Genomic DNA, 144,179 nt, shown 5'->3' with positions numbered 1-144,179 from the left:
CCGTCAGTAAAGAAGCAGGTGAGACTGAAGTATTAAATGTATGCGCTAAGCATGTGGTTATATTATCTGCCACAGATTTAATAGACATAATCAAGAAGACTATCATAATTCAGGCTACGTGTTGCATTAAGACTGAGTATTATAGAAGGACTTCGATAGCGTTGGCCTAAAAGCGACGAGCTCACAGATTCCAGATGGCCAATAATTACTTCCTGGCGCAGAACTTCCAGAAAGCTTAATGCCTTTAAAGAAGCCGCTGAATTTTTTTCAGAAGGAAAGGGGCCGGATATGAGTTAGCAATTTATATTAGGCTCTCTTATTTCGTGTTTTTATCTTCTTTTTTTTAAGGAAACTTGTTTAGCAATTTCCCGAAATCTTAGAAATTTTTGTATTGTTCTCTGAAAGCAAGTCAGCTTGATAAGCAGTTTTAGAATTTTCCGTCTCTTGGCTAGGTTATTTGGGTATGTTTTAAAGACAGCAAGGTCACCAGTGTTGTGCGTAGATGTAAAAACGTTTGAAAAGTTTGCTTTGGCTTTTCATCACCTTCACGTGTATGAGTGTGGTCCATGGTTTTTGAAAAGTATTGATCAGAATTTGGTCTTATTCACAAAGATGTTATAAAATTCATCGGCCGAGCTGCGATCGAAAACCAGCACATAGCCTGCTGTAAGCACGGATTTTCTACCGGTTCAAAGGGTCTTGCTAGTTGTAGACTGAAAGGGGAGCGAGCGCTTGAACGATCACATTCGTTATATGCGATAAATTGGAAATTTATGTAAAACAACACAGTGATCACTAACATCTTATACATTAGTACCAGCACGCTTTAAGTAATAGGCGATGTTAACTGTTAAACGGTCAAGGATACTTGATTGCGGTTTGTTAAGGCTCGCAGGCATGGTAATTGCACTAACAAAAAAGTTGATATGATAATTTTCTTAGGATTCGCAAGTATATAGTGCGATATGCTTCTGTAACGTGAACATTAAAATTTCCGCAGCCAATACAAGATAGTTATTCTCTGCAGTTATACACTATGAAGATAGTATAGAAAAAGTGTCAAAGAAGATTAAAAAAACTGCTGAGGTTCACCTTCTTGATGCAAGATTTACGGGCGTAAAACCATTGGCCGCAACCGCAGTCGCTGCTGCTGCTTCGGTCCTGGTTCGCTTTCGCGCTTGGTAAGCTTCTGGGTGACGGGCTTGTTTGGCTTCTTGTTTTGCGACGATCTCTGCTCGGCAGCCTGTCTGGTACGACTGCGGTTTGTCTTTAGCGAGGTGGCACATGTGTATGGCGTATTAACTTCAAGGTTAAATGGATGGGCGGCGCAGATGGTACTTCATGAAGATGACGATGTTCAATGCCCATCGCGATAGTGTGTTGCAGCTTTACATGAGGCGTTATCGGCTGCAGCGATAGCATAGTACTCTCGTGCCTGGGCACGACGATGAAGACGGCCATGTTTGCTGCACAGCGCGATATGAAGACGGCGATGTTTGCGGCGCAGCGCGAGATGACGCAGCATGCTTGATTCCGTTCTCTCAACTGTAGGGTCTAGTAACTGGGCACCTGGCGACTAATAGCGGAAATACTGCAAAGCGATTAACAGCGCAGTTAAAGCTCGCCCTTCCCTTCACTACCTATCTCAGCCCTGAAACATCTGTTCGAATCGTTTTAGTGTATTTTTTATAATTTTTTTGGTTCACAACATTAAAATAAATTACTAACATCTTTACTGGGGTGTGTTCCCCGTTAGGTTGCATTGTGTGACGTTTTTGATTCTTAGTAACCGCAAAACCGTTCGTGAGCAATGCCAGGAAAGGAACGTATGACAACGGTTACACTACGCAGTTACCTTCACTGTAATCATTTCTTGCCTTCAGTGAGCTTTTGTTGCCTTTAGGTTGCGTTCAGAGACACCTCTTAGCAACAATTGCCGTTTAACTCGCTGAGAGACAACTAGTAAGGAGAAAGAAGTTGCGGGACCCTACAGTTGAGGAACCGGAATTACGCAAACAGTATGCGGCGAGCTATAGTATACGTGGCGCGATCTGTGGAACACGCCAAGTGCTAGGCCCAGAAATAACGCGAAACTAAAATGAACGCAGTAGAGCTAACGCTCTGTATATTGTCGACAATTTCACATGGTGCATGACGGTAAGTAGACGACTGCGGCAATATTAGGGCCATTTTTACACCTACACCACCTACACTAGTGTAGCAAATCTCCTATACCTCCAATGTTTTTTTGCTACACTAGTGTAGCTGGTGTAGGTTAAAAAAATGGCCCTATTATCGTTTGTTTTGGTGGCAAGCGCTTCGTAGGTGCTGGTTATCGGCGATAATTCATGCGACAAATCAGTTTTAAGATTAATTTGACATGCAACACTTTCTTTTGTGATTGACGGTTTATAAAGAGTAAGTCAAGAAGTACTAGAAAATCGGTCGCACTTATATCCTACACCACCAATCAGCGGTATTCTCTTTTAGAGATAGAGATATATTGATTGCATCCGTTAGAAATATTTTAATAAAGTTTTACAAACGGACAAAAATAAAGCACGCTAGGGTCGAAGACAATTGCTTAATTAAAAAGTTTTCTAGGTGTAGCATGGTATAATGAATTCCATTGCCCATCACAAGCGTTGGACGCTTATTTGTGAGAAAGAGAGAAGAAAAAAAAAACACTTAGGACACTGGTGTGTCAGAACATATATTCGAGCAGATTCGGCAGCCACAAAAGAGGGAGCAGTCCAGATGGTTAAGTCTAACACTGTCAGTAACTAACGTATAATACACGTATCCGCACAAAACGTTTGTGCCGCTCCATTCATTGCGAAGGAGAGTACAGCGCTTTCTCGCGTCAAAACAAGAAGGCCCGGAGGCGCTCAAACGCAAGGGCGCTTGCGCCCATAGATGTGTAACTAAGTAAGGAGCATCACTAGCTAGCTCAGCTAGCAAGATGCCTTTTCTATCACACTCCCCCTCCCCTCCCCCTGCGGCAGCTCAATGCTTAAAGCTCTAGACTACTGAATCCAAGGACACTGGACGGAATCCCGACTGAGGCGGCCGCTTTTCGATGGAGGCAAAAAGTAAAAGCGCCCGTGTGCAATACGATTCCCTCACCATAATCCCCCGGACTATAGTCACTGCATGTCGAAGGCCTCTCCCATACTCCTCCGACTCACCCGGTCCTGTACTATAGCTGCACCCACTTGACCATTGACCCAACTAACTTCCGCCGCCCCCTGCTACACTTTCCTTCCCTTGGAACCAATTTACTATCCTAAGCGGCCATCGGTTATCCTCACTAAGTCCTACACGCTCTGCCCATGCCAATTTCTTCTCGATTTCCATTAGAATACGTCATTAGCTCGAGCCATTTCTCTAACCCGCTCTGAACACTTCTAATCTCTTAAAGTTAATTACATCTACAATCTTCCGCCTCATAGATCTCTACGTCGTCCTCAACTTAAGTGGAATTTGTTTCATTATCCTCCACGTTTCAGCCTCATGCATAGTTGAGTGCTGGTACGATGTCAGTGCCCGCCAGGAGGTTAAAATTCCCGGCGCCCTCCACTACGGCGCCTCTCGTGCCTTAAGTATCTGTGGAGAGTTAAACCCCATGAGCGAACACTTCTGTCACACTTCGTCTACGCTGTACGTTTCCGCTTCCGGAAAGCAGTGCTCGCGAATTTCGAGAAAGTACGTGATCGCGTCGAAAGAACCAGCGCAGCTTCGAAGTTCGTTTCGGCCCACACTCATTGAAAGCGTTATCGAGGCGCACATAGCGTATACAGCTTCGGGTCTCTAGTGAGAAGTTGATGCGCTGACCTAGAAACCACTATAGCAGGGTGGGAGGAAGCCCCGCAGTTCTTGCGGTCCCGCGTCCATGTACGTGGAAGTGATGAGCCGGGGAGAAATGTTCATACCATTCAACGAACTGTGTCTTAGCACAGTTCGCAAAATTTCGAGACGACTTCCGCTCAACAACAGCTTGTACGAATAGAGCAAAAAAAAAAAAAAGTTGTTAATTGCTCAAGCATACACACGGTGCTTCAAGGAAGACCGATGAAAATTCCTGAGCGCAGCGATGAAGAGATAGAAAGGTGATTACTCTTCAAGGACACGTTAGTGGTGGATCACGTTGTGATCGGTACTATGTATATGCACATACTAATTAACCGAAATCAACTGATTGACATTTTAACCAACTGCCTTTGAAAATAAGTAACCGGCTTAATTGCCCTCAAAGATATGCTGCCCATCCAGCTGACGATTGTAACCAGCGTAGTTTGCACCTTCGTGTAATGCTGCCCGATAACCAAATGAGAAGAAAAAAGGTTAAGAGGAGAAGGGGGTGGTGAGGGGGGAGGGGGTACTTTAGTGAAGGTCAAGTCAGGCTCTGTCGCTAAGGGAAAGTATGCCAGTTATTCGTTATGCAGTTTTCGAAAGGGAATCTCGAAGCGGGCTGGGGCATTCCTTACCATTAAACGTACGTACTACTTTGAGTAATGATTATCAATTCACATTTATAACATGCATTCTAATGCCCAAAATTACAAGATAATGCATAAACTTTAACTAATTCACTTTGCTGCTGAGATGCACACAGGAGTTTCGTAAATTTGAACATTCAATTTATTTCCACTCTCCTTCGATCTAAATTATCAGAGTTCTCGAGATTATCAACATATTTCTAACTTGTATGGAGACTTGTTACGGTGCACGTCATGAGCTGAAAAAGAGGTTGATATTCTTAACTGCGTTTTGACGTGCCTTCAGCCATACCTCTACAATCATTTATGTAAGCCCGAACAGGATGATTATTTTAGTTGCAGTTAAACCTGTTCAGTACAAGAGCGATTTTAGTCCCAGCTAATTATGAATTTGATAATGCAACGCTGCATTGCTGTCAAGGTTCCTGTCTAGGCCCTTGGCACCTATACCGCGCTATGTGCACGTACAACGCAGGTGGCGGTTCAGCATTTAATAATTAACAATTCAGAGCAGCAATATAAGGATACCATCTCTTCTAAACTAAAAAGTTGGAACACGCAGTCAGCACATGCCATTATACGCAGACGTAATCTTGAACAATATAGTGACAAGACAGGCTTTTTGAATTAGTTGTTTGAATTACTGCACATGTAATTGCTACCCTGTAAAAGCAAAGCGCGACTACTTAAATGGTTGCGTAAAAAACAGTGGTTCATTTTGAAAGCAAATGGACAGGCTTAACACAGCTATTTTAATTCTCGAAGAACGCGATAGTTTATACCACCTTGAGTTCTTTACCACATTGCACACTACACGGACACCCTGCGTTTCACCTACATCAAAATGCAACTTTCATGGCTGCTGTGACCAAAATCAGACCCGGGCTTTCTGGTTTAGTAGTCGGATACCCTAATATTCGCCAGAAGTTTGTTCATATTAACAGTTGTGCACCACAGTGCGTCTGAAAGCACAAGAAACCTCACTGTCACTTCTGAAGAAAATCTTTGCCGGTTTGTTCTAAACTACGAAAAAATAAAAAACAAGTTCAGTCAAAGTATATAGGTTGTACAATGCTTCTATATTATATGCTAATTCTTACTGAAGCATAAGGCATGAAGTTTTGACGTTATAATTAGTGTCGTTTTTAAGTATTACACACGCGTTATCGTTTTCAAGCTTCGTTTTCCATTCTTACGTCAAAAAACAAGCAGCCCGTTTCATGAAGGGACGCGCACGCACGCACGCACGCACGCACGCACGAACGCACACACACACACACACACACACACACACACACACACACACACACACACACACACACACACACACACACACACACACACACACACACACACACACACACACACACACACACACACACACACACACACACACACACACACACACACGCGCGCGCGCGCTCACACAAAAAAAAACTGAAAAGGGCTTCTTGCAAGCCCCACTTCGCTTGCAAAGTGCGCTTAGGGAAACGACATATATGTTTTGATTATCATAACACCGTAGACATAGAAACTCGTAGACATAGAAACTGGAGATACTGTGGAGTGTTTCCCTGGACGTAACCGCCTCAGTGGTGCCCTTTTTAACAGTGAGCGTGATGCTTGTTACCATATGAGTACCGTTATATATATATATAAATATATATATATATATATATATATATATATATATATATATATATATATATATATATATATATATATATATATATATTAAATGAATCCAAGAGGCGCAAACTCGTTCCGAACCCCAATATTTGCGACGGCATGAACACATTAATTACACGTTAATTAGAGAGGTTTAAAAATGCTCTTTTCATACACTCGCTGTTCACCGCGAACAAAGAACAACTATTAACACATTTGCACCCCCACCTTTTCTTTTCATTTCGTTTACTCCACATAGCACCAAGCAGCGTTCTTACCAATCCGATATGAAAAACTGAAACTTTCCTTTTGACGTCACACGTTCGTTTTCAGGCTTATTATACAAGGCATGCATATTAAGCACGTAACTTAGCAAATCCCCCCCCCCCCTTTTTTTTTTGTCCCCTGTATACTCCCCAGCCCTTCAAAATCTTCTTCAGAAAAGGGACAGCTGGAGAAGCTAAGCGAAAAGGACCTTTCATGCGCGCGTCCTTGAGTTTGCTGAGGTGAAAACAGGGGCGCATAAAATAAACACCACATTAAAAAAATACACACCAAATGAAAAAATAAAAGATAAAGCTACCCACCCCCCTTTCAGAAAACTGCCCCTACCTTTGGCATTCTATATCTTCGCCATTAAGCAGGATGCGCGTGTCGCGCTCGATAACGGCCAAATTCGCGAGAACAAAAAAAAAAAAAAAAAAAAAGCGAGAGAGAGAGAGAGAGAGAGAGAGAGAGAGAGAGAGAGAGAGAGAGAGAGAGAGAGAGAGAGAGAGAGAGAGAGAGAGAGAGAGAGAGCTCGCAAGTAGCACGGAAACTTAGAATCTAGTCTGCGTTATAGACAGTGATAAAAAAAAAAAAGAAAGCCGCGCATATATAATTACTCCCGCACTTTTAGAGTCTCCGCAACGCTCTGAAAGCTGAGAATACGTTCACTTGCGCTTCCTCGTCTGCTTGTTGTGGCACCGGGCGAAGTCCATCAGTCCATCAAGAAAATAAATTATTTAATAAAAGGTAAGCATTGCTTCCACCGAAATTTGAGCGCTAGCTGAGTGGTCTCTGTAGGAGTAAAAGTGCGCTCGCCCCTAAGGAGGACGACCTTATAGCACTGAGCTCGTCGCGGAAAATTCTAATTTAGGCTCACTGCGGTTTCTGTTCGTGTGATTGCTCCGTGATACAAATTTCAATGGTGAGCTCAGCGCTCTTCCTGCTGATTTCTTCAATCATTTCACATTGTCCTTAGTTGACATTCTTCATCCCATTCTTTCATTTTCTGTTTGAAGTCAGCTCTCTCTTTTCTTCCAGTGTAGGGTAGACAAACATCTGTACCTTATGTAGCGAAAGCTACACAGGCTAGTAGAAGCGCGTTTCGCTAATCAGGGCAGAGGCAGATGTCAGCGCACGTTAAAGATCCCCAGGTGGTCGAAATTACTCCGTAGCCCTCCACTACGGCTCCTCTTTTTCTCTTTCCACTTTCATTCCCACCTTCCTCCCTTCCCTTACGGCGCGGTTCGGGTGTCCACAGAGCAAGTGTGACAGTTACTGCGCCTTTCCCTTCCTGTGAACCAATTTAACTTAACTTACTGCTCATGCGCCGTTACCATGGCAACCAGTTGGGTCGGGGCCTGATGATCGGGGAAACTTTATTTCCAGCGGATACACACGAGCGACCCGAATGGCCACCCCCGCTTAAACGACGGCAGTTATCCTAGGTCAGCTTAACAAAACTTGATGTTGGGCTAGATGGTGCATTGTAACTTGACTGAAGATAAAGCGCACGGGAAGACACACACAAGAGAAGAAGACACAGGACACAGATGAGCTTTATCTGTGTCCCCGGGTCGGGGCTGAGCAGTAGAGCCTCCCAGTGATCAGAGCCGCGTATGAAGTGGCTCGCAGGTATGGTCTGTGGGAAGTTCCAGATCCTATGATTTAGATCGGCTTTTGGCATTTATCTGAATAGATACTTCGGAGTGTAGGCAAAATAATTGGGGATTTCGATAGGTAATAATTTGAAGTTTACGCCATTCTTTGACTTGGCGTTTGGAAAGCGTCTTGTCTGCAGAGGAAATCTGAGTTTGGCAAGTCTGTGATGCTGCAGGATTTCTCTATAAGAAAACAACTTGTCCTTGCCGAAATTTATGGCGGGTGGGCTGCACCTCGATGATTGGTGACTCCGTGAATATCGAGTTCGATGGCCGGTGGTGGTTGCGCAATAAATCTGGTTTTGCGGAATATGATAAATTCAGACTTAGCCGGAGAGTACCGCAACAACCTGGGGTCTACATAATTCACTACAATATCAATGGCACGTTGGAGTCTGTCCTCAATTTGGGCATCACTGCCCTCTGCGGTCCACAAGGTAATGTCATCCGCATAGAGGCTCTGATGGAGCTGCGGGACCTACGCTAATTGGTGTGGAAGTTTGAGCATTGCGATATTAAAGAGAAAGGGCGAAAGGACCGATCCCTGAGGGGTGCCCTTGTTTCCGAGGGGGAAGTCATCCGAGTGCAGATCTCGTACCCGGAAAGAGGCCTTTCTACCCGAGTGAAAATCCCGGATATAGTTGTAGGTGCGGGCTCCGACCCCAAAAAAGGTTTTTTAAGATCGCATCATGTCTGACATTATCAAAAGCCTTCTCTAGGTCTAGTCGGAGAATTATTCTGGTGTCCCAAGTTCCCGCCTCAATAATTCTGTTATTTAGCTAAGGCATTATGTCCTGTGTAGAAAGTTTTAGCCGGAGTCCAATCATGGTGTGGGGGTACAGCTTTTGCTCCTCCATAAATCTGTTGAGGCGGGTCTGAACAACATGCTCCATGAGCTTACCTACACAAGAGGTGAGCGAAATTGGCCTAAGGTTTTCAAGGCTGAGGGGTTTGCCTGGTTTTGGAAAGAGAAATGATATCTGCCGTTTTCCCTGTGTGTGGTATTGAGCCCTCCAAACAGCATTTCTGCATGTACTTAGGGAGTGTAGAGTATCTTCATCCAGGTTACGGAGTATCTTGTTGTTTACCCTATCTGGGCCGGAGATGGATTCATAGTTTAGCCTGGCAATTTCTGCCCTTACTTCAGTCAGAGTAATGGGGGTGTCGAGCTGCATGTTTTCCGGACCGGCATAATCTGGGAAGGCTTCGCTAGGAACATTGCCAATATATCTGCCTTTCAGTTCAAGAAAAAGGTCCTCTGATGCATCTGCATCTGCATGGCTTTTGTACGTTCTGCGTCTGAGTGGTTCTGATACCTGTATAGTCAAGTATAGATAGCGGAGCAAATTTTAAGTTTTAGAGACTCCGATATTACAATCCATGTAGCTGCAATGTCGTCCCAGTTTTGCTGTGCAAGTTTAGCTGCATGATCATCAATCTCCTTGTTTAGTCTGGCTATTCTTCTGCGCAGATTGCGGCTGTCGTTTGGGTCGTTTCTCCAGTCCTTTCTTAACCTCCCATAGATGAAGAATGCGGCTGCACAGTAATTTCGACCACCTGGGCGATGCGTTCGCTCCTCGGATGTGCACCATGGAACAAGGAGAGCGGCCGTGCTCACTACGGCAGAAGTACAGGCTGCGAGAAATTCAGTCTTCTGATCCTAACGTTCATACTACACAGTGAGGGAGCGCCACTGACCTTGTGACTATCAAGTCTAACTGTATAGCGAAAATTGAGATGGCAGCCACCCACTTTACCGAACACCGGGTCATCTTCACAAGCATAAGCCAAATGTTGAATAAACATGTGCCTTACACACAGCAAACTGTGTTTCAGGGTCACAGCACATATACACAAGCAAACCCAGGCCTAACCGCAGCTTTCGCTATGTATATTCTGGCCTAGCTGAAGTAAGCCACCAGCGTTTATTTATTCCGGTTAACATCCTCGCCTTTTTATCCCTATGATGTCGCAATACGCAACTCGCCCACTGACGAGCCAAGAGACTCCTCTATGGCCCGTTTATAGAGAAATGTTTACTAGAATTACAAGGACATAGATGTGGAGATTGTCTGCAGAGAGCCTTGAACAAATGTCTACATTTAATCAAGATTCTATAGCCTGCTCATAAACAGTTCTCTAAGAGTGGGCACGCCAAAATCGATGCATCGCCAACAGGCAATCTTAAAGTCCTGCTGATGCACATTGACTGGAGATATTTCGTAAGTATGCAATTCCGGAAAACGTTACGTGCCTGGCAACACTGCACCTCTCCAGGTTCACGGTGACGTTTTCCATTGGTGCTGTGTTTCGATATCGAGGCCTTACTCGGTGATTTCACCTCTGCTTACTGGGTCTGAAGAACAGCACTAATAACCACTCCGAAATACTGCGCCCTGTTCAGCTCTATGCGCGGAGAGCCTGAGAGAGAGAGAGAGAGAAGAGAGAGAGAGAGAGAGAGAGAGAGAGAGAGAGAGAGAGAGAGAGAGAGAGAGAGAGGTGCTACGGCAGATCACTAAAATAAACAGCCCTTTTAAAGACGCCAAAGTGGTGGGAGGCTGCAGAGCACATGCACGACCGGCTTTTCTGAAAGCTGCAAATCCCTGTGAGCAGTATTTGTTCACATCTATGGGCAAGTCGCTTTGACGCCTTGACCGAACCGACTCCGCCGATCGATTAGCATTCACTGTGGACTTCTATCAACGCTTGATTGGTGAAACTGTGCATGGGTGAGACGCTGCACGTCGGCTCATTAGAATAGCATAGAACGATGGCATGATAAACGCGCAAAACGGCTGCATCACGGCAAAATTACTTTTAAGAGAGAAATAAACTACATTATTAATTGCTTCCCTAAATATCGTGAATGTAATACAATCACATTATCGATGCTGCTACCTAAACGTAATTACATTACATTAAATTTAGTTCCGGAAAGTAACGTACTTACCTTAAAGTAACTTTTTGGTTAAAAAAAAAAGAACTAAGGAAACAGAGCAAATCAAACATGAACCTCTCTCCGAACGGCCGACGCAAAATTTTTTGCATTCCGCAAATCCTTTCCCAGACAACCCTTCCCTCCGTTTTCTTCACGCACCTTTATAAGATAGTCCTGATAACTGCAAATAAACAACGAAAACAGAAGCACGGTTGAATACTCGTCGCTTTCATAGCGCTCAAGGCACAAACGGCGAGCCCAGCATATACTGCCCGGAGCTGTCTCTGCATCGTTTGAAGCCTCCGAAGCTGGCTATCTATTGCTTCGGTGATCCCTGAAACGACCTCGCCAATTTGCGCTCGGTGATGTTCGTGCCACGGGCACTTTATCCGCTATCCCTCCTCACCTCGCGGCGGCGACCTAGTGTAATTAGCCACCACTGCGCCCTTAGCCGACGCAATCTAGGGAGTGCCACTGCGCGCTCAGTAGTCCTGACTAGTTTTTAATCCCATTCTGCGCCATCTGCACCTTCGGGGGCGCCTTATATCTTGCTGCGTGAGGAATGGTCCCGGCTGCATATATATAGGATGCGTACAGCAAGTGACCCGACGACACAGATAAGCAGTCTCAGAAGCACAGTTCTACTCTATTCGGTCACTTGCAAATCCTCTACGCTGACCCAGGCATTCCGAGCATTGTTCCTGCTTTCGGGATGCTCTACCTTGCGTACATAGTTACAAAGGGCAGTGATGTATCCAACCTTTGGTGTATCTTAGTAAAATTATATAAAATCCTTCAAGACACTGGTACAGGCAATTTCGAAAGGAAATATTTGTATTTGATACAAAATTATTATACCTTGAAGTAATGTATTGCGTTACTAAATTACTAGATCAGAACACTAATTCATTGTATTACAAATTACCAGGAAAACTAATTGAATCAGAGTGTTCCAGTCACTGCATTTTTTGACCGGCTTTGCTTGCTGTAAATGTACACTTTTTCCGTAAGCCGCGCTTTCACGCCTAGCATTCCGAAACCAAATTTTAACGTCTTCTATGTGAGTGTGCGCCAAAAATGCAAAGATGAAAGGTGGAATCGCCAATGAATGCCTTAAATACTCTGGCGAGTCCCACCCACAGCTATCATAAAAGAAAGAAATATTATGGGGCATGTAGGGTATAAAGGGGCACGTAGGGTACAGGACCACTTGGAGCTTTTAGACCGCGCACTGATGTCGCACAACACAAGCGCTTTTTTGGCAGGAAATTCTTTATGCGCCCATTTACATTGTTATCCATTTTCATCCGCGACACCCATGTTTTGATGAAGACAAAGGTCACGTTAAGTCAGGTAAAAATTTATTGGCGAAGCAAAAGGTGGGAAAAAGGAAGAGTGGTCAGCAGGTGCGTCTGAGACCACGAAGAGTCCTGGCGACACGGGTCCATACCACGGCTCTGGTTTAGATGTACGGGTCGCCGCTGGCCTTTCCTTCATTCCCCCTGTCAAGTGAGGGATCAGGCATGAGTTCAGAATAAGATGTAGACGAGCCTAACAATGCTAAACTATATGATTTAATGTGGCTGTTTCAGTGCAGAAACATCACCGCAGGTTGGTTTAGGTTTTGAGTTAAGGGATCTGGAAATTATGTATGGCTTATAAAATGTATTGGTTTAAAGTTTCTTCCGCGTCACCTGTTGCTCTCTGGATAGCGAGCTGTGCGGTGGGGGTATATTTTCCCGACCCTGCAGTATGTGGTGTAAGCGCGGTATGAAGTAAGATGCTCTCCGAAGGGCTCCAGGTGCAAGGCGACGTCCACAGCCAGGCCAGCTTCTACTCGAGCGTATACGAGTACGTATGGGCTGCTTCGTTGCCCGGGTTCCCTGCGTGTTGTACCCACATCAGACCGATTTTTCTTAGTTGTTCACTAGGGTCAGGGTTGAGCAGTATTCATGTAACTGGAGACTTGTGATGTGTTTGGTGTCGCTCACAATGGTGGCGAGTCGGGTATAGACTACGGCCGTTGCTAGAGAGGCTTTTTCCGTGACAAGGGAGTTGCAGGTTGTAATGGTCTCAGACATGCGCATTGCCGGTCTAAGGGCAGCTCCCTGTGCCCTCAGTTTTGTTTGTCAGTTTGTCCGCACAGGTTAACAGGTGCAAACACGTAGTCTTATGCGTTTCTCTGCTACTATTCTTACCACCTCTGCGAGCATCGTGTATAGGAATATGGGCGAACGCCCCCTATGCGGCTAGCGCTACATGGAAATAATGAAGGGGCACCTCACCAGTGCAGGCCTAATCTCACTCGGTCAAAAGGAGGGCAAGAACGGCATTTGTAATAAGGGAGTGATTACTCATTGACATCCCCCCAAGCGCAGCCATACAGCTGCAAACGAAATCTCTACAGCTTTCCACAGAAACTGTGCGCCCTACCAGAAACTGATCTCCAAGATCTCGCCCAACCGTCTGATCTCCCGACCGTCCTTGTCAGCTCAGTTGGTAGTGCGACTACACCGGAAAGGCCGCGGTGGTCCCAGGTCGTAACACCGAACCACTGCAGGACGAATTTTTCTTTGGCTACGAAGTTTCTGCGGAAGCTGTATAACTTTCCTTTGTAGCCGTATGACTGCGCTTGGGTGGATGTATATCAGTAATTACTCCCTTATTATAAATCTACTCCACCTTGGAGGGTTGTCCTAAGCATTAGACTAAAAATGGCATTTAAAAGCGCAGATTGATAGCCTCGAATAACACATGGTGAACAACGGGAGTTCCTTTAACCAGAGTGCTGCAATATACCTATACCTACAGGAACAACCTAATATATTGCTTACAGTTAGAGTAATCAAGGATAAGAACGTATAGCATGCAAGTTTTTATGCATTTCGACCCCCCCCCCCCCCCCCCCCCCCCCCCCAATAACCGTAAGGAGTATGCTACTGCACAGGAACCCCAGCTCATGCAGCCTTCACTCAGAAAGGGACGGTGTCACAACATCTTAGCATATGATACCTCGTCAACGCGAAAACGTGCGCGCAAGAAAAATAAAAATAAAAGAAAGCCTCGTCACAGGAAAGCCGCCTGTGGGAGTGTAGTGCACGCTTCATTATGCGCGTGTCGCAAGCTGTACGGCAGCCGAACCGGGTGTGAAAATGGCACCCCGCGCAACCGCGCGCTCTCGATGCACCCGTCTTCGTCTTTTGTTTTCTTTTCTTTTTTTCCCCCGCATCACTTCAACCACCCTTCACGCGATGGTGGTGGTGGTAAGAACATTTATTTACACAAGGATGTTTGGATCGGCCCGTAAGGGGCCGGTCCTTACAAACACTAGGTGGAGGTCCCTAGTTGGGGACCCCAGTGGCGGTTGCCGCCGCTCGGGCGCGTTCGACTAAGGCTTGTTGGGCCTGTAAGTCGTGGCAGCCGTGCGTTGCGAATGAGTGCTCGTGGCTCAAGGGATTGCAATCTCGTGAGATATGTGAGGCTTGTTTCGCGGAACGAAAGATTCGCCTAAACAGGTGCGGGCATGCATGCGCGGCTGATTACATAGAGCCTGGGTTTGCGCAATACGCTCACATTTTCGCGCAGATCACATACGAATGCATACCTCCTTTCGTATGATAGCGTTTGTTTGTGTTTGATTCTCCGTCTGTAGTCCTGTCTTGGCAAAGTGTGAGTGAAATGGACGGCTTCATTTGCGTTGACTTCACGTCGTAAAGTCCCGTGGCCAGCGCGGGACGTACGTGGAGCGCTCGCTCAAATAACGTCGTCGATGGAGCTGGTCACCTGACTACCAGTTCCAGCAGGTTGGTCACATGACCAGCTGCGTTAGTGGCATTATAACTCCGATGAACAAAGCGGGAATGATGTAATGAGCTATAAGCGCTTCGTCGATAGACGGTAACAGCTGACGTCCTCCTTAACTCCTGTGATAATTTGTGCGACCCGCACCCAGTGTGAAGCCATAAACCTGAGTGAGCGTGAAGGTAAAAGCTCGGGTCGGCGGCTGCATCCCGACAAAAACTTTGGAAGCTCCAAAGTAGCATCAAATATCCGAATGGTTTGGTTTGGTTTGGTTTTGGGGTTCAACGTCCCAAAGCGACTCGGCCTATGGAGACGCCCGGAATGGTTTGATAAAAATATGTGAGCTGTAGTCACGGTACATGTTGTGCCAAACGCTAAAACGTTACATGTCATATCGGAAACATTAGTAAAGCACTGAAAATAAACATCTATAATGATGACCATTCAATGTTGTTTCTAGAGTTTTAGTACAGGTATGCAGGCTTATATGTGCGCCGAACGTTGTTATTGCGACTGAAGGAAGAAGGCAAAGAAAATGTAGCTGAGCCACCTCCACTGCCTCGTGCGGACAGAAGAGAAAATAGAGAAGGAAAAAAAGAGGGAGAGAAAGACGCGTCGCAACTGCCGCCGTCCCCCACCGAAACGGCAGCGGGTGCAATGACGGCCTACAACAGATAAAAATATGGTGGCAGGCTAACCCCGCCGCAAGCAGCAGTGACCTACCAGTCCCAGCCCCGTAGGGCCAGGAGCAGCCACTTCCGCGCCAAACGCAAGCATCCCGAGGTAAGTTATGTTGACCTAAAGCTACAGTGGCTAGAATACTAAAGCTCTCATAAACGATAGCTTAAGACAAGCGGCGCCATCTGACTGTTAAAATAGGAACCACCGTTGTAAAAACCCGACTCTTTTCCTCTCTAGGCCGCAGATCATCATTGTCAATAAAGGTTTATGAATGAATGAACGACGGTCTTCTTTAGGCATAGAAGCGGAAGAATAATCATTTGAATGAGAAAATGCGGCAGATTTATCGCTCATACGTTTCTGGTATAGACAAGATGAGCCAAAGTGAAAGTTCGATATGCCCCACTTACGGGCAGTGAATGTACTGATGAGAAACGCAGAAGCAACGACGAATTCAAGCGAACTCGGACCCTGCTTCGAACGTTCGTTTGGCGCATGTGCACAACTAAGCAAACTTTTTTTTTTCTGTCACTTTGCACATGACTGCTTACGCTGTATTAAGCCTGTCTATTGACAAACCTGAATATGTCTTACTGGTGGTGGGTCGAATAGTTCGCTATATCGATAATTCGATTTATAAAAATGGCGAAACAACCTAGAAGCAAAAACACATTGCAGATTACACTCATATACTCGCGGGCATCTCATTTTTGCTATCCCGGCCGCCGCGGCAGCTTTTAGGTGCAGGCGAAAAGCGAGCCGCCCGTATGATATGCGATGTCATTGAACGCTAAAGAACCCCAGGTGGTCGAAATTTCGGGGGCAGAGGGGGCGCTGCAGTGAAACGTCGCTCGTGCTAGTGCAGAACCCTGCGCACATCTATGACCTCATCAGTTCTTCGCAGCATAAGCTGATACCTTTTTGGCCAGTCACTGGAGTGTCCTTGTACGCCCCGCCGTCTGCTCGCGGCGTATGCTGATATAGTGTATAAATTGACTACGTACCGAACATGAAAGAACGTTACAAAGCTTTAGCATAGCATTTTGTGCGCCGTTACCTCATTTGTCACATCCGCAAGTAAAAGTTTAGTTCAGCGTATTCAAACGAAGACGTAGTGAAAACTCTAGCCTAGTGGCGCCCTCTTGTTTTTAGGAGTGAGACTGTGTTGTCGACAAACTGACAATATTTAGACCTCGAGCGGCATAACCATATGATATAAAAAAATAAAGAACATTTATCGTTAGTGGACGTTACCGTAGGTGAGATGAAGCCAAGCACAAGCACGTCGCCGTCTGTGACCAGTGAACGTACATACAAACGTGGTAACAACAATGACTTCGTTCCAAAGTGAGCCGTCCGAAGTGAGACGGCTCATACTGTCGGCCACATCCGTTTAGGCGGAAATTTTCAAAATTTAATCAACAGAGTCTGGTCAATCTAATTGATGACGTTATCGACGTAACTCGTGTAACGATATCACAACATTAACTGCTCATTAATTAGTAATTAATTAATAATCATATCTACACCGAGAATCGAACCTCCATACCTCGGATTCCCAGCCGAGCGGTTTAGCCAACTGCGCCACGCCCGCAATTTTTTTTTTTTTTACCTATAGCCTATAAGGATGTGGAATACAATAAAACAAACACATGCAAAACAATACTATGCAATGCAATATACAGTATGATATAACACAATAAAGTACAGTACAATATAATACAATTCCTGTATAATACATCGCAATAAATACACGCCATGTTTTTTCACATATACTCAAAGCGATGAGTGCCGAATTCTATGGCACTCCTAACTGGCAGTGTGTAATGTAACTTTTTTATTTGCCTCGGGTTTTCAAACAGAACGGAAGTTTCTTCGCTGCAGTCTCTGTCGATCAGGACTTCATGGATTTCCGTAACGCTCTTCACAAAATATTCGTGTACAGATCGGTCCCAGGGACCCGAAAAGCCATTATACTGCACCACACTGCGTGCAAACCTAGGAAGAAAATTGTGCCTTGTGGTATTCCTGCGTCCATCGCAGGTAAGTATACCTAATTCCGTAGAGTGTGAGCAGGATATCTTTCTTCAGTGTGCGTTGCAGCACATCCCAGAAGAACACGGCATTATTACAATGAATAAAGACGTGTTCTACGTTCTCCTCTTTTTTGCAGAGGAAACACTGCGTGCCCCAAGGTACAGCCTTTATCAAAAGTTTACAGCCCAGGAGGTCTACTTCTGAGCGATACTATGTGGCTCGTAATGCATTCCCAGGTTTCGTCCTATTATCTCCAATGGCTTGGACTTCCACGATTATTACAGAAGTACCATATTATACGGCTCAAAAGCAAACCCTCTGGGCTGTAAACTTTTGATAAAGGCTGTTTCGTTCAGCCAGGTTCTTACTGTAAGGGTACCTGTATGGAGATGAAAAAAAAAAAAAAAGTTTTCAGTGCAGGCGTGACCCACATCCTTTTCACTCGCTTTAACTCGTTTCTCTCGGATGCGACAGTGAAAGATGAGCGATACAAGGGGACGGAAAAAACTGTGTCATGTAAAGCCTTCCTCAGGTCTTTTCTCTTGACTGACGACAGATACTCTCTCGAGAAACACGTGACTAGGAAGCAATAAGACGCAACCACCTCGCGGAGGTAACGTGATGTTCCGTAACGTCCACATTTGATAGATGCCACAACAAAGTCCAGAATGCATTGGACAAGATATACTGGACAAAACACTGGAGGAAAGGGTGTCTTTGGTCGCGGAGAAACATGAACCGTAGCACCACTTGACGCAGAAACAGGTGAGACAGGGCGAGGCCCTCTTCACCGACATGTCGAAAGAGATTCGTCCGTGACGTCCTCTCCCAACTGGAGCCCCATATGAATGTCGCGAATACACGGTGGAATTTATGTATATTCGCTCGTGTACAGTACAGGACCTGCAAAGTATGCATCACTTTGGCAGCCAGAAAGACATCGCATATTGCATAGAGAGCTAACCATCGGGTGGTTAGCTCTCTCATTTCATCCGCCTTGCTGGCCCAAACCGGCCCGCTTTCACGATAGTTGCCGAGTGGCACACCAAGGTATGTGCTTGGCGCTGTGGACCAGTGTACATTCTCGAAATCAGCTGGTCTGGTGTTCCACGAGTCATGCCACAAACCAACACTTTTGTTCAAGTTTAACAAACTTCCACTCTGAGCACAAAATTTCTCGGTTATTTTTAGGACAGCACTCACACTTCCGCTATCACACACAAAAAAAGGCACCATCGTCTGCGTAGGCAAGCACACGCACCTTACAATCGTGGAACCTAAAACCCCGTATTGCATCACTGAGCAGAATTTTCAGACACAGGGGTTCAAGGAATAGCGCGAACAGCAATGGAGAGAAAGGGTAGCCTTGACGTACAGAGAGTACACCTATGCGCAGCGATAGCTCACCGTTTGTAACTGAACCGACACCAACATGAGCCAGTAAGAGAAAGAGGGTGTCGTGTGGCACCCTTTCGAACGCCTTAGCAAGATCAATCTGCAGCATGGCCATTTGGAATTGTCACAGAGTTCTGGTATGCTCCTTGCCACATGGATGTTTGAGCAGATCGTCCTGTTCTTAATGCTACATGTCTGGTGGGGACCAATTAGCCCTTTGATAACAGACTGAAGCCTCCTCGCCAAGACCTTCATGAGGACCTTGTAGTCGAAATTTGTTAGCGTTATTGGCCCATAGCCATTCACAGAGCGGAGTATACTTCCTCGTTGCTTTTAGCAATCAAAACCGTGTGAGCGCGCGTGAAAGAAGATGGTAATGATACGCGCTCTGATGATTTCATGAATACCTCATGCAAGACTGCAGCGATGTTACATTTAAACTCCTTATAAAAGGCAGCACTTAGTCCATCAGGACCCGGCGATTTTCCAGGGTTCAATTCGTCAATAACTTTTCAACCTCACCGACTGTTATATCTCTCTCAAGAGCTGTCGTAACCTCGAGCTCCAGCTTTGGCATGACGGACCAAAAATCTTCCCGAATCCCGGATTTATCCGTGCCCAAACAGTTGCGTATAGTGATTTTCAAAAGTGCTTTTGATACCTGACTGATAGTGTGATGCTACCCCGTTATATTCTATTTTCAAGATCTTTTTGCCTCAAGGGTAAGCTTTCTCGTCCGATAAGGTCCGTTTATTAGACACCTCACCGGCCAACAGCTTCTCTCCACGTGTTCGAATCATTGCACCCCTGTATTTATCATCATCAAGCTTTTCCAGTTTTAGTTTGATATTGTTACAGACGAGGAAGGAGGAAGAAACGGGCAGTGGCGCGGGCAGGAGCGCTCGCGCTAGGCCCGCCAACATTTCATTAAACGTCATCTCATTGTCATCGAACATCATCTCTCCGTTCTCTTTCTCCTGTGTTCACCGGCTTCCCGCCACGTAACAATATCTTTGATTTCTTGAACAAACCCCCACAGGAATTGCTGTCTCTAGTTTAACTAGTACTTGCAGTCCCTCCCTGAGGCTTTTTTCCGTCTGCCGTGCTATGAACTTGAGTTCGCAACCTCTTTCTACTGCTTTCATTTTAACTTCTTGTTTAAAGGTTTTCCACCTTTCAGTTATAGTCCTTTTGTCGCGGAATAACAGAGCTTGTATTTCTTTCATTGTTTCCGTTATAAATTCGTCATCTAATTAAATCTTCGAATTGAATTTCCACACGTCTTAAAAAGCTAATTCTAGTGCGTTTTCTTAGAAAAAGAAAAAACACATTCGTTGCTGATACTCAGTATGGATTCTTAAATTTCGATCGACGTAACTCGCTCTCTTGGACTAGAAGGAATACATAATAAGATATATGGAAATTCAAAGGTTTGTACTAGGTATATTTACAGATCTCACCGACGCATTTGACTATTTGAACCGAAATATACTTTTTTTGGAAAATTAGCATCTCATGGTGTTCGTGGTAAATCACTTGATCTTATTAAATCGCATCGTTCAGAACGTTTTCAGTATGTTGATGTGAACGGTTTTTCTTCGTATAAAGCACAGGTACGCCTTGGGATTCCCAAGCGTAGCATTATGGGACCTTTCTTATTCAACATATATTTGAATGACACTGTTACCATCGATAATAGGGCTAATTTTGCAATCTACGCCGACGATACAAGTATTTTTTTGTACTGCTGATACCTGCAAAGAACAGTTTTCTTTAGTTAATTCGTTGTTGTCTAATCTGTGCATGTGCTAGCTGATAACAACAGTTTGTTAGTTAATCACTCTAAACCAAGAGCGATTACCTTTCGTTCTAAGGGAAAGCACGTTACACCGGGTCCGACATCCACCCTAAACAACAACAACATAGAAATTGCCACCGTATTTAAAACTTTGGGAGTTGTATTTTCAGAAAATATGTCTTGGGACAAACCCGTGGATTATGTACAATCAAAAGTTGCGTCAGTGATAGGCGTTCTTTATAAACCCGGAGGTTTTATCTCTCCACAAAAAAAAAAAAAAGAAAAAAAAAAGAAAACATAATGCTGCTGTACAATTCCTTTTTCTTATCCCACCTAAGCTACTGCGTTATTTTATGAGGAACGACTACAAATAACAATATACAAAAGCTTGCCAGACTACAACGTAAAATTACTAGTCATAACGCACTCGCCATATGATTGCAGCTGATGAACTTTTTCTAAAACTGGCATTAATACGAATAGAAGATATGTACAACCTTAATTTATGCGCAGCACTGATAAAAAACGCAAAGCCAACAATAATATTCTAGCGAGCTTAGCAGAACGTTTCATTAAATAAGCCCGTAGTCGTGACACGCGAAATCCGGGACACTGGAATATGCATCCCTATCGCATAAAGTTCGCTATGCAGAAGTTGGGTACTACCGCCTTTGTGGTACCCAGGAAGTTGCAGCTATCCTCGTTTTAAAACCATAAATACGCCGATTATCAAGCGACCACTGCTGAAAAATACATTCATTAGGGCTTGTTCCCAATTTACTTCATTCAAAATCGATACTAGTCGTGGTGCTCAAAAAGAAATTCGCATGGACTGAAATGAGCCCTGTATAGACCATCGTTGTTCCATACCAGATTCCGACTCTATGCACTTTGCTTATCCCGGAAACAAGGTGAAATCGGGTAAAAAGCACTGAATACGAGGTCGGCGTGCACATACAATGGCGTGAATGTGTACTTCAAGATACGGTGAATAGGATTGAGCCGTAAAGTATTTCTCGGTATCACTCTTGCTCTCGGTACACGTGTCTCTGCCGCCTATGTGTCCGATTAGAGCCGCCTCAGTGCAAGTAGCAGCTAAAGCCTCGTCGCAGCTAGAGTTACTAGTAGCAAATGTCGCTAGTAGTCGAAAGCTTTGCATACCAAACCAGCCACACCGGCGTCGGGTGGTTTGTACCGCATTAAAATTTACGCTCACAGAATGCTTGTGCGGCGACAACACAACAGAGCCTACATTGACAGCTTTCTCGACAACATTGCACACCTGCACATTTACGTTATAGCAGCCTCTGCCAGTGCCGAGATATCGCCGACTAGCCGGTATCTGGCCGATATAGTGTTTAGAAAATAATCTAAGCACTATACAGCCGGACCACCTTTCGAGCAGCCATTTTCGCGCGGGAACCGGATAAGGCTTCTGCTGTAATTGTTTTCGGTCAGCCGCTTGCAGACCCCCCCCCCCCCCCCCTCCTACCTTGCATCCATTACAGTCCCGCTACCTGTAAAACCCGTTTAATTGAAGCCCTTTTCCCTGCACAGTTGTATACAACAAATAGCGAACATCCACCTCTGTACACAGTGTGGAACAGTTCGGGCAGGTGGTTGGTACTGGCTCCTTAAGAGCCTCATCGGCACATATGACCAACGGGATAAGGACCATCCCAGCCCATATCCTTCTAAGGAGTACCTCCTCCAATCTCTAAGGAGTACCTCCTCCAATCTCGTTATGAGGGAAAGGAAGTGCACGGGAAAATTAGGGCACGTGTACCTTTCTTTAAAGGGGATGCTAGGATGGGGAAAGCGGAGCCGGCATCGAAAGGCAGTCTGGTGGTGAACGGACGGATGGAGTGTCCCCTTTGAAACGGGGTGATGATAGTCATCACCATGCTTAACCTTTCTTTTTTATAATTTTTAACTTAGATAATCCGTCAATTTTAACGACTTTCCTTTTAGTCCCGGGTTATCTTTAAATACCCGTGTTTCATTTCGATTTAGCTTCCATGCGTCCCCTCCCTGCTATTTATCCACCCATTTTTCAAAACGTCTCTTGCTTACTTCTACCGCCGATTCGTTCACGCTTCCTTTGCTACTTCCAATTTCTAAACCCCAAGACCTCGGCTAGAGTGACTATGTCCGCATCGACATCTGGATGGATACTGCCACACACCCAGTATAAGATCTTGGGGTAACAGCGCGGAACGTGGACGGCAGCACAAGATTAGAGGACGACACAACGAGCGCTGCGTTGTGTCGTCCTCTAATCTTGTGCTCCCGTCCACGTTCCGCGCTGTTACCCCAAGATGCATAACCAACATGCCCAAGCTGCTATTCTAACCAGTATAAGATGTTCAAGTCATTTCTGGGCATCTACAGCACGTAGCACAAGTTTCATCTTCTTGATTAAACTTCCTTCTGTAGTTTCGGGTTCTAAGACATCCTGATCCAGCTTCAAAAAGAAGGCCGCTGCCTCTTGAGTTGGCATACGTTTCCTTCTTAATCAGAGTTTTCCATTTTCTATATGTCTAGGGCAGGCTTCTATTTCACTGACTTATTCCAGTTTTTAGCCTCTGTGTTCTTTAGTTGTCTCTTAATCTTCTTTATTTCTTCGTCCTGCCTTCTTACATACTGGTTTATTTTCTGGTCCTTTTCCGCCACTGTGAATCAATGCCCTTCCTAGACATACATGTCTTTAAATACTTAAGCTGCCCACCTATTGTCGTCCGACTTCCTGAGGCGTTATTCAAACAAATAGCGCAGATATTGTCGAAACGAATAAGAGCGCATTTAAAGCACGCCGCTCCAGTCGCTTCTGTGGCGCAATGGATTAACACTGCTTACCTCAGCACTCAAAACATCTGTTCGAATCCTATGAGTGCATTTCTTTTCTTGTTTTTCTTTACAATTCACAACATTCAAATAAATTACATCTTTCCTCGGGAGTGCTCTCCTATATGTTCCATTATGTGATGTGTTTTATTCTTAATAGCCGCAAAACCAGCCGTGAGCAGAGCCAGGAAGTGATGGTATGGCAACGGTTACACTATGCGATTAGTTTCACTGTATTATTTCCGGCCTTCAGTGAGTGTGTGTTACCTTTAGGTTACGTTCGGAGACACCTCTCAGCAACAATCGCCGTTTAACTCGCTGACACACAACCAGCGAGGAGAACGAAGTTGCGGAACCCTACCGTTGATAGAACGGAATTACGCACACTATCGCGCTGTGCAGTGCATATCGCAGCATTCATCTAGTTCAAACTGCAAAACCCTCTCGCGCTGTGCACTGAACATCGTCGTCTCAAACTTCCATCTGTGCCGCACCTTCATTTAACCTAGATAAATACGCCATACACATACGCCACCTCGTTAAATACAACAGACTGCCGTGACCATCGAACAACGAGCGTCTAGACAAGTCCGTTGCCCAGAAACTTACAAAGCGCGGAGGAGAGCCAAGATCGAAGCGGGAGCAGCGACTGCGGCTGCAGACGATGGCTAACGCTCCTGAAACTAGGTTCAAGGATAGTTGAACCTCTAAATTTTTTTTTTCTTCGAGCTGTTCCCGAAGGAGACATGAGTCACCTTAATGAAATCCTAGAATGGAGTAGTAATACTTGGCATTTAAAAAAATGAAAGAAAGTAGGCTTATTGACGCGTCTTCTGCTCTCTCTTTTTCCTTGAGGTTTGATCACACGTTAAGACCTTTTCAGAAAGAGATCGAAAGGAGCTGCCGTTCTGAACGCTGGGCTGTGTTCGCAGCACCGGATATGTCCAAGACTACGGCTCCTCATATGTATTCAACCGCTCTAAAAAGCCAGTTGCTCGATCCGAAGGTAGGAAAAGGTTATGCGGTTAAATCTCCTTACTGCTTCGCATTTCGCAGAACCTCTCTATCGCTGTCAAGTTTCCCACTGTAGGAAAGCTCCCTACAAACTACATAATATTTTTCTCTTCCCAAGGTGGCTTAATTGGGGGAAAGTTTTTACAGCGCAGGGAAGGGTGGGAAAAGGCGTGCGTGCGTGCGTGCGTGTGTGTGTGGGTGCGTGCGTGCGTGCGTGCGTGCGTGCGTGCGTGTGTGTGTGTGTGTGTGTGTGTGTGTGTGTGTGTGTGTGTGTGTGTGTGTGTGTGTGTGTGTGTGTGTGTGTGTGTGTGTGTGTGTGTGTGTGTGTGTGTGTGTGTGTGTGTGTGTGTGTGTGTGTGTGTGTGTGTGTGTGTGTGTGTGTGTGTGTGTGTGTGTGTGTGTGTGTGTGTGTGTGTGTGTGTGTGTGTGTGTGTGTGTGTGTGTGTGTGTGTGTGTGTGTGTGTGTGTGTGTGTGTGTGTGTGTGTGTGTGTGTGTGTGTGTGTGTGTGTGTGTGTGTGTGTGTGTGTGTGTGTGTGTGTGTGTGTGTGTGTGTGTGTGTGTGTGTGTGTGTGTGTGTGTGTGTGTGTGTGTGTGTGTGTGTGTGTGTGTGTGTGTGTGTGTGTGTGTGTGTGTGTGTGTGTGTGTGTGTGTGTGTGTGTGTGTGTGTGTGTGTGTGTGTGTGTGTGTGTGTGTGTGTGTGTGTGTGTGTGTGTGTGTGTGTGTGTGTGTGTGTGTGTGTGTGTGTGTGTGTGTGTGTGTGTGTGTGTGTGTGTGTGTGTGTGTGTGTGTGTGTGTGTGTGTGTGTGTGTGTGTGTGTGTGTGTGTGTGTGTGTGTGTGTGTGTGTGTGTGTGTGTGTGTGTGTGTGTGTGTGTGTGTGTGTGTGTGTGTGTGTGTGTGTGTGTGTGTGTGTGTGTGTGTGTGTGTGTGTGTGTGTGTGTGTGTGTGTGTGTGTGTGTGTGTGTGTGTGTGTGTGTGTGTGTGTGTGTGTGTGTGTGTGTGTGTGTGTGTGTGTGTGTGTGTGTGTGTGTGTGTGTGTGTGTGTGTGTGTGTGTGTGTGTGTGTGTGTGTGTGTGTGTGTGTGTGTGTGTGTGTGTGTGTGTGTGTGTGTGTGTGTGTGTGTGTGTGTGTGTGTGTGTGTGTGTGTGTGTGTGTGTGTGTGTGTGTGTGTGTGTGTGTGTGTGTGTGTGTGTGTGTGTGTGTGTGTGTGTGTGTGTGTGTGTGTGTGTGAAGGTACACATGTGTTAAAACGTGGAGGACGGGCTCTGAAGCTTGCAGCATGCATATATTAAAATGCACGCTGCGGCACAAGCGGAGCCGCACGACCAACCGGTGTTTAGCAGCGCGTCGCGTCGGCAGTCCCGCGGTGGTGGACACCATGCATAAGAGCGTTCTAAGCTCGTATATCCTCGACGGTGGCACACAGCGTGCGCATCAGACCGTCGAGCGACGGTTTTCACACCTCCCTGTCCTCAGCCATGGTCGGCTGCAGCATCGACTTTTCCAGTCTAGTGATTAGCGAGCCGATGTTGGCGGCGTCGGATAAGCCATATCACTTGGAGTGCAGGCGCAATCCGAGAATGATGCGTCTGTGCAGTACAAGCCGGCCTTGCTCAGTCGGGCGCTCAAAGTGTGACCGCGAGGCAGACTCATTTAAATGTGCTTCGGGCTACATCGCAAATTTCAAAGAGGTGTTCAAGGAAGCTTCTCAATGTCCTGCGAGTGTTATGTCGCTCTGTGGACATTTACACAATAGCGAGAATTGGTTGGTTTGGTTGGTTTCTGGGGTTTAACGTCCCAAGGCGACTCAGGCTATGAGAGACGCCGTAGTGTGTTGTGTTGTGGCTGTAGGAAGAAGGAAAAGAAAATGCACGGGCCTGCTACTGGCTCTGTAGCTGAGCCACCTCCGCTGCCTCGTGCAGACAGAAGAGATTAATTGATTTATAGGAAAAATAGAGAAGAAAGAAAGGAAAAGGGAGATAAAGACGCGCGCCTCGACAACAGCCGTCGTCCGCCACCGAAACGGTGACGGGTGCAATGACGGCCTACAACAGATAATTCTGTGGCAGGCTAGCCCCCGCGCAAGCGGCGGTGACCTACCTGTCCCAGCCCCATCAGGGGAGTACTCCGGAAACTTCAACAACCGGTTCTTTAACGTGCACTGACATCACACAGCACACGGGCACCTTGCTTTTCGCCTCCATCGAAAAGCGGCCGCCGAGAATTAACTCTGGCTGCAGCAGGGAATGGTTTGTTATCCATGGCAGAGACTATGTGAAAGGCTGACTAAGCCTGTGACGAGGAGCCTCAATTAAAACATCCCCCGCATACCGTCGCTAACTTTTTAGAGCGCAGCTCTTTGGCGTCAGTTCCTGGGTTTCGCGTCGGCGTCGGCCTCGTAACCAGCTCCGCCCCCCTTTCATCCCCCCAGCGCTAGCAGCGACCGACTGATACCGCTGGATGCCGCTGACGCAGCTAGAGAGTCAAGATAACGTGACTGCATAGAACACCGTCGCCGCCATGCAGAAAGAGGAGGGGAGGGTCCCACCCCCCCCCCCCCCCCCCCCCCTGTTCCTGTGTGGCGGATAGGGTGCTCTTCAGTTGCCGACGCGCCGGTTATTTCACGTAGGCTCCGGCACGTCGACGAATACGTGACTACCTTCCCACGGCTAGACCTGGTTCTTGGCGCTGCGGAAGCGAGGGTATCATATTGTTTGCGTCGGCATCGGCGGCGTTGTCCCTGAAACCAACTCCGCAGCTGGGGTTGATTCCGGCCTCGGCGGCTGCGTTTCGATGGAGGCGAAACGAAGTGGCGTCCGTGTGCTGTGCGATGCCAGCGCACGTTAAAGATCCCCAGGTGGTCGAAATTACTCCGTAGCTCTCCACTACGGCCCCCCTTTCTCTCTATCCACTTTCACTCCCACCTTCATCCCTTCCCTTACGGCGCGGTTCAGGTGTCCACAGAGCAAGTGTGACAGATACTGCGCCTTTCCCTTCCTATGAACCAACCAACCAACCAACCAACCAGCTGGGGTTGACTCACTATCGGCGTCAGCAGCATCAGTCAGTCGCTGCTATCTCTTCCCTCCTCCTTTTATCGCGTTGTCCGCTTGCTGCGCGCGCTTCTGCCCCCATCGTTTGCCGCTGGGTGTACACGCCGCCCCCCTCCCCCCTCTTCCTGCGAGTCTCCGGTTGTCAAAGCGCCGGCTCGAACTTAATTCCTTTCTTCGCTCCTCCTCCAATGCAGCCCCTGTGCGGTGGCAATCAGAGAGCCAGGTCGGTGGCGGCGGATCTGTATATGTGCACCGCCCGAGCCGAAATTGCCGCTGCCGTTCGCCACTGCGAAATTATCTGCCAGTTCTTTCTGAGCCATGAGCGAGACGAATGTTGACATAAAGACAAACAGGAATTTCTTAACACTTATGCGGGAGAACATCCCGTTCCTCTCGCTCGTAACGCGTCCCACGGCTGTGACAACCTCGCGAGGCACTTGTATAGATCTCGTCTTTGAGAATCAAGCATTGGTGTACCAAGTCGAACATATATCAGTCTATTTCTCCGACCACAAAGCTTCCTTCATGACTGTCAAGAACTGTTAGTGGAGTCTTTGTTAAAGAAATACGTGTGAAAAATAAAAAAAAAATTCTGTGATAGCGCATACATGTGTTGCTCGATTTCTTTGCCTCAATCTATCGAAAAGGTGAAACAGCTTTTTTGCTGCGCTCAAATTTCGCATTAGGAAGTAACGTAATCGTCGGTAATTTTTTTTTAACTGGTTCACAGGAAGGAAAATGCGCAGTATTTGTCACACTTGCTCTGTGGACACCCGAAACGCGCCGTAAGGGAAGGGATGAATGTGGGAGTGAAAGTGGATAGAGAGAAAGGGGAGCCGTAGTGGAGGGTTACGGAGCAATTTCGACCACCTGGGAATCTTTAACGTGCGCTGACATCGCACAGCACACGGACGCCACTTCGTTTCGTCACCATCGAAACGCAGCCGCCGTGGTCGGGTTCGAGCCCCGGAAATCTCGCATCTGCTCACAGTATCCGAGTCTCTGTAAGAGCGCTCTTCGCAAGTTCCTCAAGGTAGCTCCAATCCCGAGAAACATGGACCCTAACCTCCACCAAGGTAGAAGAGAAGCAAGGGCCGATTTTATTCAAAAAACATACGCTCCTCAAGACACGACCGTGTATGCAGACGTGTCCACGAGAGGAGGACACAACAAAGTTGCACTGGCCACGGTGGTCGATTCGTCTCTACGTGAAGTGACCAGCGCCTCTATCCGACACTGCACAGTAGCAGAGGCCGAGGAAGTAGCCGTTGCTCTAGCGATGGCGGAGGGCTATAGGCAACCTGCAATGGAGTTTGCTGAGACATGTGGCGCCACCTGGCGGCCGACGGGAGCTAATACTGAGGCGGCGCAGAAGCAGACGCCGTATATGTTGCTGCCGCTGTGTTCCTTCTGCGTTCGCTTTTTGTTATGCCAGTGAGTGTGATATACTCATTTAGTGACTTCGGTGGTCTCGTGCGATGCTTCCACTACTACGGATGTGAACAAGGATAAAAATAAGCGCAGGGGCGGCGAGAAAGACTGCCACAATCACGAAGGAAACCTAAGCGTACCGCTTGATGGGAGAACCTGGGGAGAATGATGAGAGAAGGAGATATTGGCTGCGAGAGAGTAATGTAACTGAAATTCGTTTTGTTATGGGGCCATTGGCGTACAGACGCCAAGAAGCTAAAATAAGACGATTGCCCATGAGCGGATGAAACGGTATAAACTTCTGACTCGGGGAGTCGCACGCTGGTTGGGGCACACTACTCAGTGCGCGCTCCGAGCTGCAAAATTTGGAGTGTACTGGTATATGCTGTGCAAGATCGAGTGGCATACGTCCAGAAAAGTAACAAAGCCGCGCAGCCGCAGCATCGTATTCCAGCCGCATTTCAACGGAAGTGAAATTAAAAAAAAAAAAAATGTGTGTGGATCTGTGAACCGGATTTCTAATGCGGTGTCTATTCGGAACCACAAAGCCAAAATATCTTCAAAACTTCCAGTTACAGATTTCAATAGCATATTTATCTGTAAATTAGTTCTTATGGTGCTGAAAAAGTCGAAGTGGCGGAGTGTAGAGGCCCGTGATACTGTATACGCTGAGAATGGAACTTAGTTCTATCGTTCCGCGCTAAATATTTCTTTCACCGACTGCTCAAGCTACTCAATTGAGTCTCTTGTCCCAGACGATAGACTATTTCATCATTACTAGCAACAGTAAAAAATTATAACTCTTAACGACCTCCTTTACGAAAGCTTTGCCGTTGAGTGCCAGCATTACCCGCCCCCTGCTCCCCGCCCCCGGCACGCACAGTTTTCGTTGATGACGCACGCTACAACCGCACAGTGCTTGCAGTCGCCACGATAGCGGGTACCGCACCATGCCTCCTGTAACTTCCGCGGCACTGTCGAAAGGTGCACAACGAACAAAAGTGTTCGTCATGGTATTAAACTGTAAAGGAAAACCGCGAGGAAATTATTATGCTGCTGTAATCAAACAGCAAGAACAAAAAAAGAAGAAACGGCGATCGATCTCTTCTCAGGTTCTCTCTGCACTTTCAATGTTTGGGTATGAGGTGTGAACGCAATAGGTAAATGAAAAGCTACGTTTACAACATTTCTCATTCATTTAATTATTTCTTAATTCATCATCAGATATCTGACTGATGCTCCGAGAGAATAAATTTCGTTAAAAAGAAATCTCCGTCTACTCACGCGAAATTCAAAGCTGTACGCGCGGGTGTTCCGTCGCGAGCGGCGCGCACTTCGCGGTGACGACGACACCGTTCACGTTTTAAACATGAGCATTCTCGAACAGGCGGTGTCCTTTCGTCAGTATTGGTTTTCGGAAGTAGTTCTGAAGACATTCGATTGCCTTAAAACTGCAAAAAATGAGAGCCGAGATGCTTCCCGCCATACAACGCGAACGCAACCCGACCGCGCCGGCCTACTCAGATTACTCGGCGCCGCCGTTGGCGGCGCTGAACGCTGCGCTCCACTAGCGCCGCCTGGCCACTGCAGGTTGCCTATAGAGCTGGGCGGTCGCTAACGATACTCACGGACTCTCAAACAGCCTGTGGAAATTTCATGAATGGTAGGATTGGTCGTCACGCGCTCCGTATACTCCTCGAAGCGAGCGACAGAATTAAAAACCACGAAGAAAACAAGACCAGACACAAAATTATGTGGGTACCGGGGCACATGGGGGTGGCAGGGAACCAAGAGGCTGACAGGATATCTCGAGCATACACTACTTTCCGAGCATCCGACGAGTCCGCGGAACTTTTGCCAGCACCCAAGGCATACTAGGCCATACTAGAAAACTATAGAGGAAGAAGAATGCGATATCCCCCACCGCACAGTTCTCTCGCCAGAGAGGAAGCTGTCATATGGAGACAATTACACATACACATACTTAACAAAATGCACCCTACCATATACGCTGACAGATGTCCGTGGTGCGATGAAAAACCAACAATATATCACATCACATGGGCCTGTCAAAACATAGATGTGGTCCCCAAAATTCGAAACCCGAGTGCGGAGCAATGGGAGACTCAGCTGTCCAGCGACCGCTGCGAAGACCAGCAAGGTCTGGTACAGCGAGACCAACGGGCGGCAGTAGCCAGCGGAGCTCTGGACTGGGGGCAACCGACCATTGTGCAAAAGTGAACGAAGTCGACGGAGAAGACTCTTGTGGATTCAACAAGCAGACATCTCTGAAGACGTCCCAAAAACCGCCAAGTAATATAGGGCTAAATAAAGTTTTTCCTCCTCCTCCTCCTCCTCCTCCTCCTCCTCCTCCGGGAAATCTGGCACAGTAGTCGGGAGTCTTACCACTGCACCACCTCGGCGGGGCATCTTTCGCCCACAGAGTAATCATACTTATGCACCGTTGCTTCTCCACACTTTTGTTCAACACAGAAGTTTACCTATATCAGTCCTTTGCCTTCCTTTCCTTTCTCCCGGACACGGTGAAAAAATGTTATATTCGTGCGAGAGCACTAGTTCGAATTTTCAGACCTTATAAAGATCTGTCTAAAGTTTGCGTGTCTGCTTAGTGTAGGCGCGCATCGAGTAATGAGAAATATAGTGCGCTTTTGCTTTCCACGAAAACAAACCAACTAAAGAAATTGCCAGTGGCTTAGCTCGGCTATGCCAGGATATACGCAGCGAGAGGCGTAAGTGCGGACAAACTGGAGCACGGTTTTCCATTTAAATTACAATCACGCCTGATTATTGAAGATAAGAAAACATTTGTCCAAGTGAATACGCACTGGCGTCTACTACCAGCCTTTTGTCCACACAGGTATGTTTCCCTCGCTAAGCTTGTGGTGGTCACTGCATGTTTATCAATGAGAGACATTGGGTATACACACGTTTTATTCATTTTGCTTGATAGAGACGAAGACTGCCCGATGATCTGTAAAGTGCCATGCAGCGGTCTCAATTTTGCTTATACAGTATTTCGATTTGGTATAGTCTACTATTAGATTCTCTTCTGTTCGTTCCCGTTGACTGACGTCTTCCATAGGCACTATCTCGGCTGCTATGCGCCGTCTAGTCTGGCATCTCCGTTCGGGGACGCCGTTCCTCTATCTGTTCGGGCGCCTCCGCTGCTCTCTTCGCCTTCTTACGCTCATTTTCTCTGTTGATTGCCAAACACCTGGAGACAACTTCAGGACTGAAAGATTAAATCTTCTCCTGTCTATACCGCCGTTTAGCTGCAGCTGGACTCTCCTTCTCTGCATCCATGTAAATGTTGTGTTAAAGCCGCCTATTTCATCTCCGCCTTTTATAGGCAATGCTGCACATGCGATGCGCAGTTCGGGTGATAGAGCGACGTGCGGCAAAGCTATAATGAACTCGACGAAGCTCGCGGCCCATCTATGGGGTCCCTATGGTTACCATGGTATCGGCGCATGCCGCGTGATGTCACGTGCAACTCCGACGGTGGAGCGGGCGGTGGTGGTGAAAACGTTTATTAATCATTGAGCCTTATGATTATTGCCTATACTGATTACTGATGGGTTGGCCCAATATCGCGTAGGGTGGCCGGGAGCTTGTGGCTCTCAGCGACTCGTAGAGCCTAGCCCACCAGCTCCTATTGTGCAGCCGGGCCCGCGATGGACACCGCTATCTCCCATCACTCTATGTCTGTTAGGGTGGCTGGAGCTCAGAGCAAATGTAGAGAATATGAAGTCTGCTTTGGATGCCCCGCAGAGGGTGCATACAGGGAGGAAAAGACCGGGGTGGACATGGAAAAGCTGAGCAGGAGATAAAAAGGTACGGGACTGGAGCTGGCGCCAGGTCACCTGCTCGAGAGTTTGGTGCGGGGGCGGATACTAGAGTCGTTGCTCCCTGTAGTGGGGAGTAATTTCGTTTTAGGTAACCAGGCGTTCGCGTGCACAGCCTGGGTCTGTAGCTGCCCTTGCTCGGTTGACGTGCGCTCAAGCTGTGTTGTGGGCAGCTTCATTCCCAGGGTTTTATCGCATAAGCAGGTACCAGTACGAGTTCAACTGATCTGGTCAGGGGTTGAATAGAATTCAGAACTGTGCGCGAATCCTGCCTCGTGCAAAATTGCGGATTACTGGTTTTCAATCACTAAAGATTAGTGTGACAGTGGTAGAGGAAATTGCCAAGGCAATGGCGGCTTCCTCTGCCTCTAACGAGGATGGCGCTTTAATCAAACCGGTGAAGTGTTTGGAAACCACGCTCAAGGAATAGGCTTGATGAGTAGCATATTCTGCGGCGTACACATAGACTGCACTGGTATATATCTGCGTGATAGTGTTTGTGCAGCGCCGCGGCTCTGGCTTCTCGCCGAGCTAGAAGGTGGACTGGGTAGACGTTTTTGGGGAATGGATGGATTGTTAAAAGAGATTGAATTGCTCCCAGGGTGGAGCGTATGGGTCTGAGGGAGCCTATAGGGTTGAGGCCTAGTGAAGAGAGAATATGCCTCCTCGTTGTGTTGGATGATAGGCTTTCAATTTGTGCTTTGCGAGTGGCTTTGATAAGCTCATCTAGGGCATTGTGAACCCCCATAAGGAGCAGACGGGTATTCGACTTGTGTCTGGGGAGATTGAGGGCCGTTTTATAGGCTTGCCTGATTAGTGAATTTACTTTTTCTTCCTCTACTTTAAGAAACATGTATGGAAGGGAGTAGACCACTCGACTCACCACGAACGCTTGTAAAAGGCAGCGGAGGTCGTGTTCCTGCATCCTCCGGTGACGGTTCGCAATTCGTCTAATCAGTCTCATGCTCTGGTGGACTGTGTTGGTGAGCTTATTAACGGTGGCAATATTATTGTCGTTGTTCTGCATAATGATGCCTTATCAACCTTGGGAGCTTGCTATCATCAATGTTGACTCGAATATTGGGCGGTGGACCCGTGTCTGCAGCGGCACCTTGAAGGGTGTAAGAGCAACAGCCCTGGTTTACTCGGTGGGCAGGCGAGGCCCACAGCCGCGGCGTGCGCCGCGACTATGTCCGTCCCATTCTTGAGGGTTTCCTCCATTTGACCGACATTACCCGTGGATGTCCAAAGAGTAATGTCATCCGTGTAGAATGAGTGGGCACACGGCGAAGCGAAGGCCGCACCTTCTGCTCCTCTCCCGTTGCTATGGTAATGGCGCATGCGCAAAATGCTCGCCTGGTAGCCCAGTGTAGCTCTCGCTACAAAACATTTGTTTAGTTGGTTTAGCGTATAGGGTTTAACGACTCAAAACCTTGACCCAGGCTGAAGAAACACCGTAGTTGAGGGGTAGCACTGATATCGCAAAGCAGATGAGCGCCTAGCAAGTTTAGCTTGAAAACAGCCAATAGGTGTCACAGACCACCACCAACGCCGTTATTTTAATGCCTAGTGCTACAACTGCATATGCTCGCTCAGCGCGAGGCAATCGCGCTATAGCTTGCAGAGCTGAGAGTCCCCTACGCTTCCTGTCGTTCACCGCCCCTCTGTGCGCGGGCGAAGTCCACGCGCGGCCCGACCGAGAACGTTGTGCTGTGCTTCTGAATAACGAGAGCACACCAGACGCAATCTTCAGATGCACGCAGCGGAAGAGAGTGCATGGTGCGTCTGCGGTCGGCTAAGGGCCGATGTACAGGCGCCGGGTGCGTGGTCCTCCTCGCATCGAGTTGAACCCCCCCCCCCCCCCCCCCCCCGTCGACGCCCATCTTTCACCGTGTTTGTATAAATTTTCCTTTCCTTGTCCTATCTTGCTGCCTATCGTAAATTGTACGATTTGCTTATTTGCCCAATTGGTTAAGATTGCTTTTGTGTTTACACTCCTTATCGCATTTTGTGTTTGTACATGCTTTGCATCTTCCTCTTGTTCCTTTTAATTCTTACCTTGTGTTCTCCCTGCTAGGAATTAAATATTTTGTTTATTCCCCGCATTTCTTGAATTCATTCGTTCACCGACGCACGTGAACACTACACGGGCAGATCAGCTTAACAAATTCTGTTGCTTTCGCGTCTTAATACGTTTAAGCGGCCTTAAACTCAGCCAGATTCTTTTTTTTTTATATCATTACTTGCATTATTATGAGCAACGGCAGCGGCGTATTTCTTTCGTCGGCCTAAAAATTCCAACGATGGCGAGAAGAACGCGCGTGCCGTAAAGTGGCCGTATAACGCACACAGTAAACCCCGCATTCACGATACATTGCCGGAGTACCCGGGTTCGACTCCGACCGCCGGCGGCTGTGTTTCGATGGAGGCGTAACGGAGTGGCGTCCGTGTGCTGTGCGATGTCACGGAGAACCCCAGGTGGTCGAAATTTCCAGAGTCCTTCATATACGGTCTCTCATAGCCTGAGTCGCTTTGGGACGTTAAATCATGCATGCACACCAAACCAAAGCGGTATATCACTGGATACATCTAGACCCCCCTGCAACCTAGGTGGCCTCCATATCAGTTGACCTTTAGTTTAGCGCAGCCGCTTACCGCGGCCGTCTACCGCTACCGCGCACCTTCAGCACAGAACGCGCTGACTGGTTCCTGCGAGCGGCGTCCGCCAAAATTTGACTAGGAAGCCTAGATGTTTTGCCGCGGCGAAACATGTAGGCTCCCTAAATTCGACAAGAACGTGGCGCCATCTGTCGCCATCGGGGTGATCTGCGCATGCGTACTGACGCTCGCGCATTAGCGGTAGGCGGTAGCGGTAAGCGGTAGCGATAAACTAAGTCTAATACGTCAATATACTCGCCAGTGGTGGACCTCCATGTGGCGGAAGTTTTCCAGAGATTCGTATAAAACTTGTGATGCAACCGTTTCTCGTAAAGCATTCTGGATGGTGTTATGCGATGTCTCACTGAATGTAGCTTATATCTATTAGTCAAGTTAGTTAGCTCTCGGCAGGGATTCGAACCGGCGACGTATGCACCTCAAATCGTATGCCTTCCCCGACTCTATTATCAAACTTGTGATGGGCATCGTATGATTTCCCGTTCAATATTCAAGGAGCTAGGATAGCTCGGTACAGGAAATCGAACCGATGGCATTTGTACCTTCAATCGTACGCATTATTGAAACCGATGCTTCAGTTATCAGTACGGCTCCCAAACGCGGCAGTGTCGTCCCAGGTGCGACTCAGTGTACGCCTAACACGCAAAAACACACACTGGTTACAAATACTAGCAGAAAAAGCTTCAATGCCTGTGGAAAACCTCACTCGAAAACATTTCACCCGTAGGACTGTAATGCTTCTGCATCCATACAAGTAAGTCGTCTTAAACGTCTCTGCCGATAATTCTGTATCAACAATGCACTCAGCGTTAAAATTCACTAGCGCCTGGCTGCTCCACGATAGACGATCAGCATAACTTGCGCGGGTGCGCGAGTCCCAGCTGCAAACAGGCCGTAATGTTCATTGCTCGTCTTAATGAGTAAACGAAAGGAAGATTCCGATCACTATATACAGTCGGAGAAGACGCTCTGGTCAAACTGGTCGATATAAAATTCGCTGTTTATATCGGTTTGCGGTTGCACCAGTACGGTCTAGGTGCACGAGGCTTAGCAAAAGAAGCTGCGCGCGAAAAGCAATACGCGTGGACGAAGTAAGTGATGGTGTTCGACAAACACTGCATGTACTCGCGTTCCCATACGACACGTGCGACGCCATCCGTACAATAACAACAACAATAGTGCACACGAGAGTACAGTTTGAGTTGTCCATCCACGTGTCGGTGGGGTCTAATGAGCGAGAAGAACGACACAAACTATACGACACGGAAAGGAGGATGGCCAGACAGCGACACTTTATTCCTACTTTTCCTTCGCTCAGCGCGGCGTGCAAATGGGCCTATTTTGCGCCATTTCCGATGATTGCTCACACGTGTCGTAGCCAGCGTTGCTATGTATAGCGGTCGATGCGAGACCGTCCCGAGGGCACTTCTCCGGCGTTTGGTGCTGCTACAGTGTGTAGCAGAGCTAAAAATAACGCTAATCGGCGCTCATTCACACCTGCTGCCAGGAAACGAACGCAATATATATAACAATGCCGTGCCCAGATACCAGTAATTTTTGTTTTGGTTTAATCTCAGGACCTGAGCTTCATTCATGACCACCTGCCCAACGCGATTTTCATGTTTTTATTTGCGCCTTACCTTAAAATCCGAACACTATGTGCATGGCGTGCGACAGCTTTCCTAGACAAGAACTTGAAACAGGTGTCAAAGGTTTGAACTCCGAGATCGAAAAATTTTATGTGCTGTTTTTTTAAACACAGCCATGACAAACATGTATCATACAACAGCGTACATCTCAGTGACGAGCAATGGCAGCTGCATTACTTTTCGATAATTCCGTGATATTCAAGGATTCGAGTCTATATCGGCTGTAGGTAATGCACGCAAGTGTTTGTGCGCTAGCATTCACACTGATGACGCAATCGACGATTAAAGTTCCAGCTTCTCCTCACAGCACTGAAGGTCTGCAGAGGAGCTAGGAGATGACGTCATGGATGGCAATATTTCTTATTTTTCTTGCCTTCGCGCACTTACTGCGTTGCCTTTTCTGACGCCGCCAAACAACGCTCTTAGGGCTTTGTTTCCGTTAGCGTTGTTTTCTTTTTCGAACCAAGCGTTTCTATCCGAGAAATGTACTGGTACCGTCATTGACGTCATCATGCACCCCAAACCCGTCGCTGTGCGGTGCAGAGAAGCCTGATAACAGTCGCGGTTTTAATCGCTAATTGCACCACTGATTCAAATGCCATATCGCCAAGATATTTGTCATGCTTAAACTGCAATCTATAAACATTCGACCTCTTGAAACTCATCGAAATCTAAAACCGGTGCAGTTTCCATTACTATTTGTTTTGCTTTTTTCTTTTTTTTTTTCATTTCATTTTTACCCTTCGCCCCTTATGGCATCTTTCTGTTTTTCATCTACCAACCTTTCGGTCGCTTTCTGCTAACTTGCATCGCAGATTCATTCATCCGAGCTGCCCTCCCTGATAATAATAATTATTATTTTTATTATTATCAGAGAGGGCGACAGCGCCTTTATCAACATTCGGTTGGATATCATCACATTCGAGTATAAGATGTCCAATTGTTTGTTTTGTTTTTTTCGGATTTACCGCACACTGCACATGTGTCATCTTCTTGGCTGAATTTCTTTTTGTAGCTGCATGTTCTAAGGCACCCAGATCTAGTTTCAAAACGTAGGGAACTACCGATTGAGTTATCCAAGAAAGATACCTTCCTGATTTGCCTTTTCCAGTTTCGATATGTTTATACCCTCTACTTCTTTTCAATGAAATTTGTCCAGTTTTTTACAGTCTGTGTTTTTGCCTGTTGTTCTACGCGTTTTATTTCTCCTTGCTCGTCCACTGCGTACCTAGTGGTCAGTTTCCTAGTTCCTCCATTGTGAGTTAACGCTTTTTAGGTATAGATAAATAATTTAGCTGCCCATCTGTTACTGTTCATATTCCTCAGGCGTTCCTCATACATTATTTTACTCTTAGTTTTCCGTGTTGCGAAAGATGCTCAGCCCATACTTCCGTGTATCTCGTTATTTTTGTGATTTCGCCATTGGCACCTATAGTGCTAATCGTCCAATAGCTTTGTGTGTGTTGTGTTTTATGGCACATAGGCAACTAAGGCCATCATGCGCCAAAAGCAAGGTTAAAAATCTGGACTACGTTAAATGGCTTTAAAAAGTTATTATAGGTTCTGTAACTTATTTAGCTTTATAATTTATAACAGCTTTATAATTTATATCTAATCTCGACTGTATATCTGCTTTTTAGATAAAAACAGCGAATTCGCGTCACTACAAAAAGACCCTCCCTCCCTCACCATTAAATAGAAACGAAGGTACCACTTGATGTAGCTCTGTTTTAGAAAAAAAAGCAAATCACCATATTTAGAGCGCGAAACCACGCGCGCCTGTTCCGCGCTATTGGCAACGGCACTGGCACGCATCGTCCGCGGACGAGGCGGAGCCAGTGACATCGGGTCACGTGGTGTTCTGGCGCTTACGGCATGGAGGGAGGAAAAAACTTATGAGATGCCATAACGTCACTTTTTTGAAAACGGCATTGCCGCTTCGCGACTGGAAGGGTGCAATGTCTCTCCTCCTCCTTTACACTCTGCATTTTCTCTCTCCGCGACGCTCACTTACCTCGGGCCCTTAGCAACGCTGTTGCTAGTGGCCAGAGTTTTCATAGCAACAGCGATGTCGTTGCTAATGGCCCGACTTGGCTAACCCTAAATTTTGACGTCACTTCCGCCGCACTTTCTCCAATGCATTGGGAATAGCAAGGGCCTCTTATTTGTTTCCTTCCTCCAAGGCTCATGGACTCCAGTGATTCGTACCTTCGTTTGGGCCAGTCGGTGAAGCATCATGGAGAAGTGCAGCGCAAAGGTAACAATGACGACAAAACAAGGAAAACAGGACCAGTGCAGACAAATGACCTAATAAGACCCCTGTCAAACCACCTCAAAAGGAAGCTGGTACCAGCTAAAACTAAGGTCATGTTCTGGCTTGCTGAACCGCCCTGGCCTCACGCCCGAATTATATGAAGATGCATCGTCAGAATTTTGGCGACAAGTCCGTTTGTCTACGCTAGTAATCTTTTCCTTGTGCCTTGTCGTCCTTGTTTCCTTTGCACTATGCCTCTCCATGATTGCTCACCAACTGGCCCACACGAAAGTAATAATCGATGCTATTTTTCCTACACTGCGGCCCTTCCTTATCACAACAGGCCGCACAAGATGCAGCTGTTTTGTGTGTAAACTTCATCGCCATCACGACCTGTAAATAAAGTCCTGATATAGTGCCTAAAAAGAAAGCTGTTGCCAGCTGAAATAAAGGCCATGTTCTGGCTTTTTGTACCGCTCTGGAGTGACTCCAGGGCGGTCCTCAAGTCGGAATTCCAGCGACAAGTCCGTTTGTCTGCGTTAGTCCTCTTTTCCTTGTGTCTTGTCGTCCTTGTTTTCTTTGCGCTGTGCCTTTCCATGATTCTTCATCGACTGGCCCACACGAAGGTACTAATCGATACTATTTCTCCTACACGGGGCTCTTTTCTTTCGCAACAGGCTGCACAAGATGCAGCCGTTTTGTGTGTAAACTTCATCGCCATCACTACCTGTAAATCAAGTCTTGTCATACCGCCTAAAAAAGAAGAAGCTGGTGCCAGGTGAAATCAAGCTATGTTCTGGATTGTTGAACCGTGTCCTGGGACCGCACCAGAAGGATTATAAAGATCCTCAAGTCATAATTCTGGCGACAAGTCCGTTTGTCTGCGTTAGTCCTGTTTTTCTCGTGTCTTGTCGTCCTTGTTTCCTTTGCGCTGTGCGCCTCTCCATGATGCCAGAAGTTCTGTCGTATGAATCGGCCTACCAAACGCGAAATCGGACTTGGGTTTGGTTTGGGTTAGGGCAAGAGTATAGGGCAGGAGACAATGTTATTAGACAAAGTTAGTTTTCAAAGTCCCCCTTCAGGCAGTGTACAGAAAATGACAATTTTCTGCTTTGTCATCAGATGGGTTCTGTGTCACAGCAGGCTTTAGTGCAGGTAACTAAACGCAAACAAAAATGTTTCCGCACCATCACCGGACGCTGTGAGAAGCTGTAATTCGACTCATCCCTGCTGCACGCGTCTCGTTTGTCGGGCACCTGAGACGCTTTGCAACGTCACCCAGCCGTGCAGAGTTCGGATTGAGGTCCAGAGTTAGGATTGTGGTCTCTCTCTCTCAAGTTGCCAGTAGAGCTGCAATGACATCACGTGAATAAGCTCTATAGAGCCTGCTGCAACTGAAGCGCCACCGACTCGTGCACGCGGTGCTGTCCCGCGCATGACACCACAGTTTGAGAACTAACCTAGTCTATTAACATTGTGTGGGAGAGGTGAAGGCCCGGGGGAACTCCAACCCTGAGTACTCCCCTTCGAAGCTGCCTGAGGTGGAGAGAGAGAGAAACTTTATAACTCCAAAAAGCATTATAGAGTTCTCGTGGTTGGGTCCACATTCCAGGCCGCAGCCTTTGCCAAAACATCTTCCGACTGCCTGCTGGACAGCGCAGCCTCCCACTGCTCCGGCGTGGCATTGGGGATTACGGGCACTGCACTGATTTTCTGACAGGCCCATGTCGTGAGATAAAGTGTGTATTACACTCCGCCCCAGGAACATGTGTCCCTTTATATGGTCGCGTGGATCTTGTATATTGAAATACAAAGTTATGAGCTTGTAGCTGCTGCCATAAGACCAACTGCTCCCTGTTTAACATCTTGTGAGGCGGGGGATACCGGCTTCTGGTGCCCAGGAAGTGCACCAAAATGTCTCCGTAGGTATAGGTCCCCACCTCGGTCTGTTCGGCCTCTGACCTCAGTCGATAGTATGTCGTACCTTGAAATAAATGATGACGTCATCAGTGGTGTAATATGTCACGCCTTGAAATTAATTATGATGTCATCATAGTGTAGTATGTCATACCTGGAAATAAATAATGATGTCATATCAGTGGTGTAGTATATCGGGCCTTGAAATTAATGATGAGGTCATCAGTGGTGTAGTATGTCATAATTTCAAATTAATGATGACGTCATCAGTGGCGTAGTATGTCATACTTTGAAATAAATGATAACGTCATTAGTGGTGTAGTATGTCGTAGCTTTAAATTGATGAAGTCATCAGTGGTGTAGCATATCGTACCTTGAAATAAATTATCATGTCATAGCTGGAACTGACATCATTATGACATGCATATAGGAAGCTGACCCTGCCGGGTGTCTGATCCAAGCGCCCATGAGGTGCCTTTCATTTAGCGCTTCCTCGAACGCCGCACCACACAGCATAGAGAAGCAGATGCAGTACAGCAGGCATCAGCGGCGTTTCAAATTGGATTACAGGAAAGAAAAGGTGCAGTATGTGTTACAAACTCTAGCCAGTAGCCAAGTCCCTCGTATCCAGCAGTCATATTTGTGGCGGTCTCACAGCGCATGCCAGGCGTCCGTGTGGCACCTTTCATTTGACGCTTCCTCGAACGCCGCACCACACAGCATACAGAAGCAGGCTCAGTACAGCAGGCATCAGTGGCATTTCAAATTGGTTTACAAGAAACAAAAGGTGCAATATCTGTCACTATTTTCCCTAGACACCTTAACCGAGTGGTAAGGAAAAAGAGCAAGGTGTGGGAGTGAAAAAAGAGAGAAGTGCCATAGTGGAGGGCTTCTGAAGCCTTATCGCAGATTAGTGGTCCAAAGTGCCCCCTAGAATTTTTTTGTAAAGAAGCACCACTGCAACTGTGTCACATTGCGAAATTGGTGGCCGAGGCCTTTACGATATTGAAGTACTATTTTAAGGTTCCCAACAGTGTGTGCAAAGTAAAGCACTTAAAACTGGGAAAACCGCCGTTTTCACTTGGGTTTTATCTCTAATGCAGACACCATCATACAGGTGTTCGTTATAGATAAAATTACTGCGATGCAAAAGATTTTTGACAGTTTTTTCCAGATCATTTGAAAATTTGAACTTTTGGTTAAATTTAACAGTTTCTCCGGTCCCTTAAAGGCTGATTAACAAGAGTTTACTGTATTGCTATGTTGCAAAAATGTGGCCCAAAGTTGACATAGCAACGTTCAACATACCAATACTACAGCAGCATTGCACTAACAGTCTGTGCTAACAGGCAGGCGTGCTGCGCAATGTCATGAAAAGCAATTTCACATTCGAATTTGAACCTTTCTAATCCATAAACGCGTTTATCCCTTGACCAATGATGAGTTTCAAAACAAAAAAATTATTTTAGCACTGTCTCACTAGATAATGGGTTCCCAACCAACTTATTATTTTTTTTTTGCCAGACCTAATCTCTTAAATTTTTGCCGCAAAAAACATCATCCGCTTGCTGCCCAACCACTGCTTGTTGCACAGGTATTCCGTTTTTGCTTTCCCTTCTCTACAAACACAGTGTTCGGAACTCACATGAAAGGCTGCCAAGGTGAATCATTTTGGTTGGTGCCCAAAATTTACAGGCTGCTTGTCTTCGCCCGATTTGAAATAGTTGCAACTATAAGAGCGCACAGCGACACTAACGCACACCACTGGTGTTGTTCTATTTTTTATTAATCATCTGTTTTTGTTGTTATTCTCTTGTTAATTCGAACAACAAAGTGAAAAGATTTTTTTTAGTAGCGGCTCCTGTTGATAGCTAAGCTATGGCCAGCAGAAATGAAACAATCGGGAGGGGAAGGAAAGGAAGGACGAAAGGAAGACAACACAGAGGTAGGGTATGTAAAAAAGCATACAAATTTTTCTTTAAAGATAGGGCACCGCTCTTATCAGCTGAGCAACTTTTCGGCTATTCATGACGCTTTGACTGCAAAAGGCTACATAGTGCGTGCGCTTTCAGCGCAGAATACCCTGCCGCCCCTGCTGCTATCACCGCGTCTCCACATACCAGAGAGGAAGAGTGATACTGCACACTCCGTTTTGTTACTATTTTCCCCCCCACTACGGAAACTGTGTATACAGCAACATTGAAACTGGCAGCGCAAAAGAAAATGGGGCAAAACTGAAGAAACATGGACAACAGGACAAGTGCTCGTTTTGTCCACCAAGTTTCTTCAGACTTGTCCTCATTTTTTTTTGCGCTGTCACTTACCATTATGAATCACTGATTAGCCCACGTCACAGTATTTAATTGTCTACAGCAAAGATGAACCCTCAATGCAGCTGCAAAGCTTGGCAATAACCCCCAAGATAGTAGCACAAGACCTGAAAGTTACCAGGACAATTATAAAAGTTCAAGTACACTGCACCCATTATTAAACCACAGGTACTAAAGAGCAATGATAAATGCTGGTGACTTGTTCCAGCTAACACTTCGATGCCAAATGGGAGCCAATCACAGAAACATAACCCCATCATTGTTGTCCTGGTTACAAAGCATGCACTCGTCATTTGAAAATATGTACTCCATCAGTGTAAAAGCAGAACCCCAGGCCATTCTTGCAAGATTCCAACAACTGTTGTGCTTCTTCTTACGTATTAAGAGTGAGTCTGGCATGAGAAAAACATCAAAAAATTTTACAAAGCATGCTTATCCAGTTATGAACAAGCAAGCCTCTGTACACGCATGTGAATCTTTAGATTTCAAAAAGGCAGAAAAGCTTTGGCAGTTTGATGCAAGGAAAAAGGGGATTTAAAAGCAATTAATGATTTTGGGTGTAAAACAACTTACACAAAAAGGCCTTTTCTCGTCAGTTCAAATGTTTACTTTCTAAAAGAAGGCAATACACGTAATTGTTTCGGCAACCAACAATAATGTGATCTTCAAGAAGAACCGGTGATGAAAACACCTCACCGTCAAAGCAGTGTGAGCATAGCACTTCTCCGCTCTCACTGTTAATGATACACAATGTTCCTTGGGTGCTTACGCCAACACAAAATGGCTTGTCAGATGAGCAGAACAATGTCGAATAGACTGGTGAATCGAGGCGCACCTGCCACAGTATACGTCCATCCTGAACAGAAAGTTTGTACACACTGTGATCGTGACAGCCGACGACTAGAGACGTGCCCCCAGCACCAATGGTCGGTGCAAGTGTTGAGAAGACTGGAGCAGCAGCTTTGGTGACCCACAGCTATTCGCATAAAAAAAAACAAAGTCAGAATCCTCACATCTTGCAGAAATAAGAGAACACAAAAGCAGCACAATAGTGAAAAATTTTAATTAAGACTGATATGCTAAGGTGATTAAATTAGGATATCAATTATGGCAAATCACACTAGATCCTTAACAATTCTTTACCGGCCAAAATCTGGACAAAAAAGATCCGAGAGCAAAATAAAAAGCAATAATTGTCCTAACCAAAAATTTTCTCTTGTCACCAATGCCTTGCTGCTGCAATATCAGATGTCAGAATACCTTTAACTTGTATCAAACAACTTAGAATTTACAAAATAAAATTAAGCACACCAAATGCTCACCTTGCTGCCATCCGAGTGACTGAGGAGGAAAACTTTACCATCAACACAGCACACACCCACTCCACTAGCACAAATGGCAGGTGAGGAAAAGATTGGCTTGTCAAGCTTGCATGTCCACAGAACTGCTCCTGTTGCCTGCAAAAGCAATGTTTCAGTGCACAATATTGAACAAGACACCTTTTACGAGTGACAAGGAACTAGAATAACACAGCTACTACCAGAGGAAGACACTGTTAAATTTGAAAGAAAATGCAGATCTTGCTCTGTCACCATTAGAATGTAGCTGTGCACAGTTGCCACATTTGTTCTGCAGTTTAAATTCCTCAGCAGATAAATTTTCTACTAGACAGCGGTTTAGCTCATTCAAACAAAACCTCTCTGCAAGGCTGCTTTCTCTTCAGAGCAGCTTGCTGAGTGTACTTTACTGCTAGTGATGGAAATATAGTTTGTTTCTACTGTTGCGGCAACCACAGAGTGGGCTATCAGTGAAGAATGCGAAGAAGTAGAAACGTTAATGGGTTGGTAGCCTCGCATGTAACCAAATTATCACCTGCAATTCATGGCATGCAGCAGGATTTCCCGAGCTGGTTTATTCTAGTTCATGGTCTCTCTTTTAGAGCGCAGCTATTTGGCGCCCGTTCCTGTGTTTCGCATTGTCGTCGCTGTTGTCCCTCGTAACCAGCTCTGCTGCCAGGGCCGCTCCTGCCGCCACCTTTTGCTGCAGCGCGTACCCCCCCCCTGTGTTCTCCTCGGTTGCTGCGCGCGCTCCTGCCATCACCGTTTGCCGCTGCGTGTACCCCCCCCGCTCTTTCTCTTCCTCCATGACGCCGACTGCGCGTGTTCTCCGATTGCTGCTCGTGCTCCTGCTGCCACCGTTTGCCACTTCGTGTACTCCCTGCCCCTTCCTGTGTGGCGGCGACAGTTTTCTCCAGTTGCCGGAGCGTCGGCTCGGCATCAGCGGATCGCGGTGCATGCATGCTTCCTGCGACCTCCCGATAACTTAATTGCGCTCTTCGCTTCACCTCCAAAGTCACCTCTGCGCAGCGGCAATCAGAACACCGGATCAGTGACGACGGATCTCGATATGTGCACCGCCCGAGCCGAAACGCATAGCCGCCACTGTTCGTCACTGCAAACCGCCTGCCGAAAAGTTGTCTGTAATTGTACATACATGTCTTGCTCGAATTCTTTGCCTCAATCTATCGAAAAGCTCAAACAGCTGATGAGCTGCGCTCACATTTCGCATTAGGAAGTAATGTAATCAATTTTTTGAAACCATGCCATAACAGATTCTGCCTAATGAACTTTAAGGGCTACAATGAAAGCGCGGGATTCCTTTGTGAAGCGCACTTTCATGCGCGAGTCACCTCAGTGCCCTGTGATTCTGGCAGTGAAAAGCATTGGCCATGTTAATGGTTTCCTGTGCAATGATATGAGAAATGGCTTAAACTGGAAAATATATTGGTGATTTGGTTTGAACACAGTAGAACCCCTTTATAGTAAAGTCGCTGGGAACAGCAAAAATATTTACTATATCAGTGTCTTTACTACATCAGTGGTCGGGGATGGCATGGTCCTGAAGATGCTGTCTGGTAGTTAAATAGGCACTTACTGAAAACGTCTTGTTGCTTAATGAAAAAACAATACTGAAATACCTTCCAGCTCGCTTTTATCATCTCTTTGTGCAATTTTTTTTATTAGAAAATTTCTTTACATCTTGTGGACAGCGTGATTACAAATGCAACCAAGTTCGATTTCATGTGAAAACCAAAGCCTTGCATGAACATGGTGTCCCTTTTTGCTGTTTCTGTCTTTTAAAAGGCAATGAATGATGAATGCGCGTGGCACTCAAGTGCTGTGAGACCGCACCACTGCACCTCCACTTTCTGCCTCCGCTGCCTCGTGCCTTGTGCTGCACATTACAGTGAATGTTCACCCATTTGTTCCCTTCCCCTATTTCTTGCTGCACTTTTACCCTCCTTTACTTTCTGAACAGACCACGCTGCCTCTTTGCTGTTTGTAGACAGCTTTTTTTTTTTTTTTTTTTTTTTTCCGACGTGCTGCGCGCTTTTTCTCACAGCTCCAAGGTGTCTGTAACATAGGCTTCTCCTGACTGCTGCTAAGCCTAGTGGTAAAGCCACCTAAACGAACACTGCATTATTTTTCTGTTTTCAAAAACAAAAAATATTTGCCTCGCGATGCTAGGTAGTGCCTAGGTGGCGATATCATATCATGGGAGTCGTTGCCGTGGCCAGGAGCACTTTGCTGTAACCGATTTTTACCGAAAACGTCTTTACTATAAAGGGGGAAAAATGTAGTTGTCTATGAAAGATGAACTGGGACTTCAGTTTGACTTTACTATATCAGTTTTTACTATATCCGAGTTTACTATAGCAGGGTTCTTATATGTTTTTGAAAGCGCAAATGAAATGAGCATGTAGATCGATGCTCGTTTGATGCCCATGTGGGAAATGAATTTTCACAGCACATTAAGTTGTACAGAAAGTATAAATGACAGCGTAACAACTACTGACACTGTTTTGAGCATGCATTCTTAATTCACGCCTTTTATTTATACTTTGGAACCGAACTCCCTTCTTTTTTTTCTAACCTGCCGAAGCGCTTTATCAAATAACCCGGGAAATGGATGCTTGAGCATCTTACCCAAGCAATCCTCCACAGCATGACTTTTTGCTACCTCCAACACTATTTTGCAAAATTTACTTTCATCATTTCCCATAGCTACATTTGGATGTACTCGCATATCCTTTGGCTTTATTGTTCTTTGTGGGTATTGTTTTAAGTATATCACTTGCATGAGATATGAGAGCATCTGATTCTGCACGAGAAACCCATCTCCCATCTTGTAAGTAACCAATGGTTTGTATGTAAGGCACGTAATAGAAACCCCAAGCATAAACTGCGGCGCCAAAAAGTATGCAATGTCCACTTGATGACTCCACAGGCCGCTCATAAGGGAGATAAAGCAGCCTTGCTCTTAGTATGATTTTGATTAAAATTTGTGGGGGCGATTAAGCTTCGCCTTCACAGTAGACATAATAACGCTTTTAATATCTGTGACAATACACATGAATCCCTAGTCGCATTGTAACGGCCGTGCGTAATTATCACGCGAAGTTATGCACACTGTTAGGGTGGATGGTGAGAGAAGGGCACACCGGCCACCCCACACTGCCTCCTATGTTTCCCGCAGCGATACTGCTGTAGCTTTCCCTCTTACCGCCTAGCACAGTTGAGGAACCTCCTCAACACAGTTCGAGACGAGCATGCCTCCTGCAATCCTCTCGGGCCTTTCGGCGGGTGAACAAGCACACATGTGATTCAGAGTTCCTGCCGGGGAGAACGCCGCAGTCACATGAATCACTCGGTCATTATAAGCACTTACTGCTGCGGGCGGCGAGCGGTAAGCCACGCTAGGTGAGCAGAACGTTCCTCTTCCCTTTTTGCGTGTGCTTCCCCCTTTCGGTGGTTTTCTTTCACCCTCGTACACGAGCGGGCCATTCGCTCGCTACGGCAGTTGTTACTTGAGTGCTGTATTTTGCCGTTCTTGGGCAGAATGAAGCCTGCTTTGAGTATGGAACTTGTGTTTGTCTCCTCTGGCCAGAACCTGCCACAGTGGTGGCTTTTCGCACAGCGGGTTGGAGGTCACAGCTCTGACTGTTAGGGCACGCTGAGGCAGAAGGCAACTTCCATGTCTAATCCTTTGGAGCATTATCACAAAAGTAACCCCTATACACCGCACGTTCATTCTGCGAAAATCCTTTTTAAAAACACAGCTGTTCATCAGCATGCAGTCGTACAGTGAAGAATGCACTAGGCACCCCTTTTATACTGCTTGCGCGCCATCTGTACTAGACAACGCAGTATGATCGTGGGGTTTCCTGTGGGCGCAGCATGCTGGCGCTAAACTCACATGCAAGCAAAGCGAAAACTGCATGGAAACATACATTGTTGCCCACTTAATTATTCATTCCATAATAGTTCCTTTCTAGCGACACAGCTGTTCATTAGCATACAGTCCTATGAGAAGCATACCCCAGGCACACCTTTATTTGAAAAGAACAAAATGGTCTGGCGTTGTATTGGTAGCATGCTTGCATTGCAATAAGAAGAGCCAGAGTTTGATTCCCTGTATGCTTGGTAGAATTTTTATTTCTTTGTTTCCTAGTAGGTTTTTTTGCTACAACAACAGAGAACAACAACCATGTTGACACCAACTTTTCTGCGACACAGGAACCTTAACACTACTGCGTTAACAGTGTGAACGTTGCAGAGCAACACTAAAAATATTTGCAGCACATATGGTGTCTTTGCATTAACTACGATTCAGAGAACACCCCATGTGCAAGTTAAAAAAGATCCAAGGCGTGAAGATATGTGCCTAATATAGTACTTACAGGACACAGTGCTGCGACCATTCCATCAAGTGTTGCTCCATATATTTGGTATGGGTTGTACGAAACAGATGCAGATGCAAAAATGCTTCCTTCCGACAAGCGACATTTCCAAAGAAGGCTCCCAGTCTAGGAGATGCACATAGACAGAAGTTCTCATGTATAATTACTCCCTTTTATGATCAGACAGCAAGGTTTCAAAACATCAGACTGCGCACTATTGCCACCCATATGCAAAAAAAAAAAAAAGAAAAATGATGATTTCTGTATCCAACATTGAAGTGTTAAAGTTTTCCTATGTATGTTGCCTATACCAAAGTCATATTTCCGAAATTAGGTATTACATTAGAGATGTGCTACCAGCCAGATCTCTGTCTTAAATATGTATAAATGTGCCCCTTAGCTAAACTGTTGCATTGTTCAAGCTCACACATCACACTGCACTAGTTTTTGGTTTCTGATTTTGCATGATATTGTGTCTAGCTGATTTACTTACCTATTTTTCAATAATACAGTAGAATTCTCTGAAGTGCAATGGATACTAAACCATAGAACTGTGAGGCTATAATACAAGGCAGAGGCACTGTCTGCTGCTTGACTTGGCAATGCTGCTGTTATCTTTTTGCCATCTCCTAGCAGGCGTTTCGCCTCACAAATGGCAACCAGTAGAACCACTGTTTACCCCTGTTTACTATGGTATAACCACTGTTTACAATGTGACTGCTGTTTCTGTCACTTCATCCTTACAGACAATTAATTACACAATCAAATATGGGCAAAGTAGAAGCAAGTAGACTATGACAAAAAAGAGCGGTATTCAAATCAATCACCAAATTCCACCTGCTTAAACATAAATGAAAATATACTAGATGTTTGGTTATGAGAAGCACTCACACTGGCCAACTGTTTATGATAAAACGCTTTTGAAATTAAATGTAGTCACAAAAACATAAAATTTCATATATACAAAAAGGCAAGATTTTACTCCGATATTTCTGTTTACAATGTGCATTCAAGTCACACTTAATTTGCAGCATACGAAACAAAAAGAGGAAAGTGAGAAAAGGAACAAGTGTTGTAAATTACACGTGGACTTCCCACGGAAACAGCTAGTTCCCAATGATCACCACAATATGACCATTTAAAAGTTTTTGTCACCAATAACAAATCTGCATTTGCCATAAAATTTCCTGACACACATGCTGTGTCCTTAAGCAGATCCAAAGTAAAAACAAAGAAAAAGAATAAAACTACTATACATTTTTGCCAGAACTGGCACCAAAGAAGGATGAAGTAGTTTAAACTTGCTCTGGAACAAATCCAATGTGTAGTGCGCACGCGCATGCACACACACGCAAGAAAAAGTTATCAGCTAGAGTTCTCCATCATTTTACATGACAGCTTATATCCATGCAGTGGCTGCATCTGCGATGGGAGTATCAACACCTCTGTGAATAATCAATAACCAGACGAAGAAAAGTCCCCTTGTCGAAACGCTGGCTCAGCTTGCGAACTGAGGCTCCTCATCAATCCTTGTTCAGTGCTTTTTCATACAATTCTCAGTGAGTACTTTTTGACTTTGCACTGGCTGCTTCACTGCTGTTGTATGCTGCAGTGTAAATGTATACGGTTCATTCATAGGCAGGCATTTTGGTAATAACGCTTCCTGGATTTGCCATAACATCCTTTTTCTACAATTGCTGACCTCTGAGGTTTTCTCTTGGTACTATCTTCTTGTTGCGCACTCTTTCATTGTCATCACATTTTCCTCTTTTCCCGGTAGCCACTATTTTGGTTGTTGCTATGACGTCACCTCCCTGTTGTGCATTCCTCCGCCTTAACCATAACTTCCCCAGTCACTAGGCCACCCGTCCTCTCACACCACCTCCTTCCTACTTTGCAGAAGAGCCTGCCTCTCTTACTTTGCGCCTGCCAACTTCCACCTGCCAACTGCCACTTGCCTGCGGACGCTGACAATGACGAAAACATCGTTAAACTGAGGAACAAACTGATAAGAGAAAATGCTCTACAAGAAATAAAAGTGTACAGTTCTCAACAAAAATAAATAAGTGTGATTTACTCACATCTTGGCTCATGCAGTACAGGTATCTGTCGTGGGAGCCACAGACAAATGAGTTGTGGGTTCTGTCTGTGGCTGGTGAGCTTTTGACTTCAGCACCAGTGCTTAATGTCCACTTGATAACTCCACTCACAATGTCAACACAGTATATGTGATGATCATAGCAACCTGCAGAGCACACGAGAAGGCAACAGCACCACTCAAACTAAGGACGAAGGAAAAGCAGTGAGCAGTTTATTTTACATACAGGTGAAATCTTTGGCACGTGCAAGACGAGTACGGTAAAGGTCAACAACAGCTGCGGGTTGTTCACTTTTGATGACTAAAGGGAAGCACTCCACATAGTAGTTATAAACGTAATAGCAAAAATGAGCTGAAAGCTAAAGTATGATGGAAATCAATTTCTTCCCAAGAAATTCACGTCCAGTTACGAAAACTTATCGCAACATTTGCTGAACACCAAAGGCAGCACAAAGTTAAATCTGCTTGACATGCATCTCATTAAATGCTGAATACAATGAAAGAAGACTGTCCCGTAATTTTTTTTTTATCGCAGCATTGATACAGCCAGAAAATTTAATCACGAACATGCTTTCAATTCCTGACATAGCAGACTAGCAATGATGCACACATACGCAAAGTCACAAATGCATGCAGCCAGTCTCAGAACAGTTAAGTGTAGTAACATGCGGTACACACCAAAAGCAACATATCGTCCACAACTTGATAGGCCAGCTGAAGACTCTATCCGATCAGGAACTGAAATCTCCCAAAAGCAATCTCCAGACTCTTCATTTAAGGCACAAAAGCGTCCTGCATGGGATCCTATGAGCACAAGTGTGTCTCCCCTAGGCAAAAAAAGGAACCAAAAGGTCTGAAAGATGAACTAGAAGATGAGAGGATGTGGTATGGCATGATATGTGGAGTTTAACATCCTGAAGCTGCACGAGGGCCACAAGACATGCTGCAGTAGAGGACTCACAACTAATTTAGACCACCTGACGCAGTCCTCAATAGACACCAACATCACACTGTGCACGGGTGCCTTTATGAAGACTGGTGTATAGTATATAAAACATTAACTGGAATCATGCCAAGGGATATGCTTTCCTCCCCCCTATCTCCCTCACTCTTCCTTTCACTCATTTCCCTCACTGCGCATGTCACATCAATGATAGACAGCCCATTGTGAGATATGACACGGATCAGCAAGCCGTGACCAAGTATAACCATATGTTACGTATACATGGCAGGCCTACTCTACAGCTTACTACATGCGCTGTGAGTGGTTTAATGCTTGCAGCTACTCCAACACTCTCAGCAAAAGGTGCTCACCGGACATGCTACGCTAATGTGAGTACAGCTGCATAAATACAACAGATATCTGACACCTGTACGTAGTGTTACGAATTCTCTTGCATCAGCATTTTCCGCCACTGCAGCTGTCACTGATATTTGTGTTACCACAAGGGCAAACGCCTCAATAATTCTGCACACGCTTCTACGAAATTTTGTGCTGCCATGACAGGGTTTCAAATCCACAATCCTGGCCTCAGCACTGCAGCAGGTAGGTACAGCTAGAAGCAAAATGAAAGGGAACACGGGAGTGCGTTGCTTCCGCGCTTTGCAAAGCACTGCCACCAACACAAGACCAGAATGGGTGGCACCAAAGGTATCCTCGGAAAGAAGAGCCTACCAAGCTTACTTTGGATCACCTATCGGTGACAGCCCATTTGAAAGCGTGGAGGCCACATACTCCCATGTTTCCTTTCATATTGATTCTAGCTGTACATGAGACAAGATGACACATTCGCAAATCATCTTACGTAGTGTAGGCTCATTGATGGTATTTGCAAGGAGCCAGGTCAGAGAACTTTCAGGAAAATCAATTAGGAAAAAGAAAAAGAGTGCCATTCTATAGCTTAGTGCTTGCGAGAGTCCCCTTTCTTCCCGTTATGTGTGCTAATGAAAGTCAGGATATTCCGAAAGCATCAGGAAGACAGACAAACCTTGTTGCACCACACAAAGTCAAACAGCACTCAATAAGATTGACACACGTCAAAAAGATACATTTCATGAATTGGAGACTTATCTAACTATTGTGCACCTACGGACTTCTACAGCAGCAAAACAATGCAAAACAATTTGTTAACTAAAGCTTTCTGTTCTCCACACTTATCATTCATTATCTTTTATACACCACAATCTGCACGCATATCTCATACATACAAATGGTGAAATTGGACTAAGAATGCCTTTAGAAACTGAACGACATTACTTTATAGCCATTTCAATTTTTTTTGTAGAAAAAGGTTTACTTTTGTTTTTCCTCAAAGCGATTCTGGTTATTAGGGATGCTTCCTTAGCAGACTGCAGACAATTTTGACTACCTGGGGTTCTTAACGTCCACTGATACCATACAGTAAGTGGGGATCTTGTGTTTCCCCTCCATTGAAACTGAGCCACTGCAGCTGGGATCAAGCCGTTGTCATCTGACCAAGTAACTCCTAACTCAACAATCGAGCGCTTAACACTGAGCCATCAGAGGGCCATCAAGTTTAAACAGTAGTACCAATAAATTCAGAAAATACCTCAAATGTTATATGTATCGATACCTCGGTCTTTTCTAGTGTAAAAGAAACTTGCATTAACATTGCAAATTGCTTCAAAAAGTATTATGAAGCAGCTAACTGAAGAAAGTGGCTAAAAAAACTGAACAAATGTTTCAAATTCGTATCTAATGGTCGACATCAGACTGTACACTTGCACTTCTAGAAATGCACAAAACATCAAACAGGCCTAATAACAAAAAGTAAAAAAACAGCAAAACATGCTGAACAGTCTATTTAATAATTTGATAACATTCAACATGCAAAAATATGTTAAACTGGTGCACCACTGTTCATTTCCCTGCACTTGAAGTTACATATTATGACAAATGTGTCCTACTTACTATCACGTAAAGGTTTAATACAACACAAATAAGCTGCTAAGCTAGAAAAAAATAGTGTACCAGGCATGTTAGTATCAAGGCAGAAAAACAGGGAACCCAAACTTACTTAGTGATGCCAGCTGAATGTTAGCCCGTATCCTCGTAGCAAGCTTCCACAATTTGATATGGCATTTTAACATGTCTTTTTCACTACAACCCCAGTTTCCCACTGCTGGAAAAACTCACTAGAAAAATTTGCTCAACAATATAGGTTGACCATTATAAGAATTGTGAAATTTGTCATGTCTTCTACAAGCATTTTTCCTTTCACATATGTTCGTGGTGCGTATGAGTGTTTTTTTGCTGTGAAACAAATTCTGTGCTAAAATGAGCTCTGTCAATTTGCTAACCCCCTCACTCCACCCTATTCTTAACACTTGCTATTCAGCTCCCGGCTCATAATAATTAAGATAGTTATCAAAAACTTAAATGTATGTCACTTTTTCATTCACAGCTTTTGAATTAATCTGCCAATTCCACAATTACATTATTATTTACAACGTGACTTGCAGTAGAAAAAAACAAAAAAAACAAACAAACCTCTGAAAGCTGACGATGAGTGGAGATGCATCAATGCATTTTCCGAGGTTGTACTTCCACCTTTCAGAAATAACTGGTTGGGCAGCATGCAAGTTGCCTGCTCCAGTAATTTTCGGTCCAAGGCAATGTTCGGAACAACCACAGTGGTTCCAAGTACCAAATCTGGTGGTGCAGGTGAAACAAGAAGTACGCTTCACTCGTGCCAATGAAGATGCAGTGAACTGCGCACTTGTGGGTGATGCCAGTTTTATACGCTTCATTCGAACTTGTTCAATGGGCAGTTCGCTCTGCTCTGTCACAGAAGTCACGTATGCCTGGACATCTGAGAACGTGCTGTTCAGAATCTTGTCTACCAGCAGAGGCAGTGATTTTCCCAAGGCAAACTCAAGCTCCTGAGAAATCCTCACAGCACCCAGTGAATTCCCTCCAGCAGCAACAAAAGTCATGTCTCCAGGAACAATGGGCTGATTACTCTTCATCGACAAATCCTGGTAAAAAAAAAAGAAAAGAAAGGAAAAACAGAAAAGCACTATAGTTAATTTGTTGCCTGCAACAAATTAAGTTAACATTCAACCCAGATAATAGAAATTCAGCAACATACGGTATCTAGCAGCATGCAGTGAACACTTGCACCGCTGCTCTATTGTGCATATAGATGGATGACAACTAATGTGAACACATTTTGCACTGCGCAGTTTGCAGTTTTGAAAGGCACATACATTCCAAAGTTTAACCAGTAACGGGCGAACGTCTGAGATGGGATCTTGCAGCTTTCGTTTCTTGTGGTAAGCAACCAAGGCCTCAACATCTATTTTTCCTGTAAAATAAGAAAAAAAGAAAAAACACTGATATCCCCATGGCACAGCCAGATGCTTCAATTGACACGGGCTCAGATAAGCAGTTCCAAAGAATAAGTATGAAAGGAAAACTGCATAGCACCTTGGGGGGAAGGAGAGATGGCAACCATGGCACACTTGAAAAAGTAATCTGAGGGTCCTCAGTGATACTCATTCTTCTTTTTTTTTTTTCATGGTGCATGAGAATCTCAGTCAAAGAAAAGTGTTGGCTGACGTACTTGGTCTGCATAAGGCAGGCTCAAAATGTATTTTAGAATGCATCCCTTCGGTGATCGTTCTTGGATTGCGCACCGTAGTTGGTTTCATGCCACTACCTGTCAGCCATGGTAGGTAGTAGTAGTAGAACAAAACACTAGGCAATGGCTAGCAGCTAGTAGAGTGGAAAAATGAAAATTTCCTTGTATTTAAACAGAGACGGACGAGGAAGAGAGAGTGAGGGCAATGGGTGGCCTAGTGGCTTGAGCTGTGTGGCAAGAGACGACTGGAATGGGGCTACTACAGGAAAAATCCGAAGGGTGACTACTAGTGACAATGGCTGACAAATGCACAACCTCAGGGCAGTGCTACAATAAGCCGAAGGGTAACAGCGTGACTACTGCAGAAGCAGAGGGTTATGGTGAGAGTGCAGGATGGCATCCCACATAGGGATGAGAACAAAAGGCAGAGGAAGGGGGTGTGTCTGGAGGGTGAGGGTGATACAAGTGGGAAAGGTAAAAGTGCCAGGTGGAAATAGGAGGAGTGCAGTAGTGGCAGTGAGCATCATGAAAGAAAAATCATGAGCATGCTTCTAGTAAATAGGAATTGGTAGATCACATGGATCACACTTGCCAACACATCCTTCATAACAATTTATAAATGGGAAAGGATTGAGTGCCAGTACAAGGATGGTTATGTGGAAAAATATAAAGTAGTCTCTAACTGCACACACAGGGTTTTTCATTTAACTTGATCCTTGGATTAGAAAAAATAAAGCAGTGCACCCCTCTGTTTAAGGCCGAGTGCATTACTTTAAATTGGGGAGGGGATCAGAAACAATCCAACCACTTTTTTCTGCCTCTGTCAGGGGCCTCCATAAGGGCATCCTATATCAGGGGATCTCAAACACGCAGCCTTCTAAAGCAATGCGCCAGACAACTACAATATCCATGTCTACACTTATTCTCATCAGGATAAGTGCTAGTAGTATTAAATGTTGTACCCTTTCAGCAGCCTTCTCCGAGGCATCTTAAAGTACTAGCGACTGTCTGACGTTTAGGCAGTGTAGAGCATGTGCTGCTTTTCTTTTCCTTAATTTTTTTTTTTGTTCTTGTGCTTTTAGTTTCCCATTTTTCAATTATTGTTTATATTGTTTTCTGTTATTTTCCAGCTCCTGGCATGCGAGGAACGAAATTTTCCCAATGCGGGCCGCATAGCAATACGAGCTTGAGACCCCTGTCCTATGTGGTCCTTTTTTCTGGCTTTAAAAAAAGCTCATGAAATATGCAAAATAATCATTTGACTGCACTCTTGCACTAACATACTGCAGTGCTGCCCAATGTGTTTCGATTCAGTAAAGTGTGTGCTGTCGCCTCAAAGTAAGCAGCTGATGCTTCTGTCAGCATCGTCATTCTGTCAGCACATTCTGCCAGAACATGGAATGAGCATGCCACAACCAGTCATAAGTGATGGGCCACCAACTACCAACTCAGACAAAGCCTTTGTTGAACTATCATATCAACAAGACACAAAAACGGAAGAAAAAGCACTCCAGGATCTTTGGACAGTAAGGAACTCAGCCTCTCCCAGTGTCTAAGGTTTCCAGTGTGCTATAAATATAAGAGCAGTCTCAACACATGGCTTGCCGGCTACTCGAGGTACTATCAGGGATAAAAGTCTGACCTACAGCCGAAAATTGAAACAAATAGCTTTGTGATCTACCAGCGGCCAGAGACCACACTTATGTGAAAGTTAGACTCCCCTTCTGCAATGTGTGCTAGTTAAACAGGACTGACATTAGTGCATGCTGAAACTATCTCCCTGTAATGACAACAGCCTGGGTATTCTGGAAACCTTTGTGCTTTAGAGTACATTTACAAAGTATGCTACTTGTGCAGTAGTAACCATACGAAGTTCTGAGGCATGATAGTACCATGTGTACACTTTTTTTCTTCTAAGAATTACAACATGATTAGCGAGCGCACCTGTGTTCACGAAGACAAACACAATACAAAGGCGACTGCGACTCGACGAACACTACAGCATTTAATGAATTGACCCAAATGCCACGTGTCTCCACGTTGTTTATATGAGAATTACCGTGCACTATCTGTCATGCGCAGCACACCATGCTGGCCGCACATTCTTCTATGGTTTCATTTGCATGTATGCTAGACTGAAATGATGAGATGCAGCAGAGAACAATAAACAGCGCAATATTGTCACGTAGTGGTGACAAGCCCGGTAGCCACAAACAAGAAAACTGGTATTGCACTGAAATAAACTCATTCTTGGGCAGACTTGCACCTGCAAAAGAACTAAGCAATTCGGCGGCGGCGATAAAAGCAAGCGTGCTCGTCGACCACCGAACTAAGAATGCCTAATGCATTCGGCAGTGCTCAATTTTATAGGCACAGAAACATCTAGATAAACCAGCCAAGGGATATTGGAAAAGTCCGGAATAATGTGGAAACAGTCGTGCTCGCCTCCAATCATTCCAGACTAATCTTGGAGCATCCTGCACTACAAAAAAAGTGATAAAGACATGCTTCTTGATACCAAGCATGAACAAACAAAGAGTGCAAAATCGATCTGTTTGCTACAATCGCAATGATAAGGCTGCACGCTGGCGGCTATTGAAAATAAAGGTTTGCGACAATATACTGACAGCAGAAACAGTGTGGCACTGATTACAAGATACAAAGCTGCTCTGCTTTTGCCTTCAGTATGAATCACAGTACACCTCTGCCACGGGTTAATATAGCAGCTAGACAAGGCTATGTGAAGTTCACAAATAAATTGCTATACGGAGGAAGCCTACTATTAAGCTTTTAATGATCTATGCCTGAAGCCATGGTATGCCAGTCAATTTACAGCCTGTGGATGTTGCAACCACTACGAACAGCATAAAACAGTTGCTGCCATACAAGTACGTGATTGAATTGAAGATGACACTAAAATAACAAAAGGCACAACAAGAGGGAGCAGGAATACTGACCATGACTAGTAAGAGGTAAGCTGGGAACCACTTCAACCCTAAATGGGCACTCGCACTCGCTTTCCAAGCTTTGTCGCAATCGAGGGACTGCAGTCTCAATGTCAGAAGTTGGGGACAAGACAACAAAGAAAAGCAGCACCTTTTCCTTTGTGCAGAAATGGCAATGACAGCTCTCAACCATTTTGGTACCAAGAAGCCATCTTGAAAGGTGTGCAGGATTGATTTTCTTGCCATGGTACTTGAAGACAGAGTCATTCCTACCAAGGAATGTTAAGCCACTGGAAGATTTACGGACAATGTCACCAGAGTCACGCATCAGATCGGGGTCCAAATGTTCCCACTTCTCGCTTCCAACCAAACAGCGCCGCAGAGGCCCACCTGAATGAAAATGATTTTCGTTTTTTACTAATCATAACGCTTAGCATTAGGAGTCCTGAAATTTTGAATATTTGTTTCTGACATACCAATGCACAAATCCTTTTAACTTTTTATTCTGCCAGTTTCTGACTGAATAAATTTATTATTTTTGAGTTTTTGTGCAAGACCCCATATTTTGCCAATCAAAAGTTTTTGTTAGCATAAATATCAGGTTTCATTCCTTATATCATTAAAAATAGAGCTCTTTCAGCTTGCTATGATGTATCACAGTAAGAAAACAGTTATCGGATACCTATAGCACTTCTTAATAGCATAAAGATCCTTTCTTTTCTTCATGTTATATATTGAAGACGAAATTATTATTGAATGAAAAAAAAAAAAAGGTAGAAAGTTTCTTCTCCAAAAAATGTTCTGTTAAACAGCACAATATCTTAAAGCTGGCAAAAAGCTTACCGATGAAAAGTATACCATCTCCTTCATTGACGACAGCGCCGGAGTCATCTCTCACCTCTAGCAGTGTCCCATCAAGTGGTTTTCCCAAAGGAATCGCTCTGCAAAAGCAGCAGGCATAGTACACTTCAGGTTGTGCCCCGCCGGGGTGGCGCAGTGGTTACGGCGCTCGACTACTGTTCCCAAGGACGCGGGATCGAATCCCGGCCTTGGCGGCCACTTTTCGGTGGAGGCGAAAAGCAAGGCGCCCGTGTGCTGTGCGATGTCAGTGCACGTTAAAGAACCCCAGGTGGTCGAAATTTCCGGAGTCCTCCACTACGGCGTCTCTCATAGCCTGAGTTGCTTTGGGACGTTAAACCCCACAATCCAACCAACCATCCAACACTTCAGGTTGTACATTCGTGTGACGTCACGAACCAGAGAGCTTGAAATGAGGTTTGCAATGAAGACATCAAAGAAACGTCGAGCCAAAATAGAACTTTGCCGTTATACGAGGGTCATCCCAAGATTATGGACTCCAGTTCTTTTATAAGCTGAAAGAAATGTTTATTTTAAGCAATTTCACAAATCACTTAAAAGGGAGACCATTCTTCTACTTTTCCATATAATTGCTGTTGTGGTCTATGCATTTTTGCAGATGCTAGGGAGTTTTTGTATGCCCATGTCATACCAGCTCGCCGCAATGCCGTTGAGGAAGCGCTTGACCTCATCTTTCGTTTCGTCATCATCGGTGAAGCACCTTCTTTGGAAACAAATGGTAGTTCCTTTGTGCCAAGTCCGGACTGTGGGGTGCGTAGCTGATGACGTCTCATCCAAACTGTTGCAGGAGAGCGACGGTTTGGCAGACGACGTAGGGGCGAATGTTGTCGTGGAGAAGACTCACGCCCTTGCTCAGCATTCCTCTTTTGCAATTTTGAATCGCCTGTCTGAGCTTCGTAAGGGTCTCACAATATTTGTCTGCGTTTACTGAGGTGCCGAGAGTCATGAAGTCTACCAACAATACCCCTTTTCGATCTCAAAACACCGTTTCCATGACTTTTCCGGCAGACTGTTTGTTTGAATTTTCGCGGCTTGGGCGAAGAGGAATTCCACCACTCATGTGATTCTATTTTGGTCTCAGATGTGAAGTGGAATGCCCAGGTTTTGTCACCCGTAACAATGGAATCCAAAAAGGTCTCCTTTTCATCTCCATAACATCTATAAAATTCGCGGGAGGAGTTAATGCGTTGCCATTGATGGTCGTTTGCGAGCATTCGCGGAACTCATCTTGTGCCCACCTTCTGATATTTCAACTTTGCTGACAAAATCCTAAGAGCAGTGCTTCTAGAAACACCAGGAACCAAAATGCAGAGTTCGTTGAGTGTGAGCCTCCGATCTTGCCCCACCATTTCTTTGATCTTTACGACTGTCTCATCAGAAATTGACGGTCTCCCCGTTCTTTCTTCATCATAAATTTCAGTGTGACCAGCTGCGAACTCCCTACACCACTTGCGGACGTTTTTAACATCCATGCAGGACTCTCCATACACTTCTGTCAACTGGGAATGAACGCCTTTTCCGTTCAAAAATCAAATGACTTCGTGAGCTTTGCACCTGGTGGTAGCGACAAACGTGAGCTCCAGTTAAAATGGCTGCCATGCCATGACTGACAGTCCCTTTTGCGCTGAGCCATGGCTTGTTTGAAAGACGGGGAACAATGAACACAGCAGTATGGCAAGCAGCCACGCAAATTGTTTCCCTGCGGCGGCAGCCCTTTGAAGACCTTACTTTTGGGATTACCCTCGTAGATAACGTACCACGCTCTAATCATAAAGAGACTGCTCGTACTGTATTCATTTCAAAATGGTGGCAACCTGTTCCTTTATATCAGGAAATTATGAGCTTAAATCAGCAAACCTTTACACTGGGCTAGTTGGTATACATTCATTTTAACTAAAGAGGTGTCCCTTTTTAGTATTAGTCAAGATGAGCATAAATCAATAGGTATGAAAATTTTTCAATTCATCTTTACGGCCGACAAATGCATTTTAGCTGCCAGACAAACGTCAGCATAGCCAGAAAGAGCTAGAGAATCAATTTCTTTATTTATTTACATATACTGAAGGGCCTTCTCGGGTCAATGCAGGAGTGGATACAAAAAAGAAAAAAAATATGAAATAGAGAAACAAATGTAGGCAAAAAGAAGTGCACAATAACAATTCATCACCACAGTGGCATCATGGGGCTAATGACATATATTCAATGAAACGAAAAGAGTTGGTTTAAGGGAAGCAAATGTAGTTACAAAAGTGGGAAGTCATGATGGATTAATCACGGTGGTGTTGGTGGTGATTCAAAGCGATTAACTTGCTCTATGAGTGACACTACTGAGTAACAGCTTACAGCAGCCAAGGATAGTTTATTTCAGCAAAATATAGCTGAGGGGAACAAGGAATATTTATGAGCATTTCTTATTCAGAACAATAATCTGATGGAGTTGTCCTCGGTACTTCTTTTAGAGTAAGGCCTGGTCCTGTTCTATCATATGGCAAAATCATAAAGCAAATCGAGGAATACAATGTACATATCTTGTAGAGTGAAACCCTGTTAATTCAGATTTCAAAGGCACTCAGACACATAGTTGCCGGTCAGAATGCTCACCGTATTAGCCAAACGCTGCTCTCTGCTCCAATCACTTTCTTATCACCATCTTATCAAGCCATTGCATGGTTATGTAGGCAGACTTTCTACTACATACTGTTGTAAGAACCCAGATAACTTTTATGTAAAACTGTAAGAAGCAACCACCATTGCAAAGCAACGCATTAATGGTACGCAACAATTGCAGCTGTTTCATCTCGCTCGGCACAAAGTGAACGAGAAGATGATAAAGAAGTTTATTACCATACATCTGCTTAGGCTGTTATCTCACAAGGTGAGCATTTAATTGCAACACTTTTACTTTTGTTACAACTGTGTGACTTTCTCCTGCTGGATGAACATTACAATACCATCATATATGCACTAACTCTTGCTACATCAGCTGCTCATTCTAATAAAAAAAGGTTTCGATAGCACAGGAACATCACATTCTAAGGGGAAAAAAAAAAGATATGACTGAAAGTTTTACGCAAAAAACAATATCTGCTGAAAAAAAAAAATTCCTTTCTGAAACAAACACCAAGAAAAGTCCTACCCCTTAGCATGGTACACAGACAGGGTTTGCGACATGGGTTATGAGAGACATTGTAGTATGTGGGAATCACGAAATGCCATGTCTTCCCCTCGCACGAGATGCGCACCATGAAAACGCAGGAAAGCGGGCACTTTCTTCCCTCCCCACAGTTAAGCAACTAGAAGGTTTGTTGAAGAGCACTGTGCTGCCCTCTTCCTCAAACCAGTCGCAAGTGCGCACGACCAGGTACTGCAGAAGCGGCCACTGAATGGCCCCACGACCAAGTCAGAAGGCAAGGGTCGCAGATCAACCAGATCTAGCAGCCAGTGGTTTTGGGAGAACCCAACAAGAAAAGCATCCTACCTTATGTAATGTTCTGCACTGCATCACCGCAGTGCCACTGTGAATGGTCACATGCAGTGTGCACTACCAGGAACTCAGATTCAAGGCCCAAACCTCGGAAGAGGTTCACAGGCTGAGGAAGAACCCCCCCCCCCCCCTACGACTGGAGGGTTTTGGAATAATTTCAGCCACCCAGGGTTCCTTAACTTGCTATGACAAAGCACAGCAAACATTTGCCTTGCATCTCACCTCCATCTAAATGAAGCCGCGACCGGGACCATCCTCGGACTCGGCGGCTAAACCTCCTAACCACTGAGCCACTGCCGGAGGGCTTATGAAACAGTGACCCAGTTGCAGTGTCAATGAAATTTCGTGAACTCTATTCTCACAAGTAGCAAAATAAGTTCATTCACCTTCGTTCTAAAGCAAAAGAAAGAAAGGATATACATGCCCCACATCTGCAGGACCAACCCTGTGGCATGTTGCCCAGCAGGACACCTCAGTGATTCCGTACAGGTTGTAGATTTCTGTCTCGTTTCCCTGCTGTCTCCAGGAATTTAAGCAGGCAACAGAAGGGCACTCTTCACCACCGAAGGCCAAGACACGAAGTGGCGAGGCACCACTGAGCAGTGACTCTTTGATGCGACTAGCACCAAGATTGCGAATAAAACTTGGCGTTGCCTGTAAAGGAACAAGTTGATGCAAGCATGTATACTTTTTTTTTTTCTTTTTTGTGCAGCCAATTTAAGACCGTCATACACCAATGGACTACTGAACACAACATCTTTGAACATCTGGGAAGTAACCTTCTTTTGTAGAAAATTACTCAAGCTGAGAGCTTTCTTTCAAAATTTTGCGGTGACAGAGTCGAAAAGAAACAATAAAAGTGCAGACACATGCATCTTGCTATACTGTACGAACTACGAAAAAATGACAGGGTGGTCTACCTTGAGCTGCCGGATTACCGTGAGCTAGCGCGGTTAGCCCTGGTTTATCTTGGCTCTATATGGTTTCGTTCGATTGGAATTGAATTATACCTCGTGTGACATATCATATAATGTATGCTGCCTAAGTTGGCAGAACCGACACAGATAGAAAGCTCAGCTTTAACCAAGCTAAATGAATGTGCCTGCATGATACAAGACCAGCATGTCGGAGTTCCAGGGATCACAGTGGGTTCGATTCCCATCTCAAATGAGTAGTCTAAGTTTGAAGCTCCTACCAATTCAACTGTGACATGCGGTGTCATGACATCACACAACCCTCCTCCGATCAATCAGTTTCCGACCATGCAACTTGCCAGCTACCATCAGTCAGAGGCATGTTCCTGAGGAGGACTGGACAAATGGATGGGCGGGCAGGTGGACAGATGAGAGGACAGATAGACAGAAACACAGATAATTGCTCTTAGATGGAGTGGAAGCCTTAGTGCAAGAGCACAAAATACAGCACATTAGCTGTGTACAATGCCTCTCAATAAAATTTCAAATTACAACAATATTATTAAGATGCGAGCTCTTTGGCACAACAGCTTCCTGCTTCACCAGACTAAAGAGAACTAACTGTAATACCTGCACCTAATCCGTCTCGTTCACGTGTTCATTCCACCATCAAGAGCAGGAATGATCATTTATATAAGCCATATGCTTAGCTACCGTTATCACTAAGAGAGTTTTTCTCATGCCTGCTGTCAACCCTGCAAAGCTGTGAATCAAAACAGTTGACTATTAGAAATTCGGTTTGTAGCAGTACATTGCTATGGTGGCTGCAAGGAGAGGTGTGTCAGGTGCAGGGACAGGGCAGCGCATGGTTGCGATGACAACCTCAGAGGGCACCACAAACAGTAAGGGAGCTACGCTAGTACACTATGCAGCATAAATGGAAAGCAGGCATTTTGGCAGCTAGTGCTGCATTTGTAGCTCTGCGCTAGGTGAAGAATTAGACTGTGTTCATACACAGGATGCCAAAAACAAATGGGCAAACATTCATCATGAGAGCGAGAAGTCGGGAGCTGGCACTGCTATTCAGTGCATGCACGTGGACAGCAGCATTGCTTTTTCACACCTTGTCTAGAGCTAAATGAATTGTGTATAAACTAGGGGGCTGGAAATTTCAGTCTTAATTTCTTGAAAATTCAGCAGGCTTTTTTCAGTGTTTATTTCAGAATGCAAATTTCAGTTTTGTTCAACATATACATTTTCGATTATTTATTTTTATTTTTCAAATGCCCTAGTATGCAATACCGTGTGGTCAAAGTCATTTAAAGTTTATCTCAGCATTTTTGTCAGATGCTGCCAACTGCACTTGGATCTACAGTTATAAAAGAAATTGCTATCGCTATTTAAACAGTAACAAGTCAAATGTAATAACCAGCATACAAAAATGCAAGTGGAAGTTGTGGGGATTCACAATCCCCTTCCTCCATTATAACGCCCGCGCGTAATTAACACGCGTGATTATGAGCGCTGGCAGAGAGGTTGGCGGAGGAGAGGGCATGCTGGCCACCCCCCCCCCCCCCCCCCCCCCCGCCGCCTCCCGAGCCTGCGGCGACGCTGCTGCGGGCTTCCCTCTTTCCTGCCGGCGTAACCGGGAGACCTCCTCTCCCGTCCCGTGTCGAGGAGCGCGACTGTAGCAACTCGCTCAGGGTTCTTCGGCGAATGGGCGCGCACGCGCGCGGTTCATGATTTCCGCCGAGGAGACCACCGCCGTCACCGAGAATCACCCATTGACCGTAGGCACTTACCGCAACGGGATGTGAGCGAGAAGCCGTATCAGGTGAGAAGACTCTTCCTCTCACCTCCCTGGCGCGCTTCCCCATTAGGTGGTTTTTATTTCACCCCCGTACGCGGCGTTCGCTCGCTACACGGTGGTTGTTCTTGATTGCTATTCCCTTGCCGTGTACTCGAGCACAACAAACTATGTTCGAGTACGTAACTCGGTGTTTGTCCCCTCTGGCCCGAACCCGCCGCAGTGGCGATTTCTCGCACCGCGGGTTGGGGGTCACAGCCCTGTCTGTTAGGGCTGCACGTCGGGGCTAGAAGGCGACTGTAGCGTCTAGTCCCCCTGTGGCGCATTCTTGCGAGATTAACCCCCATAAAGTTTACTTTCAAGTACTAGGTTAATAAGTTATCTTTGGGTTATTATGCTCAACTCAGTAAAGAAGCAAGGAACTATGTGGTCCACGTGTTGGTGGTGGCGATGGAACTATTCAATCAGAGTGATAGTCTCAGCATACTTTTTCATGACGCCCATGTGTGGTTTCATGTCAGTGCCCTGTGTCCAGCTGATAAACAGATTCCACTGACTACTGCTCTAAACAGGTAATGACAGCGAAAAAAGTGCTTAGCTAGCAGACAGTGAGGAGGTGGCGCTGCTTGGTATGAAGAGGCATATAAACAAGGATAGAAATACCTCAAATCACATGTTTGCAATGCTTATACAACAAATCGACCAAAACATCATGCCCCTGGCTTTCTTTCGTTATTTTAACTTTGGCTGAATGTGACTTGTAGTGATAAGCCAACTCAACAAAAGCCGAATTTTGAAAACTAAATTCAGCGTACTTTGAATACGGTAAAAACTGAATTTTGCACAGAAACCGAAGACCCGCCGTTTTGGCGCAGTGGTCCAGAGCACCAGAGTTTGAACCCGACCACCGGCGGCTGAGTTTCCATGGAGGCAAAAACGGAGAGGTGTCCATGTGCTTTCAGACGTCAGTTCACAGTTCACACGTACTAAATGGCTAAGGAGTACTTTCGACCATCTGGGGATACCAGATGGTCAAAAGTACTCCTTAGCCATTTAGTACAGCACCTTCATTTTTCTTTACACTCACTCCCTCCTTTCTCCCTTCCCTTAAGGTGTGGTTCAGGTGTCCACAGAAAAAGTGTGTAAGATACAGTGTCTCTCGTTTACAATAAACCAATTTAATTTAATTCAATATACCGAAAACCCCGAGGTTAGAAGAACGGCTAGAGGAAGGCACTCACTACTAAATCTAATTACTCAAATACCCAGCTGTAACCTTTCATGAGAGTGAAGGAAAAACTCAGCACCTCATGTGGATGAAATGAATAGAAGCATCTGCCATTTCCACAAATTCTTTATTCTACACTTGTTCATGAAACTATGTGGATACACTCCAACCTGCAATCGAAAATGTTTATGCCATGTTGTAAGTCAGGAATGTTTGTGTATGTGCATACAAACTCACAAATGCAAGGGACTTAGTAATATACTTTGTTTTAGTGCACTCCTTTCACAGCATATGCACATGTATGCAGACAAAAGTAAATGAAGCATGCTGTTACCTTCTAAACTCTTTCCCACATTATTTAATTGAAACTGGCAGCTGTGATATGAGAAGCCTGATAGTACATGCCAGTATACTTTGTCATGGACAAATGATGCTCCTTTATGTGCAATAGAGAAGGGGAAAATGCAATTAGGATGAAATAGTGTGCTCTGTTTACTTATGTCCGCACCTGTACAGCCATTCTTTTGTTGTCCAATGAAATTTCCATCTGTCAGAAACTATAAGGAATGGCAGAGCAATTCTGTAGCCTTTGGTGCTTTTAACCTGCAGATGCTTGACAACAAACTGTAAATAGGTGCAAAAAGTGCAAAAAAAGTGATATCTCGATCCCAAGGTCAATTTGTAACCAACTCTTAAAAACCAAATACAAAGAGGGTGTGACCTCAACTCTGCTGGCACCTTTCAAAATAATTTTTTAAATGCCCTTGGAGCTCTTTCTTTTGCTTATTCAGTGCATTTGTGAATAAATGACGCTGCTTAACTGCAACCAGTCTAAATGCTGACACATGGCGGCGATGACTGTAAGGCAGCTAAAGGACAGGTAAAGGCTCTGGAAATAAATTTCATTGCAGGAGCCTGTGCCTTGAAGTTAACCGAGCCTAAGCTGGGTGGTTGTCGAAAGTGAGGCTTGTGTTTTCTCTCGACTGTGCTGAATTAAAAAATGTGACAGTGGAACCTCCAAGGTTAGGCATTTATAACACAAGCTAGAAAAAGTTACAGTCGTTCCAGAGGGATCTACATGGTTGCCTCTGGCATGTGACATAAGAAATCATAAGCCATATAGTTGCTGAAAGCTGACGTCAGAGATTTTGCGTCTAATGCCCTTTCTTGCACTGCACTTGGACAAGTGAAAAAGGAGCCCTTTATCACACGAGCTGTGTACTCAGTTTACCAGCCAACCAGAAAGCGTTCATTCTTTAGCCAAAGTCATCTATCTTAATAATTAGTTGCATTCTACCTCACTTGAAGGCACAAAAATAAATACGAGCAACTATCCTGCACAGCCATAAACACCACCTGTACAGCATCTACAAGAAAGAGATCAGATAAACTCAAACAAAAGCCCCAAATCTGCAATGTTCACAATCATCCACAAGGCAACTTTCTTCCTGACTGCAGCATCCCTAGTGAAACCCGAGATTTCCGTCATACTTTGCATACCTCCCTTGCACCAAGTGTATATAGTGCCCATTATACTTTCCTTTCTAGCCACAGAAACACTGCTTAGAGACCATTAAAAATTGGAAGCAGGATGTCAATACATAGTTCTCCCTGTACAGCATCATCAGAAGTAATTGCAGGTTCATTCAGTGCAGCACTCTCACACTGAAGGTGTCACTGACCTATAACATCTCACTGCATGACCTCACCAACCTTGCCAGTCCCATCTATTTCATCATTCAGAATATATGCTCTTCTCTTACCGCATCATTTCTTACGCTCCCTTACCAACCTTAGCAGTCAGAGCCAACCAAGAAAATGGATCAATCTAAAATGTGTTTACATATTATACACTGAAGTAAGACAAGGGAAGAAAACTATGAAGAAGGCAAGGCAAGCATCGGTTTACCTGAATGACAGTCACAAAGTGGTTGACTAGAAGTTGCATAACAACTCGTGGAATCTGCTTAACAGCCTTGGACGTCAAAACCAGCTGTGCGCCAGACACAAGGGCCAGAAATATTTCTATTATAGAAGGATCAAAGGTCAGTGGTGCTGCCTGGAATATTATGTCTTCCTCAGAGATTTTAAAAATAGACCTGCGAGAAAAAAAATTCACATTACTTGTGTTCATATTTTACAAGCGGTTTTAATGCAGTATATGTCATCAATATACCAGAAACAAATGGCACCCACTGCGTCACAATTTCCCAGGCCAGTATACGAGTAGAATAGTAGTTAGGCCTTGTGGTGGCATCTCTATGCCAACCTCAAGCTCTAATATTAAACGGCACCAAATTTGAAGTTAAAAAGCATTCTCTCTTTCCTCAAAGCTCATGATTTTCGCCCTTGCTGCTTACGGAGTGTTAATGAACGTCTACCACATCAGCCAGCGGTTGGTAGTCACGAGTGCATTGACCTGGCCTTAATGAGGCAATGTCGGCAATTGAAGTAGGCCTAGGTTGGCTGATTAACGCATTCCAATAATAAGTATGTCACAATAATTTAAATAAAATGTTGTAAATGTGCTAGATTATAATAGTGACTCAGTTTTTCAACCGCTCATAGCGCATGCCTGTAATGCATATAGCCAAGGCAACCTGTTGTTATGTGTGTTTACTCCCAGACACCTGTCTGCAATGAAGTTTGCCACATAAGACTGCACCGCCCCAACACAGTGCCTAGTGAGAGGAGCAAACAGTTTCTGGGTTAACGACAGTGCTTTTCTAAGCCACTTGTTCGTGCTTGTTTGTGCTTATCTGTGCTCTATTGAAGCCATACATAGTACCCCTCAGTTAAACGGCTAGTTTAAAATAAACTAGGCAAGAAATGTTATCAGCCAGTCCTTAAACTGGTGGCTGCCTCACATCGTTAGTGGCACATACAGCTTACAGCAGCAGTTTTGAGGCACCTAGAGGAACACTTTCAGTACCACCTGAGCACTGTAGACTGTCCATAACACTGCCTCATGGGGAAACTGCCATCGGTGTGGTGTCCGGCCATCAATTCGGAACAGCGGCAAAAACCTAAGAACGAACTGAGTCAGTCGTGATGTGAACAAACCTTACACAGCAGGCAAGACAGAGCCACTGGATACAATCGCATCAAAAGCTTCCCATGTACAAAGACCAGTGTGGTGACAACTGAAGCACATACCTAACAAGGGTTTAAGTCTACTTCGAAGCAACTGAGATCAATGATAAAGAAGGCATCGCGCACTTCTGTAGTAAGCAAATGCGCAAGTACACATGCATTCAGGAAAGTTGCACCGGAAGAAGCCAAATACACCAAAATACGAAAAGATAGCTTAAGGTGGTGTATTTTGACCCAAAATGATATGAAATAAGCCTGTGCATGATTTATTGTTGCAGCTCATCAAGTAAAAGATAGCTGTAACTCAGGAAGCTTCACAATACAGTCCAGCATCTGGCCAAGTGCCTTGCAGAAGTAGTTATTGAAAAAACAGGCCTCAAACCGCAAGAGGGCGAAGCAATAGAGCTCAGCTCTAAGGCAGCAAAAAACATGGGTGCACTGACTAATGCAGTTCCTAATACCACAAGTCTTTTGACGGTCAAACTTTCACTGCAGTTACATTTCTTGACATACCAATTTTACTAGTGTGCAAGAAATGATACAGAATTTTCTGACCGATTTTTATGACAATAAAATATAATATACATTTATAGAAGAAAATTGAAAGATAAACATTGCCTCGGTGCACTTATGGGCTCACTGACTGAATGATTAGTTCCTACAGGCAATGTACCAAGAGCGATCAATCTTTTTTTCTTTTTCTTCTCAATGAAAGCCAGGCACAGATTGTATACTGGAAATTACAGTAATTAACAATATGAACTTGAAACTAGAGTTATGGACAATCCTTTCATCTCATAGTTGTTTTCAGTAATATTACAGGATATAAACATGTAAGTTATTACCGTAAATGCTGTACGTTGACCAAGGCACATTCGTGAGGCACTCTGACTACTTTAGGTTCACCAGTTGTTCCCGAAGTACACATAACATATGCAATTTGTGGCTCCGTAAGCATGGTTGGCTTGTCAAGGTGCTTGGCTGCATTGCCATTAGAGCTTGCCAATATGAATTTGTTGTCCCACAGTGTACCCAGTATTGTCCATTCACCATTTGTGGAGAAAATGCACTGAAATGACAATACACATGGTGCATAATAAATCAATAGCAATTACTTATACAGCTTTCAAGCTCCATTCATGCAACCGAGAAAAGAAACCAAAATTTAAGTCCCCTGTTGACACATGAAGTTCTCACAAACAAGCTTCAAAACAAAATCAGGCTGACAGCCTATTTAAGATAAATAATATCAGGGGAAATTTTGTTGCGTTCACTTATCCAAAAAACCACTGGCAACGACTAGGGAGTGACAACACTTATCTCTACGAACCCATTAGTGAATATCAATAATTTGTACATGTCATAATGCTGATAAACGCACACAACAGCGGTGACATCATACCTCTTCGTAAAGCGATCTTTCCCCCAGTATATAAACGTCCATAAGGCTGTGCGTGAGTGTTTTGACGTTCTTCTCGGGCCATTCCGACACCAGAAATGCGAATGCACAGTTGGACTTCAACACCCTGCGTGAGCAAAGTGCGGGTCAGCGACAACTCTAGTCACTCTGCGTTGATATTACCAACATACCCTAAAATGAGGCTCACGACACTACCTGTTGTTTTGCACAGACAAGCTATAGTAGAACGCGAAATTCCAAGTTCATTGATAAACAGCGAAACTTCCTGTGCGCGACGTAATAACTCCAGATACGTGTGCGATGTCTTTTCAGTACCATCGTCATACACTACAGCGATCCTCGATGAGAACCGCTCAGCTGCTGCTTCCACACAGCCGTGCAATGTCAACATTTCTTAACCTTCGTCAACTTCGCCTTTAAGCCACATTTACCCAGAGCCTGTCAGCGGTTTCTTCTCAAACTTGACGTTCACAAGACCGTAATTTTCTTTTTCTTTTTTTTCCTTCTCACTGTGGCGCGCACACGGACGCACGTGTATTCGCTGTCAAAATGAACCACCTCACAGCTCATGAGTCCTGCTGACTACTTACCTCTACGTGCACCAACGTTAGTTAGGTTTCACGCCATTGAGGGCGGCAAATTAACTCATTGCTATCATCATCATTGCGGAGTGCGCGCGTGGCTGGCTTGGCCGTCGGCGTCAAGCATGAGTTTTTTTTTTTTTTCCTCCATGGCGTCACGCCATGTGTGGCCATGGAGGAAGAAATGTGTGTGGCGAAGGAAGCCGAGACACAATTTAACGTGATTAAGGTACTACGCACAGAAATACACATAACTGACCGAGCCATGAAACCGAAACAAGAACCAAACCTCACGATTTAACGGCATGCTAAATTCCCCGAAAAGAGAAGGGACGGGCAAATTGCATAAATTGAGCTAAGTGCAGTAGCATATAAATTTCGCCTAACGTGGTGCATGTACACTTTATCTAACACAGAAAAGAATTAACACATACATACAAGACATAGCAAAAGACTGACAGATTCTCTCTCCTTTTGCACATAAAATAATGAACATTTCTTAAAACTCCTCTTTTTTTTTTTTTTTTGCGGTGATGCGCAACAATTAAGTGAAATTGTAATTTACTGTTAAAAGACTCTTTAATTAGGTTGTCATTAAAATATATAGGATAGTGTACACAGTTCTGAAGACATATATGTAGGCATGAAGAGGAATGTTAAAGCATTCCTAAGAAATTACATCAAAATTATCATGTTATCAACATATCTGAAGAAAATAATAAACTATATCGGAGGACTGTATCGGAGGTCCCGATACAGTCACTGATTCTGGGACCTCCTTCTGTATGTATAAGCTGGAATGTACAAAACGGATATAATAAAATTGAATTGAATTGAATTGAATTGAATATATGTACATGACACAGTAGAGTTTGACATGGATGAATCTAAAGTTTCAATGTTTCCAATATATGAAATTGTTGGCTGTTGGGCATTACAGAGATCAAGCTCATCAACATTTCTGGCATTATTTAAAGTGGTTTAACTCTCTCTGCTCACCCCCCCCCCCTCCCTCCGTATGATTACATGGAATCGACATTTAATTATGCAAATTATGTTTTATTATTTCACCACGGCACATTTATGTTGAAAATAAATCTCGCTTGTACGGGGAATCAATAAACCAATTCCAATTCCAATTCCAAAATAAAAAATTTCCATTACTTATTGTTATGAAGGCACAAATGAGGCATATGATAGACTCAAATATGTAAAACAATAATGTACAACAAAATGCAAGAAGAAACAAGTGAATCTAAGTAGTATAGTCGTGGATTGTGATTATTTATGTATGATGCCTATACTGTTTCCAAAGGAGGACACGAAAATTAAGTGGATGCTGCCTTGAAATGCAGAAGAAAAACTGAGGTAACAATTGAATACTTCAACAGGGTCATTGATAAAAATTACAGTGAAAGCATTTCCCTCATTATCCTGAAATGAACACCATGTCTTAAGAACTGCATATAATCATGTTTATCATGTCAAACTCAGCCAAAAAGCTCCAGAACTAAAAACAATTGCTGTCGGAAATTACTGTAAAGTGTACTTATTCAAATGAGTTAACCTAGAATATTTACTTTTGAAGATTAATAGTAAAAGGACTGAAAGTGGAGTATAGAGTTTAATGTGGTGCTTACGCAACAAGTGTCGAAAATAAGTATTACGACTACACTGTTCTAAATTAAATATATATTACATGGCTGTTAAGTCATGACCACCGTGGTCATGACAATATCGTGAGTCGGCAAAAGTCACTTGGCTCAGTGATGTGCTAATGGAGTTCTGGATTCCGGAATGTGGTTTCCCGGGTTCATTATAAGCCACTCTCCTTCGTGGTTGCCAACTCTGCGCCTTTGCATGTTCCATGTTTACTATGACAGGAAACTCATGAGCAAGTAATGAAAATATGCAGTAATGAAAGTATATGCAGATGATAATGGAAAAAATATTGTTGGCCTATTCAAAGTAGCATGTCAAGCTCAATCAGGCGAAGGAAAAATTCAGTAGAACATGGGAATGAAACATGATTAAACTATTTAGCTCAACATCCACTACTATTTAACCTTTTATATTGCAAGGACATTTTTCAAAAGAATATATAATTGTAAAACACTTCCTCATTTATACCATGCTCATATATAATTATGCACGGTAACATAAATGCATATGTTGCATTAGTCAGGAAGGAAAAAAATATTTCATGTACAAGTCACCACTCTCAAAACTAGTATTTGAGTACGAAGCCCTTAAGACGGGGAGGCTTAAGGATAGTTCTTGTGGGCCTCTGTGGGGATCTGAGGAGTGGGTTTGAGTCAGGCTGTGAACTAGAGTCCTCAGTCAAAGAGGTAAGGGATGACTTGGTCCCTTGTTCGGTAGTCTGTTGGGTGTCCATCCCTTCACTGACAATGCACTTGACACTTGTGTTGGGAAGCATTGAGCATTGCTCATTAGAAAAAAATGACACACTGATGAGGATTCGGCCACATCACTGTGCACTGAAGAGAGAGTTGCACTCTTTGTAGGATCTCGAAGGGGAGGTCTGGAGCAGCGGTGTATGGGCCTCTGGGAAATGTGGTCAAGTGACTGTGGGTAGCGTCTACATTGGATGTTAAGAGTTGAGGATGCCACAGGAAAGCGAGCTGGGCTCCTCTGTGTAGACATTGGAGTTATAGGGAAATTGCATTAGGAACAATTAAGTCAAAATCTTCTGGTTATTACAAGTTGGTTTCTTGACTCTAAGTGGCAAGCTTTGCTGCATTCCACAGTTCTCCATCTTGTAGATGAAAAGAAGTAAGTCCTTATTGTTCAATTATTTGTTGTGACCTGGAGAAAGCTCTGTCTTCTTTAGGTTTGCAAACTCAAACATCACCTACTGAGAATGATGGAGGTTTTGCAGCATGCCTCCTGTCTGTAGGTATATTACTTGATGCATGAGCGTCGGCAGGATTTTGTGTCGGGGGACGCAAGTGCCCTTGATCCCCTGCAGACTCCCATGTCTTGATGTATATCTGTTTTTGTATCGCCCTTTCTCTGAGCTTTTTAACAGCATCATATATGGATCACAATGGAATAAAGATGCTATGGAAGGAAATCCAATAATGTCCAATAGAGTCCTGCATGTGCCCTATTAATTATGAAGTAGCACTGAAGGAGCTATTCCTGTAGTAGCATGTACAAGCAGAACGATGAACACACAAGTGCTCGTACACAAAAGTCTTGAGTGGACACTTTTCCAAAGATGCCATTATAACATAGGAGTTGAAAGTGCGATTGAATCATTCCACTTGTACCTTGGTTTTCAAATAGCACCTTGATGAACGATTCAGTTTTGTGCCTTTATTACTGAGGCATGTAGTGAATTCTTTGGACATTAAATGAGGACCCTGATCAAAGACGACTGACTTCCTATAGATAACCCTAATAAGCCAAGATTTCAAGAAGAAAATCAGTTATTGCTGTAGTTGTCATTTGTGAAATGAACTTAACCTCAGGCCATTAGAATAGTAGTCCGCTAGAGTGACAGCATACTGACAGTTGGCAGGGGCTCTCTCGAAAGAACTAACAATACTTATTGCTACTTTTTGCCAGGAATTCTCTGGATAAGGGACCGGCTGCAACAAGGCTACTTAAGTTTTAACCTATTTGTCTGCTTCTATGCTGCCAGGAGAACTCTTCATGACATTTTAAATCTGCTTGTCTATTGCCATAAAGGCTCATCAAAAGAAGGAAAGCGGGCAGTTTTTTTGCGGAAAGTTGGAAAAGCTGATTTATCAATAATAGTCATCAAAACTTTGACCAAAACATTGATAAATTTGAAGTTATTCTATAACTGATAAAAGTATAAATTTGACGTCATAGCCAACAAGAGACCTATACTCAAAAGTGTAGGTCATGAGAGGGACGAAAATATTGCAATCGCTACTCTTTGACTTATTGTGATTCCTGTTCTTGAGGAAGACTGGCTTTAAACATAGAACACAGAAGCGGTAATCCATGCACAGGTAATAAGGGATCAGATGTGGTGATAGTACATGTACAGCAATACCTTATGTGTCGTTAACAAGGATAAAACATGCAATCAAAGGTTAGGTGTCTACACTCCTTGTACAACTGTGAAAGGCTGTGAAAATATTACGGCCGATTAGCATAGTTAATCAAATGCAAAGTAGGTACATAGCACTGCTTAACCGTTGTACTTCAGCACATCAAGCACAGCGAACTTGAGCTGCAGTGCCCGACGGTCCGGCTTCATCCGTTGCCCACATTCCACTTGGCTGGAAACACTCGGTGGTAGTAACAATACCAAAGGCTGGGAAACCTCCCACAAGCCTAGAATCTTTGCGGCCTATCTCGCTAACACTCACAATTTGCAAGATCTATGAAAAGATGATAGCCACCCGCCTGTCATGGTGGTTGGAAAGAAATGAAAAATATCATGCTCGACAAATTGGATTCCGAACAAACCTTGGCACAGAAAATGGACTGGCTATGCTCGCTGAAGAGGTTATACATGTGTCGCCTTATAGCCACCTAGTGCGCACTGTAGTGGCTACCGACGTGGCGAAGACATACAACAACGTGCTACATGCCAAGATTCTTAGCAACATGGAATGTATGGTCATTCCCTTGCAGGTCATAAAAGCAATACATAATCTGCTTAAGGACAGGATGTTCTCTATCCGGATAAACGGAAAACAAATTGGCACAATAAGGGTCAGTGTTAGCACCTTTACTATTTAATATTGCACTGATCCCATTGGCCGGAAATTAACTGAAATACCAGAAGTGCGGTTCATGATATACGCAGATGATGTCACGATTTGGTCTGTTCATAAACAACTTGAGAGACAGAATCGGTATCTAAAAGAGGCTTTAAATACCATAGATGAGTACGTCCAAGATGCAGGTCTGGAATTCTCACCTCAAAAGTCCAGTTACATTCATGTTGCCAACAAGAATAGAAGAAAACAATTGGCAATGCAAAGAGTCATCCTAAAGATTGGAAATCAGGCATTGGAAGAGGTGGACGAGTTGAGAGTTCTTGGTCTAGAAATTCACAAATCCGGCAAAGGAACACAATGGCTTCATAAGGTGAAAAAAGTAGCTGCGACTTCCTTAAACTTGATAAAATGCATCTCGTCTAGGGGAGCAGGAGCTCGAGCGGACATGGCAAGACGTCTTGTACAATCAGTGTTACAGCCGAGGATACTATACCAAACCCAATTCCAAAGACTCACGAGACGGCAGTGGGCGAAATTGGAAACAATAAATAGAAACGTAATGCGCACTATCACGGCCTTACCAAAACTTACCCCTATCCTTATTCTCCAAGAGTTTGCACAGATAAATACATAGACAGAATTAATGGAACAATGAGAGGCAACAAGGGATATGAAGCGAAAGTATGTTATGCCCATAGCATCCTTGTACAATGAAGTGTCAGTTCAAACACCACCACCAATGGCTGACCCCCCTCCGTGGGAATTCACGACTATTACAACAAGACCACTCGGCTTCGTCGCAAAGAAAAGCTGGCGTCTCGACCTCTGGTTGATGCACTTCCAGGTACCTGCATTGAATATACGGACGCATCAATTATAGAAAATGGCAGTAGAACAGCAGCTACTAGTCCAACACATAGTGAACTAAAGGTACATAAAGAATATGTTTCAGAATACCCGGACCCGCTTGTGATGGAACTCTATGCAATCCACGATGCTATGGAGGCCATAAATAAAATAGATTCCATAACAGAAGCCCACATTTGTACAGACTCCTTAGCCGCCATAAAACAACTGAAGAAAGTGACAAAGATGCTATATGTGTAACCCAGGAAATCCACGCACTCAATAAAAAAAACAGATACGCATCCAGATACATTGGACACAAGACAATGCTGAGAACGCTGAGCAGAGAAAAGTTGACTACCTCAAACATAAAGTTCCAAACACTAATGCGCCCCCCACCAGGCTCCCTTTTGATGCCCCTCCGCTGTTCCCATCTTAGCATCCTCTTTAAGGAAAAGTACATGTGCCCTCATTTCCCTGTGTACATTCCCCCTCCCTCATAACTTAACGAGATTGGAGGAGGTTTCCCTTATAAGGATAAGAGCTGGGGCGGCCCTTACCCCGTCGGTAACATGCCGATGGGAATCTCAAGCAGATATCGGACCAACCACATGCCCGAAGTGTTCCACACCAGCTGCAGAAGTGCATGCTTGCCACCTGCTGTGGACTTGTGCAGGGACAAGGGCATCAAGGACGCAGATTCTGCGCGAAGTGGGACTAGCCACAACAAGGGAAGAGGAATTCTCTAAATGGCTCACCGACAACCATAAGAGCGGGAGCCTGCTCCGGTTCCTGACGGAAAATAATTTACATGAGTTTCTATAATATGCCTTATGGCAAGCTTCGTGAAAAAAAAAAAAAAAAAAGAAATAGAGAGGGAAACATGCTTGAAGGCGAGCACCAGTTAGGACGTGGAGGTAAGCACAAGCAGCTTCACGACGCGGTGAGTGGCTCGGAGCCGAGGTGCAGGGAGCACCGCGTGTGTACGTCTGCTGTCCGTAAAGGCTGAGGAGTGACTGATGCGAGGGGAGAGATGCCGAAGTTGAGGATGCGTGAGCGAGGCGACACACGACTACTCACTCCGTAGACACACACACACTTGTGAAACGTAGCATAGTGGTAGCCACCACGTCTGCAACTGGCACGTCATTCTCTCACTGTCTTACTCTACTCTCTCACTGGCTCCTCAGTGTTAAGTAGCGTGATGTGGGCATCGCCACTTTCCTTTCCTCCTCTTCAAGTTCACGGAGAGACGGATGAACACAGAGAGAGCGGCTTCGGCTGCAGCTATGCGGCCGCTCCGCCTCCTCAATGCTCAGCCGCATGACGCGCGTGTCGCCAACTTCCCTTTCTCCACTTCAAGTTCACGGTGAGAGAGAGTGAGCGGCTTCGGACAGATATCGGCGAAATCCGTGACTGTGGCTAGTAGTGCTACACACTAAATAAAGGGAAGGGCATGAAGGGAGCATTGTCATATTTAATTTAAAATATTGAACAGTTTCTGGTGGAAAACTAAGAAATTTCTTGTCGTTATTATATCAAATGCATTATATAGACACTAGACAACTTCAATGACAATCTGAGAACTGTCTACTGCAATTAATTTTCCGAACAAAGTCCACATTTATATGGAATTCCACATAAAACATGAAAATTTTGGATGAACAGAAAACAAAAATAGAACCATGCACTTTATTAATATAATTAAAAAGGTGAATTTTTGAACAGTAAAGTCATTAAAATTAATGATAAAAATTTCAGAGCTCCAGCACATCTAAAAAGAGGCACTCTTTCCTGCGTGCATCTGTAAGCATGTGCACGAAAAGTCCACATGACTATACATGCAAATGAAAAAGCAAGCTCATGAGAACGAACTTTGAATAGGAGCACGCTGCAAGAGGGATACTGCCTGTATGCATGTCTTCAGCTTGGTCCTCAAATGGGTACAATGGCTCAGTGATGAATATAAGATAAAAAGAACAATCTCCAACTTTTGCAAATTGCATTTTCCAGTTGCTGTATCAAGCTTATACCTAGGATATGAACTGGCTGCCTGCGACAGCAAGCACATTTTGTCCTTGACAACAATGTATTCAAAAATTTCAATGATATTTAGTGTTTTGGTGACCTCAAGATTATGAACTGCTCTGTTGCAGTTGTCGGCTAATTAAAAGCATAGACATTGCTGTAACTGTGGCTGTAACTGTGAAATATTCTTGCTAGATGACAAAGGAGTTTCTGACTGTAGACACTAAACCAAATAAGGGTGGGCTCAGAAATTTGATTATTTTCAGTGGTAACTTGAGTTACGCTTGACTTAGATGTAACTATGTTCTGCAAAAGCACTGCTAACTTTCACAAGTATTTGGAATATTTTTGGCAGCTCTTGCAAGTTTTGGGTGAGGTACTTAGCTGCTTCAATCAGAATTATCAAATCTTCATAGTCTGCAGCAACGATTACCCAAAATTAAAAACTTCAGCAGCAGTAGTGCCAGTAGTGCCACTTCTGGGCATTGGAGGAATGAACGCATTACTGTGGAGGTAACTGAGGTGAGCACTCATTCCTTTGATGGGTGTGGTCAACAAGGTGGTACCAATACTGCTGCTCTGAAATTAGCAATTTTGGTTCATTCTCGCTGCAAACAGCGATGATTTAATGATTAATTCTGATCAAATAAGGTAAGTATTAAAGTAAGTATCAAGCAAGGTAAGCACACAACACAACACAACACACTAAACTTACCACTAAATGCCACCTCTGTACGAAATTTTAGCCTAAAGGAGCCAACGATTAAGCCATGGGAATTTCTTTTCGGCATGCGCCAAGCAACGCCAGAGTTGGTAGCAAGTTGCCTGCAGTACCATAGCCTGATAAACTCACGTCTACAGTAATCGGCCCATACATAGCCTCCGTGACAAAATGTAGTCTGCTGCTGAAGCTATATTACATGAATATAAAGCTAACCATCAGACCAAATTATAAGCTCAAGGATTTCGATGCTCATGGCTTGTTTGGTACAGTGAAATATCAAAAAACTTATTTTTGTTCCCTGTTCAGCACAGCAATACACATGCCATTTACCACTGCCCATAGTAGTAACTCCTTTCTACTACAGGAGGTATTGCCCATAGCTAGCAAACAGTTCAGTTGTATCCTACTAAAGTAACATATCAGCTAAACTAGCTGGATGCCATGGGTGTTTACCAAGTGTTCTAGGACCTTGAGTTCCCGGCGACCAAAGCTACACTTCTTGGAGTTCAACTGAAGGCCAGCTCGTCGGAAGACGCCAAGAATAGACGAAACATGATGGAGGTGGCCCTCAAAGGTTGATGAAAATATGATGTCATCGAGGTAGCACAGACATGTGGTCCATTTGAACCCGCATAGTAAGGAGTCCATCATGCGCTCGAAGGTCGCAGGGACATTACATAAGCCGAAAAGCATCACCTTGAATTGGTAGAGGCCATCCGGGGTGACAAAAGCCGTCTTTTCACAATCTCGTCAACAGAGATCTGCCAATATCCAGAACGAAGATTGATGGAGGAGAAGTAGCTGGCACCATGCAGGCAGTCGAGGGCGTCATCGATCATTGGAAGAGGGTACACGTCTTTCTTTGTTATCTTGTTTAGGGGTAGATAATCTACGCAAAACCTCCACCTGGTGTCTTTCTTTTTGACGAGTACTACCGGGGACGCCCAGGGGCTGCTCGACGGCTCAAATATGTTGCTGGCCAACATTTTCTCCACTTCTTCCTGAATGATCCGGCGTTCGGAAAGAGCAACTCTGTATGGCCGTCTGTGAATAGGGCGGACATCTCCAGTATCGATGCGATGTGTGACGACGAATGTTTGGCCCAGGGATCCATGACCAAAATCACAAATGTCGCTGTATGACCGCAAAAGGCCGGTAAGGTCGCTGGCATATTCAGGACGCAGGTCAGAGGCAATCATGGCTGAGATGCGGTCCTCCGGACTATCTGACGGGACAGGTTGTACAGGTACTTCGTCGTGACGGTCAGACAGCACTGCAGAAATAGTAAAGCTGGACAAAGGGGACAGCTCGGCAAGGAAAATGCCCTCCGGGAGAACTTTCGAAGACATGCTGAAGTTGAGTATGAGAATGTAGGTGAGGTTATTCTAGATGTGTACAATGTTATAAGGTAGGACGATGTTGCACCGTAGAGTGACGTCGGTGATGGAATTGACAACATAGTCGCCGTCAGGAAGGGAGGGAAAAGGTGACAGGGCACGTATACTGCCGCCTCGGGAGGTAGGCGGTTAATGTACTGGAGCAGAGGTGAGGCTGAGAATGGTCAGCACTAGGGTCGTGAACACAATGGGGCAGGGCTAAGCGCAGAAGTCCGGAGGAACAGTCAATGAGAGCGGAATGGGCTGTTAAAAAGTCTAGGCCTAAAATCACGTCTTGAGAACAAGTAGTAAGGACAGCGAAGAGCACAGGGACGTGGTGGCCGGCAATGCTGACGCACGCAGTGCACATTCCGACGATGGTAGCAGTGTTTCCATCAGCAACACGAACTTTAGAGGTGTTAGCGGGCGTAAGAACTTTTTTAGGCGCTGGCGGAACGACGAACTAAGGACTGAAATATGGGCTCCAGTGTCAATAAGGGCAGAAACGGAGACTTCGTCCACAAGAATGTCTATGAGGTTACGTCTGGGTGTGAAGGTCAGTTCCGAGTTGACAGTCCGGGTCGATAATGCAGCGTCACTCCCGGGCGCTGCACTCGCTAGTTTCCCGAGTAGGTGCCGGCGTATGATGGGGAGGAGCTGCGACGAGGCACTGGTGAACGGGATTGATGAGCCAGTGGGGATGGAGATCGGCTGGAGTGACAGGCAGTGGGGACGGTTTCGTTACGAGGCTGATCTGTTTGAGAAAGATAATGTCCAGGTACATCATAGGCAGGGCGGGGCTCCTCTGGTAGGGCAGGGAAGCGTCAAGGTACCATTGTAGTATCGACGGTCGGCGCTGTAATAAGAGCGAGGGGCGAAGAAGGTATGGCTACGGCAATAACGAGATGTGTGGCCGGCGATACAGCAAATGAAGCAAATTGGCCTGTCGTCTGAGGTGCGCCACTCTGCAGGATTGCGGCTAGGGTAGCGACAAGGGGAAGCTTGGCTGGCGGTAGCAGCAGCCACTACAGGAACAGGGTGTGTTGGTGACGGTGGCGGCACGGGGCTGGAGGAGATGCCGGGGTTGGCAAGTTCCTGGCGAACGACGGCCTGTATCATGGCCATGGTGTCGGGCAGTGGAGACGTGAGTGGTGCAGGAGCCAGGGCCTAGAGTTCTCTGCGGATGATCTGAGTGATGTTCGCTGGACGAGAAGGCTGTTGCAAAGGCAGCAGGTCAGCGCAGGATGATGTAGTCGCAGTGTTCGGAAGGCAGTCAAAGCGATGTACGAGATGGCGTTGCTTAGCCTGCTCAAATTTTTGACAGACTTGAAGTACCGAGTCGACGGTAGCGCAATCCGTACAGAAGAGGATGTTGAACGCATCATCCGCTATACCTTTGAGGATATGCCCTATCTTGTCACTTTTGGCATGGAGCTGTTCACCTTGCGGCACAACGAAAGCATGTCTTGAATATAGGCAAGGTAGGACTTCGTGGGGGATTGGGTGCGAGTGGAAAGTTCTGTTTTTGCTGCGAGAGCCCGCCTAATCGGCTTTCCGAACAAGTCCTGAAGCTTTTCTTTACAGATTTCCCAGGTCACTAGCTCTTGCTCGTGATTTTGGAACCCCGTCCGAGCTGTTCCCGCCAAATAGAAGATTATGTTCTCCAGCACAATGGTCGCGTCTCAGTGGTTGTTTCTGCTGCAGCGCTCATACTCATCTAGCAAGTCGTCAACGTCCGGCTTGTCTTCCCCATTAAAAATGGGAGGGTGGCGGATCTTCGTGAGTACCACTGGCTGAGCCGATGTTGCTGCGATGGTAGGGGCTGCCTGCCTCGGAGGTGGTTGTTGCTGACGTCGTTGTGAGCCCAGGTAAGTGGCGGCCGCTGCGCAAATCCAGCTGTTTCTGTGCTATTTTGCTCTGATATTCTGTTCTGTGCACACGGGGATCTTTAGTCACCACCAACATTTGGTTAGAGGTGCGGCGTACGTCATCCCCATCCTCGCCTTGGAGCATCGACGCCATCTGTGAGCCGCGACCATCGACCGAGGGCCCAGGGCCATCGCCGAGCAGCTTCGCCCCAGCCCTTCAAGCCCAGACCTGACCAACTACCACCGCCCAGCCCCCAGCCGTGCCTGAAGACAAGAACAAGCAAACCAACCAGAACCGAGACGAAGGACCCAAAAGACCTGAAGGAACCGATGGACACGAACACGCAACCCCCGCCCAAGCTGCCCGACGTGACCTCGAGCCATCGATCCCATGGACTCTGATTACGGATGGTTGACAGTTCCAGGAGAGGCGGGTCACCCATGCATCAGACATCGTACGGGCAAGCCATTCTATTCTTACTTCTTCCTCTTCTTCAAGCATCCAGACACGCCCATCATCATGCCATGGAATCATCATCGGTAAACTTCGTCTATGATGGGACGATCGCTCGGTGGCCCCGGGTCATGTTATGGACGAAGGAGGAAGAAGAGGGCAGTGGCACGGGCAGGAGCGCGCGCGCTAGGCTCGCACAGATTCATTAAATGTCATCTCACAACCATCGAGCATCTTCTCTCTGTCCTCTGTTCTCCTGTTGTTATCGCTTGCCACCACGTAACAATATTCTGCAGTAAGCGGTAAGAGGGATATCATGAACATGTGGGATGTGGGTCTGAGAAGCAAAATGTATTTTTGTGCTACAGCATTGGCCAGATGACACAGCCTGCACATCCTCTCATCCACTAACCTGCTTCGATGCAGCACAGTTTTTTTTTAAGGCAGAAGCCTTACTTGCCCCATTAGGCCAAAATATATCTGCTGTTGATGTTATTGTCAGTACATGGTGGTACTAAATTTATGACGCCATCACAACAGCTATTGTCTGTGCTAGCACCCGCATGTGACAACAGATTTCCCTTCTCTCGTATCGAAATTGTGAAACAACTGTTATTCGTGCAGCGCTCCAGGAGGTGTCATACTATTTTGCTTCCCACTTAGCATGCATCTGCTAGCCAAGTTAGTGGTTAGCGTGCGACAGCCATTCAAACCGATGGTATATGTACCTCCAATTGTATGCCTTAATCACCTAACCACCTCACATAACCTAGCGCAGCAGACACTGCAGGAGGAGGAGTGCGGAGAGGGCACCGCCAGAGAAACAAAGAGTACAGAGGGCATTGCACTACCAATCACATGGTGGTGCATGCCACAAGAGAAATTCCCAATTTCTGTCGAAATCACATCTCACAAACCATGACTGCAGTATGCACAGAACTGTGCACTTCCACTTAGCCTATTGCACAGACTTGTAGACCGCTGAGAGTGCCTGCAAAGACTCATACTTTGAATGTAGCATGATGAACTACAAAAGACATATGATTCTGCACTGTTTTTTCTCAGCTTAAGGGCAATTCTTCTGCGCTGTTCGATAATCACTTCCTGAAAACAACTATTACAGAGCTGAAATTAAAGTTCAATTTTTAAGAATATTTTACAGGCACTAAATTTCCCAAAGCGCAAGTGACATGCCCTCAAAAAACTCCCCTTTTTTTAATGAGAGAAGCTTGACACTGGCATGCTATGCATGTGGAGCAGAGATAGAGCAAGGAACTGCAGTGGATATAAGGTAAACTTAGATGCATGAGAAACCCTACCCACACTGCACAGCTCAAGTGATAGCTGTTAAAGGGCAACTCCAGTGGTTTTTTCATCATTTTGTGTTTTTAGTTGAATTACATTCCTCGGCACATCCCGACTCCAACACAAAAAACTGTTTTTCAAAATTCTAATTAGAAGTATTTTTAAAAAAGAAAAACAGGAAATCGAAACCGAAGCTGCTTTCATGGCCAGAAACGACGTCCCAGTTGACGAAATGGTTAAGTCACACTCAGTATTAGAAAAACATTCGTACGTGCATTGGATGGTGAAAATAAAGTATGGAAATCATGATGCACTGCAAAAATTGGGGTAGTTCAATTCAAGTTTCACAATTTCATAATCACGCGGGAAGTGGACAGTAACACCGGTATACTGTTTGCGACGTCAGAAACTCAGTGTTGCCCGCAGAAATACTCTCAACTTAAGCCATACTTCAAAGCCGTGTTGCGCGTAAACAGATTATCGTACGGCGCCCAAATTTTGTAGAATGCGTCAGGACGGAGAGGAGACAATATGGTAAAATTTTTACTAGACTATTTGAATGTGAAAAACCTCCGGAGTTGCCCTTTAAGAATTACTTGCATTGCAAACTGAATATCGAGTAAGGGTCGGTCCCAACTGGCCGAGTTCATCTGCATTATGTACACATGATGAATAGAAACACAATTTGCAGCTCGTAGAGACTTTTTTTTTTTAGCATGCTGCAATATCCGCTGGACCAACCTCTTTGCGAGTGAAATGCAATTCACAAAGACAGGCCCTACAAAATTTAAATCATGTAGACAACATTAGCTTCCAGCTGGTTTTGCAGCAAGCAAAATCATCTGAATGCCCTTGTATGCAACTTACCCTATGATACACCACGTAGGTGTAGCATGAATTTTTACTTTATTCACAAGATTTCCGAGCCCTTTTTTTAAAGCTAGGCTCAATAACATACCTATGTAGACATTTCTTTGCTCAGAAAACAATCTCAGAGAAATAGATTTCGCAAAAGCTTTAAAAGCAAAAGCATGCCATCCTCATCAACAAATGCTTAGTCAATCAACTGACCGATCAATCAGTCAACCAAAGCATACATTATAAACTATAAATCTGTCATGAACCAAGAGTAATATTTTACAATAATCCATCGCACTAAATTTGGCCTTGACATCAACTGTGACGAGGACACAGTCAATCACAGACACGGTTGGTGAGTCATGGTGCTGCTGCATCCAGTCCAGCCTGTCACGCAGACCATGAGCAGAAACCACCAACATAACGCCCTCCAATGCTTGTGTCTCGTTCTAAATTTACTTGCGAACATCAGATTGCGTCATATTTTTTGTAGGCAGTATCATTAATGGACCACCGAGCGATAAAAACTGCAAAATTTGATGGCAAAGCTCTGAGGTAGACTGCGTTTGGGGCAGTTTTGGAGCAGGATGGAGCAAGGAAACCAGTTTGGAGCAGAACGGAGCGAATGGAGCAGCATTTCCACCCCTGCACTTGGCATTTAAGACCAGCAAGAGAAACTCTGAACTAAAACATTAGAACTCATTCTCAACAGCCTTACAGTTTCTTGTATGCTCACGTCCGACAGTCTCAGTGACCACATCCCATATTGCATTAAGAACACCGACCAAAACTTTTTCACAATACTTCTACATAGGCTGCATAGCTTTTCAATGTGGCCATATGTGTGCACTTGGGAGAATAATGAGTTACTAATTTCCTTACAACAAAATTCTCTAACTTGATGGACTCCCAAATGTCGAACCAGGTAGTAAAACCTGTCCACTCGAGTCAACCTATTGCAGAGGTGCCATTACAAAAGAACTGATGAGACATAAAGGCAATTATTTACAACTTTATTCACAAAAACTGATTTACAAAATGATAAATGTTTATTGAAGAAAAAGGCGACAGCAAGGAAATGTGCAAAAAGGGGGAAAAAAAAAATAAGACAAGTACCAAAGAATGATCCTACAAAATCATTCACTTAGATTTTGAAGTCATCAGTGCTTCCAGCAACTTGACTTTAAACTTGTCCACAACATTTTGGGAACTATTAGTAGCAATGCTTTCAGAATGACACTTAAAATCAGTGTTAGATGACTTAGATGCCTCCTCTGCGTCCTGAGCCTGGGAGGCAGAGTTCATGTCCAACAACATTTGGATCGAGGCCACCTTTTTTTCAACAAAGTCCAGTTCAGACAAGGTTGGGCCATCAGGGTTCTTATAAGCTAACAACCTTAGTGCCGCCCTCCTTTTCTTAAAGGTCTCTAGCTTTGTCTGAAGATCTTGCCTGAAGGCAGTACTGTCTTCAGAGGCACTGTCAGCTTCTCTTCCGTTTGACGACACATGCGCACGAGGTCTGGACACAGGCCCAGACTCTGACAAGTTCGCAATCTCATGTCCCAGCATTTTCAATGGATGCTCCAACACTCTGAGAATGTCTGGAACATTGCGGAAGTAGTACAGACGAATGTTGTCACTAAGAATGCCTTCAGAACAGCAGATTTCATAATGAAGCTCCGGGTAACACTCTCTGTCTAAAACAGCAGATTTAAAAGTGATTCCTTTTTCTGCTAGCCTTTCAGAGACCACATCACTCTGCTCGCCAAAAAGCTTTGAAATGCCCAGTCCAGACATGTACTGCACTGCATTCCAAGTGATCACATCAGCGGTGTAACCTCCAGGTAAGGCCCATGTCTGCACAAAGCTCTCACCATCAGTTTCTTTAGCGCTTACTGCCAAGCCCTCACTGACCAAGACGTCACCAAAAGAGTAGTGAAAACTGCCCGAACTTCGTTCTAGCTTTACGATGAGCGAGTCTTCTTCCTTACTCACAATAGAGCAGGTACAAGGCCCCATCCTGGCAAGCTGCAAGAAGTGATCATTAGCGTCAGGTTGCCATGAATCAGCACCTGAGGGTTTCACATCAGCAAGGGAGGCTTTAACAGCTTGGGCTGGAAGCTCCAGAAAGTCGGGACGAAGTTTTCGGATGTCCCGCACTTTCACAGGTGTTAAGGTGCCATAATCAATGTATGACACATACACCATGTGACCTTTGACACTTTTTACAACTGCTCGATGCCAGACTAAGTTTCCGTCAATCGGATACTGTGCCGCACAGAGGAAGCCTGGCTTCACCCTCCTGCGGTCCACTGTGTAGAAATCTGCAGGCGTTTTGGAATAGAACTTGTCTAGTTCTGTCATTAAATCTTCAAGCCTAGACGGCAAGTCATTCTCAGCCACCAAAATATAGAACTCTGACGGGCTGAACACTTCTCCTAAAAGAACAGAAAATGTTTGGCTTTTGGGCAATGATTGCACAGAATATGCACTTGCATCTTCAGAGGTGTCAGATTCATCGGCACTGGAAAGTGGCACCGGGTTTCCAATGTGCACTACTTGGTGGTCTGGTGAATTCTCTCTGTAGAGCTTCACAGTGTAAACCCCATCTCCATGGTGTGTGAGAGTCGTGTGGGGAAGTGAGATGACAACATTTCGTATAAAGTCAACTAAGCATTGGCCATGAGTGCCAATGTAGTTGTGCCTACCAAATTTGCTCTCATACAAGCTCAGCAGTTCTGGCACGTCAAGACCCTGAGGGTAGTCCAAGAGAACAGTCATCAGCCCACTACTGAGGTCGTCAGGCAGATTGGCAAGCATCTTCTCACTTCGACTGCTGTCGAGCAGCTGCACCGTGTACTTCCCTTCAGAGTCCGAAACAACACAGACCGATGAGACAGAAGAGAGCACATCTCTCACCATTTCAAGAGGGAGCCTATCACACATAAAGTAAGCACTGCTACCCATTCTTTCCTTACACATTTCAAGTAGCGTTTCAATCTCTAAACCACAGGCATGCTCCTCTAAAAGAATCTTCACACAGTCCGAAAAACCATCTGGAGTATGGACAGTCAAGTCAGCTGTTGATGTTTCCTTGCTGTTCAGTTCGACAACAGCTCGTGTTTGCTTATCAGCAGTTTCCTTACATGCAATGTTCTCTTTGACTTCCTGTCTGCCTTCGGTCGTGGCGCTTTGTGCAAGAATTGGCTGAAACAAGTCAGCATTGGGATTTAGCATGCTGTACATAGCTTGTTCTGCAGAATAGCCACTGCTACATGTTGGAGCTTGCCCAACAGGCTGAAATGTAAATGAATTTAGCAAAGAGGGCCTGACAGCAGCTTGGAAGTGCGAGGAAGCATATGCCCCAGAAAATGTAGTCCCATGATATGTAGGTGAAGACACACTACTACTCAGTTCTTTCCAGCGGTCTACAATGCTATTGTGCGGTACACAAAATTTATGTTTCTGTGTAGATACAAGCTCGCTGCCTGCCTCAAAATCCCCGCTGGACCATTCTTGCTGGGTAGTGGATGGCCCTGGCTGCAATTCTTCACATTTGATGCCTTGAGTTGAACAGTTGGCCAATGCAGTTCCAGCAGAGTATGTAGAGTTTACACAAACTGGGGAACCAGTGGCATCACTGCGAGATACAGAGGCTCTTTCAGCCAGATAGTTGTGAAGCCTGGACATGGTTTCTCCGGTATCTTTACCATTCAAAGCCGATGACGACACAGGGGAATGCGACGGTACTGGGCTAGGCAGAAGCTCCGAGCGAGAAGAGGGTGGACTGTAACCCGCTGGTAGAGGTGCACTCGACTGCTGCGGTGCCATGGATGGTTGCTGCCACGTACTAATGTTGTAATAGCTCCGCCCTCGCCCTCTTCCAAATGACCGCCCTCTTGATGACCTTCCCCTCTGTGACATGTGCAACTTTGTGTGCTTCCCTTTGTTTTTGGCTGCACTTGGCTTTTGCTGCTGGACCATTCGATTAATATGCTGAACCTTAGTGTTCACTTTTACAGACACAAGTTCTTCCCCATTACTGCCACGCTGAATACTTACTGAATCGGAAATTTTGTTTAGGAACTGGCGAACATTTGCACAACCAAACCTTGCATATGGCAGACCACAGCCTTCTGAGGACCTGTACTCTCGCTCCAACTGAGGAATTGTCATTGTTCCCTTTTCCACAATCAACAAAGAAACAATGATTTCTTTCACCGTTTCCAATTCGTCAGCCATAGTGTTTGCGAAGCAATAACTGCAGCAGTGAAAAGGAAGGGTACCAATGCAAGCAAACTAAACTACTGGAAAGGGCTAATTTTCGCAAGCTAAAACACTTAAGAATTGTGTGCCAGACCACGTCAAGTTCAGATGCATTCAGCAGGTGTCTCAGCGGATGGAGTTGAAGGCATGGCACTCAACACTGGTGAAGTTGACATTGGGCAGCACACTAACACAGGACTGCTGGATGGGCGAGTGCACCTTGATCTGTCTCAGGTGGGTGTCCCGGCCGTTCTGGTGGTTCGAAAGTACAGCAATTTGGATGAAGAAAGTGCGCACTGGACGGCCAGCAGAGTCTCTTGTTGCAATGTGAACCCAGCCTGTGGGCTCATTCAGGTCGACAGCCTCCAGCTCCTGCAGATCGTGGAAGCTGGTGCCCACTCGCACAGAAATCCTGCAAAGCAGTACAAGCACCAAAAGTTTGAGTGCATGTTTTCTTCGCTGTAATAATGGATGAAATGTTACTATATGGATCACTACTGGGTGACACAGTGAAGGGTCGGTAATGATGATGATGGACTGAGTTTAACGGAGCAAAGGCTTGGTTTGGTTTGGTTTGTGGGGTTTAACGTCTCAAAGCGACTCAGGCTAAGAGTGCCAAACACACGGTAAAAGTCAGCTCAGGTGAATACAATGTGCTCTGTGTGAAGATTAATGATGTCATAAAAAGTATTCACTTCAAGCAGCCGAAGGGCCTAAAAATTCATTCATAGTGTATAATCTCTAAAAACAGTGGTGTATAGGGCCTAAAAATTGATTTGCGGTGTATAATGGCCAGAGCAAAAATTAAAAGGAGACATGTCCTACTGGGAAAAAAAGTTTCTAGGACAAGCAAATTCGGCATACAAGCGCCACATTCTTTGACAACCTCTTGATTTCACTAGCTGATGTCACAACATGAGATTCAGACTTTCAGACCATTAAGTCTGGTCTCCAGACATTGGATAACAAGAGCTATTTGCTTCGATTCCTGATGATGCATCCTGGAAACTTTTGTCCCCAATAGCACATGCTTTAAAAGGCTAAGATGTCTTGCCAACATTTCTTCCTAAGACGACGGCAGGGCACCTGATGTTGCATTAAAAAGAAAGCTAAGCCGCTTAAGAAAGAGAAAAGGACTGAACCCCACATCAGTAAGAAATTGTGCACAAAAAGCAGACTTTTCCTAAAAATTTAAAAACTATTTCCACAGGGAATGAAAGCTCGTTAATTTGAAACTCAAGAATTCAATTTTATGGATAACTCAAACTACACTACTGCAAGGTCAGTTCCATAAATACATATGCAGAAAAAAAAAAATTTGCAGAGGTTTAGAATAGTTAAACATGGTATTCAGCGAAAGCTTCACAGCATGGTTACCCTTTGTACACCTCTTTTGCAGTCAGATTTAAATGGCATCTGTACGAAGTGCTAAGCGCAGCATCATCGCCACTACCATCCATGGCTGGCTCTGTGCATAGGTGCGGTTGCGCCTCATTCTTACATCCATCAAATGACATCATGGCTGCTTCCATTGTGCAATGGCACAGCCTGACATCACCCCCTTCCACTCTCCCCTCAGCTCCATGTTTGAAAGGTCATCCAAAGATTAAAGGGCCAAGGTCATGACCTTGTGGTGCAACATCAAGGTGGTCCATGAAGTTACACTTCAAGCAATTGGATGTTTTGGGGAAAAGAAAGCACAGGGCATTTATAGCCACACTTTGTCCTGTGGCTCCTTGACGGCCAATGGCAAGCCCATACTGACACTGTGTGTTGGCTTATAGGAAAGGAAAGGCAAATATCTTCCTTTTCTGGAGGAATGGGTCAAATCAAACAGTCGCCATGACTGACATGGTGGCCGGTGGCTGTGGCAGCACATGCCTGCCCTCTGTAGCACGTAATCCCAGAGACTTGCAGCTAAATGCTCATTAATTCGACACCCTTAATTTAGAAACACCTACCAGCTAACGGCCATGTAAGAGGGTGGCTTCGGATGGGGGCTATGGTTCCCGCAGCGGTTAGGCCACGTCCAAGTATGATTGGCATTGTTAAGCAATGAGCAAAATAGCACTCCTCAAATCTGAACTGCATGTTCTGCAGCTGACTATGCATCTCTGAAATGCATGCAACAACAAGCATGGCGAAACAGACAGCCTCGTCTCTGATAAGATGCAGATTACTGAGTTCATAAAAAATCACTTTTATAACTTGGCACCGTTCGCACCAGCTCGCGGTGGCGGCTATCAGCCGCACATCAGCTAGTGAACCAATCAGGTTACGTAGAGTTTTGGAAGATCATTGGTGGCACTAGGTATTTAGTGCACACTCATCTACGTCGTTCTTCTACTGGTCCGAAAATGCGTGCTCTTCAAGTGCCATTCAGTGCATTATGTGGAAGCCTGATATGCAACGCAGGCGGCATGTGAGGTGTCATTGCCGCTACCACGTCACACCATGAACAATGTCGAACAAGCCCTTACAATTTTTTTTAGCAGCTGTACTCTTAAAGGCCTGACTGAGTGCATGCAATAGAGCATTAATGGGAACGAAAAAAAGTTAATGTCACACTGCTTTAACCTAAAAACCAGGAGACCATTGCTTAATTTTTCAGCAAATAATTCTACCCTGACACAAAAGGTTTTTGTCAGCTTTTCAGGGCCATTTGATAATTCGAATTTTGGATAACTAGAAATTTTTTCCAGTTAATTGAAGTCTGAATTAACAAGCTTTTACTGCATTTACCTACAGCCAGCTAAACATCACTGAATTCTCTTCCCTTTTTTTCGTTTCAACAGCCAAACAATGGCTGTGACCCCAAAAGCTTCGTATAGGTCACGTAAAGAACAAAAAACTGCTAATATAACCACTATTTCTTTAGTCATTCTTGTTCTTAATGTAGGCTGAAACTGAAGTGTTTGTCAATTGAAATGACAAAGCAACTTTTCTTATGGTTCGGATAGAGGTTACATAACACTTGTGTTTTGTACAAATTGTGCCATGCGTCCCCAACTGCTTTCCTCTGGAAGGAATAAGCATGTGTACTGTTCAAATAAAGCTGTTGAAAGTCAGCAGGCTTTACCTGTCAGTCATCTCTACTTTTGGAATGTAGTCCGAATATATGCGTGAAACTCACCGAGCATAGCTTTATGGGTCTGTGTAGTGGCCCAGAACTTTTGCTGTAAAGGGCAACTGTATACTATTTAATTATTATGTGCCTGGCTTCCCACAGCAAAACAATTATGCACAATAGTGCCTGGTACTCCAAGATTACTGTGCATGTTAAAGGTATACTGAACAAATATCTAAGAATATTGAGAAAGCACCACAACTGCATTCTTAAGACACGATTACACTGGTACAGACACATAATTCGGGTTAGTTTTGAGCGGATGGCTGTATTTGACGTTTTCAGAGCGGCCGCCGGGTCAAAAGCAGCGCGCTCCCGACTGAGCCGGCGGGTGTGACGTCACAACTACCCTCAGCAACATCATGGCCCCGCGATCTCGCCGCCGCCGCCCCCGCACCTGAAGTTGGTTGACCGGCCTCACACAGTGTTGGTTCCACCGCGTCGCGCCATGCCCAATGCTGCGAAGTGTGGAATGCTGCATACAAGGTAGGTCGAGGGGGACGCGTACGGAGGGCGCATACTGCGGAATATTGTTTGCGCGGTGGGAGGAAACGAATTGTGCGCAGGAACACGAGCAGCAAAAAAAGCACGTTTGTCCCTGCGCTTTGCGAGTGCCACGGGGGAAAGGAAAAATGAACAGGTGAGACCAGCCACGATGGGGGTAGTTGTGACGTGATATCCGGTTTTGTCAGAGCTTTCACAAGAGCCCGCTAGGTGCGGCGATTTGAGAAATATTCATTAAAATACTTACTTTCCGCTCATTTCTGTTCATAAGGTGGATTATTTTCGTCACTCCCGACGCGATAACTACCATTTGCGCTGGAAATCTCGGTGGTAATTTTTTTTATTCAGTATATCTTTAACACATTCGCAGCAGAATATTCTTTTCAAGTCTCAATTCTACCGGGCCATAGGTACTAACGATGCGTCTAGCTCAATCACTTGTACTAACTGGTTTTTCAAAGCGGGGGGAGCGGAAGAATACAACATCGCAGTGTATGCATCTAGCTCTCTGAGAAGGGACATGGCCTAGAAGCACGTAACACACCAGCTAGTTACACTTGACAGAGTATAGACACATTGAACCTGCAAGCACCAAATGATAGCGTTTCAGACTCAAAATCATCTTATGGGTGCAACTGTGGTGCGGAGCTCGCGAGGGCTGCGCAATGTCCATCATTGCCCCTCAAGAGGTGTGCATGACACTCAAAAGTGCCAGTATGTTGTACAACATGGGAAGGCTTTATATTATTCAGTCTCTCTCAGGAGTGTGCAAAGCATAGACAAAAGAGGCTACTTACTCTATGTAACCAACAACATCAAGGCACTCTGAAGCAAGCATAAAACACTATGTGCAAAGGCTAAATTCTGCAGACTAGTGTGTCATAGCAAGCATAGCAACTGGAAGGCAGTGGTCTTTGCCACAAAATAGGCAATACAATAGATCCTCGATATATTGAACTTTAAAGGGATAGCAAAATAGTCTGATAACTTGACACACAAAACACAGCAATGAATAAAGCGACGCGCAGCCTAGAAGTAAAAGTATGATGTGTGAACACTCGGGATGCACTTTCTGCCGCAAAGTGCTGTGCTGCTCACTGGCATAATAACGGCAGCATGCCACACTAGGCACGGCATTTTTTGCATACAGTGCTTTGCAAGGCTGTAGTGAGGTGGAGGGTGTGCGATGATGAGTGAGAAGACCAACAACATGGCACCTATGATGGCAGCAATTTAACTGGCGTAAACTGCGCTCCACCTGATGCTCCGATTTGCAATTGCTGCAGGAGTGTAATCCTCATTCTGCATCATTGAAGGCAATAGTATGTCTTATGACGGACGTACAACCACAAGTGCAGCACTAGTAAGAACGTGGTCATACGTGCACATTCAACGTCCAGGAAAAAGCTGCATTTAGAAGCATGCCACGACTTTTCTTATCCCTACAGGTGCACGTGGTGCACCAGCCAAAATTGTCCCCTTTCTTCCAATGGCTCAAAGCACCGCAGTTTTGAAGTGAACGTTTTCAAAAACATTTGAAAGCACTGTCGACGCTTACAGCACGCTGTTCCGCAGCAAAGCCACATTGACTTCATTCTTAATCTCATTCCACATAAAATCCAGCTAAAAATTGAACTTTTTAAGTTAAAATTTCCACTTAAGCTCCTTATATAGCTGGAACTTATGTGGAACTGGACTGTATAAAATTAAAACACTGGAGTCTCCCTGCATCGGGTGCGGCAGCTGATCTCACAAGAAAAAAGGCCAAACCAGCGAACAAAACATAGCAAAGGTGACTGGCATGATTGAAGCAATGCAGTTACCGTTGTGCCCCGTTATTATGACCCCCGTTAATATAGACTGCCCGAATTATGGACAGTTTTTCTGAGGACGAAACATTTTGAATGTATTTATGCTCCGTTAATATGGAAACTCGCTGTCTGGATAATGGGAAGAACGTACAGCGCCCACTAGTGCCCAACTATATTTGTCTCGTTAATATGGGCAGCGGCTTTTAAAAGTAGAGCAGTTTGAATGGAAGGTAAAGGGCGCGCCGCCCGCAAACCTACACGACACCCAATAGGCCGCTGTCCTGAACGAATCAAAGAGGGCATGTTGCCGTTCTCGGGCAGGGAAAAATGAGCAAGAGAGAAGTGAGAATGATCCCGAAAGGAGGAAACCGGAAAATTTCTGAATGCAGCGGAAGCACTGCAAGGAGGGATCGCAGTACAAAAAAAACTGCAACACGTGGTTGCAATAAATCCTCTTGAACATGAATAGAAAAGCCGGTAAAAGCACAAGAAAGAAACTACAGGGAAGACAAAATGGCGGTGGGGACTGAAGTTGTTTTCTTTAACCCAAGACCACAATGCGTGTTCTGTGAAGCCATTACGCTTTTCTGTAAGAGTCAAAAGACACACTCTCAAAGTAGAGCGACAACAAAAAGGCGACGACTGGTACTGGGCGGCCTGTCCTGGACTAGTTTCCCTCAGAGGCCCCTCGGTTTCGCCATTGTTGCGCTGCCGAAAAGCCGCATTTTGCACCCCAGGTGGTCTTCATATAGGCTTCGCTTTGAGTTAGCAATGTGGCTTGGACAAATCTGACCTCTTCGCAGTCGGCTAGCCATCGTTCTAAACTGCATTTCAGCCTGCAGTGTTTGTTTCCTAGGTATGCGTAAGAACAGCGCCAAGGAGGGCTGCTCGATGGCCCTCTGCACTGCAGCTTACCAACTTCCTTGTTTGCAGTATAACTTTACAGAAACAGTACAAAGCAAAAGAGAGAATCAAAAGAACGGAAAGGCAGGAAGGTTAACAAAGCTTCAGACTGCATTACAGTGTTTGAGATCCACGATGATAAAGATAATGCACTCAAAATTGACGGTGTTCATTCAGATCATGAGTCCAGTGCACCTTGCTATGTGCAGAAGCAGTCATTAAAAATTGTTTCGTTTTTGTTGATGACTCGTTATTATGGATGACTCGCTGTATGGACAATTCTGGTCGGAAACCCAAGCATCCATATTAACGAGGCACGACTGCATACCAATACTGTGACAGGTTTGAGGAGGCAGTAACACATTTTCTATATTAATTCATGAACACGAGGATGGAGAAGTGAAGATGCTGCTGATGATACCATGAACGATGCACATTTTCCTCCTACTGTGACAGGTTTGAGGAGGTAGTAACACATTTTCTATATTAATTCAAGAACACGAGGATAGAGAAGTGAAGATGCTGCTGATGATACCACGAACGATGCACATTTTCCTACTACGGCGGCAAAATATACCACCAGCACCTTTAAATTTTCGCAAATGAATTTTTAAGCAATATAGCAAATTCCAAACTGCAAAAAATGTAGGGATATGCTAATAGAGAAGCGCGCAACATCAGTACCGGACAGGTATAGGCTTCAGTCTGCGGATACAATACAACCCTATGAAACAGCCTGACGCACTGTATTTGTGCATTTAGCATCCGCATTTCTCTCTTCAAGTGCAATAGTCTGTGTGCATAGCTGCCTTGTCACATGCATAAAATGCATGCTGGTACCAATATTAGCATCCCCTTTTCTCGCATCCACCAAATCAACAATATGGAATATGGAAGCACGACATATTTGGAAAGTAAATAAAATGGAAAACAAAGGCTCACTCCGAGATAGCTATAACAGGCAATGATTCCAAGCAGACTTGTACACTCAGCGTAATTGCTGGCTGCTCAAAAGTGAATGAAATAAATTCATAAAGGTTTTCCTGCTGGCAACTTTCCTTCTGTTGTTCCTTGAGTATGCATGACAAAAGCAGTGCTACAACATGCATATGGGGTGTGTTCGAAAAGAAGTCAACTTCTGCTACATCTTTATTACTTATTGTGCAACATTTTCCTCCTAAAAGTAGCCCCTCTACTGGCAATAAAACATTACCATAATTTTTGTTTACTTTTGGAAAACCTCCTGGAACATATTTTTTGGGATGGCATGCAGGTCTCTTGTTGCACTGTTCTGAATCTCGTCTATGGTTAGGAAACAACTGCCTTTAAATAAGGTTTTAACTTTCGGAAACAAAAAGTCTGCCGGGGCTAATTCTGGAGAATATTATGGATGGGGTGCAATGGCAGTGTGATAAACTGCAAGATAGCTGTGGACAAGGAGTAACGCATGAGCCAGCGCACTGTCATGACCCATGATACAACACCAAAGTCTGGTTTTCCCACAATTCACGCCACTTCTAGGCACAGTATCCCTCAAAGCGGTAGAAGTCCCTGGTAGATTTCCTTGCTTACTGTCTGACCAATTGGTACAAGTGACTTGGCAGTCACAAAAACACAACCAACATAACCTGGATCTTTGACAGACTCATGCCTGCCTTTTTTGGATGAGGAGACCCTTTGCCCACTCACTGAGATCACTGCACTTTCATTTTGATGTTATAGCCATATATCTCTGTCTGATCTCTGTTCTTGAGGAAGTTTTCATTACCGTATTCACACTGGCAAACAGTTCCTGGCTGATTTCAGCACAGGTCTTTAGAGGCAGTCTGCAAATGTGGCACGAATTTTGCACTGACACAGCAAAGCTCAAGTTTGTCACTAAAAATTTGATGCCACGATCCTGCACTCATTCCCACTTTATCAGCGACTTTTGGATGCAGTGTACAACAGTTTAAATCTCCAAGCTGCAACTGACCAGCTTCCTTTTCCAGTTTTGTGCACAAAATGAACAGAACTCAAATTATTCGCAAACTACTTTAGTGTGCATTAAATTTTAGATGAGATATTTAGAGGCTTGTTCACCTCATGTGCTAACGCTTAGAAGCTTAAGGTGAGCTGTCAGTGCTCTCAGTGACAAAATAAAATTCAGCTCCCCAAACCTCAGTAATCTGCAGAGTCCAACTTTTTATAAAACAACCTGAAACACACAGGGCTTTGATGGTCTATCCCCCAATGAACATTCCTTGATTTTTAGTGTGCCATGCTTCCATGATGTTGCTGATCAGCAAAACGTCCTTCACACCTATTGCAAGCAAGCAATCATTTTTCCCTGGAATTTACAGTCCAAAATATTCAGTTTACAACCCAAAATGGATCTGTACATTGACAGCCACAGGGGAGGAATGGGTTAGCTTGAAAGCAAAATATGCGCTGAATATTTGACAAAAATTTGCTCTCAGATTTGCTTAAGCACTCCTCTGCCACCTCATGATAGGCAGCCTATCAATGCCTGACAAAATGTTGTCCACAGCTACACTTTTGTTAAGATGATAGCAAAGTAAGGAAACTGTGACAATAGTTGCATTCTGGTTTATCATGGAGACACATGCTCGTTACAGCATAGATGTTGAATAAATCATTATACAAAAACAATGCTTGAAGCTAAGATTTGTTGGCATTCATACCACAACGAAAGTTCCCATCTGCATGAGTTGTCTAGACAGCTCGATACATCAAATCAAAAAGGCAAGAAGCCCACAGTAAAACCTAATTTAGCTGCTGCAGCCATGCATGCTGTACCCCCAAACAATAGGTGGCGGAATTTGAAGCAAGACACTAATTTGAGTTACTATGCGGATTAGCCGCCAAAGAAAAAAAAAGAAAAAAAAAAAAAAAAAACTTTTTTCCCGACTGAGCACAACAGTTTTCTATCTTTTAGTTATCTAACGCAAGCGGTAAGCACAGCCCAAGCTTCACACTTGCGCCCGCCCACCGATGCCAGCGTTGTTCTCTAATTGCAGAAAGCCGCGGAAAGCAGTCTTCTCTACGGCTGGTACTCCGACTGCTAACAAAATCGCGACATTTACCATAAGCATAGCTCTAAGCATAGAAATGGAATGGGGTATGCTTTACAACAGAGCACAAACGAGGCATGCCGAGAGGAAACGCACACCTGTTGGGAGTGTAGCTCTCGTCAAGCTTGTAGTCTGCGTATATGCAAATCCCCTGGATAGTTGTCTTCCGGCGGAATTGAATGTTGACTAGATGAGGTTGCGGTCCATCCGATTGCCAGTAAGTGTCAAGGCAGTTGTCGCGGAGTTGGTCGACCCCAAAGCCTGTAAAAACGAGTGTCGTGGCAGTTAGATTCTGTTGACAGCCAGTGGTGTTCCTCTTAACTTACCAGGCTTACAGGAAGACAGGGACCACACAGCTTGCGCACCGACCTCCCTTACTTTGCCTTCTCTTTCCAAACTCAAAGAATCGCGAACGTAGCCAGAGTTCATGACAGCAAAGGGGTATGCCGGAGCGCAGCGCTCGCATGCATCTAAAAATAGCCGAAAGAAAGAATGAAGCGCGTATATGCCCAGCAGGTAGCTTATATCGAGGCTACAGCGGTAGAAATGATTGTTAAAGAAAATTACGTGACGTGCGAGTGGGTAAGCCTCGCCTGCAGGCGTCCGAGCGAAACAATCAAACGATCAAACCGTCAAAAGCCGACAACACGTGCACAGCAACAACTGAAAACTGAACGCACAGCACAGCCGCACGGCCGCACTACAATCCGTGCGCAACAGTAGCGCCAGTAGCGCCACCAACACCAAGGTAGCCAAGGGCATACAGTGCTCTAGTACTCATGGGAGATAGCGCCAAGAATGCAATGATGATGATAGTTGACAAGTAGATGTACGAATAAGTCGAGGGAGAAGAAAAGACAGGAGAGCGGTATGCATGCATATCCAACGATCTGCATAACGCTAGAGGGAAATCGAATCCTCCGGAACGTGGGACACCGCACCTCTCGCTAATCGAACACCCGAGAAGTTTTTCTCACTTCGTTTAGCAGTGCTGAGTTAAATGGTTCAATGCCGGCATCAAGTAGGCTCTCTCTCTCTCTCTCGCGCGCGCGCGCGTGCGGGTTTCTTTCGCTTTCAGCCCCGCCGGGGTGGTGCAGTGGTAAGACCACGACCTACTGTATGTAAGACGCCCAACTACTGTGCCGTAGTACATGGGTTCGAACCCGGCCTCGGCGGCTGCGTTTCGATGGAGGCGAAACGAAGAGGCGTCCGTATGCTGTGCGATGTCAGCGCACGTTAAAGATCCCCAGGGGGTCGAAATTACTCCGCAGCCCTCCACTACGGCTCCTCTTTCTCTCTTTCCACTTTCACTCCCACCTTCCTCCCTTCCCTTACGACGCGGTTGAGGTGTCCGCAGAAAACAAGTGAGACAGTTACTGTGCCTTTCCCTTCCTATAAATCAACCAATCAATCGTTTTCAGAAACTAGAGAGAAATAGAGAGAATAATTTATACAAAGTAATTACGCGGGCTCACCCAGGTCCGGGAAACCATTGGCGAATACGGTCCTCCAGGCTTGACCGATCAGCTGGCGCTGAAGGGGAAGCTCTCAGCTTTGAACCTCATTGCTTTTAGCCCTGCAAAACTGCCTAACCAGGCGCGACTTTTCTATTGGTGCTGCAGCACTACCACCCGCGTTCTCGCAAAAACCTATCTGAAGCCGATTGTTCACAGAAACTTTCTGTGGCAATGGAGCCAAAGCTACGGGGGCGGGGCTTTCCTTACTGTGTTACTACGCCATGTAGTTCCGAGTACCTGGAGCCAATGCTTGTTCAGCTTTTACAGTTTCCTTGGCTCCCAAGCTCCCAATAAGCGGCAACATGTTCCTTTACGTCACTGATGTTTTACGAAGATAAAAGGGCCATTTGTTTTACCTACACCAGCTACACCAGTGTAGGAAATCTCCTATATCTGCAATGGATTTTTGCTGCATTGGTGTAGCTGGTGTAGGTTAAAAAAAATGGCCCTAGTGAATTGTGGTGCAGGCGCAGACTCTTGAGACTTCTTTGGACGGCCAGAAGATCAAATCAGTCGATATTGTCGACCATAAACCCTGACTGCTCATTGGAGGGTCAAATTCTAAAGTTAAAGCTCAGCTACTTTCGTCATCTGATGAGAAAGTCGCGACTAATCAACACCGCGCACGACGTACGCTGTCAAAAACAGATACGAGACGAACGCGTTACGAACGCGAATTCGCATCTGTCAAAAAGAGACGCGCGTTACGAACACGCGCAGAAATGGGCGGAGAAAAGCGGCAGACGCATCCCACCTGGCCCCGCGTACGCTGCTTGCGCTTTGCGAGATTATCGACAGGTAGCGTAGCCATTGACATGAACGCTGCGAATTAAAATCCAGCTGTACTGGCTGGTACTGTAGAATAGCTAGCCTGATTCAATAATAAGGCGAATAGTTCCGTAATGGTATAACATTCCAGAGCATCACCTGCGAAATTTCTGGAGGCACTATATTCTTGTGCGGAGCGAGCAGGCACGTTTCGGCTCCGTAGCTTCCACCACATTGCCACGGAAAGTTTCCTTTCCTGTAAACCAATCATAGAACGCCGGCGAACTTTGATGCGTTCAACAGAACGCTGGTTGGTATGCAATGTGTGTCTGGAAGCATGGTACGTAGCCTGATTAACACAGCAAAATAACGTTTAATAATTGAGGCACAGCAAACACAATCCTGTCAAAACGCCCTGCTGTTGACGGCATTCGGTGATTGAGTTAAACCGTGCCTATATTTTGGGATGCAAAAAGGGCGCTCGAGTGTCCCCCGTCTACGGGCTAACACCCTACGTGAAAAGAGGCAAGAGAGGGCGCGGGCATGGCGGCTAATTAGGAATTTCCGGTTGGCTAGACTTAGTTGTGTAAAATGGATGGGACGCATGTAAGGAAAAGCGAAATAGAGCCGAAAACCGCTGCAGTAGTTTCCTGAGCACTGCGAGAGTTGCCGCGTGCTGCGGCCTCATCAGAATAATAATAATAATAATAATAATAATAATAATAATAATAATAATAATAATAATAATAATAATAATAATTGGTTCACAGGAAGGGAAAGGCGCAGTATCTGCCACACTCTATGGACACCTGAACCACACCGTATGGGAAGGGAGGAAGGTGGGAGTGAAAGTGGAAAGGGAGATAGGGGAGCCGTAGTGGAGGGCTGCGGAGTAATTTTGATCACCTAGTCACAGGTAACCTGCGGCGTTTTATAACAGCCTTTCTTTCCAATCGTACCTTGCAGGTCCGGGTTGGATAGACCGTGAGCTCGCCTCGCCCCATCAACACCGGAGTGCCCCAGGGGTCTGTTCTCAGCCCCTTTTTGTTCAACCTGGTCCTGGCCGGTCTCCCGAGCGCCATCAAACAGGGTAGGGACCACAGAGTACTGATCTCGATTTATGCCGACGACGTGGCGCTCTGGGTCCGGGCCCCAAGGAGGAGGATGATCTCTGCTAGGAAAGCCCTGCAACAAGCCCTCGACTCCGTGCAGCAGTTCCTCCTCGACAGGGGGCTCAAGCTCTCTGTCGCAAAGTCGGAGGCCCTCATGGTGCACCCTTCGGGAGCACGAGCGTCAGCTCATGCAACCACCCTGATGATCGACGGCACCAGCCTACCCTGGAGACGCCAGGTCAAGTACCTGGGGCTGGTGATCGATCACCGCCTCACATGGATCCCTGCAGACAAGGCCTACCTGGGTCATCTGAACCGGGTTGGCCGAGCAGCCCAACGTCTTGCAGGGGGCAACGGCTGCTCAACATCATGGGCAATCCGGCTGTTTGAGGCGGCCGCCACCTCTTCCATACTTTATGCCCTCCCTTTTGTTTCCCTCAGGCCCACCAGAGTGAACATCCTGGACGGAGCACGCAGGAAATGGATCCGACGCCTGCTGGGAGCAACGCAGAGCTCTAGGATTGCGGCAACACTGGCGGAAGCCGGCGTCTACCCCCTGACCCTGCAGCTCCTCCAGAGAGGCCTCACTCACGTGGACCGCCTTCACCACGCCCCTGACGGAGCTTCCCTCCTGGCACGGCTGCGCAGCGCCCCCCATTCACGGATGGGACAAAGGACTTCATCGGAAACGCCCCAGGGTATTCCATCCTCCCTCCTCCACCAACACGTCCTCCTTTACAGGTCACCCTTGACCTGGAGGGGGTCAGCAAGCGCCGCTCCCCAGCTGCTGCCCTCGGCCAGGCCGCCGCAGCCTTGATGGAAGAGTGCGAGGGGAGCACCCTCCTCTTTACCGACGGCTCGGTCCTGCCTTCCACGGGCCAGGCTGCAGCGGCTATGACGGCCCCACAGGTGGGGGTGTCCAGCTCTTGCAGGCTCTCCTTTCCAGGTAGCTCTACTGCAGCCGAGCTGGCGGGCCTCCACTTGGCAGCGGACTACCTGGAGACTGGTCAGCCCCCAGGCTTCTACACCATCCTGTGCGACTCAAGGCCGGCACTGCAGCTCCTGCGTAAGCCGTCCTGCTTCCAGCTATCGGCTTGCCACCTACGAGCGCGCCTCCAGGCCCTGGAGGATGCCGGCTTCGTCCTTTCACTGCACTGGATCCCGGGCCATGCGGGCATCCAGGGCAACGACGAGGCCGACGCACTTGCCAAGGCGGCCCACTCCGACCAGGTAGGTATGACTCACCATGTATCTGCCTTTGACTTTTCCAGGCTTCCCCTCAAGAGGGCGGTGAGGGCCCTGCACCCTGATCGGCACATCGCCGAGGGGAGGACATTCCACCGCCTGTCTGACAAGCTCGCTCGCAGGGAGCGAGCTCTCCTCCTACGCCTCCGCACCGGAGGTTCCTGGACGCCCACGGAGCTGTATGTCCGTGGCCGGATCCCCTCCCCAGCATGCTTTTCCTGCGGTGATGCAGGAACGCTGGGGCACCTCCTCTGTGTGTGCCCAGTACACGCCCACCACCGTCGCAGGATGGAGGCAGGCTACCGGGCCCTTGTGCTTCCTGCTGCCACCGAGGACCATCTGCTCTTCCCGGCCAGGAGCCCCTTGGCAGCCCACCGGCTCCTGCTGGCCTTCCTGGAGGAGTCCGGCCTGGCTGCACGACTGTAGCTTACCACCGGGCCTGCTGGCCTGCTGGCCACAGCGTTGGCGACGGGGCTGATGACGAGGACGACGACGAGAGCAACTCCACGAGGATGACCCCCCCCTCCCAACATCCCATCTCCCCTTCCCCCCGGACACCAAGAGTGCCGCCGCGAATTAGGGCCGGCATGGCCCGTGTCCGGTATCCCCCCCCCCCCCCCCGAGAATAACCCAAGGACCCCTACCTACCTACCGCCTAGGGATCTTTAACGTGCGCTGACATCGCACAGCACGCGGGAGCCAATTTTAACGCGGTAGCGTTAAGGAGCTCGTGTCGCAGAAAAGCCGGTGTCGTCGGTTGCGTTGGCCGTGAGCGATAAATCCCGGCATGCACTTCATAAATAGAAACAACTTCCAAGATGGGAATCGAACCAGGGTCTCTGGAGTGTGAGACGGAGACGCTACCACTCAGCCACGAGTTTTTTTTTTTCTTTATTGCATGAATTGGTACAAATACATCAGTAAAAGATCGTGATTGCGATGCCCCTTGGCTGACAACCGTGTCTAACGGACTTTCATTACCACAAGTTCGCCCATCAGACTCAAGACATCCTCCGCAGCGTCTTGCTGCTTCAAATTTTTTTTTAGTTTATACACTTGTTCAACAAAATAATCGCATACAGATCGTGCATCGACATCACAGTGTCTAACAAAATAATCACATACAGATCGTGCATCGACATCACAGTGTCTATAAGCCATCCTACTACTCCAAATACTGTGAAGGCCCAGTAGCATGATGAGGTCATACTGAAAATCATCATTAATAGTTGTCAAGTACCGAATTTCACGTGGCGTCAATGACAGGTCTTTTTTAAGTGTCCTTTGTAACACATCCCAGTAAAACACCGCATCCCAACAATCTAGGAACACGTGCTCAACTGTTTCAGGTTTCCTACATATAAGACAGTTTGAGCCCCAAGGTACAAAAAGGCCTTTTTCTTCCACCCATGTTTTGACTGGGAGGGTTCCTGTATGCAATTTAAAAAGAATGTTTTTACGCCCGGTGCAACAGTCATGTTTTTAACTCGTTTGAGCACATCTTTCCCTGGGCCTTCACAGTATAAAGTTCTGTACAATGGAGCTGGGAACAATTGTGAAATAAAATCCTTATACAGTCGCTTAGGTGGTACCGTCGCTAAATACTCTACACAGTACCTCACGCGCAAAAACTTGAACGACCACACCACTTCTCGCTGGAAGCGTGACACAGTGTATCCCCGAGCAGAGCATGATGAGACTATAAACTCTGGAATTGCACTGGATAGCATGATTTGCATAAAGGTTCTCAGGAATGCATCTTTTTGGTCACGTAGGAAACAAAACCTTAAAACCATCTGCCGCACATATAGATGCATTAGAGACAACCATCCGTCTTTAACTCGCCGAAAGAGATTATCTCTGCTAATTCGTTCCCAGTTGGACGACCAAATGAAGACCGCAAATACACGATGGAACCTTTGTATATTGCTTCGAGCACAATGTAATACTTGAAGTAAATACATTATTCTTGCCACCAAAAAGATATTGCATACGGACGCACGGGCGAAAATAGAGAGGTTACGTCCCATCCATCCTTTCGTCCTTTCCCGTATTTCTTCCGCTTTTTCGTTTCAGTAATTCGTATTTTCCCCGTATTTGTCCAATGGGACTCTCAAATAAACTCCGGGTTTTGTAGCCCATCTTACTCCACAGAAAATTTCCGGTTCCTCTTCCCATTCCCCGTGCCAGACTCAGAGACTTTTCTTTAAATTAACAGCACTACCAGTCTGCCTGTAATACCTTTGCGTTACTTTCAAAGCTTCCGAAACGCTTTCACGATCTTCACAAAAAAGCGCCACATCATCAGCGTATGCCAATATTTTCACTTCACATACTCCCAGCTTAAAACCATGGATGTATTCGTTAGCAATTACCATTCTACACAATGGTTCCAAATATATAGCAAAGAGGAGAGGAGACAGTGGACATCCCTGCCGCACAGATGCTCTTACATCAATTCTTTCAGATAACACTTTGTTAATCATAAGGCGTGTAGAACAACATGCATAAGCCATTTTAACTCCTTTCAATACAACGGCACCAACACCAATATGTTCCAACAAACAGTACAATATTTCATGAGACACACGATCAAATGCTTTTTCGAAATCCACTTGAATCATGGCCACTCTCCTGTTTAGAGCATCGCAGCACTCGAACACACTACGCGCTACATGAATATTATTAAATATGCTTCTGGTCTTTATTCCACATGTTTGATGAGGTCCAACAATATCTTTTATAATGTATTGCAATCTCTTAGCTAACACCTTCATCAGAATTTTATAATCAACATTTGTTAACGTGATCGGTTTATAGCTTGTAACTTTTAAAAGCATGGCTGGCTCATCAGTCTTGGGAACCAAGACCGTATGCGCGTTGCTAAACGACGGTGGCAGATAACCCACATCAAAGCACTCCTTGAAAAGCCTATAGAGCATGATAGCTAACTCAATTTTAAGGCTCTTGTAAAAAGCCGCACTCAAACCATCTGGACCCGGGGACTTTCCGACATTCAATTCATCAATGGCCTTTTCTATTTCCTCCACACTTATTTCGTTCTCTAACTCTTCAGTAATTTCTTTGCCTAATATTGGCATCAGAGGCAAAAAGTTATCTCTAAACCCCTCATCATGCCTCTGCCCCTTATATTCGATAACCGTTATCTCGTTCGCGCGCGCATATCGCTTTTCATCAGCGAGGGCGCGTTTTGTTGGCGTCTCGCCACCGAGCCATTTTTCCGTGCGCGCTCTTATCGCAGCGCCTGTACTTCTGGGCATCCAAAGCTTCTAGCCTAACTTTGATGCCTTTTATATCATGCATGAACATACCTGGCGTTCGTTCTTCTTCACGCCCTAAATATTATAAGAGCTCTTGCAGTTGCTTTTCTTCTTTCTTTTCCTCATACTTAATAATGGAAGAGCGCTCAATTGCATTCATTTTAACCTCCTGTTTAAATCGTTCCCAGGATTCAATACAGCCTGTTTCGCTCTCATAAAAAATATCCGTGCTTTCCTTAACTTTTCTTAAAAATAGTTCGTCTTCTGTAAGCCTCGAGTTTATTTTCCATAAGTTCCAGTTCATTTTTGATTTACACTGCTTCGTTCCGCCCAACGTGACCGAAACTAAGCAATGGTCGCTAAATGACACTTGCTTCACTTCATACTGTTCACAGGTAGGCGAAAACTCTGGCGACACATATATTCTGTCAAGTCGCGCGTGACTACTACCTTGAAAATGTGTGAAATGCACACGTTTTTCACCATTCACCAGGACTGATACGTCCTCTAAGCTGCACTCATTGAGGACACACTTCAGGAATTCGGCACTTTGGTCTTTTCCAACATTTCTATTCGAACGATCCTTAGAGTCTACAACACAGTTGAAATCTCCTAAAAATATAAGCGCACGACTGCATTCAAGGAAAGGCACCAACTGCTCAAAAAAGTCGCGCCGTTCTTTTTGTGTCGTTGGTGCATACAGGACCACCACCCTCACCGCACAGGTTTCGTACTTGATGTCGCACACGACGAAACGCCCCCTTGCACAAGTTATTACTTGCTCCACTGATATGCCTACACTTTTCCTCAGGAAAAGACAGCAACCTGCCGACAAACCGACTGCATGGCTTACGCAAACATTGAAGCGTGACCGAAAACCAAACACCATATTATCTGTTTGCTGCTCATCCTCAACCTTTGCTTCTTGTATGGCTACAATGCCTAAATCTAGTTCGCTCAACAAACGGTTCAACTGCACTTGCTTCCGTCTCGAGGCGAGCCCTCGGACGTTTAGAGTGCACACTTTTAGCGTTTTTTTTCAATAAGCCATACTCTAAACTCAGCTAACAACCAATGACTAAAGGCTCACTTCTTCAGTCTCTCGTCGCGAGTGAGCGACGAGGAACGCAACGCGGTTTGCGATAAGGCTAACTTGCCTTTCTTAGCGCCTTCCACCCTCCACTGCTTTTCTAGTCGACGCAGTTCCCGTTCTGTAGCTGGTACCTTTTCGTAGTCTCGTGGTCTCTTCATGGAGGCGGTTGTCATATCCATCGGGGACTCAGCAACGCTTCCTTCCGAAGTGCCTTTCGCTGTTGGCTGATCTGACGACATAGCAGCCTCCTCCCCCTTTCCAGTCGTTTCTGCAGCGGGTTCGCTAACTTGCGTCTTCCCTCCGCCGGTGGTGTGTTCCGACTGTTGGACATCAGGTCCCTCTCCGGATCCTGTAGGGGGCAGGGCTCCAGCGTTCTCCAGTTCCTCCTGGTCCATGATCAACTCGCTCCCGTCGTCTTGAGGAGGCACAATACCCGTGGCCAACACGGGCATACGTGCGGACGCATCCCTCCTGGTCGTGCCCGAAGATATGACACGAACTACATCTCGGAGTGCGGCAATCACGTCGAATGTGGCCTGTCTTACACCTTAAGCATATTGGTGGCCGTCCAGGCACCACCACTAACACATGCCCTCCGTAAAACATGTACATGTGGGGCAAATCATCGATCGAAAGCCCCTCTTTGAGCACTATTTTTACTAGCCGAGTTGTCGATTCGGCCTCTTCAAACCCCGGGCTGTTCCACTGCTCATAAGTGACTTCTTTCACATCTCCAAAGTCTTCGAACGCCCTCTGCACCGCTTCACTCGAAACGTAGAAAGGCACCCAGTGCACCTTGAAAACCAACTCACGCTTGTTCGGGTCGATGACCGCACAGTAGCGTCTCTTCACTTCCAGCGCTCCTTCTTTCAGTAGGCGTTCCTTCGCTTCCTCAGTCTTCATCTTCAGCATCCAGATATGATACATTTGGAAGGGTCCAATGCCAGCCACGTAGGGTAGTACACCGGCCTTTTCCAACGGCTCACGAAAATCCTGTATGCGATAAGGCCGGCCGGCAATATCACAGTGAAGGAAAACCGTTGTCTTCATTGCTTCTCCCGAAGGAAACGTAGGTAGAACCATGCGATAGCCCAGTGGTGGGCGTCGTTCGCCGCATCCTCGGCCAGACACGATCGATACCGAGGCACGCTCAGAGCTTGCCATCACACGTCCGTCTCCCACGGAAGCCGGAAGTGGAACTCTACTCAGCCACGAGTTCGATGCTTGAAAGCGGTACAAAAGCGCTTCTAGTGAATGCGGTGTTGCCTTAGAAACGTGCCGTAGAACGTTACACTGCGGTGTATATCGGTAATTATGAGCATGTTACTTACAGAAGTCGCAGCTACACGTGTAGCGAAGTACGTTTCCGCTACATTTCTTCTGCGCTCTGCGCACATGCAGAGCCATCTTGCGGCAAACACAGAAGAACCCCTCCTCGCAATGTGCGGCGCTGCCCCGACACGTGGCGCGCCACTCGCCCCTGACGTTTCGCCGCGCACCCTCACGGGTTGTAGAATCAAGCGTCTTTCCTTTCTTTATATCACTATCTTCGCTCACCCGCTTCTCCCGTTCGGGCCGCGCGGGTACCGGTGCGAGGATGCCCAATACCCTTGCGTTTAATAAGTTTTCTCGCTCTCTCCCCTTCCAACATCCAGCGTGCGTCACTCGAACAGTGGTGTTTAGGCGACGCGGCTCCTCTTTCCGCTCACAGCGCGATTGCTAGGTGCAGTGTCTGATGCCGGACACCTCTGACGTGATCGCTGCGCCGTAGCGCTTCTGCTGGGAAAGCGTCCCCTGCGATGTGTGCCGAGCTGCTTCCGAGGAATCATGCTTCTGCGTGTTGCTCCCAAGCGAGATAGAGGACGATCCCATCAAGGCGTCAGCCCCATGATCGCGTCCGCCTTCATGGCGCGTCGCTGCCCGGCTTTCTCCCTCCGACATACTCAGTGCGTGTGAACGCTAAAAGAACACGGGAGCAAGAAACGTTGTAGTGTGTACAACACAGTGCGGTAATGTAGATTGTGAGAAGCAAAAAGTTGCACAGTGCACTTAGAAGTGTTGAGTATGAAAACTATGTCTTTGTGTGACTCAAGAGCATACCAGCGAATGAGTGGGCGGTGCGAACGAGGTGCAAAACGCTATCGCGTTCCACTCTTGAAGGCGAAGCTTAAGCGTCCTCCAAATTTTTCTACGGCAAATATTTGCACAACAAAGAATGTTCCACTGTGAAGCAATGCTGCTCTACTCATAGAGTGGCGTTATAGTTATAACTTTAAGGGTGTAAATAGGTATAGAGTGTGCAAGCAGTGGCAACGGCGCCGAATTTGAACTGAAATTTGCTCTAGTACTGTGACATTCCATACACGTTATTTTGCTCCATCGCTCCCAAAAATATCGACAGCGCCGCTGGCAATGACTGGACTTTCTCTTGTACCAAGCTACGAGACCAATATACTGCTTGAGTTTAGAACCGAGATGCATTACGTCATCATATCGGACGCCGCTTCTGTCTCGAGTTTCCTGCGCGTCTCTTGCGGTCAGTGTTTCGATTTCGTGCGGATAAAAAGCGCCAGATTTCTTCGCGCTGCAGGATTTTACGATATGGCTCCCTTTTCATTTCGAAAACTGATAATGCATCGTCTTTGTTCATGGCTTCGAGCGTCCCCTAACCTCATTAATATACCTTCGTGTGGGCCAGTCGGTGAGGCATTATGGAGAGGAGCAGCGCAAAGGAAACACGGACACATGACACACGGAAAAGCAGGACTAGCGCAGTCCTGTTTTAACGCGGTAGCGTTAAGGAGCTCGTGTCGCAGAAAAGGCGGTATCGTCGGCGGCGTTGGCCGTGAGCGATAAATCCCGGCATGCACTTCATAAATAAAAAGCAACTTCCAAGATGGGCTGGGTGGGAATCGAACCAGGGTCTCTGGAGTGTGAGACGGAGAAGCTGCCACTCAGCCACGAGTTCGATGCTTGAAAGCGGTACAAAAGCGCGTCTAGTGAATGCGGTGTTGCCTTAGAAACGTGCCGTAGAACGTTATACTGCGGTGTATATCGGTAATTATGAGCATGTTACTTACAGAAGTCGCAGTTACACGAGTAGCGAAGTACGTTTCCGCTACATTTCTTCTGCGCTCTGCGCACATGCAGAGCCATCTTGCGGCAAACACAGAAGAACCCCTCCTCGCAATGTGCGGCGCTGCCCCGACACGTGGCGCGCCACTCGCCCCTGACGTTTCGCCGTGCACCCTCACGGGTTGTAGAATCAAGCGTCTTTTCTTTCTTTAGATCACTATCTTCGCTCACCCGCTTCTCCCGTTCGGGCCGCGCGGGTACCGGTGCGAGGATACCCCAATACCCTTGCGTTTAATAAGTTTTCTCGCTCTCTCCCCTTCGAACATCCAGCGTGCGTCACTCGAACAGTGGTGTTTAGGCGACGCGGCTCTTCTTTCCGCTCACAGCGCGATTGCTAGGTGCAGCATCTGATGCCGGACGCCTCTGACGTGATCGCTGCGCCGTAGCGCTTCTGCTGGGAAAGCGTCCCCTGCGATGTGTGACTGACCGACATACTCAGTGCGTGTGAACGCTAAAGCAACACGGGAGCAAGAAACGTTGTAGTGTGCACAACACAGTGCGATAATGTAGATTAGTGAGAAGCACTTATTTGAACAAATACTTAGAAAAAAAGTTGTACAGTGCACTTAGAAGTGTTGAATATGAAAACTATGTCTTTGTGTGACTCAAGAGCATACCGAGCGAATGAGTGGGTGGTGCGAACGAGGTGCAATAACGCTATTTTTTTTCTTTTTCCCTGTGTGTTGTGTCCGTGTTCCCTTTGCGCTCCTCCTCTCCATGCTCCCCTAACCACACGACTGCGATAATTAAGAAAATAATTATTGAGTCCTAGTTAATTGGTTGAATACTTAGAGGAGTTTTGAAGCACATATTGTGTCGAATGCGGTGAAGTTTGTTTATGCAAATATTGTTTTTTTTTTCTATTTTTAATGTACTACTTTTTAAATTCTAACGACTTCCCTGAAACGCCCTACAAGTTCCTCTACATTTTTACGGTCGCGATCCAGAAATTCATCTATCGAAAATTATTCCTCCTACTTATTTCTTTTTATGAACAAATAAATAGGAGGAATAATTTTTAAAGGGGTCGTGACACCAATTTTGGAATATAAACTATTTATTGAATCTTATTCCCTGTGCTACAAGAAACTGAACCTTAAGGCCCCAATATAGTCCGACGTTTTCGACGCGACTGGCAGAGCCGGCGACGTCGGCCAGGGTACGTCAGTGCATCAGCTACGACGGGTGCATTAAAAAACTGCCGCTTCTAAAGTCCGGCGCGGCTGGCGTGAACGGCGCCGCAGCGTGCATGCGCACAAGACGCCCTCGAGGTCTGGTACGTTTTCGGTGTGCATTTTCGAGCAGACGACAGGGCACCGGCAGGGAGGAACCTGCCTATCGAGGCACTAATTACTGTTGCGATCAAGGCAATGATGCGATGTGTTTACTGCGACTGTTCAAATGGCACAAAGCATTTACAGCCAGCCGTGGAGACGTCCAGCCCAGCAACGGCCTGCCCGCGTCGACGACGGCTAGGGACGGAACGATGATTGTGTACGTGCGTGTGAAGAGTTAGATATTACACAATAATGAGGATCCCTTTCTCGGTCGCCCGCAGTTCCTGTAGAATTCCACCAATTTCGCGAATTCCCTGATTATTGAGGCGCTGATGTTCCGTGTGGCCACCGGTCACAAGTCTATGCGAAACCACTTCTGCAGTTTCTGGTATTTTTCCACTGAATGTACTGCTAAGTGAAACACCACCATCGTTACACCTCCTATAGCACTCATATGCTTTACGAAGGGAAATTTTCTACAAGCGCAATTTTGAATGATCAAAAGAAACATTTCTACTCATAGCACCTACGCACCTACAGCCTGACATCTTTAGCGCTTGTCACGACGAGCCTTGTCTGCCGGCCACTTGGGAGTACGCACTGCGGCGAAGAACTCACAGCTGTGCCCGGCCGTACTGCTGACAGATTGCATCCCAGGTATTTTTTTTTTTCCTCTGAACGTCTCTGTAGTCAATCCGCTTGGTAATGATAGACGCAGGGCTGCCCTCGAATGCCTTCTAGCAGCTTTTCCGCAACAGTGTCTGAAACGCGCCCGCGGTCGCTGTCTACATAGCAAGCCGCCATCTCCACTGCGCGTAAAGATGGCGCGTGAAGATTTTCCATGGGTGAGATTTTCGCTTCTTCGCGAGCAGCTTGCCGATCTGGCCACCCGCGCAGCCGGTGACGACATAAACTGACGCCGCGTCGTCTGCTGCATGTTCTGTGCACGCGAGCAGCGTCAACAGCGGTTACGCAAAGCAGATGTGTGTCACAAGCTGCCTCACCTATTATACAGCGGAAGATGCGGGAGCTTATGGCTGGAATATAGAGCGAAATTCACGGGACTCCGTCGCTCCTCTGGACAAGATTCGACAAGCCGATGGGGCAGTGACCGCCTGTCCTTGACGCGGCTGCTGCGTAGTCGGCCGAGGGTATAAAATAACCGACAGCAGAACGCCCTCACCAGTGCGTTTGGGAAGATTCAAACTTCCGGCCACTCCGCGGTGCTCCGAAAGCGTATTGTGTTCTTCGGGCCCGCGATCGACGCATCGTCCTCTGCACCTGTACGGCCGCCGCTACCGAGCAACACAGCCTTCGACGCCTCAGCAAACAAGAAAGACGTGAGAACTTCGGACTGTTGTTCAATCGAACATTATTTTCGCTTTGTTAACTTTTGACCTGACTTAGTAGTATTTTACGCTGTGTTCTTATGTAACTTTTGCTCATACTTATAATATCTGAAATACCTGCTTTATTATCTTTATAGTCTTCATATTTTTATCACAGTGTTTTGTTCATTGTCGGGTTATTTTTTTTTTCTCTTATCATTTATTTCTTCGTCTTTATCAATATCTTGTCGTGGCGTTGTATTCTCTTTCATTGTACTCTATTATTATCAGTGTAATTTTGGTCTGCTATTTATAAACCTTCAATTGTTTGTAAAAGAAAGTGACCTATTTGTACTTATTCCTCAATCACACACCGACACACGTGCTTCACGGGTTGACCGGCCTAACTTTTAAATGTGTTCACAACCCTCATAGAGGAACGACGAGTAATCGTAAAGAGGATCCCGCACCTCTTGTGACCGTAAAGGCGGGGGTTTGTGACATAATTGGCGTCCGCGAACAGGACTGGTCAACCAAGTGTCGGTGAGGGAGAGAGGAGTAGGTGCAATTTTTTTAGTGTTGTATCCTAGCACTGCATAACGCTTTCCACCTAACATGGCTGATGCAGAGTTAGAACGGCTTGTTGAGTATGGCCGAACTTTTGGCTTTGAGGGTCAAGAGCTGCTCAAATGGGTAGATCAGGAGCGAGCTCGTCGCAGAGAAGAACGCAATGAGGAACGTACGCGGCGGAAAGAGGAGGCAGAACTAGAATCTAAACTCCGGATGGCGGAGATGGAGAAAGAAAAGGAGTTACTGATGCTCCGACGAGACCTACCTAATAATCCGGCAACTGACGCTAACAGCACCGGAGAGTCAAGGTCAGAAACGGGGGAGAGTCAAGCTGCTCGGCCCGAACGCATAAGCCCGCACAAGCTGATGCCGGTTTTTAATGAGGGCAGGGACGACCTTGACGCTTACCTCATGCGTTTCGAGCGCGTCGCTGAGAGTCAGAATTGGCCTCGCGACCAGTGGGCTACAGCCCTTAGTCTATGTTTAAGCGGCGAAGCGCTCAGCGTTTTTAGTCGCATGTCTGCGTCCGAGTGCTTGGACTACAACAAGCTCCGGCAGGCACTCATGATTCGCTTCCGTATGACAGAGGAAGGGTTCAGAGAAAAATTCAGGTCTGCTAGTCCCCGGAACGAGGAAACGTGTTCACAGTTCGTGACGCGTCTTCAGAACTTCCTAGACAGATGGATAGAGCTGTCGGACACAAAGAAAGAGTACGCAGATCTCTTTGACCTGATTCTAAAGGAACAGTTCCTTTCTAACTGCGCCACTCCGCTACAAATGTTTTTGAAAGAAAAGAAGGACACATCCTTCTCTGAAACAGTAGCAAGGGCAGAAAAGTATATGGAGGCCCATGGCTGGTCAAACTTCGGAAAGCGAAGCACCCCGAAGAATAAGGCAGAAAACGCCGTCTCCAAGACGACCGAGAGAAGGGAAACTTTGCTTCAATCATCGGATGCGAAGAGCAGCGATGAAAAGAAATGTTTTATTTGTTCACGCACGGGACACCGCCCCGAAAATTGCCGGGCCGCCCCATCCGACGGATCGGGACCGCCCAAGAAATGCCACAAATGCGGAAAACCAGGTCATTCAAGCTGGAGATGCTGGGCAAATGGGGCCCCGAAACAGAGAGAAGAAAATCGGGAGTCCGCTGCAGTATGTGTTGAGAACGGATACCTCGAACTTAAGGATGGAGGGAAGATCCCCGTCATCAACGCTGGGTTCAATGCGCCGTCAGGGAATGCTTACCTGTCGTAGCCGGCATGATCGGAGGCCAGACAGTCCGAGTCCTGAGAGACACAGGCTGCAACACGGTGGTGGTAAGAAAGGACTTAGTACGGAAAGAAGATATCACCGATACGAAGTCTCCAGTTTACCTACTTGACCGCTCAGTCCTAATGCTCCCAGAAGCTTGGGTCGATGTCGACACCCCGTACTTTCAGGGACGACTTCTCGCTAAGTGTATGGAGAATCCCTTGTACGATTTGGTGCTGGGAAATGTAGAAGGTGCTAGGCCAGCAGACGACCCCGATCCGAACTGGCACAAGACAACAGAAAGCGAGACTACGAAGTCCACTGCAGTAAAAGTTGAAGAGCTAGCGCCTGACACCGAGAGCCCCGCACCCATTTCGGATGCCGTTGAAGCTTGTCCGGTAGTGACTAGAGCGCAGGCGTGCAGGGATAAAACGCTGAAAAAGCTTAAAGTCCTGCAAGGCCTCCCTAGTGTATGCCGCGAAGAGTTGGTTCAAGAGCAAGAGAATGACGCGACCCTACGCTCGTGTTTCGATCGCGTAGGCCCGCCGCAAGCGAAGAAAGGAAAGGGTAGCCACCAGTTTTTCATTGCTAACGGCGTCCTTCAAAGGAAATACGTCGCCGAGTCGGGCGGGGAGTACACTCAAGTTGTTGTGCCCCAAAAGTACAGATCAGCTATTCTCAAGCTGGCACATGATGGGTTGATGGGAGGCCACCAAGGCGCGAAGAAAACCCTACTGAAGCTTCAGACAGAATTCTTCTGGCCAGCAATGCAGGCTGACGCTAAGCGGTTCGTTGCCTCTTGCGATCTGTGCCAACGCACAACTCCGAAGGGTCACACCACACGAGCGCCTTTGGTTCGAGTGCCCGTCATTGAGACACCGTTTCAAAGGGTGGCGATCGACATCGTTGGTCCACTCAACCCGAAGTCCGCTCAAGGCAATCGGTACATCCTGACCATGGTGGACTATGCCACTCGGTACCCTGATGCAGTCGCACTTCCTAGCGTCGAGACCGAAAGGGTAGCCGAAGCACTTGTCGAAATGTTTTCCCGTGTAGGAGTGCCCAGAGAGGTCCTCAGTGACAGGGGCACGAATTTTACGTCCGAAGTAATGAAGGAGGTTAGCCGTCTGTTGTCAGTAAAACAGCTGCATACCTCTCCCTACCACCCGATAGCGAACGGCCTAGTCGAAAGGTTTAACGGCACGCTTAAACAAATGCTCAAGCGCATGTGTCAAGAGAGACCAACCGATTGGGATCGCTACCTGGCTCCACTTTTGTTTGCATACAGGGAAGTGCCCCAAGAAAGCCTCGGCTTTTCCCCATTCGAACTGTTATATGGGCGAAATGTGCGTGGACCCCTGGCTGTACTTAGAGAGCTTTGGACGAATGCAACCATCCCTAACGAGTTGCGAACGACGTACGAGTATGTGCTTGCTCTACGGGACAGACTGGAAAATACCTGTAAACTTGCCCACGAAGAGCTAGAGCGCGCAGGAGAGCGTTACAGCCGCTACTACAACATCAAGAGCCGCAAACGCTCACTCAAACCGGGAGAGAAGGTTCTTATTCTTCTTCCCACAGAACACAATAAGCTGCTCATGCAATGGAAGGGTCCCTTTTCGGTCATCAGCCGCAGGGGCGATGTCGACTATGAAGTGGATTTGGGCCATGCCACAAAAATATTCCACATCAATATGCTGAAGAGATACCAGCAAAGGAAAGACGACACCATTGTTGCAGCTGTCGGTGCAGTAATATCGGCAGAAGAAGACACAGACGCTGGAGTATTAAGCTTCAGGAATACAACTTCCGTGTCGAGTATATTAAAGGCAGCGAGAACGTGGGAGCAGATTACATGAGCCGGCTGGAATAGTTGTTAAGCTTGCACTACTGCATAGCTGCATTGTGTTGATTGTGTAATGAAAATCGTACACGATGTGCCTGTATATATGTGCACTTGATTGTTATCAGCGATCCGTGACTTGTGACATGTGCGCAAGACATGACTGAAGAACTACAGTGTTGTGGTGTGTGCGGGTTCAGATCAGTGCGTATATGGTGCGCGTCATGAACGGTAGTGAGTGACGAACGATCTTCAGTGCACTGAACGGACCCAATCTACTGCACCCCTCTATAGGGGCGTAATAACATCGTTCTCGGCGCTTGTGGAGTTCTAGAATATTCCGAGGCAATATTCTTCAGTGGGGGGCAGTGTCACAAGCTGCCTCACCTATTATACAGCGGAAGATGCGGGAGCTTATGGCTGGAATATAGAGCGAAATTCACGGGACTCCGTCGCTCCTCTGGACAAGATTCGACAAGCCGATGGGGCAGTGACCGCCTGTCCTTGACGCGGCTGCTGCGTAGTCGGCCGAGGGTATAAAATAACCGACAGCAGAACGCCCTCACCAGTGCGTTTGGGAAGATTCAAACTTCCGGCCACTCCGCGGTGCTCCGAAAGCGTATTGTGTTCTTCGGGCCCGCGATCGACGCATCGTCCTCTGCACCTGTACGGCCGCCGCTACCGAGCAACACAGCCTTCGACGCCTCAGCAAACAAGAAAGACGTGAGAACTTCGGACTGTTGTTCAATCGAACATTATTTTCGCTTTGTTAACTTTTGACCTGACTTAGTAGTATTTTACGCTGTGTTCTTATGTAACTTTTGCTCATACTTATAATATCTGAAATACCTGCTTTATTATCTTTATAGTCTTCATATTTTTATCACAGTGTTTTGTTCATTGTCGGGATATTTTTTTTTTCTCTTATCATTTATTTCTTCGTCTTTATCAATATCTTGTCGTGGCGTTGTATTCTCTTTCATTGTACTCTATTATTATCAGTGTAATTTTGGTCTGCTATTTATAAACCTTCAATTGTTTGTAAAAGAAAGTGACCTATTTGTACTTATTCCTCAATCACACACCGACACACGTGCTTCACGGGTTGACCGGCCTAACTTTTAAATGTGTTCACAACCCTCATAGAGGAACGACGAGTAATCGTAAAGAGGATCCCGCACCTCTTGTGACCGTAAAGGCGGGGGTTTGTGACAATGTGGCGGACCAAACAGCACTAGTGCCGCTAACCGCGGTTACCGCAAACTATTTTTCGATCTTTTAACCTAGGCAGTAGCGCGGCGCCTGTGGGCTGGATTCAGGAGCACATCGTCGCCCGAGTACGAAAGCCGCATGGGCTCGCCCGCTCGAGCAACGCACACACTGTACCAACACTGTACACTGATACACGTCTCAAAGGCAACACATAAAATGCGCATAGAATGCCGTCCGACGGCGCTTTTGTACAGTCTTCGAGCACCACACGACAGTGCAGCAGCGTAGTACATAATAAGGTGCGGCGCGCTACAATTATAAGACACCCAATGAGTCCCGTCTTAGCAGCATCGTTTACGCTGCTCGTTGCCAGGCCCAAGTCTGACCTCAGCCGCATTATGAAAAGACGATATGCTCATGAGGCTTACAACACAGAATGCCGCAAGCTTACAGCAATGGTGCCGCCCGCGAGCGCGGCGGGCGACGGCACTCTGGCCGTCTGCTTCTCCCTAATCGTTACATTGTATAGCATCGAAGCCACAGCGGATGGCACTTGTGTAAGTGATCAGCGAGGCGTTTTAATAAAAGGGCTACTACATCGTGAAACTTCCTCTCAACTTTTGTAGTTAAATAACTACCATCGTATGGCTCAACACTTCTCAAAGAACATATATTTCTTACATTCCTTTTCCGGGGCCTAAAATCAGGGCTTAAAGTCAGGGGGATCTCGAGGGGTAATATTTAAGTAAGAGGGGTAATATTTAAGTAATATTTAAGAGAAATGCGAGACCCCTCCCCTATGCTTGAAAGTATAAGGACTGTATGAATAAAACACAGGCAACCATTTTTTGTTTTTGTCTGTGGTGTAATCGGAAGATTTCTTTTCTATCGTTTCGACAGTTTCGCAGTCAGAGTATTATTAATAACGCAATTGCTCGTTCGACCATCGCCTTTTGGACTTTCAGGTCGGAGCAGGCAATAGGATCCCCTCCCTGTCCTCCCGGATGGGGTTTAGGTTAGGTGTAAAGGCAGGGTTGGAGGGGTACGCTCACACCATGTGGTAGAGGTCCGATTACCTTTCCAAACAGAGCGAGTGAGCAAAAATTTGTGGGGGCTTAAATTCGGCTTGGATACGAGCGAAAGCTTTGAGTGTTGCAGCTATAGCTTCTATAACACCGCCTTTTCTATCCTCATTTTAACTTTTTCATATGTTTTCTTTAAGTTAGGTTTTGGGGAAAGGAAGGCGCCATACTTTTGGGTGGACACCACGGAATGGTCGACACGTTCACTTAAAGGTGGATTCACACGGCGGACCAAATCGCGAATCGCTCTCACGATTCGCTGTGACGTGGCCCTACGTCAGTGATTTCCGCTGCTTCGCTTCAGTCCGCGAGCAGCAATTCGCGACAAGGTCGAGAGTCCTTTTCACAATTCGGATCCTTCACGGACAAGACATTTTTTTATTTATTTATTTCTCTCGCGGAACGCTTTTCAGCTATGCTCCCGGTGCCCAAGCATAGACAACATAACATACATTGCACTAAAACGCTGTAGGAAAGCGAGAAGCGGCTTCTGACGACTGACGGCAGTCGTTTCTATTTTGGAGTCGAACTAGCCTGTTTTTGCCTTCATTCGCAGTACATGGTTTTCACAGAATTTACAGTGACAGGCTCTTGCACTGCGCGATACCGAATGCGTGAGTTTTGTGACTGCACAGAGCAGTCGCTTGAATGTATTCATCGCTTTCCTCAAGCGTTTTGGCATTTGGCACGTACCGGGAGCATAGGGGCAGTCCGAATGGTCGTCTTCCAAGGGTTGAAAGCAGTATTTTCATGCAGCTCTCATAGAGTAAGCGCGATCGTTTGCACTGCAGAGAACTGCCTGCGTAGTATACCACATCGAGCGAAACAGTCACCACAATACTTTGGCAAAACGGCGCAGCAGCAGTAGCTGTAGGCCGCCGCAACCCGCGCATTCACCCAGCGTCCATGCATCGTCCATGGTAGGCTACCCTCGATAACAGCGCGCCAGAACAAGGCTCTCCTCTCGCGCAGTGCCTGGGAGAAAGAGTAAGTCCGCTCTGTCGTCTGCTATTCTCTCCCACCGTGTGAATGCTCGCCGCGGACGGACGGACCTCGGATCAGAGGTCACGTGACCGATCGCTTCGCTATTCGGTCCGTCGTGTGAATCCACCTTAAAGGTGGATTCACACGGCGGACCAAATCGCGAATCGCTCTCACGATTCGCTGTGACGTGGCCCTACGTCAGTGATTTCCGCTGCTTCGCTTCAGTCCGCGAGCAGCAATTCGCGACAAGGTCGAGAGTCCTTTTCACAATTCGGATTCTTCACGGACAAGACATTTTTTTATTTATTTATTTCTCTCGCGGAACGCTTTCCAGCTATGCTCCCGGTGCCCAAGCATAGACAACGTAACATACATTGCACTAAAACGCTGGAGGAAAGCGAGAAGCGGCTTCTGACGACTGACGGCAGTCGTTTCTATATTGGAGTCGAACTAGCCTGTTTTTGCCTTCATTCGCAGTACATGGTTTTCACAGAATTTACAGTGACAGGCTCTTGCACTGCGCGATACCGAATGCGTGAGTTTTGTGGCTGCACAGAGCAGTCGCTTGAATGTATTCATCGCTTTCCTCAAGCGTTTTGGCGCGCTTACAGTTACGCTGCATAAGTTTTGGCATTTGGCACGTACCGGGAGCATAGGGGCAGCAGTCCGAATGGTCGTCTTCCAAGGGTTGAAAGCAGTATTTTCATGCAGCTCTCATAGAGTAAGCGCGATCGTTTGCACTGCAGAGAACTGCCTGCGTAGTATACCACGTCGAGCGAAACAGTCACCACAATACTTTGGCAAAACGGCGCAGCAGCAGTAGCTGTAGGCCGCCGCAACCCGCGCATTCACCCACCGTCCATGCATCGTCCATGGTAGGCTACCCTCGATAACAGCGCGCCAGAACAAGGCTCTCCTCTCGCGCAGTGCCTGGGAGAAAGAGTAAGTCCGCTCTGTCGTCTGCTATTCTCTCCCACCGTGTGAATGCTCGCCGCGGACGGACGGACCTCGGATCAGAGGTCACGTGACCGATCGCTTCGCTATTCGGTCCGTCGTGTGAATCCACCTTAAAGGCACTTTTAGGCATGATGTGCAAAACGGCGTCATCCAATTGCGCGGTTTAGGCTCAGAACTGCGATTCAAGTTCGCACCTAGCGGCTAAAAGGAATCGCAACAGGTTAATACACACAAAGCCTTACAGGCACTTTAAGGCATGAATGTGCAAAGCGCTGTCATCCAGCTTGCGCGGGTTAAGGTGGATTCACACGACGGACCGAATAGCGAAGCGATCGGTCACGTGACCTCTGATCCGAGGTCCGTCCGTCCGCGGCGAGCATTCACACGGTGGGAGAGAATAGCAGACGACAGAGCGGACTTACTCTTTCTCCCAGGCACTGCGCGAGAGGAGAGCCTTGTTCTGGCGCGCTGTTATCGAGGGTAGCCTACCATGGACGATGCATGGACGGTGGGTGAATGCGCGGGTTGCGGCGGCCTACAGCTACTGCTGCTGCGCCGTTTTGCCAAAGTATTGTGGTGACTGTTTCGCTCGATGTGGTATACTACGCAGGCAGTTCTCTGCAGTGCAAACGATCGCGCTTACTCTATGAGAGCTGCATGAAAATACTGCTTTCAACCCTTGGAAGACGACCATTCGGACTGCCCCTATGCTCCCGGTACGTGCCAAATGCCAAAACGCTTGAGGAAAGCGATGAATACATTCAAGCGACTGCTCTGTGCAGTCACAAAACTCACGCATTCGGTATCGCGCAGTGCAAGAGCCTGTCACTGTAAATTCTGTGAAAACCATGTACTGCGAATGAAGGCAAAAACAGGCTAGTTCGACTCCAAAATAGAAACGACTGCCGTCAGTCGTCAGAAGCCGCTTCTCGCTTTCCTACAGCGTTTTAGTGCAATGTATGTTATGTTGTCTATGCTTGGGCACCGGGAGCATAGCTGAAAAGCGTTCCGCGAGAGAAATAAATAAGTAAAAAAATGTCTTGTCCGTGAAGGATCCGAATTGTGAAAAGGACTCTCGACCTTGTCGCGAATTGCTGCTCGCGGACTGAAGCGAAGCAGCGGAAATCACTGACGTAGGGCCACGTCACAGCGAATCGTGAGAGCGATTCGCGATTTGGTCCGCCGTGTGAATCCACCTTTAGGCTCAGAACTGCAATTCAAGTTTGCACATAGCGGCTAAACCAGGTTGTGCGCATGATCAGTAATAACAATATACGTATGTCACATCTGTTGCTGTGGTGTAACTGAGCCGCGCCGCGAGGAAGGTGGGAGTGAAAGTGGAAAAAGAGGAAGAGGAGCCGCTAGAGTGCTGTGGAGTAATTTCGACCACATGGGGATCTTTGAAGTGCGCTGACATCACACAGCCAACCACCATAGCACAGTACATGGACGCCTCTTCCTTTCGCCTCCATCGAAGCGCAGCCGCCGGCGGTCGGGATCGAGCCCGGGTGCTCCGGCACCACCGCGACGGCCCTCCCCCCCCCCCCCCCCCCCTCTCACCGCATTATTATTTTCTTGAGGTTATGTTTAGGGAAAGAGAAGGCGCTGTATACCAGGTTTGCATAAGGTATTTGAATACACCATTCCCTCTCGCCTTAGAACTTAGACACCAGCAGACTCGACATATGTATCTGGGCCTGCGGCATCTTGTTTTCTAGCGAGAGCTACACCGAGCTACCAGGCGAGCGTTTCGCGGTGTGCATGCGCCGTTACCATAACAACCGGAGAGGAGCAGCAGGCGCTTCGCCGTCAGCGCTACACCTAACCCACCTAACTACACCGTCGGAGCAGTTGCGCGCATGTGCCGATACCATGGTAACCAGAGAGACCCCACAGGTGTGCCGCGCGCTTCGTCGCCGCCTCGCCGCACACCGCCCTATCACCCGAACCGCGCGTCGCATGCGCAGCACTGCGTATAAAAGGCGGAGATGAAATAGGTGGCTGTATCACAACGTTTGACATGGATGCAGAGGAGAGTTCAGCCGCTGCTAAACACCGGTATAGACCAGAGAAGATTAACTCTTCCGATCCCGAGGTTGTCGCCTGGCACTTGGCTACTCAACAGAGAGAATGAGCTTAAGAAGGCGAAGAGAGCAGCGGAGACGTCCGAACAGAGAGAGGAACGGTTCGCCGAACGGAGATTCCGGACTGCCGAGCTTAATAGACGGCGCATAGCCGCCGAGATGAACATGGAAGACGTCAGTGAACGGGTTGTATATATCAAATCGAAATACTGTAAGACAACATTGATGATGCTACTTCACAGATCACCGGGCAGTCTTCGTCTCTGCCAAGCAAAATGAACAAAAGATATGTAACTCAATGTCACTCATTGCTAAACATCATCATCATCAGCCGGACTATACCCACTGCAGGGCGAAGGCCTCTCCCTTATTTCTCCAATTAACCCGGTCCTGTGCTAGCTGCATCCACTTGACCCCTACGAAATCAACCTCCTCCACCCACCTATCTTTCTGCTGCCCCCTGCTACGCTTTCCTTCCCTTGGAATCCAGTTTGTTACCCTAAGCTACTATCGGTTATCTTCTTTTCACTATACATGTCCTGCTCATGCCAATTTCTTCTTGATTTCTATTAGAATGTCAGTGACGAGCTATTTTTCGGAACCCCTCTGCACGCTTCCTATATCTTAACGTTACCCCTACAATTTTTCGTTCCATAGCTCTCTGCGCTGTCCTCAACTTAAGTAGAACCCGTTTCCACATTTCAGCTCCATAGGTGAGTACAGGCATGATGCAGCTATTATATATTTCCTCTTAAGCGATACCGGTAAGCTGTAGTCATAACCTGAGAGTACTTGCCAAATTCGTTTCATGTGAATCTTATTCTCCTTGTTATTTATGGAAGTTAAGGAAGAAGTTAGCTGCAGAGGTAAAGTGAAGGGAGAAGGTGTGCTGGTTCAGGTTAATATAGTTGTCAATGCAGCACTGTCCTTGTGTATGTGTGCTTCTTCTGTCTTGTTGCCTGCTCTGCTGCCTTTTTGAAAGACAAGCGGACACGGTTTTTGCGGAAGTTACGGAGCTTTCGCTTTAACACAGCTGTGCAGCTGATGGATCTGGCTTTCATTTCTTGGGGTCACCGCACTCCTGTGGTCGAGAACCACGAGGATGCTCTTACAATTTAGGGCGTGGAGGAACTCAAGATGTGCTTCGGGGACTCTGTTGCGACAGAAAAAGGCTGAACAAACCATTGCCTAACGAGCCCAGCGGCCAATTGTGAAACCTGCACAATGTACAGCCTCGTCCACTTCTAGCTAGAACACGGTCACTGCTTTTAAAGCAACATTGCATCCGACCCGGCCACGCAGTAATCTAAAGTGGCTGGTCATGTGAAGCAGCACATCCGTGTCTCTGTGTGCTTGCATCGCTTTGCATCGATATCTGCCTGCATCAGATACAATGTTGCTTTAAAAGCAGTGACCGTGTTCTAGCTAGAAGTGGACGACCCTGTACATAGAAGTACTAAAGCTTTGCAGCAGTGTTAACTGCGTCATGATAGATGAAAATATAGATGATAGATGAGGAGAGAACTTTCCATGAAAACTAATAGAATGTACGGGCATCTATGTAATTCGGCTAGGACAGTAGTAATTTTTTTGTAAGGACCACTCGTTACAAGCAATACATCCGAATTGCTGACTCATGTACCATTCTCTCATTACGAAAGAAAAACCAATCATTTCGTCTGACGTCGTTTGTGACGGGGTGCTTAAAACGCTGAAGATTCGACGTACTGCCCTTAACTTACACCCGTCATTCAAAGCCCCACCGTTGCCAGTGTAGAGTGTTACAGCCGTGATGACATGGTGTCCTTCATCCGGTAGATCGTCCAGCAAGAGCTGGCTGAAAAAATCCAACGCCTTAACGCCGAGACAGTCTACCATGAATGTGCGCTCCCATACGCGCCACTCTCAATCACCAGTCTCCTGTGCCGGACCGCACTACAATCATCCGCGGCGATCTACCGGCAGCAATTTAGACGCTTACCCTCTGCAGTGCCGGTTTTCAAGGCGCCCCGTGGAAGACGGCAGAAGGGTGGTACATAGTAGCCTCGAAGCTACTACCAACCTCCGAACGATTTCTCCGTTCCTCCACCCCACCGCTTGACTCCCATTGCACCAGCTGATCCTAAGGCTCCGGCTTGCTGCCGCTGTGGTTGTCGTGGGAACACCTCCCAATATACTGTCAGCGTCGTGAACAATTACATGCACGTCCATACGCACGCATAAGTCCCCCTACATGACCCTCGCTTGCATTCCCTGATCACCAGCCCTGAAACCACTCTTTCCCGGCAGGCGCGGCAAGGAACACTCCAAAGAACACTCCACAACAACTCACCCGTTTCCGACCGCAGTACCACACCGCCACTTCAGCGACTCTGCCGTCGCCACGGCGCCGTCTGCATTGCCTCATCCGGAAGACTAACTGCGGTGATGGAGGCGAGGTTGCAGAATGGTCAGTCAGTCCTCGTGCCTCTGCTCTTCGACCTCTTCATCTTCATTCCACTGCTTTGCAGTGCAACGTATCAATATACAGAAGCAGGTTGTATACGTAGCTTGCACGAACGCTGAAAGCGCTATGCATTCTGGATATTCTTCGGTATAGTCCGCCATATTCCTGTACAGTGCAGCACTCGACCGTGGAGCGGGCCGTGCAAATAGTGCCAAAGCGATGGTTTACTGTGCGGTCGTGGGCTGTAACAGCCGAACGCAGACTACAGTGTGCAAAAGCTGAAGTTCGGACAAGGCGACTGTGAGTTTTTCAAGATACCAAAGGTACGCTTGCACGAATGCGACAAGATCAAGTATAGCTCTCGGAACGTCGCCGACGAGAATGGCTTGCACCTATAAACAGACGTGACATTTTTTTTTTTCAAGGAACTTTATTGACAAAACCAAATAAAATGTACAAACACTGTTTGTACCGATAGCTCAGTAGGCTAGTGGCCGGTCCAAATATAAATATTACTCTCAGGTTCAGCCATAGAGGAGCAAGGATTGAAAGGAACCATAATGATATAAACGCAACATTACTGCTACAGTTGCGTACATATGCAAGAATACAGCAAACTGCAAGTAAAATAAAATACCCACATAATTATGAGTACCAAATAAAATCGATAAGCATAATAGTACTACAACGAAGAAAATGACAATTAGAAAGAATATGGTTACAAAGTACAATAAAGTGCAAGCGAAGTACACGATACACTCACAAAAATTATTGCGCACACGCTATTGCATGTGCGCAACAACAAATACAAGTGTAAAGCATGTTTCAAAAACTAGGCTACATATGGAAATTTCATTAAGAAAGAAATTCAGGCAGAACTTGATTAGACTGGTAATATAGTTTACATGTCAATTTAAAATTTCTGGCGGTTTTTACCTCGATCGGCATTTCATTCCATATTTTAACACCATTGAACTCCATCAGTCGTTCACCATACACATTTCTACATTTGGGAAGGTTAAAATTACAGTTAGATGCCTGCCTAGTATTGCGCGAAGGCTGGACAAATAGGCTTAATGGAAGGGGGGAGTTAGTGCTAATTATATTGTTGATCACAAGCGCAACTTTGTAGTTACGCAATTGGCGTATATTGTTGGCATTAAAAATGTTGCTGCTGGATTGATCAAAATTACTAGTTGTTATTGCATTCAATGCCCGCTTTTGAAGACGATGTAAAGGCGACAAATATGTTTTATATGTTTGACCCCAAGATTCACAGCAGTAACTGATATGTGAATGGAAAAACGAGAAGTAGAGGGAACGTAGTATATCGTAAGGAAAATAGTATATCGCCTTAATGAGCGTGTGGCACCCAAAGGCTAAGTTTTTGCATACGTTGTTAATTTGTTCTTTCCAGTGTAAATGGCAATCAAATATAACCCCTAAATATTTAAAAGAAGAAACTGGTTCTATTAACGAGTTACCCAGAGTAAGTGTAAATGTATTGTTAACAGTCTTGTGTCTACAGTGAAAGATTATATACTTAGTTTTGGCAATGTTCAGCGTTAAGCGATTGTTGAGGAACCAGGAAGACAGCATTGTCAGCTCATTCATTATAATCGTCTGAATTGCCTGAAGAGATTCCCCAGTAACCACAAGAGCGGTGTCGTCTGCGTACAGTAGTACTTGAGAAAAGCGTAGCACTTGCGGGAGATCATTTAGATAAAGTGAGAACAACATGGGACCCAAAACAGAACCCTGTGGCACACCACAGGTTACATCGTTGACATCTGATATAAAATCATTAATAAGTACTCTTTGCTTACGGTTAGATAGATAGCTGTGAAAAAATTTGGACGAGTTATCGACAAAACCGTAACTTTCCGATTTCTGCAACAATATAGGATGACATACCGTATCAAATGCCTTTTGTATATCTAAAAAAACAACAACAGCTATTTTGTTCTGATGCAGGGCAGAATTAATAGGTTGTGATAAAGTTAACACTGCTGTGGAAGTTGACCTATTTTCGACAAATCCATGTTGCTGAGGTGTAATGATATTATTGTTGTCAAGAAATGTTTTTACTTGTTTTGCTATTAGTTTTTCGAAAAGTGTATTAATCACACTTAGTACAGATATCGGCCTGTAACTACCTGGCTGGTTACGATCTCCTGCTTTATATATTGGAACTATTTTAGCAACTTTCAGTGTATCAGGATAGCGATTATTTTCTAGGGAACGATTGAACAAGTGGCAAAGGTAAGGGCAGAGGATATCTATGTTATATTTGACTACCCTTGATTGAATGCCGTCAAGACCGGTTGCTTTGTTTACTGCCATCTTACTTACTACAGCTTTTATGTCTTCAGTGGTAATAGCGCGAAAATGAAAATTTTTGTATACAGTTGTTGGTACAGATGAACTAGATAGCAATAGTGGAGATTGGCTAGAAAGGCTATTACTAACGTTAGTGAAGTATTCATTGAAATCATTAGCAACTTGCAGAGGAATGCTATTGGGGGTGACTTCTTTGTGTTTATCTATAGCAGTTACATTTCTAACTATCTTCCATAGTTGTTTCGTGTCCCCTTTGTTTTGACTAACCAGTTTGGTATAATACAGTTTTCTCGATTTTCTGATCATGGCTACTGACTTATTCCTGTAATATTTAAACTGCGTTCGGTAATAGTCATTTACTTTGTTTTTCTTCCATTTATTGTACCATGAATCCTTTCTCTTCAGGACGTCAAGTATATCCTGAGTTATCCATGAGCATATAGGATCTTTGTAGTTGCGTTTGACACACTCCCTTATTGATTGGCTGATTGCATTTTTGATGTACGAGAGAAAATTTTCAAATTCAATATTTACGTCATCATTACATATAGTACTGAAGGTAATGCTCTTAAGTATATTTCTAACTCGCGTGTAATCAATACGGAAAGATCGCTTTGGATGATTTTGACTAGACGGTGACATACAGGATCGGGGCAAGAACGTAAATGTCGGACAATGATCAGCAACCAGAACATCACACACACCTGCCCGAAAATTCATATCAAGGTTACACAACATATGGTCGATGAGGGATGCAGTTTGACTGGTTATCCGAGTTGCAGAGATGATGACATTTTTAAAATTGAATGATTGAAGAAGAAAAACGTAGTCACTGCAGTTGTCTGATAATAGGTCAATGTTGAAGTCGCCACAGATAACAATGGGATTTTTTATACTCGCATATGACATCAAAATAGTTTCCATGTCAGAAATGAATTGTGGTATTTTAGAATTCGGAGGACGGTAAACCACGCCAATTACGGGGCCACACTGAAGTTTAATGAAAAGAGCTTCAATTGCTTCGTTGCTGTATTTCTTAATATCGGAGCTACAATAATGTAATGCAGTTTTGACAAAAAGGGCAACACCACCGCCACGTGTACTGCCAGATAGTGACAGCATTTTGTAGCCTGGAATAAAAACGGATTCGGCCTCTCTTAACCACGCCTTTGTGATAGCTATCACAGAGACGTGGTTAAGAGAGGCCGAGACGTCATATCTGAAGGAAAACTGTGACAGGTACGCTAGAAGATTGTCAGAATTTTTGCGAATGCTTCGTACGTTGCAATTTAAGATAGATAAGTCATCGTGCGCGAGCCTGGCTTGCTCTATCTGGGAAATATTGTATGCCATCTGTTTAGACAACTCTGCTCAGATCTTCGACGCATGTCACTTGAAGTACCTTTGTCTTGTCTGCTTTTCGCATGAGGATTTTGCCGTCGGATACCCAAGTATACTTCCATTTTTTTTTTTCTCGTTTTGCTGCAAGAGCTTTTCCGAGGAGCAGTTTATTCGCCGGACAAAGGTGTTCATTAATGAAGATGGGGTCGGGATCATCAGAACCTAACACAGACGTATTTAGCCGGCATTTCTTAGCTGCTCTCAGGACTTTCTGGGAAGTAAACTTCACAATGATATTTGACTTGCTTTTGTCTTTCGTTGGGACGCGATGTATAACTTCTATGTCTGTTTCTTGAATATCTGATTTCAATGAAGTGCAAATGGTTTCCATGGTCTGAAAGAGGTTTTCCTCCTGTTCTAAGGGAATGCCCTTTACCTCTAAGTTTTACTTTCGACTGTATTGTTGGAGGTCAATAACCTCGCTCCTTAACTCCTTCTTTACCAAGACGGTTATTTTCCTGTTTGAGCTCGTGATTTTCATCCTTTACAGAAGCAAGTTCTGTTTTCAGCGTAATCATCTCAGTCCTGAATTCTTCAAACTTTTCGTTCATGAACTGCACCGACTGTTTCACACTTTCCAGTTCTGTCTCGATTATTTCTTTCAAGGCCTCTTTCAACCTTTCTTCTTTGCCGTCGAAACGAGCTTCGAAGTCTGCGAATGCCTTGGCCAACTCTTTTATAGTCGTAGGTGGCTTGTCACTCATTTTGTTAGCAAAGTAAACACTAATGACTAGTAACACTAAAAACCAGCACAAAAATCAAACACACTTAAAACACCCCCACTTGGAGCAGACCAGGAGCTAAAAATTCAATCGCTAGGGAGACAACATACCTGCGTAAAACGTAGAAAGCAGATAAGTCGCTGTGCTATCCTGCGGCTGCTGGTCTGCTCCGGAGTGATGATCCGTCCAGGCCGGTGTGGCTTTATATATGGGCCATGTCACGTGATGTCAGTGTCCTTTCACGAGTCGCGCAGGCGCGGCTTGCGGCATATCCGAGGGGCTTGTAGTCGCATGTGTGAAGTACGGCAGTATCCCGGCTGGATGGGCGATGCACTGGTCGTCGGCGCCGATGATCAATTCGTCGTAAACCTGGCCGGAGGCGGCTGTGTAAAACGTAGAAAGCAGATAAGTCGCTGTGCTATCCTGCGGCTGCCTGGTCTGCTCCGGTGTTCATTTACAGCAGTTCCTGAAATAAGTACGAGCAAGTCGGCCTGTCAGGTCGTTACAACCTACCACAGCACCATCGCGCCAGTACCGTTTGCGAGCACTACGCGACTATATAAACTCTGCTGTGTCGCCAATGATGGCATAATCATCATCATCAGCCCGACTATACCCACTGCAGGGCGAAAGCCTCTCTCATACTCCTCCACTTAACCCGGTCCTGTGCTAGCTGCATCCACTTGACCCCTGCGAACTTCTTAATCTCATACGCCCACCTAACTTTCTGTCGCCCCCTGCTACTTCCCTTGGGATCCCATTTGTTACCTTAAGCGAACATCGGTTATCCTTTCCGCACTACATGTCCTGCCCATTTCTTCTTGATTTCCACTTGAATGACTGTAACTTTAGTTATTTCTCCGACCCATTCGGCGAGCTTCCTGTCTCTTAACCTTACACCTACCATTTTTCGTTCCATAGCCCTCTGCGGGTTCCTCAAGCAGAACCCTCTCCGTTAGCCTCCAAGTTTCAGCAGCATATTATGTGAACAAAGGTAAGATGCAACTGTTGTATATTTTCCTCTTGAGCGATACCGGTAAGTTAGCTGCTAGTCATCTGCGAATAGTTGACAAAAGCGCTCCATCCCAATCTTAATATCCTAGTTATTTCCCTTTCATGGTCCGGATCTGCGATTACTACCTGTCCTAAGTAGATATATTCGCCTACCACATCCAGTGCTTCGCTACCTGCTGTGAACTGCTGTTCCTTCCCGAGGCTGTTGAACATTACCTCAGTTTTCTGCATATTGATTTTCAAGCCTACCTTTCTGCTATCCTGTCTATAGGTCATCAATAATTATTTGCAGTTCATCGCTTGAGTTACTTAGCAAGGCAATGTCATCAGCGAATCGCAGATTACTGAGGTATTCTCCATCGACATTTATCCGTATACCTGCTCCCATTCAGTATCCGAGTCTGAATGCTTCCTCTAAGTAAGCTGCGAGTAGTATTGGGGAATTCGTGCTTCCTTGCCTAACATCTTGATGGGAATTTTGTTACTTTTTTTATGCAGCTATCTTTGCAGTGCAGCCACTATAGATACCATCCAGTATTTTCACATACGGCTCGTCTACGCACTGATTTCGCAATGCCTGTATGACCGCCGAAGTTTCTACCGAGTCAAATGCTTTTTCGTAATCAATGAACGCTACGTATAAGGGCTGGTTATATTCCGAGCATTCTTCTATCAGCTGGTTGATGGTATGAATATGGTCGATAGTAGAGTACCCTTTCCGAAAACCTGCTTGATCTTTTCTTGATTGAAGTCTAAGATTGCCCTCATTCTGTTAGCGGTTACCTTAGTAAACATCTTATATGAAACAGATAGTAAGCTCTAGTAAACACCTTAATTGTAACAGATAGTTAACTCATTGGCCTGCAATTTTCCAAGTACTTAGCCTAAGTCGCCCTTCTTATGGACTAAGATAATGTTAGCGTTCTACCATGACTCCAATGCCGTCGACGACACCAGGCATTGCTACAGGCAGTTTTTCTAGCACGATATATATCCCCCCCGCCCCGTCCTTCAACAAATCTGTTGTTACCTGATCCTCCCCAGCTGCTTTTCTCTTTTACATAGCTTCTAAAGCTTTCTTAACCTTGTCCTTCGTCACTGGCGGAACGTCTGACTGCCTATCTCGTTATTGTCCTGACTACTTCGGCTAGCTACTATATATCCTTGGCTACTTTGACAATCCTGTCCATATTCGTGATGAAATTGCCCGACTTGTCCCTTTAGCGCATATGCCTTTTTCCTATGCCAAATTTTCTCTTTACCGCTTTAAGGCTGCTCCCGTTCTTTAGAGCATGCTAAGTATTCCCCATGTTATACTCCCTTATGTCGGCCACTTCACGCTTATTTATTAGCTTTGATATCTCTGCCAGTTGTATCCTGTTTGTTGGGTTGGAAGCTTTCGCACTTAAGCGTTTCTTAATCAAATCTTTCTTCTCTTTGGTCTACCGGTATAACCACCCTACCGCCTACTTCTACTGCGCACTCGCGATGACGTCAGCGATGACATACATCATAATACTTACGCTTCATGCAAGCTCCCTTGATCTGACCTCGACGTCACCACATTTACTCGTGCGGAAGAAGTGCGACAACTGGCAAGACGACGAATACATCTTCAGCAATACTTCGACGTTGATCAGCTGTACAACCAGGGATGGCGCTTCGGAATCGATACTTTCAAGTCCGACGACTATGTGTGGATACGGACGCCCGTTTCTGTCCGCAGATCCTGTCTGAAAAATTACTATGCCGATATTTCGGCCCATACCACCCTACGCTGCATAACCGACGTCACTTACGAAGTTCGACCCGTCACGCGAGACAGCTCAAGCCACAGACGAAACGAACATACACGTCTGGATGAAACCCTACCACGACCGCCCGGCCGGTGTAGTGATCATTGTGTCTGACCCTAGCACGCACTCTCTCAGCTCGTCAATCCGGCGCAAGTTAGCTGCATCGAAGCGGTGCTGCACAGAAGGGGCAATGATACATGCAATAGAAGACACGAAGAATGACGCAAGGTGAAGCTATAAACCCTATTCACTATCAGGTTTAGCAGGCGGCGGTTGTGGCAACCCTGTATTGCGGAGACGCCATAACGTTGGGCGGTTCGAAACTAAAAAGCGTCTACCAGCGTCCTACCTACTGCGCGTCGCTCATTTGTTGGATACTTGAGACGCCGTTTGGAACGCCGTCCCACCAGAGCTCGGATTTCACCAACGCCGTGTCATGATTCGCAGTAGGCCCTCTCTCTCTCTTTCTCCCTCTCTCATGTTGCGTTATGCGTTTCATGGTTGCCAGGAACGCTGCAATGACGTCACGTCAATAAGTGCTCCTGTTCTTGCTTTTGCGGCCGTTTCTCGGTTCCCGGTTGCCTTTTTGTGTAACATTTCATTTAAATTATAAATTAAGGCTGGTTGATGATGCCATATGGCGGACAAAACACCAGATCATAAGAATTTGCTCTCCTTATTAGTCCACTATCCAGAATGAGGGCTAAGTGTACATTTAACAGTTCTACGTAACTGATTACTTTTATCTACATGTTCATGCAGTTGTGTAATCAATTATTTTCTCAAGCAGTGACATATTTCAGTTCATTCAGTTAATTTTCTGTAATCGATAACGATAATCAATTACTTTGCTAAAAAGGCTACATGGGCAAAGCGGCCGTGTTTTGATGGAGCAGTAATGCTTGGGATGATTCAATTATAAGGGATTTTTAGCTTGCCGGAGACGTACCGGCGCGGACAAAAGTAGTTGCTTCTAATATTTTTCACGCGTTGTATAATTGAAACTGGCAGTCGTGGCATGTGCGAATCAGTAGAAGATGCCAGTGCCCTTTCACTTGGACAAATATTGTTTTATCTTCAGTGCAGAAGGTGTGATTTTAATTTAAACGAAAAAGCGTGCTCCGTTTACTTACGTCCGCACCTGTACTACTGACGTATACCGGTTTACCGTACGAATGCCACGCAGCCGCGACTGCACCCACCCCTGTCAATGCGCGTGCGCAAGACGGGTCCGGGCAGACCGCTATACGTCCCCGGTAAGCTAAATTATTTTCTGCAATCGATTACCAGTAATCAATTACGTTGCTAAAACGGTTAGATGGGAGAATTAAGCGGCCGCCTTTCGATGGAGGCGACGGACGCTTTGCACAAGCAGCCTATTTAGTATAGTAGTAATCGATCACAGAACAATTGAATTACCCGAAACGTTACTGCTTGAAAAGGTAGCCAACTGATTAAACAAATACATGAACCCGACCACGGTGGCTGCGTTACGATGGAGGTGGAACGAAAAGGAGTCCGTGCGATCCCCAAGTGGTCGAAATCATTACGGAGTCCTCTACTACGGCATTTCTTTTTTCTCTAAGGAAAAAAATAAAACGGCATGAAGACCCCTTCACCCTTGCGCGATCTTAAAAGTACCAAGATATTCTAAATCATTGCAATTAGGCAGAGCAGTACTTCCAAAAGTATGTAAGCAACTCACCGAAAGCAAAGTGCTTTATGTGGATTAAGATACAGATTGGAGTATTCCCAAACCACAGCTTTACAGCAAGTGGCACTCGAAATTTTCATCCCCAGGTGCAAACGTTGCGGGCATAGCGGACACAATTCACAAAATATAAAATTGTCCTAGATTTGGAGAACCTGGCAAACGAGTCACGGGAGGCACTTCTCAAATAGGGCGAAAAAGTACAACGTGAAGCCATTCGTCTCGCCCTGGCATCTGCTGATGATTCGTTTGGTTTGTAGGTTTTAACGTCCCAAAGCAACTCAGGCTATGAGACGCCGTAGTGGAGGACTCCGGAAATTTCGACCACCTGGAGTTCTTTAACGTGCACTGACATCGCACAGCACACGGGCGGGGTGGTGGTGGTGGTGACTATGGTTTATTTTTGGGGAGAGGGTACTGGTCACGTCTTATGTTGGCCATCTTTGTGGCATCACTCTTGGTGACCAGGGGGAAGGGGAAGTTGGGGAGGGGAAGGTTGATGACGCCGCCTATGTCGCCGCCATTTCCGCACGAAGCACTATACGCCCATGCAGGCCTACAGAACAGAGCTGAGGCCAGACTCCTCCAGATAAATCAGGAGGAGCCGGTGAGCAGAAAGTTGGTTCCGAGATGGGAAGAGCAATTGCCCTTCGGTATCAGCAGGGAGACCAAGATTCCGATAGCCATTCAGAAGTTTCTGGCGATGGCCAGCGGAGGCTGGACACACGAGGAGCAAGTGTCCCAGTGTGCCAGTATTGCCGCAAGAGGGACAGGCTGGGCTGGGAGCTCGGCCACAGGCATACATGCGGGACGGAGTCCACGTGCAGCCTATTCGAAGTCGTAGGAGGAGGGATTTGTCCTTCCGTGAAAGTTTGTCAGAGAGCCGTTGGAGATGCTCACCAGCGGCAATACGACGGTCAGGATGGAAAGACCTTATCGACCTTCTCAAGATGGGTCTTGAAAAGTCAAAAGGTGTGACAGCCTCAGTGACTGGGGCGCCGTTGTCATGCGCCGCTTTGGCCAAGGCATCCGCCTCTTCATTGCCCTGGACTCCAGTATGTCCTGGAACCCAATGTAGGGCCAGTTGATACCCCGAGTCCTGAAGGGCTAGGAGACGGGCTCGGAGAATGTTCACCGAGAGGTTGGTGCCGTGGTAGATAGTCAGGAGCTGCAGAGCAGATCTGGAGTCGCACAGAACATTCACAGGTCCAGGAGGGACACTGGAAGCGATGAACTGTGCGGCTAGGTGTAGACCGGCCAGCTCAGCAGCTGTTGAACTGGCAGGGAATGACAGGCGGCAGGACCTAGACTGGTCTAGCTGCGGTGCTGTCATAGCAGCAGCTGCTTGGAAGGTAGCGGGTCGAACCGAGCCATCCGTAAAGAGGAGTGTAGATTCTCTACACTCCTCAAGGAGGGCTGCAGTTGTCTGCTGGAAGGCAGCTACAGGGGTGTGACGTTTGGTGTGACCATCCGTATCCAAAAAGACAGGAATTGGGGGTCGATTGGGTGGAGGGGGTAGGACTGAGAAACCTGGGACAGGACCGATGATTTCTCTGTACACTGTATACAGCTTACCCATACGAGAATGGGATTTGCTGTGCAGCCGTGCTAGGAGTGAGGCACCATCTGGAGCATGGCTGAGACGATCAATGTGGGTCAGTCCCCTCTGGGCGAGGAGAAGATCCAGAGGGTAGATACCAGCTTCCGCAAGGGTAGCGGGAATCTGTGAGGATTGAGGGACTCCGAGGAATCTTCTAATCCAACGCCTTCGAATCGTGTCGAGACGAATGACTCGAGTCGACCGAAGGGAAACGAAGGGAAGGGCATATAGGATGACCGAAGTCGCCGCTGCCTCGAAGAGCTTGATTGCCCAAGTGGAGGAGCAACCATTGCCATTAGCAAGGAGACGCTGGACTGCTCTTCCCACACGATCGAGATGGGGAATGAGGGCTTTGTCAGCTGGGATCCAGGTGAGACGGTCGTCAATTGTGAGACCTAGGTATCTCACCTGGCGTTTCCATGGAAGAGGGGTTCCTTCGATATGCAAAGTTGCAAGACGGCGGGAACTCCGTGCTCCTCTGGGATGGTAGACGAGGGCCTCAGACTTAGTAGCCGAGAGGGTCAATCCTTTAGATGATAGGAAGTACTGGACGCCGTCCAGTGCCTGTTGCATAGCCTTCCTAGCGGAGACAATACGTCTCTTTGGAGCTCGGATCCAGAGGGCTATGTCATCTGCATAGATGGAGCAGGAAACTTTGTGGATTCTGATCTGCTGAACGAACTTCGGCAGGCCAGCTAGTACGAGGTTGAACAGCCAAGGACTGAGGACTGATCCTTGGGGAACCCCAGATGTAACAGGACGAGGAGAGCTAAGTGTTTGCCCAACTCGAACTTGGAAGGTGCGATTGGAGAGGAACGCCGAGACAAAGCTACGCAGTTTCCCAGTCACTCCAAGGGCATCCAGAGCCTGCTCAATGATGGTATGGGGCAGGTTGTCAAAAGCGGACTGAACATCCAGAAGGACCAGGAAGACAATATCGCCCGCATATTTGGCTTCCTCAAGGGTGGAGACCACATCTGCTATAGAGTCTGCAGTGCAGCGGTGCTTCCGAAATCCTGTCTGCATCTCTGGAAGGAAGTTGGTTGCTCTGGCGATCCATGTGAGTCGTTCCAGGGCAATGAACTCCATGGTCTTGCAGGCTGCAGATGTAAGAGATACAGGACGGTAGGAGGATAGTTGTTTAGCCGGCTTACGGGGCTTAAGGATGGGAACAACGATGGCATTTCTCCAGTTGTCCGGTAGTATGCTGCTGTCCCATGTGTCGTTGAAGACTGCGAGGAGGCGCTTCTTCTCCGGGGCATCCAGATTACGGAGCATCTGGAGTGTAAGTCCGTCAGCGCCAGGAGCTGATTTCTTCTTCGAGCGGTTGAGGGCACGTTGAAGCTCATGAGGGGCAATGGGTTCATTGCAGAGGGCAGAGATGGTCTGTGCCAAAGCTGCTGGTGGTGAAGGGGTAGCCCGAAGGGGCGAAGGGGGATTCGCCACTGCAAGTCCAGCGGATGGGGGGGGGCGTGGCTGACTTGGAAAGGAAGTCGGCAAGTTGCTCTGCCAAGTCTTGAAAGGAAATGCCTCTTGCGATGGCTGCTCCCAGGACAGGTTGTCGATTGGAGGCAACCTGCAAAAGGGATTTGAGGATGCGCCAGGCAGCAGAGGACTGTCCGGCTGACTGTATGGACCGGCAAATGCTGGCCCAGCTTTCCCGGGAACGACGATTGGCCTGACGACGGCAGCAAGCATCAATCCTGCGGAAGGCCTTCCAATGTTCGGGATGGTGGGTGCGCTCGGCCACTCGCTCAGCCCTTCGTCTGGAGGCCCTAAGTCCGAGTAGACGTAGGTCCGGGACCGGTGCATGTAGTGGTACTGCGCAGGTGATTGTGGAGTTCTTGGCACAACGTCCAAGAAAATCCAGGAAGTCACCTGCAAGTGGGATGTCTTTCACTCGTTCTCTGAACTCGGCCCATTTGGTAATGGGGTAAAGCTTTTCCCTCCTCCTACCCCTCACAGAGGGGTTAAGGAAGATGGGAAAATGAACCGAGCCCAAAGAGTCAGGTGCTCTGGCCCACGAATAGTGGCAGGCATCAGAGATGAGAGCCAGGTCGATGAAAGAAGATCGTCCTGGCCGAATGAAGGTTGGGGAGGTAGGCTGTAGGAAACGAAGGCCAGCCGCATTGATGGCGTCCAAGAGCTTTTTGCCTCGGGTGGTGCTGGACTGGTTGCCCCATGCCCTGTGGTGGGAGTTGAAATCCCCGCAGATAAGGACATCCTTACCTAGACGGGAATGAAGGGCAATGAGGCAGGAGGGGTCCCAAGGAACTCCTGGAGGGACATATACTGAAGCAACTGTAGTGTCCGTGTCACCCATACGGACGCGCACGGCACAGATCTCCAGTTGTCCTAGGTCAGGTTGGGCAACATCCATCAGTGTGTGGGGTATGTCACTCCTCACATAGATGGCTGTGCGGGGCCTGTGTTGTGGATGCGAAGGATCCAGGCAGGGGGCATCATTGCAGTCCTGGTTGGAGCAGCATGAGCGGCCAGAGTACCCGGTGAATCCTGGTAGTCGGAGGTTCTCCGCTGGGACTCGGGTCTCCTGTAAAGCAAAGACATCAAATTCCAGAGATTTCTGGAGGATTAGATCTTTGAGGTCCGCGTGTCGTACTCGCAGGGAGTTGGTATTCCACTGCAAGACACGCGGTCTCCTGGGAACAGGGTTGCGTCTGTTCCTACGTCTGGCCATGATGGCGAGTGGTAGGGCTCCCAGTAATGAGAGCAGCAGCTTCTCCCAATCGGCGAGCGCCAGAGTTGGGTGGGAGCTGGGTCATGAGCGCTTGGACAGCAAGTCGTAGCGCTTCGGTTACCGAAGTGAGTGTGGCTTGGATATCCACCGCCACAGGTTGCTGAGGGGGCTCCCTAGCTGGTACGCTGGGGTGCTTGGGACTCCGTGACTGGAGGGCCTTTGAGTAGGATTCGAACTGGGTAGACCCAGACCCAGTGGGCTGAAGAGGGCGGAGCTCGTTGAGCACTTGCCGCCGATCTTCAGGTGTTGTTGTCTTGCGGAGAGCCGTGGTTAGCTGCTGTTGGTGTCGCCACTTGGGACACGAGGGATCAGCAGCCCGGTGCCGACCTCCGCAATGAAAACACTTGGGAGTGCTGGAAGTGCACTTCCGAGTGTGGTGTGATCCGCCGCAGATGGAGCAGCGATCAGGCCTGGTGCAAGCGGCGGAGACATGATTGAAGGCTCCGCAGCGGGTGCACTGGAGGGGACGAGCTTTCAGTGGTCGAACAGCAAACTTCATCCCATTGATGTAGACATGGTTAGGTGGAGGGGCAGCGAAGCGGACGGAGACAGGGTGGCCTCGACGACGGACGCCGAGTATCTCAACATCAGCCTCAATGCCCTCGGCAATGTCCTGTTCCCGGACCTCGCGATCGACGCCGAAGATAGTGCCCACATGGAAGTCCATGCGGGAAGCCTCGAACGAGCGAACGGGAATATCGAGGAGGGACTTGAGGGTCAGGAGGTGATCGCGGGCTTCTTGGGATGACACATCAGCAGCCACGATGTTTCGTTTCCGGTTGAGCCGGACCTCGATGACCCCTGGCTGGCCATACAGATAGGCACTCATGTGTTCCTTGATGGTTGCCCTCAAAGAAGTGTTCTTCTCTCGAGGGGTGAACAGCACCGTGGCCACACGAGTCACCTTGGGGCGGTTGATTCGGCGTGTGACCGTAGTCCAACCACCGGTATCCCGATCGAGATCAGGAGCCGGATGGTTGGAGCGGGAAGGCTGTTGTGCCGTGGTGGAGTTAGCCTGGTCCTGAGTTAAATCAGAGGAGGTAAACCAGGGAACCTCAGGAGGCGAACCAGAGGATGGTAGGGCAGCGGTCTTGTCAGAATCTTGATGTTCAAGATCCTCGCCTAAGGCTGCAAAGGAGTTATGCAGAGTTACTTCACCTTGGGAAGTGAGCTCTTGCGAGGGTCCGGAGGAACGAGGCTTGCGGAGGCGGCTCGCAGTTGCGAGTACCTCGTCCAGTGCCTTGAGCTGGGAGGCAAGGTCTTCTTTTCCAGCTGGAAAGGAAGTAGATGAAGTGTTGCTCTCACCAGATATGACAGCCTCGAGTGCCTGGAGAGACGCCTCTGGCTGTCCGGTAGGGAGCAAAACAGGTGATCGGCACGAGTCGGACGACTCGGCTGTCGCAGCAGCATCGTCGGTGACCTTGCGCTGTTGGCGCTTGGCCTTTCCTTTGCGCTGAGGCTTGGGAGGTGGGTTGTCGGCAGGATCCCTCAGGAATTGCGCCGCTCTCAACCGGGTCACAGGGGGGGATGGGCTGCGGCTACCGGTCGGAGATGAAGAGACCTGGGGCGGTGGAGGCCCTGAGGCAGGAGGGGGGACAAGGTTGCGACGGGACTCCTCAATGGAGGGGGTTGTCAACAACCGAAGACTGTCGTAGAAGTCTTCAAGTTGTCCCCGGACATGGCACTCGATGTCGGCACGAAAGGATGCCGGATCTCGGCCGAGGCTGCGAGTACGGCGGCGGACCGGTTGGGGACCGCCGCGGCGAGCGGCATGTTGCTCCATAGCAACAAAAACCTGAAAGAACTACAAGCGAAAAAAGCGGCCGAAACCGCAAATTAGTGCGCTTAAGCTCACCTTGAAAGCGACGGTAGGACGAAGAGTTGGTCCCAGCTGCAAGGCGGGACCATGCAGCCGGAAGCCCGGCGCAACCCCGAAGGGGCCGGCGGCGGCGATGCGCTCCCTCAGTGGACCACGGTGAAAATCCGAGTGGTGGAATTCTCGGTAATTAATCCAGGTGAAAATCCACAGAGGGAGCACACAGGGGCCCCGCGGCACTCACACAGCACACGCGCAACGCGCCACAAGCACAGGGGAGGCTTCCGAGGCAGCGCGGCGCTGAGGAGCACGGCCGGGGAGCGAGCGGCGCGATGAGCGCGCGCGTACTCGTCGGAGCGAGCCGCGCACGCGTCCGAACGCGCCGAGAGCTGGAGGTGAAATGCGGCGACCACGGGAGCGCACGAAATCGAAGGGAGCGAGCGACGGAGGTCCGCTCTCGCTGAAGGTTCCGCTTCCACCGAAAAGCAGCTGCCGAGGCCGGGATTCGATCCTGCGCCCTTGGGGAACAGTAGTCGAGCGCCGCAACCACTGCGCCACCCCGGCTGAGCGCATCTGCTGATGAGATCCATGAGATCGACGACTGAGGGTGAGAACCGAGCTGTGCCTCGGATCCTCGCCAACCTCTTGACGGGTGCAAATAAATGTTACTTCTTTCTCTCTCACTCTCTGCGCAAACAATAAAAATAAAAATAAATATGGAGGTCTGATATATGTGCTACGCTTAGATTAATCCACAGCAACAGTTAATATAACATGCCTGTTTACCCATGTTGCCATAAACAAAGTACAGATTTTGAGTAGTTCTACCTATATGCTGTCGCGTGCTCTGCTGTAACGACACATGGTCACTAAACACATTTTATGCTGGTCACATCGACGTGTCGTGCAAAGATGTAGTCAATGCAAGATACACTTCTGGTAGTGGCTTCGAGTGGGTTACTAAAAAAAAGGTTGGCAGAGGTTTAGCTTGGTTAAGCCCGGTAGGTTGTGAAGGCATCCTTAGCAGTAGGCGGCATCATAGTCATGCGCAACGCCGTCTCTCACGGACGGCGCGAGTCGGTCGCCGCTTTATACAGCTGTATAACGTCACAACACTTGTGGTGCTCCTGGCGGAGAGAGCGGGACTTAAACCGCCGTCCATGTGCACCGCCGTCTCTCACCAAAGTTACTAGCAACGTTGGTCTCTCACGGACGGCGCGAGTTGGTCGCCCAGCTTTGAGGCGTGACGTCATAACACCTGTGGCGCTCCAGGCGGAGAGAGCGGAAGTTAGGCCGCCGTTCATGCGCACCGCCGTCTCTCACGGACGGCGCGAGTTGGTCGCCCAGCTTTGAGGCGTGACGTCACACAGAGGTCATGCGAAAGGTCATTTCATGTGCAC

At 46.4% G+C, this 144,179-nt stretch overlaps 4 protein-coding genes across 10 annotated transcripts in view; 1 reads left to right on the top strand and 3 right to left on the bottom strand.

Moving 5' to 3' along the window:
• Positions 1–1,115, bottom strand: part of Ac13E (Adenylyl cyclase 13E) — a 239,563-nt gene extending 238,448 nt beyond the window's left edge. The window contains exon 1 of the mRNA XM_084601646.1: positions 1,093–1,115. The gene's annotated coding sequence lies outside the window, so the exon portion shown is untranslated. The remainder of the gene's footprint in view (positions 1–1,092) is intronic.
• Positions 1,116–44,341: 43,226 nt separating this feature from the next.
• APC10 (anaphase-promoting complex subunit 10) lies at positions 44,342–101,163 on the bottom strand. 7 transcript variants are annotated; one of them, XM_084601641.1, is made up of 15 exons: positions 100,763–101,163; positions 100,535–100,697; positions 71,970–72,093; positions 71,413–71,636; positions 69,384–69,573; positions 63,950–64,179; positions 60,006–60,103; positions 59,175–59,552; positions 55,844–55,941; positions 55,125–55,612; positions 52,292–52,440; positions 51,597–51,760; positions 49,516–49,641; positions 45,098–45,232; positions 44,343–44,751 (listed from the first exon to the last, which is right to left on the bottom strand). In XM_084601641.1, exons 1-15 carry the CDS (start codon positions 100,863–100,865, stop codon positions 44,368–44,370), a joined length of 3,054 nt encoding a protein of 1,017 aa, XP_084457767.1. In that variant the 5' UTR covers positions 100,866–101,163; the 3' UTR covers positions 44,343–44,367. The 7 variants fall into 7 exon arrangements, with proteins under 7 accessions (XP_084457764.1, XP_084457767.1, XP_084457762.1 ...); XM_084601636.1 differs by lacking the exons at positions 100,535–100,697; positions 100,763–101,163 and adding an exon at positions 72,578–72,639; XM_084601635.1 differs by lacking the exons at positions 100,535–100,697; positions 100,763–101,163 and adding an exon at positions 72,158–72,560.
• LOC146191165 (uncharacterized) lies at positions 87,749–90,993 on the bottom strand. The gene has a single exon (XM_084601634.1). It carries the CDS (start codon positions 90,991–90,993, stop codon positions 87,892–87,894), a length of 3,102 nt encoding a protein of 1,033 aa, XP_084457760.1. The 3' UTR covers positions 87,749–87,891.
• A 2,722-nt stretch (positions 101,164–103,885) lies between the features above and the next one.
• Positions 103,886–105,305, top strand: LOC146191163 (uncharacterized). Its single transcript, XM_084600282.1, has 4 exons — positions 103,886–104,076; positions 104,618–104,742; positions 104,795–105,179; positions 105,287–105,305. Exons 1-4 carry the CDS (start codon positions 103,886–103,888, stop codon positions 105,303–105,305), a joined length of 720 nt encoding a protein of 239 aa, XP_084456408.1.
• Positions 105,306–144,179: the final 38,874 nt, after the last annotated feature.

Source organism: Amblyomma maculatum, chromosome 4 (genome assembly GCF_055883805.1).
Source record: "Amblyomma maculatum isolate TAMU_Amacu chromosome 4, ASM5588380v1, whole genome shotgun sequence".
NCBI lineage: Eukaryota > Metazoa > Arthropoda > Arachnida > Ixodida > Ixodidae > Amblyomma > Amblyomma maculatum.
This window is presented reverse-complemented; position numbering and strand designations above follow the sequence as displayed.

Bases quoted from the DNA above. Each gene is read 5' to 3' on its own strand.
- LOC146191165 (XM_084601634.1), bottom strand. From the start codon at position 90,993: ATGGCTGACGAATTGGAAACGGTGAAAGAAATCATTGTTTCTTTGTTG.
- APC10 (XM_084601641.1), bottom strand. From the start codon at position 100,865: ATGAACTCTGGCTACGTTCGCGATTCTTTGAGTTTGGAAAGAGAAGGC. The intron at 59,553-60,005 runs GTAAGCTTTTTG...ATTTTCATTCAG, and splicing joins AGATGGTATACTTTTCATCG to GTGGGCCTCTGCGGCGCTGT. The intron at 52,441-55,124 runs GTTTGTTTGTTT...TTTTTTGCCTAG, and splicing joins CTCATCGTCAGCTTTCAGAG to GGGAGACACACTTGTGCTCA.
- LOC146191163 (XM_084600282.1), top strand. From the start codon at position 103,886: ATGATCTCTGCTAGGAAAGCCCTGCAACAAGCCCTCGACTCCGTGCAG. The intron at 104,077-104,617 runs GTACCTGGGGCT...GCCGCTCCCCAG, and splicing joins CCCTGGAGACGCCAGGTCAA to CTGCTGCCCTCGGCCAGGCC. The intron at 104,743-104,794 runs GTGGGGGTGTCC...GCTCTACTGCAG, and splicing joins CGGCTATGACGGCCCCACAG to CCGAGCTGGCGGGCCTCCAC.